At 38.1% G+C, this 144179-nt stretch overlaps 1 protein-coding gene and 2 long non-coding RNA genes across 26 annotated transcripts in view; 1 reads left to right on the top strand and 2 right to left on the bottom strand.

Moving 5' to 3' along the window:
* Positions 1-5731, bottom strand: part of LOC107311721 — a 17838-nt gene extending 12107 nt beyond the window's left edge. Inside the window, exons 1-3 of the long non-coding RNA XR_004306841.1 lie at positions 4032-5731; positions 3505-3660; positions 3097-3275 (exon numbers count right to left, since the gene is read on the bottom strand). This is a non-coding gene — a long non-coding RNA (uncharacterized LOC107311721). The remainder of the gene's footprint in view (positions 1-3096; positions 3276-3504; positions 3661-4031) is intronic.
* An 18699-nt stretch (positions 5732-24430) lies between these two features.
* LOC107311720 lies at positions 24431-31593 on the top strand. The gene is made up of 2 exons (XR_001554205.2): positions 24431-24695; positions 26695-31593. It is a non-coding gene; the product is annotated as an uncharacterized LOC107311720 (long non-coding RNA).
* Positions 31594-32802: 1209 nt separating this feature from the next.
* On the bottom strand, positions 32803-126697 carry EPB41L2 (erythrocyte membrane protein band 4.1 like 2). 24 transcript variants are annotated; one of them, XM_015858477.2, is made up of 25 exons: positions 126577-126697; positions 122186-122268; positions 96965-97040; positions 86521-86993; positions 85191-85379; positions 76074-76178; positions 70424-70466; positions 65516-65591; positions 63805-64023; positions 63311-63398; positions 62644-62796; positions 60902-60999; positions 55566-55738; positions 54978-55159; positions 50740-50802; positions 48537-48683; positions 47341-47445; positions 44681-44827; positions 43675-43728; positions 42919-43476; positions 41261-41383; positions 40663-40761; positions 39596-39676; positions 37504-37642; positions 32803-34072 (listed from the first exon to the last, which is right to left on the bottom strand). In XM_015858477.2, exons 4-24 carry the CDS (start codon positions 86977-86979, stop codon positions 37535-37537), a joined length of 3270 nt encoding a protein of 1089 aa, XP_015713963.1. In that variant the 5' UTR covers positions 86980-86993; positions 96965-97040; positions 122186-122268; positions 126577-126697; the 3' UTR covers positions 32803-34072; positions 37504-37534. The 24 variants fall into 24 exon arrangements, with proteins under 24 accessions (XP_015713963.1, XP_015713962.1, XP_015713960.1 ...); XM_015858476.2 differs by having other exon boundaries at positions 126536-126662; XM_015858474.2 differs by lacking the exon at positions 96965-97040 and having other exon boundaries at positions 126577-126696.
* Positions 126698-144179: the final 17482 nt, after the last annotated feature.

Below are 144179 nucleotides of genomic sequence, written 5' to 3'. Positions count from 1 at the left end.
GCTTAGAGGTCACAGAGATCATCTTGGAACACAGAATATATAGAGTTTACTGCAACTCAGAAACCTACTGAGCTGGCTGAAATCAAAGAAGGGATCAGTCCTCCCAGAGGCAAAGAGGTTTATGAACCTTTTCTTTCTGTTACCTCTTCCCCAGTTAAGAAGGTATTCTCTACATATAGTGTTAACAGTCATGCCTTGTTTTCTAATAGCACGTGGCTTTTTTAAGTTTGAAACCTTACTGGTCTTTTAGGGATGCTCACAGTGCAGTGCAGTTGCCATGTAGCGTGCTGGCCAACCGTTCCCAGATCTGCCCAAAACTGAACCCTTCAAGTGAACTGTGTCATTAATATTCACTGAATGCTGGCTTCACAGCATCTATGCGCTTCAGTAAAGCAGAACCTCCTGCCTCCCTGAGAGGGGGCACTTCAGAGGACAGTCCCTGGATACCTGGTAAGAATAGCAAGGACTGAAATGGGTACTCCCTTTGTGAAGACCAGGTCCACCCGTGCTCTCTGTGTCCCTGGACAGGAGCTGAAGCAATGGTGTGCCACACACACACTTGCTGCCAGCTGGCCCTGTTTTAGTGTGGGGACCATTGCATTTTTAAAGTGTACCAAAAAATAAAAAAGGGCCTTTTATCTCATAATGCCTTCAAAACTTCTCATTTCAGAATGGGCACAGTGGCATTTACTTCTGCTCCACAGTTATGGAAGTTTCACTGTTGGCTGGTTTCTTTCTTTCGTTCTTAAACTGTTACTGTAAGGACAAAGATCATGTTTGTTTTCCATAGTTTTTGTTTGTTTGTTTCGAAAGCAGAAATAAATAAATGTATGATCAAGACTCTCTCAGAAATGATAACAAAATGCATTTCAGAAAACACATTTACATTTCAAGGTGCCTCTCTACAGAGGAAAAGTTCTCCTGAGATTTCAAAACCAGAGGCCATGTGATTTTGATAATAGCAAATGACACAAGCACAAGCCATAGGTATGCTTAATATTTTCTATTTAGTTTCTGAGACAGCTTTCAAGTCTGGTTGTTCCTTTATTTTCATTCCTCAGGATAGCTTTGGGCAGTCATGAATGTAAATTGAACTCTAAATTCCAAGGAAACCAGTTGGAATTGGTAACCTATCGCAGTACTCTCACTAGATGCAAGGGTGGAGAGCAAGGAAATGTTATGTCACATATTCGGTGTTATTCCCTATATCTATTGTCTTTCGAAGATTTTTCAATATTATGTCAACCAGAAACACATCCCTAGAAAGCAATTATCTTTTAATAAGCACTGCAATATCTAAGCAATGCTCATTTTACATCTTTTTTACCCAAGCATCCAGATGCTCTTGCAAATAACAGCCCTAGAAATAATTCAATTTCAAGGGTGCCTTTTTATACTGATTGCCAGATACCACAGGGAAAACTGGATAACAAACAGGCTAAACAGCTGTGTGTATTTAATCCAAGAGCAACTTTTTTTTAGCACTGTGATTTCTGCTAATTTACTAATTTATTATAAAAGCCAGCTTAGAAGGTTGACATCTCAGTTTTGTCCGGTAGCCACAGCTTGTACTGAGATATCTTGAAAATAAGAAAGCAGCTTGAAACACAAAGCTGTACTGTGTACATCTGCTAAGATGAACAGCAGCTATAAGAGTGCTGCACTGGCCTGATGGGACAGCCCCCTCAGGCAGCTGGCTGGCAGCAGGAGCTTCTCCCCCCCTGCACTTGGCTGTGCTTGGCCCCACCTTGGAGACTGTGGCTGGACAGTGTACGTTCAAACTGTTTGTTCAGCCCTTCTTGTTGAGTCAACATACAGCTCTACAGACATAGGTCCAGTTCAGAACAGTTTTTGTAATACAAAGCTGTGGCAGTGTGCTCCCTCTGCCCCCAGCTTCCTCCTTCAGCCTGGTTGTAATTTCCAAGGCCTTGGGTACAGACAGTGATACCCCACTGACCTTGTTCAGAACTGGTAACTTCCACAATATTGTCTCAGTGCTCAAGGAACTGGCAGCAGACACTCAGTTCAACAGGTGCCAATTAAGCCTGCACTTAAATACTGTATCAGCTAATCATCTTACCCAATAAACAGTGACCAGCCAAGAGCTCTGTGCTGTATGGTAGCTGGCTGCAAGATAGGCTCTCCTCTTGAGGAAGGACATCTCTTGATGTTACACCTGCACCAAGATCCCTTACATCTTGGTGTCAGGATGCCTTGCTGATACAGATTCTTGGTTGACAAAGTTATAAGCTTTGTTAAGGTTCAGTCATAAACTGACTGTGCATGTATAACTCCTCAGACATATAAGTATTCATCAAGACTAGGAGTGAATTCAACTCCACCTACATTGCATACCTCCGTAGTTCAAGGAGTTTACAATGCAAGGGAATCCACATTGAACTGTTTGATTCAGTGGGAAGGTCTCCCAAATTATTGTGCTTATGCTGTAAATAATCAAATGACCCTTGCCATTTTAAATCTTAAACTGCTGCCTTCTTTATGACCAAGCTTTGCTAATGCATTATATTTAAGCAATATAATCCTGCTTCTCTCTTACAAGTGATGTGTATAGTATAGTTGAATCCATGCGACAAAAGCCCAGCAAGAGAGACCCCCTGTGGAAAAGCTCCCTTACAGGTATCAGTAGCATCACCCTCTGATTCAAGAACAGGTCTGGTATTGCTTTGAGACTATATTTGATCACATATTCACAGTAAACTGCCTGACTCACCTTGTCCATGTGCTAATGCTATGCTGAGAGCTTATTTAAGGTATAAGAGCAATCCCTAAAGCTTTCTAAATAGCCCTAGGCATTATAACCTGTTTGCCCAGAAGTAGGTAAAGAAAATTTGCAACCTGATCAATGCAATGAAGCAGTATTTCTATCCCTTTCATTATGTCTTATCTCCTTAATATTGATAAACCATATAAACCCCTGAAGTCACAATGCAGTACATTTCAAAGATATATTACATGCATTCTTATACATGGTGAAATTTGGCAAGTGAGCAAAGATTGTTTGGAAATGTGTACTGGGGAAAGAGCATCTTTATAAAGACAGGGCTCTACATTATTCATGAAAAAAGTTATTCTCACCAATTCAAGTATCCATTGCTATTTTTGGCACTCAATAGTGGCATCAGCACAATAAATTTCCTGTTTGCAGCTTTCAGAGCACAGTGTGAGACCCATCTCTTCCTTAAGACCGTCTCCTAATGGACTGATAAGGTCATCCAGACTGTTCTTGAGGTCTGATACTTTCTAAGCAGGATCCTCTGAAAGAGAGCAGAGTTATTACTCACATGTTACCCTCACATGCACTCTGCCAGACAGTGCCTCTGGCTCATACAGAGATTTACAGAGATGAGCCATATCATCTTCTATTGTAAATATGCCCAGATCTCCTGCCCTCATGCACAGAGCTCAACAATCTTCCATAGAGAAATGTATCTTAAAAGCTGAGAACCAAAGTGAAATGAGTGAGTAAATTAAGAGGAGTCTTACCCCACAGAAGAAAATCCGTGGAAGAGGATACTAGGGTATTTCTGGAATTTCCAGGAGTCCAGCTACCTTAGAAGCAGTGGGGGATGTAGTCATTTGTATAGCGTGGTGTCAGACATTTGTTGTCTCTATCCTATGCCAGGAAACCCAACAATCAGCCTGTGTAGGAGCAGGAAGAGCAAAATCACTGAAAAATGGGAGAGGTCAATGAATTGTCAGTTCAGAGGCAAGCAAAAGTATTGGGAACGTCCTTTCTTCAGCCATGTATTTTTCAGCAGACTAGGAACAATAAGCATCACTCTGACTCTTGTTTCATGATAGTATTTCAATGATTCTTTAAACTGGAATTGCTTTTCACATAATTATTCTGCCTTTTTGTCAGCCCACACTTCTAATACTGATTCAAATAAATAAATAAATGAATAGAAACTGGTTCAGCATTTAATGAGAAATTATTGCTGCGAGTACAAATGTAATAAAGTATTCATAGTAATAAATATAGTTTTAAAGTCTTTATTGTATAGTCTTACCAAGGCATGTGATTTCAAGGACTAACTTTCCAGATAGTTTGTCATCCACCGAATCAGAGAATGGAGGAAGGAGTTCGTCTCTTGGGTAGAGAAACTCATAGAACCAATTAGATCTCCTTTTAGGAGCAGACTATTTTCCTTTAATTGCAGACTTTTTAGTAGAGCAGATCTCTGCAGGCCCATGATTTATGTTGAGCTGATGAGCTTCAGCTCTCTGCAGTCATGAAAAAATTAAAGGGATTATTCACTGATTCAGGAAGCATCCATCTAATAGCTACTTATTAAACCAAATGAATCTCTTTTATATGACAAACTTTAGTCCTTGACCACTTAATTATGTGTGAATAACCCTGCTTACTCTTCAGGAGATGTACCAAAAGAATGAGCTATCCTACGCACAGTGGCTAACATCAGTCTGAGGCAAAGAACATTAATTAAGCACTGAGAATACTATTTCTTTCTTCACATGTAACAAATGGAAAGGTGACAGGTGAGAAAGTTACATTATTGCTAAACAGACTTGTATTTCCTTTTAAAGCTATCTATTAATAATATTTATAAAGTGTCAGTGACAACACTTTTTTTATTCATTAAACTCTACTTTTATTACAGTAATTCTTGGAGTCTCAACCACAGGGCAAGAGTATTTAACACCTTGCGAGTCTTTAACAGCTCATCCCAGAAATCTATCTATATGTGAAGTAAGGTAATTTGGAGGCAAAGAAATGAGACTTTGTCAAAGTACAGAAATGGTGAGGAAGTGTTAGAAATGCATGATGAGGACAAAGGTATGAAACTTCATCATTCAAGTCCTGATGTTAGTTACAAGGCTAATATCCAGCACTGCAATGACACAGAGAAATTGTAAGGATGAAGCAACTGTTACAGCACACATCATTCCTAGCTCTTCAAATGACTTCTGGATCAAAGTTCCTATTTTCCACTTGTATTTTCCAATGAAGAAGAAAGTCTAATTAAATCCCACCAGAACACACACTTACTCTTAAGTTGCAGTAAAGGAAGCTAGGAGGTCACAGCCAAGAATAGGGAATTAGCACACAAACTCAGAAGTGACCTGCACCATGGAGATTTTTAGCAGAACATCTATAGATTGTTCCCCATCTTCTCATAAGATCCCTGATGTTGCCCTCTGATGTTCATAAATCTGAGTTATGGACAAACACTCACAACCATTTAGAAATCAGCAATTGTTATGAAAGCATGAGGAAGTACCCAGGACAGCCCAGCAGCAGCTTTTTCCTTATCAAAGGTAAAAAATGTGATAAATATTTCATGCCATTTGATAAATAATTTCTATATTTTTTAAGAGACATACTGACCAGTATATTGCCTTAGGAAGTAATGGTAAGTTCCCTTAAATTTTCAGCCTAGTCTATAAGCATAAGGAAATGAAAGATCAATGCAAGTAGCTACAGCCAGATTCAAACTAATGTATTTGACAGAGCATATTAGATGTCAATATCCAGAAACAGTCTTGTACACAGATGCACAGAAATGAGAGGTTGTCAATACAGAAAAGAGAATCTGCTTCTGCTGAATTCATAGATTTATGATCTACTCAGAATAAATTGAATAAATTCAGATCTGGAGCTAAAGTCCAGAGAAGGTCACAAAGATGCTCAGAGTGCTGGAGCATCTGAAGACAGATATTAGGGGGAACTTTTTCACTCAGAGAGCAGTGAGGCCCTGGCATAGTCTGCCTAGAGAAGCTGTGGTGCCCCATCCTTGGAGGGACTCAAGGCCAGACTGGATGGGCGCTGGGCAGTCTGAGCTGGTGGGTGGCAGCCCTGCCCATGGCAGGGGGTTGGGATTGCTTGGGCTTTAAAGTCCCTTTCAACCCAAGCATGGGATTTACTCCAACTAAATAAATGCAGCTACTTTGGATTCCTTTGAACTTGATCAAGGGCCAAACAGCTGAAATTTTATCTGTATTGAATTTTCAGGGGAAGAGAAACTCTATTTCATTGCAGGGGATAGATAGTGGCTTCTAAATCTCACCAGCCATGAAAGTAGTATAACAAACAAATCTTTTTTGGATGGAACGTAGGGAGGAAACATAAGGAGAAAACTAACTTTAAATTACAAGCACTGAAGATTAAATTCTTAGCATGGTGCAAATAGAGGATTATTCACAGCACTAGTAAAAAAGTACTGGCAGGAGCCCTTGTGAATATAAGTTCCTAAACTTAGTTTAATAATAAAATACTCTGGAAAGCAAAGGCAACAATTTTTTTATTACTAAAAATGCCACTTGAATGCCTGTCAGTTTCCATAGTTAAACAATTGGGGTGCTTTTAAATATAACATGCGGTAGAAAAGAATAATTTTTTGACATGCTTGGGCAGAGTAGAACTATTAATAGAGTAGAAAGAATTCCTGAATGGGTACACAGTAATAGAAAACTGCCAGGAGCCTTGAAAACACATTAAAAGCCTGCTTATTTTTCCTGTAGATAAAGTCAATTTTGTTCAGAGAACAGATTGGTCTGCTCTGTCGTCTAATTTACAAGTAAATAATATTTTATACTTCTTTTTTTTTTCTTTTTTTTTCTTTTTTTTTTTTTCCCAGTTATAATGTATCTCAGTGATGGATCACACACACAGAGGTTGCTCCAAAAGTAATGCCTCCTATTTATTTCCACAGAAACTACAACAAATACAAAGAGCACAATGACACTGTTTGATAGAGCATATTCTCAGCTACAATATCTTTTTTTTTTTTTATTTTTTTATTTTATTTTTTTTCAGCACAGTCCCCACCATTAGTTAGGCATCTTTCCCAGAGATGAACCAGAGCTGCTACAACAGTGTTACTGCTAGGACAACTTACCAACGTAGTCCATCTTTCATTCGCCTGAAGAGATGGAAGTCAGGCAGCACCAAAACTGAACTATGTAGTGGGTGTGGTAGGACACTTCAGACAAGACTGGTAATGTACTCTATGGCCTTTAAACTGGTATGGGGCCCAGAATTAACATGCTGCAAGAGAAAGGTTGTTTTCTTCTCTGGCTTGACTCTGGAAGTTTAGGCCTTCAGCTTAGTCTGTCTCACAATGTAACAGTGAGTGCTCACGGTTTGTCTAGATTTCAGGAAAACCAGAAGGATCAGCCATTTTTTATCCCAAAAGATAACGCACATCATGTAACCCACAGACGGCTGAGTCTTGAACACTTTCTTTGATGTGAAATTCATGTCACTACTGCATGGATTGCTGTTTTGACTCCAGCTTGTAGTGGTGACATGATGTCTCACCAGCAATGATGCAGTCCAGGAAAATGTCACTTTCCACATCGTATTGGTTCAGTAGTTCCTGACAAAATTGCATATGGTGCTTTTTCTGTTCCTGAGTGAGAATTTGTAAGACCAACCTGGTGCAAACCTTGCTATGTTCCAGTGTTGCCACCGTCATCTCCAACTCACTGAGGCTGACATTCAACTCCATACACAGTTCCCTCATCACAATCCATTGGCTTGCATGAATGAGCTGATTGAGATACTCTTCATTTTGTGGTGTGACAGCTGTGCATGGCCATCCAGAATGTGGCTTGTCTTTCATGTTGCTGTCACCACTGCTGAAATGCACCACACACCACCTCACTGTGTTCATGTCCACTGTTTGATCTCTATAAATGTTCAGCTAGCATCAGTGAATGTCAATGAGTGCCATTTGTTTCCACATGGAAAAATTCAGTGATGCACCATTGCTTTGTACACACTTCCATGTTAGACACTATTCTGTCAGACTGCCCCTCTGCTGCCATCTGTCACACAGCAACAAAATGTAACAGAACACTGGTGGGAAGGTTCAACCTCTACTGCCATACCACCAACATCCACCTCTGACATCATAGGCTGATATCATAAAAATACAAGGCATTACTTTCAGAGCAACTCTTATACCTTCACTGTCTCTAGGCACATCCAGTATAAAATAAATCTTCCCAGAAGCCAAGCCAAATCAGACTGAACTAAGCCACGATGCTGTTAACAAAGTGCTGTGTCTCTTCCACTGCCAAGCCTGATCTCACTACTTAATAAATACTACACGATTTACTATATCTATATATCTATTACCATAAACATACATTTTTAAATGTTTTATAACACATTCACAAACAAGTACTTCAGTTGCTTTAGAGATGTGGAGACTGGAGTTCTTTGCCAGCAGTATTTTAGGCATGCAGCCCATGTAAAACTCCTTTCTATTGCTTTAGTTCTAGTACACATTGAAGTAATTGAATCTGTTTTTTTTCATCAATGCACAAGGGAGAGGAAAAAAAGGGACCAGAGTGACTTCACCAAAACCAGTCTAATCAAATCATTCTGGGATTTGCAAGTAAATTTATTTGCCTCATGTTATCTTTCATTTTCATATAGTTTGCTTCCAACTGGAATTCGAAGTAGAGAAAAATACTTTTAAAAGTTTTTGAAACACATCCATTTTGCAGGCTTAGAGGAGTCAGTGGGTTTGAGTTGGGCTGAGATAAGCACTCAGAAGAATGAATGCTTATCTGAACCAAACTTTCTGAGGTTTTTCATTTTATAAATAAGCATCTTAGATGCAATCAGAGATTTGAGAGAGCAAGGCTGGTCTTGGGACTAAGGGCTCCAGCCATTATGCTTCCAATTCTGACTCTAAGAAAGTCCGCCCAGCTGACCTTCAGCCTGTATTTTTGGCCTCCCTTCATCACTCCACCGAATGCAAAATGGAGATAGCAATACATCTTTTTCCTTCAAATACTGCCTGCTCCTAATACTGCAAGAAATTAACTGCTTTATACACAGAATTCCCTTTTTCAGTTGGACCCCAATACAATGCTATAACATTAAAAACATAATGAAAAGTTCCAGGTACTGTAAACACATTAGTTTCCTTTCTAGTTTTCTTCATTTCCCTCCCAACACTGTTTACAAAAATGCTTTTAAATAACAAACTATACTCAATAACGTCATTCAGTAGGATGTTAGAAAAATATAGCTAATTTCAATGTCTTAGTGAAAAAGTTAGTAATTTTAAGAACTGTTGTTTTGCAATCTAAAACATCTAATTTGTTGAGGGAAGAGGTAGCAGGCCATTTAATATCTTTTCAATTCACCTGATTATTTCATATACAAGTTAATATCTCGGTCAAGGGACAGCTGCAGAAAAAATTAGTATTGTCCCTAGACTGGGCTACACTTAACTGTGAAAGCACAAGATAGAGGACTGTGCTGAACATTTTTTATCTCACTGAAACATACCAAGGTTTACTGAAACTTTTGTTACAAACATTTAGGACCCCTGAAAGCTAACGCAAATTAGCTGGCAGTTTAAACTAAATGGAGCTTAACAGCAAGTTTTCACACTGCTTCTTGATTTGACTGATGTTATGATACTCATTAGGGTAGAGTCAGACACCAAGTTCTTGGCAACATTGAACAATAATGAGAGCAGCTGCTGTTCCAATATAGTTATTCAATATTTTGATGTGAGGATACAACGAAGCAAAGTCATGAATTTTCAGCTTCTAATACCTGTTTTAAACAGTATATGAATACAAGCAAATAATCTGAGACAGGATATGTCTCCATTCAAAAACAGCCTGGAAAAATAGTCACTGCAGCCCTTGAGAGAGATTTGTTTTAAAGCCAAGACTTGGAAAAAAAAGCAAAACAATTTTCCCAGATCCTGTTGCTGAATACATGCATTGCTCTGAATTCCTGTATTGACTATGGTGCTAGTGAAGTAGGTTGATACCACTGGGAGTAAAGAAAGCAAGTTGTTAGGGCTTTGTAATTTACTGCCAGTTTCTTTGTACTGCAATGGAAAGATCTGCTGATGGTTCAACTGATTAAGCACATCGCATGGGAGATGATAAAATTATCCAAGTAAAACCATGAAAAAATAATATAAATAGAGGTTTATAAAACATAAGTTTTACTCTAGTTCTCTGGTTTTTCAGACTGGAGAGCTTTAATGAGCTTCAAGACTGACCTGTTCCTTCCTGCCACGTGATGTGTAACTGGTAAATTTTATCAGGAAAAGTGCAATGAGGATTTGACCTCTCTCATTCTCAGGAGGGCCCAGAACCCTTATTGTTAGTGGACTTCCTATGTAACACCTCATTTCTTCTTTGGAAAACTAAGTCTGCAATACAGAAAACTGGTGGAATGTTCAGTTTGATTTGCAGAACAATTTAGATGTGGCCAATACTTACTTTTTCAAAAGAAATTTCTATTTGTGAATCCCTTAGGATGAGGGTGACTCTAAAATATCCTACCAGAAAATCTTGAATAGTTTATGCTTTAACAGCAAAGTGTAAACCCAACATTGTGAGCTCATCTTAGCCTTAATGGTTTCTCCAGTGACAGTAGTTTAATCCGTAAAAGGTTACTGAGACAGCTGAAGCCTGTACTTTAAGCCACGAAAACCTAACAAGGCAGCCAGGGGTGTGTGAGGGACCAAAGTGAGAAGCTTTCATCTCCATGCATCTGTTTCCATGACATCCTGTTCCTGGCTTTGATAGGCACAATCACGTCTTCTCCCATATCTTCTTTTGTCCACTCAGAATGTATCTGCAAGGAATCATTTTCTAGACTACTGTTTTTGTATCTCATCTTCCATCTACCTGCTCATTCTGCTTTTTCCTTTAGAGTCTTGTGGCAGCTACTTTTCCCATTCAAGGTATCCCATACTCAGTCTTTCCTCACTGACCCTTTTTTTCTGATCAATACCAAGATACTGACAGGCTTATAATGCCAAGCTGCATCTCAGACCCAAGATGTTCCCGGTTCACTGTTCTGTTAAGTATGAATGGTAACCCAGACTTAAGCACTTTATAAACTCCCTCAGACTGTTGACTAAGACTATTCATTCATTCACTCAGACTAGTTCTTAAAACTTTGCTTGCTGTGATAACTACCAGAAGTCATGGTTACTGTGCTAAGTCTGTTGCTAATTTTATTGACTAATGAGGTCTTTTATTTCTTTGTGTACAACTAACTGTTGGCTGCCATGTTGTATGTTTGGGTGTCAGAGACTTTTTTATTTAACTCTACTTAGAGCTTTCAGAACTTTGCCTGTATAGTCCACGATGGGCAGTAGTTTAATGCAACACAGCAAAACCTTTTCAACTAACATTGCATTCTGTATTGGTGTACAAAAGCTGCATGATCCACCTATGAAGTCTTTAAAAAGTAAAGCCAGGCTATTTTTCAGTAGTTGTTTTCTTTGCAAAACTAGAGAGCAAAACAGAAATATTCTATTTTCCACAACAGCTACTTCAAAAGAAGATGAAAATAAGAAATGAAAATGGCATCACTCCATGCCCAGAGAAGAGCCCAGTAAAGAAAATTAAACAATAAAGATCAAGTACATTATTCTACTGCTCACAATTTTACTGGTATCACAGCCATGATTCAGCTCATGACTCTCTTGCATCCATTTTTTAGTAAAAGGTAACCTTCTCTCTTCATGGAAACACATAGCTGATTTCTTTACTTACAAGGGAAAGCAAGTTTCTACTCCAAGATTTAAATATACTGAACTTTGCAAACTACACCATGTACTTCTATTATTATTATACTTTCAGGTTCCATTTTTATGCCAAGTGTATTAGGGAGAAAGCCTTCTGACTTTCTGAAGATGCATTTAAATGAATAAAGGCAGCCATGGGGGATAGCTGGAGGCCTAAAAAATAGAGCACACTCAGTGCTTTTATGAATACTTACATTTAATTAAAGAGCACCATATGCCATCAGAAGTGCTGTTGGCTGGGTAACGTCCCTTTTAGCAGATGTGATTACAGACATAGGGTAAATATTATGCAGAAAGACATAATAGTAGTATAGCCCATTGGGAAGGGAGAAATACAGGAATACAAAAGCTACTCTAAACAGCAGTGTGCTGTTTGGCAAGGTTATAGGCTTGCTCTGGAAATACCTACCTTTTAGCCTTGCATAGGAAGGTTTTTGAGCTATCCAAGCTTCACCTTTAGACTTAGCTTGAAAACATACACTGCTGTCCTCCAAAACACACAAAATGTAGGTTTTTTATTTTACCCCAGAAAGAGATCAGGCAGAACTACAATTGACATTTAGCGCAAAACAATCTGTATCAGAAACTTCCAGTCTGTTCATCCACACTTAAAGCACGCACTTTTACCCAGCTGGTTCCTGTATCCATTATCAAGGAGAAAGTCCCCGGTAGGAGCTGGCCCTGGCAATCTACACCTCAGTGGCATATAAGAAATCCATGATGCTCTCCTTCCTTCCATTCTGCCATATGGGGGATGGAGGATGGTGAGATTATTTACTGGAAAAAAAGAGGATCAGAAAACAATATCAGGAGATTGAAACAAACAAGCAAACAAACAAAAAAAGAGAGAGAGAAAGAAAATAAGGAAAAGAAGTGAAGAAGAAAACACACACTGGAAAATTATTTAAAAGCTGCCTGGGCTTTAATGTTACGTTTTGCCATACAAACTGAAGGGCAACTGCTGTTGCATGGAGGAAGAATGTGCTAATGGAAAATGGGAAAAATATGTAAAGCATTAATACCTTATTTGTTTTTATTGCTATAATTTCTGTAATATAAAAATACATATTTTCACCACATTTGTATCATTTATATAATTTAATGTTATGGACAGCATAGCTTTCTATCCACCTCAGTTACTGCAAGATAAAGTAACTGTTAACTGAATCAATATAGACTAAAACAGACAAGCCACAGGATTGGGAGACTGTCAATTGGAACTGTCAGGATGTAATATTATTTGTGAGCAATTATTCTTTTTTGCTGGCATGGAAACATGCTTTCAGCTGCTCTTGGCTTCAGTAAGAGTTCTGGCTGATTAAGGCAATAGAAAATCTTCCTTTAACAACTATGGGCTGGCTAACATCTTCAGGAAATGGCTACAGTTCAGCTAGTATATGTCTGACAAGAAAATAAGCTGAAGGAGGATGTCAAAACTACATCTGTCTGAAGATGAGGATGGATATAAGCTACTATTTTCTTATCAAGAAAGATGACGCTCCACTATCTTGACTGATGTCACCGTGCAGCTTTTAACTCTGAAAGTAGGTCCTTCCTTAACAATATTGTATTTATCAGGAACAAGCTGTGAAAAATCTTTTCATCTCTTTCTTTGAAAAGATGACTAATCTCACGTAAAGGAAGAAACTACCAATGCAGACTGTCCTGATATTAATAAGCCTTTGGTACAATTGAATACAAAATGAATTTATAAACCAGGAGTATTCCATAGTCACGGGGACAACAAACCAGCAGCAAGGTAATAGTGTCCCCTTCTGTAAGCATTTTAAAATAGGTCTAATTTTTACAAGCAAAATTTTCGTATATAATAGACTTGTAGCCAGAAAGCTTCTCAGTACACTATGAACTTTCATGAAGGTACAGCAAATTACTTCAATTAAGTCTTTTTCTTTTTTTTAGCCTGACAGTGCTAGCCTTTTTTTGTTAACCACTGACAGAACACTTGGTATTGAGGTAAATTTCCCTGAGTTGTGCTAGAATACTGACAAAATCTAAGGTGGAGTACATCTCCTGCATTATTTTTAATATTACTTCTTTTGCCTAATAGTCTTTAAACTATTTTTTCTTGCTCCTGGCAAACAGGGAACTAACTGAAGCAGCATCTCCTTCCTTGCAGTTGGCACTGGCTAACTCCTTTACACTTGGCTGTAGGTGCCGTTCTTTTGACCCTGTACCTCTGCAATTGGCACTGGCTACACTCACTCTACTGTGGAATAGAGGAGGACTATCAAAATATTTCTGAGAGATAGGACCATTTGTTAGTCAGACAATAGGACAACACTTCATTGCTTTTCCTGCTTCTCGGTAGCCAGCACTGCTGTTAACACAGTTTCTCTTAGGTGTGTCACACTGACTTCTGCTCCATCCCTCAGCTTGCCTTCCATCTTCTTTTTGTGCTTCTCTGTACTCATATAGACAGTCCCCTTTAGGTGCACCCCTGGTATCTTCTGGTCAGTATGCCCACCCACCTTTTTCTACACTGATTTGTGATGTGGGAGATTTTTCTATTCTTTAGCTGTGATGAACTGAAAAGACTCTGTCACTGCCATAACATAGAATTCTGCCTCCAAACAACTCCAGGGAAATATATCAGCTCCAGCTGTCCTGTGTGCCCTCCACCAAGGGAATCTTGGGAAATGCTCAGAAAATAAAGAACCTGTTTTCTAATTATGGATTTGTTAAAACAAGGTGAAATCTTGGTTCTATCGGTGCAAAACAAGGAACATTTAATCCCACGGTAAGTGGGAAACACTGAACTCTCCAGCACATCTGAAAGAGTGAATCCACCAGTGCTTTGAAAATCATCTGTGGACCCTTAGAGAGAAAGCCCTATTACAACTTCAAATGTTGGTATTATGACTCTCTGCCAAATGCACAAACAAGTACTACAGAAAGATGGGAGAACACAACTCTGTAATGTTGTTGATTGTAACCCATTATCTGAGTACCCCTGAGTGCAGTGTGCTTCTGAGATCTACTGATTGAAGAACAGTGCTAGATAATAAATGCTGTTGGAAGCCATTGAAAAACCAGCAGGTTGCCGTCATGCGACTAACAATAAGCAAAAACAGATAATGTTACCAAGATAAAAGCAGCAGGAATCGAAGGAACTGTGTGGAAGAGACCTGTAGAGGTGATGATTAAAGAAAATGGACCTGAAGACTTAAAAATGTGTATTTTTCACTAATTTATTGCATGCATTTCAATCTACAAAAGAAGACACATGCTGCGGCAATAATTATAGATGATTGTACATCTACAATGCCATGTTGTTTCTGTTGTTATAAACAATAAAACTGTCCATACACTCAAGACTGATAAATTATGATCTTTGGATCCACACAAGCATGCACACATGAAAAAGAAATGTCACCAGGTAGAGTAGTCTATAAAATTACAACTATTCTGATTCCACACAGGTGTATGTCCACGAGAGGCGCTGAATTTTGATATGACAGGTAAAAATTTACCTACAGGCACATACCCAGAGTAGCCAGAGTGCTGCTCTGAGTCCATACCCCTTTTGATTCATATGATGTAAAGTTTATTTCATACCACACTGTACTTGAGGCCTTAGGGTATTCAGTACATTAAAGACACCTGCAGTTCTTCCTGTCTATCCTTTCTGTTTGATCTTCCTGACATTGGTGACTTCTATTCCTCCAAAGAGTCAAAGTACTCAACACTCTTTTAAAATAAAGATCAGACATCTCTAGGAGGGAAAGCCCTGGACAGGCCACTGCAAAGAATTTAAATAGATTCCTTTTATAAGTATTTGCTGTGGAAGAAGCTGGGGAGATTTCTGTGCTGGAACTCATTAGTGGAGAATAAGGAGCAGCAGATGTCTTAAACTTTTAGTGACTGTACAAGTTACTGAACAAACCTTTAACGCATCCCCATTATTCCTTGAGAAATTCCAGGAGAAATCAAGGATGATATAGGTGAGCTATCAACAGCGGTGGGTAAGAGCCTACCTGAAATTGTTTTCATACCTCAGGTGTGAAAACCACTCTGGTTTTCAAGAAAGACGTTGGGAACTCTAGGGTAAAGTACTAGTACATCTGCACTAGGCAAACTGGTAGAAACTCAAATAAGGGAATACAACAACAGAATTACCCAATTCCTGGATAAATGCAATCTGATTTGTAACAGTCAGCATGACTCGTGCGAACAGATGTATTCTCTCATAAATCTCTGAGGTGGTTAAACAAATCATAAGGATAGTTTTTGTGGTTTCCTCCTGACCTATAAAAGTCAGTGTCTGAGCATCCATCTTGGCAAGAGTGAGAGGTCATAAGGAAAATTAAGAGGGGCCAAAATAAAAGTGGGCTGTTATGTTCTTTTATGGAAAAGGTTCGTACCAAAACCAACTGCAGTTCAACTAAAGGTTTTCACAGTAGGCTCTGAAGCCTAGACCGAATTTCTGGTCAAACCCAAAATTTGTCAGCATTTTATCGCAAACAAACACCCATATCACCATAAGGTTATTGTTTAGTCTTAAAATAACACTGAAAAATAAAAAAGAGTAAAAGAATATTTTTGAGCTTCAGATTTTACATGGTAAAAAAACAAAGCCTTCAACCTCCCCTGTTCCTCAGTCATTAAACTTTAAACCACAATTTAAAGCAAAAGAGACCTCATTTTCCCTTGCTCACATTTCAGGATAAAATATTCAATCAATGTCTTGTAGTATAAGTGCAGACTGACTGTGTAGTCTTGCCTCCATACAGACAGATACACTATCCTCCTGATCAGCTTGTAAAGGCCTATCTAAGGCCCTATATAAATACGGCCCACAGTCTGAAAAGACAGAACTGAGGTTACATATTTTCTAATCAGCAGAACCTTTTCCAAACAGACATTTGTCTGAATTATTTCCCATTATTCCTATTTTATCAGTTTACAGTGCTTTTATGCCACAGATTTTTGCACTTAAACATTCATGCTAGAGAAACAGCTGCCTATAGGGCAGTTTCCTAGCAAGGATGGATTGTATTTACCTTATAACTCTAGTGAATAAAAAATCCATTACAGAGGATTCCTCATTCAAGAAAAAATGCAGATACTGTTCTGTTAAAACATTACATAAACTTCCCCAAGGCAAAACATTCACATTAACAAGCTGAAATCATCAGCACAGGCTTAAAAACTCTTTTCCAGGTCTTACACAGTTGCTGGAAGTCTCCTGTGTAAATTAGCATTTGTTGATGCAGTGTCAGGGTTAAGCATAAGGTCTTTGGTATATGCTACATTGCCAGGAAAAACATGAAGGGCTGTTTGCTCTTCTCCCTTCTGGGGAGAGAAAAAAAAAGAAAGGATAATATCATGACAGTAGAGGGCTACAGCTCATTACTGTGTATACGTACAGCATGGAAAGTGGAACATTAAATTAATCAGCACTCACTAGGAAGGCATGACAGAGAATGATATATGCTCTCATGCCTTTTTATTTCATGTCACATTAACTGAGTAACAGATAATGGACAGAACATGTTCAACTAACCATGGCTTTCACTAACAGTAGTGGATAAGCTGAAAATTTCTCTCTCCAAGATTTTCTTCCCTTTGCAGACAGAGTGTTGGAGGAGGTATTTGCACACAGCCCTTCATGTGGTTCTCAGCACTGCTAATTTACCCACTCATATCTTCTTCACAGTGAATTATTTTCAGCAGGTTTGTACTAGGCTGTATCCCAGTAAGCTTTGGATAAATCAGAGCTCAATCCTGATTAACGCATTTTTCTGACACATGGATGCAAAGAAAAGTGAAAGCCTGCATAAAGTGTCTGCCACACTTTTAATCAGTAATTTTAGGCTACTGACAGCAGTGTCACAGACACTTCTAGTGCGGACCTGGGTATGCTGTAACTCTAGTACCTCTAGGAAAACCTGGGTTTTTTATTCCCAGTACATCAAACAGGGACCTTGAAACTGAGATACTGCAAATCCTCCTTAAAAGTCATTACAAGCAATTGAGGCATTATAGCTCATGCTTCTTCTATATCACACAAGAAGAACCGATAGCTAACACCTTGTATTTTTTAAATGTACTTTCCAGAGCCATGCCTCAAACCTAACACAGCTGCGCAGCTTTTGCCACAGAACAAAATGCAGCTTTTGCATTAGTGCCACCCAGAGGGCTGTGCCAGCTCAGGGCTGGGGTCAGCCTGCACCAGGAGAGGCACAGAATCATCTAGGAACTTCTTCTGCTACAGCAGCACAAGGCAAGCAGGGATGTTGCAAAGTAATATCAAGAAGCATTAGCTAACCAAGAAGCAATAAATAGCGTAACACATTTGAAATCAGGCAGGTTAAAAAAGATCAATTTAGTTTTTACAATCATTTTAATTTTTACAATACTTGATCACTAATATGAACTCCTTAACTTGCAGTGTCAGGATCAGGCATGAACTGGGGCACAAGATAAATGTTACACTGGCCAGTTTGTAGATGTAGATTGTGTCAGGGATGCTGCTCTGTATGTTTCCAGGTGAAAAATGACCTGTCAGCCAGCAAATGCTAGTGCATCAAACTGCGAACACTGCATGGGGAGTGGGCCATGGTTAAGGCAGAGACAGCCCTGCACTGCCACCTCACAGCTGTTCCCAGTGCAACCTTTCTCTGCCCTTCTAGGATATCAGTGTAGAGCAGACCCTTAGCACTCACTTATCTGCACTTCTATATGTTACACTGATTTCTCTGTTACTAATCGAGAAGAGCACACCAGGAGGCAGCTGTGAGCCATCTAAGTGACGAGATGGGAAAAAAATGGGTTTGTTTTTCAGTGTTTGTTTCCATTTAAATACACTTCTGTTCCAAGTCTGAGGATGAGACTATTAATGATATGGATTCTGAATATTTCCAGTTTTCTACTAGAAATGAGGTTCTGCTGAATGGAGACATGGAGTGGAACTGTGTTGTGCCACATACAAGAGGAATAACCACTGCATTGGGACTGGTAAAAAGCAGCTGATCACAGTGATGTAGTTTAACCTGGCAGCAGACCAGCACCACAGCCATTTGCTCAGCCCCTCCATACTAGTGAGATGGGGGAGAGAAATGAAAAAAAAGGTAAAACTCATTGGTTGAGATAAAAAAAACTATCTACTAAAATAGAGAAGGAAAGCACAAAAAAACAAACAACAACCCCCTCCCCCTCCCACCAACAAATAAACCAACCCACAATAGTAATGATAACTGTATGTATGTCTATATAAACATATAAAATCAGTGATGCACAATGCAATTGCTCACCTGATACCCAGCCAGTCCCTGAGCTGTGGCTGCCCCCTGCCTGGCCAACTACCCCAGTTTCATAACTTCACATGATGCCACACAGTAAGGAAAATCTCTTTGGCCAGTCTGGGTCAGCTCTCCTGGGTCTGCCCTCTCCCATCTCCTTCTGCATCCCCAGTCTCCTGACTGGCAGGGCAGTGTTAAGATCTGAAACATACTTAGCACTGTGCAGCACTGCTCGGCAGCAACTAAAACATTACTGTGTTATCAACATTCAAGGTCAGGCTGGACCAGGCTCTGTGCAACCTCATCTAGCTGCAGATGTCTCTGTTCCTTGCAAGGAATTTGGACTAGATGGCCTTTTAGCGTTCCTTTCAAATCAAAGGATTCCACAGTTCCATGATTCTCCTAAATCCAAAACACACAGCAGACACTATGAAGAAAATCAGCTCTGTCCCAGCTGACAGGACAGAGCAACTGTTCACAGGGCAGTGATCAGGATCCAGTCCTGTTAGACAGAGCTGTGGCCACTCTAGCAAGACCACACTCTCACACAAAATTAACCTACTCTCCAAAAATAAAGACATTTTTCAGCAAAAATGCTTAGTGAAAAAAGATCAAATATTTATTAATAAAAAATCTAACAGGCTAAATAATTTTGTATTTCTTTAACAGAAATACAAGCGATAGCTCTTAAAGAAATATTTACTGACTCTTTGTAGAGTCACATTTCCAGTCAAGGCCAAGTGTGACTTTGAACTACAGTCCTTGTTGGCTGAACAGGAAAGGCAGCAGGCAGAAATGCTTTACCTTCACCAAGTGGTGGGACTAACAAAGCCCAGTCCCCTCTGAATCCTTTGTCAACAGATCCATCAACAAAAACACAAACAAACAAAAGCACCCAACTAACCAACCAAAAAAACCCAACCAGGATTGCAATCAACATGCCTTGACCAAGAAGACAGAAAAGTGGCACTAACAGCTCTTGTTTCCATGGAAAAGTTGTGGTCAAGGGTCAGGATTCTTTTTTTCATTCTTTCACAGTTATCCAATAGGCAATAGAAATGTCCACTGTAGCCCATATCTTGATGGTTTTAATAACACTGGGCAGGAAGCATTACTACCCAGTAAATATTTTGATTTATAATTGGAAAGAAGGTCTTCATGCTATTACTGCTGCCAGAAGATTCTGCATGGGCAGATTCTCATTCATCTGTACAGACGATTAAGAACAAAGCAGAAATACACATAACCAGTTTTGAACAGAAACACTTCAGCAATCAAGAAACCTGGAAGGGGACTACAAGTTGGCCAAGCACATCTTTATTTCACTGATGCTAATTTTTCATAAAGTTTAATATCCAGGAGACCAGAACTCCATTCTTGCCATGCCAATATTCAAATAATCTAATCTAGTTATAAGTAGGGAAAAAAAAAAAAAAATGCAAGGCAGGGAGAATGCAAAGATTGTTCAGTAAGATAGAGAGCTGGAATATAAATAAGCTACTTGGTTTATGCATGGATTATGCAAAATAGCTATTACTTTATTAATGAGATTACAAGTTTGTTTGATAAAAGCAACCTCAGCTCCAATATACTTAGATTTCCTAAGGCTCTCGGATTAGTAACACACAACATGCTTATTAAAAACTAATCACATTTCTATATCAATAAAGCACATGAGTAATGATTTAGGTATTGCTGCAGAGATCCAAAATGTCACATCCACAGGGGATTGGCTGCACGTAGCACTCTGAGCAAGGCTGCAGCTTGGCTTTTGGCAGCACAACCACTTCACTAAGGGGAAAGGGCTTCTCAGCGGGTGCTCACCACCACCCTGTGTGATACATAGCTTGCACCAGCACCCAGAGAGAAAAGCTGATCAGAAAATGGATCCAGTTTAGAAATAACCCAGTTACTACCTTCTCTCAAAGCTCAGAAACTTGCAGCTTGCCAGATGGTTCAATAACTTGAACCAACTTAACAGGCTTTCAAACCTGAATTAGGGAGAAACATGAGGGTTGTACCTGAGCCGCTGGTCTATACTGGAAGGCTTTGTCATCATCACCATGCCCTGAGCTAACTGCCACCTCCTTTCTATGATAATTACAGATATTTATTTATTCATTTAAAATTGCCAAGTCTGTTTTGCTGTGATCTTTTCAGCGCTTTCCTTAGGAAAGAGCAATTTCAGCTCTGTCAGCTCAGCCATCATTTGACATGAGGGTTGGCCATTTGCCCTCATGGTACACAAATATTTTGGTTGGTGTCCAACACCTGTGGTAACTACTTTCTTTTCTTTACTATGGTTGAGTCTTCAAAACCTTACTCCTTTCTCCTCAGCTTCAGTGGCGTTACACTGCCTTTAGGTATGCCTTAGTACAGCTGTCTAGAAAGTTTACTTCTGGAAATGGTGATTGAATTAAAACAGTCAAGAAGAAAGTATTGATTAGCACACACATATCTCCAAAGATGAGAAGTTGAGTTTCTTTAACAAGGCAAATGTGATGTTCATTACATCTAATGTTACTTGCCAGGTTTTGGAAATAAGAGTCATTTGAACTTTGCATGAATTCATTTGTTTTCATATTTTATGTAAATAATCAAAATGATACAGATGAAATAAGACTTCTGATGGCTTTAAAATTAACGTTCCTTAAATTCCATTTCATGGAAAATTACATTTCTGTGCTGGTGCAAGTCAATAGGAAAATTACATTTTTAAAAAGGCAGAATTTCCCATGAGCCAGAAAGTGAGCCTCCAGAAATCAACCCGGCATTGCAGGGCCGGCAGCACCAGCACGGGGATGAATCAGCTGCTTCTGTCAGGCTCTTGAGAAGTAGGGGGGATATTTAGCATTGCTCAGGAACTCATCTATTTCCCAAAATGCACCCAGGCTTCACAGATCATCCAGGAAAGCATATGTCCCTGCCTAACTAACTGACTCATGCCTGGTAGATTTTCCAGCTTTCTTTTGACTGTGCTGGACAAATACACCCACATATTTGCACACAGTGGACACACAGGGCATTTACCACTCCAGCACAGGATTTGGCCAGGTGCAGGGCCCTGCAGGGTGAGGCAGTGCTGCTACTGGCAGAGGGCATGGGTGGTGTCATACAATGGAGGCTTTTAGTACACTGCCAGGGCAGAGGTAGCTGACAGCAGAGGTGCGAATTTTATTGGTGTGACTTTGCAGACATTCTGACAGACAGCTCACAATGAACTACTATGGCACGATCTGAACTGGCTAGCCCAAATGCACTTCATTTTGGGGCATAACCTGTATCTCAAAAGTCATCCAGAGTCATATTTTGGAATTGTTACTGACAGAGATCCTGTTGAAAATGAAATGCCCTCACTATAAAAATATATTTAACCTTGTTTCTACCTACATTTGTGCTCCCTCAGTACAGAAGCTTATTTCCTGTGTCAGCTGCCATTAGAAAAGTTTTACTCCTCCCATAACTGTTATGATCCAAGGTGACAGCCATCTTTTGAAAAAGAGATTGTACAAATGTGAAAGGCTGATAATTTTCCTATTCTTCCTTGGTAGAAGGTAACTAGTCAAAAGCCGTCTGCTCTGCAGTCCATCATCTGTGCAGCCTCGGAGCCCTTGGCTGTGACAAGCAAGGTAACTACGTGCTCCATCATCTCCTGTGCCTCACATTTGACAGAACTTGTATCTCAAGCACACAAAGAAAACCAATTAAATAATCCAAGTAACTACTTTGCCCTTGTATTCAGATATATAGTTTCCATTAACATCACTGTGAGCCATGCATGTGCCTCAAAGAGAAATACTCCTCTGGCTCATTCTGCAGTTCCATAGCACTTGGAATTAGGTCACAGATTTTTCTCATTCCACCATAAATTCCCACTTTCTCAGTAATTAATACCATTATTTTTTAAGAACACCGGTTAGAGAGGGCTTCTTAAAAGGATCCAGAAAAGGGTTCATAAAAATGTCGCCATTGCTTTGCAGATCATAACACCAGCATTCAGAATTGTCTAAAAAAATATCTGAATTAACTCAGTATGTACAACACGAGTTCAAGGAATTTACTGATTGCAGCTGACAGTTACGTATGCAAGGAGAGAGTTATCTGGCAACAGATGGCCCTGCAATAATATTAATATCCCCTGTGCTTTTCATCCTAAAGCACTTTATGAATGAGGTCAAATGTAGTGGGATGAGGCAGAATCAGATATAACGTTTAAAAGCTGAAGCCAAACAAATACAAGTAAAAACTAAGTCTCACTCCATTTGTTCTATTTATCAAAACAGCAGATGAATAGTATAACTGGGAATCTGTCTGAAACATGACATTCTCCATCACTTATTGCCACAAAGGGAGGATCTCATGCTAGATATGTGACAGTTCAAATAAAATAAAACCTTAAAATAAATGTTATTTGAGGTTGTTTGCCTTTTTGATACAATAGGTGAAGAATACAAAGTGAACATAGAAATACTTATTTTCCTTGAAAATGTATGATTGATTCTACTGTATTTCCCATCAACTCCAGCCTAACCACTATAAACCCCAGCCTAAATCTTATTCCCCATTACTCAGCGTCCAGAGAGATCCTATCAAAATGGTAATTTTCACTTTGAGCTCCGAGTTCCATTTTAGATTTAGTAGGTATTAAATAAATAAAATTGCTTTGCATCTCTCAAATGTACAGGAATCAACAGATTTTTCTGCCCCTGTCATAAGAACCAGCTGAGGACACAATACCATAATGCTTAACGCTACCCGATGCTTTCCTTCATTGGTCATCAGATTTGATATGCTTAAGACTGGAAGATGGGTAGACTTACCTGATGTCTGACAACCTGAAGCATGTCTCTGTAGGGTTCAAGCACACAGGCAAGTCAAACAGCAAGATACTGCACTGTTTCCAGGTGAAGTCAAGATGCCAGGTCCACAGAGCCGATGGCATTAGAAACCTGCAAGTGTAGAGAAGGGATGTATTACAGCTACTCTACTTTCTAAACCTACCAGTGCAACCTACGTAGCAGTTCTGCAACAAACTGGTGGTCGGACAGAAAAAACACACAGAACACCCCAAGCCCAGTGACTTGCTGGAATGTTTAAAAGGTTACTGAATTCTTTGGTACATTCATCCCCCCAAAACATGTATTTTTGACATCTGTAAAGAAGAATTATTCCTGAATTTCACAGTGCAGCAGCTGCACTTTGGAAAAAAATCTGCTGCTGTAATAGCCATTCTCTGAACTTCTGCCTGCCTCAGTGGTTTGAAAACTCTTTAGAGCAGTGACTGCATGTATGCCTGTGTGGTTTGACCTGTATGTGTGACAGGGTTCTCACTTTGATTGAGTAATTTAGGTCTACTGTAAAAATCAATAATATGTCTGGAAAGAAGATGCTTATTATTCAGAATGACCTGTACCATGTTAGCAGATGATAGTATATGCAGCTCAAAAGGAAGCAGCTCTACATACTGAGACAAACCCAACATATGTAAAGGTTTTGAAGCCAAGCACTATGATAAGAAGCACTTTTAAACTCCACGGCTGAGTGACTTTGCAAGTGAACTCCAGTCCTATTAGGAATCACAGGCCTATGCAAACAAACCAAAGTCCAGAAAGTGATAATGGTCTGAGCAAAGGGTAGAATGTGGACACAGAAATAAAGGAAGAAAGCAGGATAAAATAGGCTCTACACTTAGAGATCTGAAGGAACTTATTCAGTTAGGCTGCTGCAGAAGAAATGAGCATGATTTACATAATTTCAGTGTTTGCAAGGGAGCTGCCTGGATACTTTATCTTTGTCTGTATCTTCATGCCAGTGACTTTACTCCTACTGCTGCTGATTGCCTATTTCAGGATCCAGCTATCAAAAGGTGAGTCAGAATTTGGGCAGAAAGAGTGGGTAGGCAGACAAAACTTCTCATTTAACAGCTTGCTTTCAGGCTTGTACTATCAACTAAACTGAAGAGAACAGTGGTGGTAATTTTCTGAAGCTGTATGCATTTTAGGTCATTTTACAATTTGAAAAATACTGTAAGAATGTGTTTAGAATTTGGATTCAATCCTCACTTAAAGCTCCGTAGTTTTGTCTATGCCGAGGCCTTTCACAGAGTGTTCATATCAGAACTCATCCTGTTTTTCCTTCAGCCCTTTCAAAATCCTTTCCTCCAGACACTGGGCTAAGCTTGTTCCTGAAATTAGCTGCATTTTGACCTTTCCTCCTCAGAGAGTGTTGGAGGAGATAAGATTATATCCTAGATTCCCTCAGTAAACTTCACGTGTTTCTTGGTATAGCTCAATGTAAATCCCGTGTAGGATAAACATTCATGAGGCAGGTACTGTGGGTTGCAGATCCAGCAGCTCCCCATGATCTCAAATGTGGACTTGGTTAAGTCAATCCTGACAACAAGGCTCTGCAGGCAAATCAAGACCAGGCAACAGCTAGACATCAGCTGCTAGGAAACAATACTGAGATAACACTGCACTCATTTTTACATGGCATTTCTCTTGCTTTCCTATTCCAGCAGAGACTGAGAGAAATATGAAAAGGAGATGGGCTACAGATCCCATAGGCTTCGGTATTTTGCTAAGGTTCAGAAAATATTTTCATTAGATAAAACATCTGGAAAACCTCATAGACATTCCTGGTCGTGCTGTGTGATCAGTCACTGAAACAGCCTGGCCATTAGCTCTGGATCATAATTTCCTAAATTTTCTGAGAATAACAATCAAGTTTTCAAGAGAGAGATGAATGATTCGGCTGGCAAACTAATTCAACAGAGGAATATTTCTTCCTTCTCCTTTTCTTAGATAGAAGGATGAAAGATACCCCTGACTGTTCAGCGACCCAGAGAAGGAAATTCTCACAGGTTTCCTGGGTGGGATCATCAGCAGGGTGGGAAATGAATTCCTATCTGCCTAATCTGCCTTGTTCTGAAAAAGCAAGCATATAGGAGTCAAGATTTTGTTTCTATTCTGTTTGTACCACAAGCAGTATAGGGATGATCACACCAATGATAAAGGCTGTCATGACACAGTCACAGTAAAACCGAAAGCAAATATTCAGAAGACACTAACTAGTACTCTTCTTTGCACTGGGTTCAGTCCCACTATGTGCAGATTTAGGCACCACCACATAGAAAGGATATAAAAGTATTATAGAGCATCCAAAGGAGGGCAGCCAGTATTTTGAAGGGCTGAGAGGGCAAGACATGTGAGGAGCAGCTGAGGTCCCTTGGTTTGTTCAGCCAAAGGAAGAGGAGGCTGAGGCCTATAACTCCTCATGAGGGGAGCAGAGGGGCAGTACTGAATTCTGCCCTTTGGTGACAGTAAAAGGACCCAAGGGAATGGTGTGGAGTTGTGTTAGGGGAGGGTCAGGATGTTTCTAGGAACAGGTTCTTCACCAGAAGGTAGTGGGCATGGAACAGACTGCCCAGGGCAGAGAGGACAGCCCCAAGCTGCTGGAGTTCAAGCAGCATTTGTACAATAGTCTCAGACATAGGGTTTGAATCTTGAGTGGTCCCATGTTGAGCCACAAGTTAGACCGAGAGATCTCTGTATGTTCCCTCTATCTCAGGATATACTGCTTCTATGCTCTTACTGTAGTCATTGAAGGATTTAATTCTGACCAAAAGGTGGTAGAGGCAAATGAGAATTGTGTATTTCTTTCAGTGTCAACAGAGTTTATGTCAGAGATTCATTGGAAATAGGTATGGTCACTGTTTTGCATTCAGAAGTCTTAAAGAAACATGTAAGCCAATAGTAATGTGCCACTCATGCATCTTCAATCTGATAAGCTTCTACCAATAAACGCTAGCTTTTTTCCTTCTAAAAATTCATCTGAAGTATATTTTATTGTTGCTTATTTTCCAGTTGATAAGGAGCTGGCCATGCTGTATGATCCTGGAAACACCCTCCCAAATTATGATGTTGATCAGCAGAAACCGTGGAGATCTCGGAAACAAGCAAACAAATACTGAAATTAAATGACATTAAAGGGAGCCTCAAGCCTCAGGATATAAGGTTACAACCACTGCTCAGCTCTTCAGGCTTAAAAATAACCAGCTGTAGATAAATAACATAGAGGAGAACAAAATGGATAGAAGCTATTGGTATGCTGTACAAGTAAAGCAGCTGCTGCTATTCTAAAAGACCTCATAGCAGTTTTTCTCTCTCACCTGTGGCCAAGTGATCAGTACTTTCATCAGCTCATCAGACACCAGAGACCTCCTGCAATCTACTGCATCATTTTGTTTATGTGGTGCAGGATTTGGTGGGACAGAAAGCACCTTGCTCACCACTCTTTCACCAGCCTACAGAGAAGGACATTCAATATTTAACAAGCTCCTGGGAGAGCTGAGCTACATATACAATGCAAGCAGTCTTATTAAATTGAAAATGCAAAAATAGCAAGTTCATACAAAGCAATGACACCTAGAAATTAAGAAGGGTGATGGTGGGGAACCGACTTATGTTTATCAGCTTGTATACTTTGTGTAAGATCGTAGGTTTTCTAAAGTATGTAAACAAAATATGACAGTGATGGGAAACAGAAGGACACCACTGATCTCACCAAAGTTTGAAATAATGGAATGCTGCAATCAGTATTTTTCTGTTATCACTTTATTCTGAGGACAATTATTGAATAAATGAATAAATTCTTACAAAAATTAATGAAAAAAAACAAAAAATTCTCTAAGTATGGCCATGTGTGTCTCACATACTCAGAAATCTCCCTCCCCCTCCTGGGAGAATAATGCTCTAAAGGCAGTTCTTAAATCAGAAATATGCACTCTATCACCCAGTTGTTAAACAGACCTTACTTTCACAACATCAAATTGATATACTCAGGACGTTAAGGTGTGCATTCTTACTTACATCTCTGACCCAGGCTTTTACATTACCTAGCAGATATAGAGCAACACAGTCCAAAGTTGAGTATACTTTTCTTGAAACCTAGTGCATCCAAGACTATAAAGGCAGAGAGTCTCAAAAGCTGTCAGTATTGGCCTGCTCCTACCTTTAACAAACTGCTGTTAAGCACTGGCACCAAGTAGCCAAAATAACACTGCTTTCCTTGAAAGACGCATCCTGACCCCATGAAAACGGTAATGATGAAAAAAAGTGATGACGTGTTTAATGCTTCTAAACTTGAATTTATGTCATTAGATATTTAATGTTCAGTAAAGATAAATCAAGATAGTTAACACAGCGACAGTAATGTATTTATGAATACTTACGTGACACAAAGCTTGAGAGCATAAGGTGTAACACAAATATTCTTAAGAATGCCATTAACTCATAAAACTACTACTGACAGTGTAAAGAACAGTCATCTCAAAGGACCTACATTAAAAGCCTGTCTCTTGGTCACACAGATAATGACATCTTCAGCATCAGTGCTCCTGTAAGGTGAAGATGAAACAACATACCTCAGTCAGTAGAGATCCTAAAGTTAGAGGCAGGTATGCTGTCTGAGGAGAGAGATCTGAAAGTTTGATTCTAATGATTTGCTTACAAAAACAGAGAGAGTAGCAGCTTCAAGGAGGGAGGACACCTTCCAGTTTCGGGGATTAGTCCCTGCTGCACTCCTCATTCCATGTATCTCTTGGCAGGGAAAGACGGTCTATCTGGTAGAAGTGGTTCATAGGCAGTATTCAACACACAGGTCACTTCTGAGATCTCGGATTGCAAATGATGTAAGGTCAGAAACAGTCTTTGTCCCTTGCATGGATACAGAATAAGAACCATATCCTGCTTGGAGTCCTTACTCAGTGCCCCTCACCACAGGTTGCACTGAAAACACTTGATGGGAAACATTTATTTATTTTTGACAGAGAAAAATCATGCTTAGAGATTATGGATAATTGAAAATGCAAATGGTTCCACGTCTTCTGCAGTAGGATATTCATAGAGACCAGGTTCTTCCGCATTATGCATATGTCAGTCCTACCCAAAATTGTTATTTTACATTTAAAAAACGTGCTGCTGGCACAAAAGCAGTGACAAATGCCAAAAACACAGATTAAAGCAATTGTACCCTCTCCAGCGCAACTCTTTAATTTCAGATACCCATTCCCACATCACTCAAAGAATGACTTGCCTAGACGACAAATAAAGATACAGAATCAAAGTTTAGTAAGCGTTTTTACAACACAAAATTTTGTTGATTTCACAAAATGCCAGGTATAAAATATTATACAGACAGATAGATAGATAGATATCACTGCTGAAGAGTGCTTTTCTGTAAAATGGCATTAGAGCTACTGAGAAAAATATTTTAGAGATATTAAATAAGGATTATAACAGAAAACCACTAGATCCTTCACCACAACTTCTGATTAACATGTAGGAGGATCTGTCATTTGGGACTCAGTAACAAGCCATGAATGTCTCCAGGTCTTAATGTCCTTAATACCATTACTGAATCGTGTCAAGAACCACCTGCTTTCATGCTACTGGCATGGAGAACATTATGATATCTTTGTTTCTCTGAGAATTGAAAAGTATGCATTTAAGCATCACTACAGTGCAAAATCTTTAAGAAGCAAATAGCAAATGCATAGAACAAAAATCTGCTGAGGCAGATAAAAGAAATACAACAATAAGTCTTTGAAAAATGATGAAAACTGTAAGAGTATTTAGGAAAAGTACTACTTCCTAGTACAGCACTTACTCTTTTGTTATACACATCCCTAGGCAATAAACAGTAGCAGGATTCTGAGTTAGTCATTTAGTCATTCATATACACACACCTCCAAAAATATCACTGGATTTCCTTCATGCTAAACTGAATAAGCTAACGCTACAGAAGCATTAGCAATACTGCTAATACCTACATTTTACAAATATTACTAATCCAAATGTATGGTTTCCCAAGTGTAATATAAGAAAGGAAAAAAGAAAGTGGAATCAAGGAAAAATACAACAAAGCAGCCTGAAAAATCAAAACAGTTTCAAACCTGGAGCGGTGTCAGGTCCTCAGTGTGGGATACCAGCTGCTCCAGGTAGCCCATGTTCATTGCAAACGTACCTAAAATCTAAGAAGCTCTTGGTGTGTCCTGGTCAAGGGTACAGTTAATTGTCACTCTGATCTCTATTATTATATTTTATTCCATCTAGATAATTTCTTCTGTAGCTAAACTAAAAGTTGCTGCTCAGCCTAAGTTGATAAGAAGAATGTGTCAGAAAACAGAACTGTGGAGAGGATTATTCTGGAAGTGATTGAAAAACACCCAAAAGACAATGAGGTCATTAATTGCAGCCAGCATGAGTTCATAAGGGGAAAGTCCAGTTAAACTAAATCTTTTATCAAAAGGTTACCCATTTAGTCCACAAAGGGAAGCCTGGTGATGTAATCTTTTAGACTTTCAGTGAGGTTTCATTACAGTTTCTCACAGTATCCTTCTGGAGAAAATATCCAGAATACAGCTAGACAAAAACACAGTGGTGAACTCAAAGAGTTCTAGTAAATGGGATTACATCAGACTGGTAGCCTGTCACCAATGGAGTTGTCCAGGGCTCCATTTTAGTGCCAGTTCTCTTCAGCATTTTCATTAATGACTTGAATACACAACTTCAAGGCATACTTAGTAAGTTTGTGGAAAACAAATTGTACAGAGCCGCTGACTCCCTCAAGGGCAGAGAGGCTGGACAGTCAACCACATGAAGTGCAATGAGAGCAAGTGTCAGATACTGCACACGGGACACAGAAACCCTGAATGTAGGTATAGACTTGGGGGTGAGAGGCTGGAGTACAGTCCTGCAGGAGCCGATCTGGTGACTCTGGTTGACAAGAAGTTGTATTTGAAACAGCAGTGTGCACTGGCAGCCAGAGAGCCAACCATATTCTGGAGTGCATCAGGCCCAGAGCTGCCATCCTGGCAGTGGGAGGGATTATCCCACTGTGCAGTCCCACCTCAAGCCATGTGCATAGGTTTGAGTGCCACAAATAAAAAGCACATAAAAGCATTACAGAGCATTCAAAGGAGGGCAGCAAGCATGCTAAGGAGTCTGAAGGACAAAACATGAGGAGCAGTTAAGATCTCTTGGTTTCCTCAGCTCAGAGCAGAGGAGGCTGAGGAAAGACCTCATGTCAGCCTGCAGCTCCTGATGAGGGGAGTGGAGGGGCAGCACTGATCTCTGCTCTCCGTGACAGAGACTGGGCCGAGGGAACAGCATGGAGCTGTGTCAGGGGAGGGGCGGATGGGGGTTTGGGGCAGGGTCTGTACCACAGGGCGGTGGGCATGGAACAGGCTGCACAGGACAGTGGGCATGGCCTTAAGTGCCAGAGTTCAGCACTTTCAGACATAGGATCTGAAATTTGGATGGTCCTGCATGGAGCCAGGGGTTGGACTCAATGATCCCTGTGGGTCTCTTCCAGTTTGGGATATTCGATGAAACACTATTGCAACTGCTTACTGCGTTGAGCAATATCTACATATTTAAACTACCTGTTGAGAGAGTTGCTTGCTTGCCCTTTATGAAGCCTTAATCTAGCAAACAATCTGGAGTACAATTCTAACATTTATTTTTGAACCCTCATGTGATTTATTAAGTGTTCCAGTATAGAAAGCACGTGAATCACTTCTCTCTAACAGTATTTAAGTAGAATTATTTACTCAAATATCTCCTCCAGATTTTCATGAAATGGTCCTACAATTGTATGTGAAATCAGGTAGGTATTGAAAAGGCAGATTGAGAGATGTCTTGAGAACAATTTCTTCTGTTGCATTTTGAAGTTTTTGCTATGGAAATGTAAAAAACAAAAAAGTAGCAATGAAAACAAATCAGAATTGCACAGTTTTCCAGAGCATTTAAATAAATGCACACAACCAGAATATCTAAAACATCATTACTTTTACAGCTTATCACACTTGGAGCCTAAGCTTATCTGCATGACAAAGGCTGTTTAATTAGTTCATGTTTAATCAATGAAAGTGATAGCTGTGCACAAGCTATGCTGACCGGAAAACAGTATTAATTTTTCCCTAGCAAAAGGTTCTGATTGGTATCTGAAAAAATACAGCTTTTAAGGATTAAGTACAATTGCAAGTAAAAACCCACAACTATTGATCTAGAGCCTAACAAACTGTAAAGATCCAACTCAATAAGGAATTGAAAAAATGCTCTATCTTCAACTCAAAGAAGCCCTGCAACTAATATTAGGGCATCAAAAATACCTCTAAGATGGTACAGAGCTGCTGCTTATATACATTTTGTGTAAATCCACAAAGACATCCCCTTAAATGCACATATTGCCATTTTGACCTCCTCTTACCTATCCAAAACTTGCTGCTCTCTTGACAGTCTCCTTACTTATGCATAGCGTTGTTCTAGTGTTCTTAAGTTACTAGGTTAGACAAGGTTCTCTTTTTTAAAGTCAATTTGTTTTTTGAAGAAAAACATAGAACTGTTATCTGCTATATCGGAATGCAATTAAGAACACCTGTATGTACATAAAAATATCAACATCTTGGCTACTGTTATATTATATTGTCTAAATTATCCAGAGCCAAAACTAGAAGGGATTTCAGTTAATCAAGCATGCTGACAACAGATGGCAGCAATCTAAACTGAGAACAGCACCAAAAATACATTGCTCAGAAAGTGAGAAAAAAAAAAGTACTGAGAGGTTTTATGATTTGTTTTGTTACTTTAAAGTCACAGTACATCCTAACTCGATTAACTCAGTAGAACAGCTGGCAGAGTGGGGCATTTTAACTTGAGTAGTGCTGTCCAAATCTCGCTTTTAAGATTTCTTCTACAAATCACAAACTGAGATACAAATTGGAAAACACTTAAAGAAACACACTGATAGCTTAATAGAAGGCAGATAAGTGTGCTAATCTTCAATAAAGCCTGGAATCTATCTGTACTAATCCCTAATACTTCAGGTTCTTTAGTTTCTAGAATATTATTTCAAAATTGATACGCTCGTGTTAAATATTCACCAAATGCAGGCTTGAGCGCCAATAGTCATACAGAGAATAAACAACTTTATTTTATAACAGAATTACAGGAAGCAAAAATATCACTTAATACAACTTCAAGCTGCTATAAATCTAATTTGGCATTTTAACTATACACAGAGTCAAACAGCAAAACAAAGACAAAACAAAAACAACCCCAAAAACAAACAACCCCCCAAGAACTAAATAAAAATGAAATCCAAAATAATTAACAGGTTTTCTCAATGGCAGTCTCAAATGATGGTAGCCTTACTACTTTATGAATGGAATCCACCCCATACTTTTGCTGAGTGTCCTAAAAACCTGCGTTAACCATTAGACAAAGTATCTGAAACATATACCTTCTCAATAACAAATGTCAGTTCTAACATGTAGGCAGTGAGGTTTAATAGAAAGCAAGCATTCTACACGTATATTCAAATAATGGAAGTGTTGAAGTTTGGACACAGTAAGAAAAAAAGCACTAAGGTTTTAAGCTGCCTAGATCTCTTGTTGGGAGAAGGCATTTTGATATTCCTTCTCTCCCTATCTGGAATGTTGCAGACAGCAAAACGTCTACAAGAAGTTGAGTATTGGCACCAAAGTGCAAAGAGAACACAGTGCTGAGTCAAGAGATTTCTTCGTAACTCCTTCTCCTCTACAGTCTGCCACACCATTTCTGCCCCACAGAGAGGAGAATCTTAGAACAGAAAGAGTTACAGGAGATACCAGTATAAAATTTATCCAAAGAAATATATATTTTCAAATTTTAGGAAAGGTTGTATTTTTATAAAAAAAAAACCAAAAAAGTTTGTTATATGAAACCATATATTTACCTGAATAATCTGGGGAAAAAAAAAAAAAAAAATCTGAAAATTACTCCAGAAAGAGATTTCATTTGAAATATTTGGGAAAAAAACTACACCTAAAATAGTTAAGATCCCCTTTTCTGCACAATTACCACCTGCTCCAGTGAACAGTGCTTTCCAGACCCCTGCTTTTGTTCACTTTCATATTCAAGAATCAGCTTCAAAAATGCAAATATTTGTGAAAAAGAAGATCATGCCCTCTACAGTGTCATTAAAAAAAACTAAGCTGGTTAGGAAGTGGTTATAAAAAAAAAACACAAGAAAGCTTGTAAGGGATTATAGGCCAAAGATGTTAAAATTGAGTTTGGTATTGGCAACTCGTTCTTAAACTTCTGATCTTCATTGCTAGGCTTGGTACACAGTTGAGTAGTGATGACTTGGAATGATGACAGTTCTTCAAGGTTATGATCATGGCCAGCATAATTTTTGTTTCTGGAAGAAAAAGGAAGGGGAAGATTACATAAGCATGCATAGCAGATGATGGGGCATTTGCACAGCATGAGATTCAAGAAGTCATTTTTCCCATATCAGTTATTTTGGGGGAGGGTTATTTCACAAAATAAAGAGTATTGCATGAACTGAAACCTCCTTTGGCCCTAATTGGACAGCAATTCAGTTTCTATCAACGCTTTTCTTGCTTTAGTCTATTTTTCCCTCCTCAAAATTTTCATGTCCTAGTGCATAAAGAGAAATGAAGATATTTGCTCAATGAATAACCCTTAAGACTAGAACATCTTTCACTTTCATTAGAGAAATTAAGCCTAAATTAAAAAAAACAAAACAAAACACTTTAATAGTTGTTGTCAGGGCAAAGTTAAGTAAATAAATAAATAATATGGATTCATGGTGTGATTCAATTGCCTAAATACAATTGTCTAAATGTACTTCCACATCTGGCCCTCACTTGGTGAAGAAGGATGTAAGTCTTCTGACAGCCTGCACTGCAGACACATTTACGGCACTTCATGTAACTGAAGTTTTTCTGAACATTTAACTTAAAGGCTTACAAAGTTGTAAAGCAATTGGCAAACTCTAATATATTTCAACCACCACTGTACAAGGTATGTATTACTCAAACAAGTGAAGCACACCCTCAAGACACAGAAACAATTCTTTGAGTTTCTGTTCTCAATAAACTTTTACCAAGTAGTAGAATATTTGATTAAAGAACAGTGTCAAGTTTGCAGTTGGTCACTAATGCAGAAATACAGGGAAAATCTGTGCAGACTATTTCTCCCTTCCATGATTAAGTAAGTCCTTCCAAAAGAGATTCTACAGTTACTTATATTGGACAGATTTTGTTGAACACTGATTTGCAAGGCAATTTTGTGGACTGAGACAGTGTGAAACATTTGGCACATTCTACATAGATATAACAAAAGAAGCAGTCCCCACTCCCAAAATCCTTAAATTCATGCTGAATAGTAAGTATAGTATGCAGTGCAATACTATAACAACAAATCCTTAAAAATCAAAATGATTTGTTCTGCTCTCTCAGTGCATTTTTCTACCTTAGATCCTTCTATAAAATACTGAAAAAACAGTGTGTGGGTTCAGCACTGCTGTGTACCAAGGGGGTAATGAAGTTACCTAGAACACAGACATTTCCTTACTGCAAACTAACAGCTTGCAAAAATGGTGTGGATTTTTCAAATCCTTCTGGGACATGTGTAACATTTCTACAGTATTACTATCTCACAGTTAGTGCAGCTCCATGACTGTTGGGTTTTCAAAAGAAAGCTGGAGCATACACGCTCATTGTTTCTCATGTCCCTAAGCAGCAAAGCTACAAGGCAAATCCTGGTGAACGCCAAGAAAAGTTAGTGAAACAACTGCACAGCTCCTCATTTAGTGACTTGTTCCCAAGCATACCAAATATCTCAACAAAACAATATACTCCTCTCCACTATCACCCAGAAACCCCAAATCCCACAGCACAGTACTAGATTGGCAGCCTTTCAGTCCATTCCTTTCCAGTCTGAATCACCTTTATTATACATAGCAAATGAAGACAAATGTTTTGAGGAACAGCAGAGTGCATTTTTAGTTACTGACAGCTGGAGTTGTCTGAGAGCATTGCAACTTTTGAAGATATTTCTAGAAAGGTCAGAACTCTTCTATATCCACCAAAAGACAACCTTTTGTTATTTCCAGTTTTTAACAATAACAATTTTTATCAATAACAGTATTTAACAGTGTCCCAGTGATGGGACATTCACCCAGTACTTCCAAATCTGACCCATACTGCTTTCGGTTTGCAGAAGTTAAAAGCAAAACTTACTCATTCCTTTTTGAAATACACATTAACCTAACCAACACTGAAGATGTTTTAAAGAGGGCAGCTCAAACTTGCTCCATTCTCACAAAGCCTCCAGATTCTCAGAAAGCTTAAAGAAGAACCAGTCAAAATTTATGAAGTCACATTACCAAGAAAAAACAACCTGACCCTTCTCATTCAAGTGCAATCTGCAGGAGGCCAGAAAAGGCAACTGGAACCCTCTCATTCAATAGTAAAGGTCCACATGCATGAAGAGAACCTGAAGCGCTCTTCTGAAGGACACAACCACTTTATAAATTACCAAGGCAAGAATCAAAGCAACTTTAAAATACAAGACAAATTTCTTTTACTGGCTCTCCCTACATTAACAGAGTTTTCCCACATGAGAATGGCCAGCAACCGCTCTGCTCTGCTAAATATGGAGATTAACCAGTAAAAACTGAGAATTCTACTCCAAAATAAAGGATTAAAATAGCGCTGTTTACTTTTTGCTTATTTTTAAATTTCTCTCATTGTGATTTACTCCTTCCAACCTGTATCTTTTAAGTTGACGCTACAGTAAACACAACCTATCAAGTTCAGAAACACTGAAGCTTCAGTTTTCATGATACCCATTAGTGTGACAAAGCTGAAGAAACTTGAAGCAAAGCTGGTACTGAGCTTCACAGCATTTGCTTATTACCAGTGAAACAGAGGGTTTTACCCAGCTTCTCATTGTGATCTTTCCACTGAAAAAATCCAGTACAGCATTTCTTTTCATCCCCACAGCTTTGTTATTAGTGACAAAAATATTGCTTTCTTTTGCATGTATAAAATTTGAGCACTTTGGTGGCACTGTGAATTCTGCTGATTACCAAAGCAATTTTTTTGTAAGGAAAACTACCACAGTTTTGACCCTGGCCATTATGGTCTATTTGACTGTAACTGATTCTTGGAAATAGCTCAGAGTGACTGGTTGGTCCAGGCCTATTTTTCTAAAATAAATATTTTAGCATAATAAAACTTACAGAACATCCAATGAAAGTACAGTTATTGGTATATGACAGGCATTACACTTATGAGTAAAGAAAACAACCTTCTATTTATTAACTTCATTCATACTTAGATACAGTGAAAACCAGCTGTCTTAACTAAGACGTTTTAATTTATCTAAAGATATGTTGAACTGTGGGCAATTTCTCTATTGATAACTGCAGTTTTCCTACTAAATAAGCAAAATGTAAGGCAAGGGCTGCAACTGGACATTTCCATTGTAGCACAAACAGAAAAAAACCACTTAATCTTTGTGCTTTGCAGAAGCCCAAACTCCCTTTAATGTGAAAACCACATGCTGAGCAAGTACCATAGGAAATACCACGAGAGCACTATGAGAAACCTGGGAGACATTTAAAAGAAAATGTGAATTTAATATCAGATTAGGCTATAAAATAAAACTTACATTAACTGTCTTCAACTAATGCCCATTTAAATTCAGCATTTCATAATATATAGCAAATACTGTATTTTTTTTTTCCAAGTCAACTTATTAGACAATGCAGTGGAAAATACAGATAGAAACTGCAGCATAATTTTATTAAAAGTTTACCTGAAATGTTTGCTTGAGGGCATTTTAGGTTTTAGTCTTCATCTTCCTCAGCAAGTTCAGTTTCTTTATGTACCACTACTTTGGTCACTGACATGTCAGGGTGCTGTTCTTTGGCTTCTTTGATTGCCTGTGCCAGAGCCTGCCAACACATTCAAAATACATAGCTTAACAACAGAAAGAAGCATTGAAGAATGGGCCCTAAGGGACCAGGGAATAGGACCAAGGCCTTAAGGGACCTGAGAATGGGTGTGCAGCATCAGCAATTTCAGGAATAATTATTCATAAGTCTACAATTCCTAAACATGAGAAGGCTTGGGAAGAAAACAAAACCAAAGAAACAGAAAACAACTACAAAACACACTAAAATAATGGCTTCAAAAATTTAACACTGATTTCAGCAAGTAGCACATAACCATGAAGTCCTCCCTGTAATGTTTCCATCTCAATTTAGAAGACATACAGTACTTTATATAGGAAGTTCCACAACTTTTACAACAGACCAGGCAAATAAAGACAAAGTAAAGATGGCCCTATTAAGAGAACACACCTGCACCACATGCATTATTGATGTTTGCTCATGTGATAATCTTACAAATCCGTAACTGTTTGTAACTTTGTACTTTGCAGCATTCCAAATGTAACTTACGCTTTACAAACAACAACTTAAAAGAAAGGAACTGCTGAAACTTAAGAGTCACTTGATGATCAATCTTGATTAACAGTGAATAAACTTTTACCTCTTTTGGGGCCTCTAATTCTTAAATTAGAAGTGCTAGTAACACTTCTATTCTGAAGCTCAAAACTAAAATATTCTTCTCCTATCAATAATTGTTTTGGCAATGCAAGGGGCAAGAAGACAAAACAGTTTGTGCTTCTCCTATATTTACTGAGGAAATTGCAGTAGAGATTTCTTAAATTTCTGAAGAGCTGCTCACTGCTTTACATTCCAGTGATTAAATATATATAAATAATAATTTCATTTATTTTGCTCCATTAACTACTTATCTCAAAACAAAGAATGGCTTGGAAAATGGTTTTAGTAAAGGCACTGCCTAGTATACTAAAAGTATGGTGTGACCTTTTCAGATGTCACAAGAGAATTGAGCAAAGGCAGACAAGAGCAATGCCTAATGCTGAACAACCCTATCATTTAATTACAAGTTTCAAGAGGAGCTTGAACTTGTCAAGAGTCACTTTCTAGCTGCAGATCAAAATCTGAAATTAAATTCCCTGAAAGCTCTCCCTGTATTATACTAAGAAGTTAAATTAAATTCTGTTGAGCTGTGCAGCTTTCATAAAGTTAGAATTGGATTCACTACAACTTTATATATAAGGTAGTTTTTCTATCTGTATTATGCAGTGACTATTGATTGACTTTCTCATTGTAGTTTCTTAGAAAAAAAAAAAAGTGTAATAGTCTCTACAAAGAATAGATAATCACAGTTCTTTCTCAATTCTTTTAGCGTATTTCTTAAATTCAATCTTCTTAATTGGACAGATAGAATTAATTTTAACCTTTATTTCCAAGGCACCATAAAACAAAACTGCTTTGGTTCTAATAGAGATCAGAAGCACCTATATAAGATGCCTGCAGATCAATATATATATACATATATTGTACATAATTCTGAAAATAGAAGCAAAAAACTATTTTACACATTGAGGACTTTATGCCTTGATATATTTCAAAGCTTTTAGTTGAGTTCCACATTTAGATGTTGCTGACACAAAAAGTAGAGACTCCTATCAATCTAGATTAATGTATCAAAATAGATTACTTTAGTCATGCTTTTCTTTCCAAATGACAAAAGCAGCACTAAGCAAATTGGGTCTCTTTGAAAATAACCAATCCCTTTAAAAACCTACTCACATGACCTATAATGCAAAGTTACAAATGCTTTTATCTCAGTCATATTCCATTCACTTAATACCAGAGCTTAAAAAAATCAGCTGCTATCAACAATCTCAAGATCTTTTTATATCTTCACAAAGTAGTTCTCTACCTTTCTTCTATTTTGGTTTTTTTGAAACATTTTTTAGATCTCACTGAACTACTGGTAAGATACCAGCTGCTAATAGTATAGATACCCACCTCATCATGGTCAATATCTGCATCTCCAGTAATGACAATTCGTTTCTCAATTCTTGTTTCTGATACACCACCTTTAACCATCTACAGAAGGCACAAAAACCAAGGAAGTATCTTAGTGTAATTAGTCCTTACAGCCACAAGGATTTATAGAATCATAGAATCACCAAGGCTGGAAAAGACCTAAAAGATCATCCAGGCCAATCGTTCACCTATTACCAATAGCTCCCACTAAACCGCGTCCATTCCTCACATTGCTGAAGGAAATAACATCATGCTTTGTTTCTTCATTTCTCATTCTAATTTTAGCTCATACAAAAATTCTCACAAAGATAATTTTTATTTATTATGTTAAAAGTTTAAAGACAAAAGCTGGAAATACAAAATTTGTATTTTCATAAATGATGAATAAAAACAGCACTTCTGTAGTTCTATCATATTCTGGCATGAAATGGTATAGGAGACCAAAACAGATGTCATGTCCTGTTAACATTTAGTTTTCCTTTCCTTTTCAAGCATGGAATGCAGAACACATAATTCAACACCAAAATATGCCCACATAGAAGAGTAGTGGTATGATGTGTTTTCAAGTACACTGTTAACCCACCAATACAAAAGGAGGGTGAACACAGAGGCTAAGACAACATCATTTCAGCACACCCTTACAAAAGACACCATGAGCAAGGCTTCTATGGATTTGAGACAAACTGATGATGTTAACGAAGATGCAATGAGATCACACCATGTGACAAAAGAGACAAACTTAAAACTTCAGTGATGTTCACCTAACCAAACACAGAAATAAGAGTAACAGGAAATACTAAAAAATAATTCAATAATTAAATACCATGCTTTTCGCCATTCTGTTCCCAGATGTTCCTGTTCATTCATTAAGACTCTTCTGTTCAACATCTGAGTACAGAAAAACGCAACAACCCCCACATGTGCCCAGAATGAATCTAATCCACTGCAAGTCAGTTTAGCAGTTATTAAAATAAAAGAGACTTCATGTAAGACTTTTAGATTATTTTTTTTTTTTTTTAAGTTCAGAGAGAGATTATCTGTTTTACCTTTGTGATGTGTGTAGTTGTGGTAGTAGAAATTGACTCTGATGTAATTGTCTGTGCACTCAGCAGCACACCAGCACCGCTGCCAGCACTACCATCAAACTGTAAGGAGAGAAACATTTTTGCCATTTAAAAGCTTTGTTTTCAGATATTTGAATTTTTATTTTTTATTTTTAATTACTAAGCATACATTTAATCTTTAGTTCAAATTGAAAATTAAACATCAAACTTTAAATTGAAGCCATCCAAGTTTACGAAGTCTGTGCAGGCTGTTAAGGTTTATCATAGCGGAAAGTTTATGACCAAAGTTAAGTGTTTCTTTCAGAAGCAATGTTACTATTCTAACCATGTTTACAAAACTAAATGAGTTATGCATTTGCAGACAACTAAATTCTTCAATCAACAAAAATACTTTCAGAACTTTAGTAGAAATATTGTCCTATTCACACATTTCACTTCTCACAGCCAAACTACAATCTTAGTTGTCACAGAAAGTATAGTTTTTGAAAAGCATATCTTTGATTTGACTTATTTTGAGCTATAAATTACTGGAATAAAACCCAGCTTTCAAACAGTATAATAAATCACCCTACCACTGTACCTGTGGAGATTCGTATGTGATGGTTTTAGTTTCTGTTTGAACAATTGGAACTTCTTTTGTAGAGATTTCAGTTTTCTGTGTGGCATCTGAAATGGTTACCATCTCTGTTTTCACTACTGGAGGCTATGGTGCAAGAAAGAAGCAGTCAACTCAGAGGGCATAAGAAGAAAGTTTGTAAAATCGAACAACAAAGTAAAATAAATACATAAGAAGTCCAAGATTAAGATAAGCATTTGACTCTTTTTCCATTTGTAAAGCATGTAAATAAGCAAAGTGAAATGATATAATAAATGCACATACACAGCAGGAAAGTCCGATCTCCTAATAAGCCTTGCCAATATCCCACATTTCAGCCAATGGTAAATATCACAGAAGGTAACTGATAAAACCCAGTTCAAAGGTGTTTAAAATGTGTAAAGGAGCATCAGTAGGAAAAAAATCTCTGTGTAAAAGTTCCATCAAATGAGAAACCGATAGCTATCTCAGATGGATAAGCTTCACATCAGAATTAATATTGGAAAAATATCTATGTTTACTTAGTCAAATTGCAAATAACAACAAGAAATTCCAATGTAAAAGTTTAGCTTCTGAATATGCACTACTGGAACAAAAAACGACCTGGACACTTAGATTTTAAGTAAGGGAAATCCAGATGAAAAAAAGTCTTTCCCTTCCCTCAGATTCTTCCGCACACATAGAAGCCCTTCTGCCCTCTCTTCAAACAGGCTATGATTTAGGAAGCGTGTGTTGTCTGTTTCTAAAGGTCTTATAAGCTATTTTTTCAGGTCACTAGAACAACTGAGACTATGTATATAGAAGACAATGACATAAAAAGTTGTTCAAGCGTGAGTTGGGAGAAGCAACCACTAATGCAAGACAAACAAGAAAAGAAGAACACCCAACTGTTGAAAAAACCTCAGTAAAAGACCACACTCATATTACAAAGACAAGCATACTCACACTTTGTTTTTTACACTTGTTTTTTCCTCTTTTTAATGAAGGTTACCCAGTAAAGTACCCTTCAGCCTTGTCTGGTTACAATCAGGTGACTGTGACTGGAACTAACTTGCACTTCCCTAAAGAGTGTAATAGTAAAGATATGCGCATATGCTCACTGAAAGATATACTAGCTCTAGCCTGTAATTTCATAACACATCTTTAAAAAAGATGAAAAAAAAAAAAAAAGAAAAAAAAGAAAAAAAACAAGAAAAGAAGAAAATAACGGGGGGAAAAAAAGAAACTAAAATTTGGGATGGATATTTTCTAATTCCAGTTGTTAATAGGTTTCCAATTACAATTATGTGTCATGGACATGTCAAAAACAACTGACAAATAGACGAGACTTAAAACATAAGAAACACAAATAATAAATATACACTGTGTATATGCACATAAAATAAGGGGGTATAAAAAGGAGATGGCAGTCTTCGGAAGGCTTGCTTTACTGGTGACTCTCAACCAGTTGTAGCAAAAAGCCAGAAACCATAACTGAAGCAGACAGAAATTCGCTGCTCATCAGTGGTTTCCCCTTCCAAATGATCTGAATCTTGTTGGATGCTGTAACAACTGGAAGAACAGGAGAAGAAGAAAGGCAGGTACATTTTCACCCAAAGAAATCTCTCTGCTTAATCTAGTTGTCAAACTGTTCTACCATTTACCTCAGAACAACAAATTATTTGTGGTGAAACATCAATGTCAACATGAGACACATCTCCATTGAGTTTCAGCTGTTCCTCCTCCTTTTCTTCACCTAGGTCTCGCTTAATTTCCTCTGACAAATTCTTCTCCTCTGTAAGTATGGTAGTTGCGTTTTGCTGAACCAAATCTTCAGCTGCAAGTTGTATGCACTCAGCTGGTATAGTTAGCTGACTGACTTCTGGTGTGGCTTCCACATGTCGTATTTTTTCATCATGTTCTTTCCTTTTCACATCTTCCTCTTCTTCCTGTTCTTTGATGACATCCTCAGCAGCCCTGTGTTGTGGCTGGTATTCTCCCACCTCTTCATCCTCACTCTCACTACTACTGCTGCTGCTACTACTATCTGATGGCAAAGAAGAAGAGTCCTTTTTTGTCAACTGCTCCACCTCACATGTTTCCCCAGCATCAGTGGCAACTTGTATTTTCCCTTTGTTGGTTTCGTCTACGACTAGTGCTTCTTCTATCCCAACCTCTGCCTGCTTCTTCTCCTCCACTATGTCCAGAGTCTCATGTGAACTCTGCACAAAAAGACATGGATGAGGAAAAACAAAAGTAGATTATATGAATAAAATAAAGTGATGGAAACAAAATTAGCTGATGGTTGGTTCATGTCATGTAGAAGACAAAAGATGGTTGTGATGGTTAACTGAAAAGAAAGAATGAAGATGGATTGGAAGAGTTAGAGCCACATTTAACTATGGAAAAATCAGTAGAACCTTATCAGCATTGCTGACTTCCGTGCAAGGTCCTTCTGCTCTGGAAGCATGTTTCTGTGAAACAAAAAGCAATCAGAACAAAAAATCAATGCATAACCTTTCTAAACAAAACAAGATTCCTCAAGCTAGCTTTTTTTTTATAATATATTTATACATGATACAGGACAGGTACTGTGTATTCACTGTGAGACCCACTTAGAACTAAGCTCCTTTTGTTCTATTTCATTCCAGTATTTCATTCAAAAGTAGGTAAGTATTATGAACATTATTAAGCAGGACAAAGCAACTTAATTAAGAGAGACTGAAAATAAAAGTTTGAATGCACAGGTCAGTGATGCTACTGAGGCAATTATTTATCTTAATTGAATCAGGAATTAGGAATAAAACACTATGGGAAAATATATGAAGAATGCATTCTGGTATTGATTTATCACCACACAAGATAATAATAAAAAGAACAGAAAAACAACAAACTACTGTAAGATGTTATTAGTTTGTTCATTTTTGGGAGGGAGGCTGCTCATGCTTGTGTCTTGTCAAAATAGCAACAGGTGACTACCAAGATGATCCCATTAAGATTTAGTTTGAGTTGAGATTAAAGAAACTATGTTAGTATTTGTTTTGCGACAAAATGAACTGTGATAGACATAGCCCACTAAAAGCTATGTATTACATACTTTACCTAATTATTTCTGGAAAATGTTGATTTGAATTCAAGCAGCAATAACACAAAACCAACACATCATCTGTGACTTAATCCTAACATTTATGGCTGTTTACCAAGCAAAGCACCTACAGAGCACGTGCCAGCATTCCTGGCGACGCTGCAACAATAGCCCGTTAATAGTCCCGATGCCTATAAAGTACGTAAACTAAGCTCCGGCTGTGTCTCCCTCCCACCACACCAAGCAGCCAGCCGGCTCTTGCAGCACGGCACAGCGGCATCCCGCTCCCCGCCGTGTAGGCGCAGGGCAGCGGCCGCGGGCAGGGCGGGGCGGGGAAGCACCTGGGGCGGCGGGGCCGAGGCGGCGGTCTGCTCCCCCGCAGCGCCCTCTGCTGGCCCCGCGCGGGCGGCGGCGGCGAAGGGCCGGTCCGGGCCGGCGCTAAAGCGCTCTTGGCTAAATAAAATGGACGCTATCTCTTCTTCTAGGCTCTAGACGAGTTAGAGAAGGGAAAGAATTAGACGGTGACGAACAAAGCGGCAGCAGCCTACAAAGGAAAGGGTCGGCAAGAGAGAAAACACGACAAAGACAAGCGTTTGATCCGGAGCGTTCTGCACGAGCTCGGGGACACCTCGTGTGCATCAAGGTGAGAAAGAGAAGAACAAGCCAGAACATTGCCATTATCACAGTGCTCAGCAGCGATCTAATGCGCTGTGCCCACCAAGCATATAATTCGGCTCTTTACTTCACACTGTACAAATTAAAAGCATTCAATATTTCCATGCACTTCCTACCAGAATAGTTTACTTGAACTACTACTATCAGTGTCAGGATTTCTCCCTTTTGAAAGTCCATTCTGAACACTTAGTAACTTCTGTTTGGTAGCTTCAAGCACATACATTTGCTTCAAACAATACATTCCCACAAAGCTAAAAATAATTTACTCATCCAGGCTGTTTATAAAATATTTAAAATGAGTGAATCTGCATTTATTAAAGAATCTGTTTTCAAAAGCCTTTCCCACTGCATTGGTAAAACCTGCCTTATTCAAATGTATATAGAAGCATACATGGTTTAAGTTGCTTATAGCCTGATCTACTTTTGGTAGTACTATGAAGCCATATGGTAAAACAAGCTTTTAACATTCTTGTGGGTACAAGCTTCTGAAAAAGCATATAAGATCTTACATTACATTACAAGTATGAACAGCTAAAATAAAAAGCCAATAGTGTAACAGATACCTAACATGGACATAACATACACCAGGTAACAGACAGGGCAGGAGAACATGCCAGAGGAAAGCTAAAAAGCCATGCAGATAAACTGCTGTTTGGGTGGACTTACTGTGCACTAGCAATGCAGAATCTGAACACTTACACAGGTTACACCACGGTATCATGCATACAGTGCTGTACGTTTGGCATGCAGAAGAACAGAAAAGGAAAAAGAACTATGTTTTTTTCCCCTACACTAAGATTTGAATTATGTTCCAAAGGTGGCCAAGAAGATTTTAAGGAAATGCAGGTTGATTACATCTACCTTCATACGATGTTTGATAATCATCATAGCAATGTATTCCTCACCATCACTCCCTTTCTCTTATTTGCTGTATCCAATGAACACGAATCCATCAGTAGCTTGGATAAAAAGGCAAACTATGTTCACGATTTCTGGCCTTCTAATCTTTTAAAAAGAAAACTCCAATTGTGCAACTTGCTTCACAATGTAAGCCTTGCTCCCTGAGGAGGCATTTAGTACAAGAAACCAAATGTAGGAATAGAACTGGCACTATTGAACCAATTACTGTATTTACAACAATGCATTGGACTCTGAAGATGCCTAAATTTCCTGGCAAACGATCTCCAGGCACGTAGGTGCATATGCTGTTTGGAAGCCAAAGAAGGTGGGTCTGGGGTTTAAGAAAAGCCACCCACAGTAATGATTCTGGATAGCCATAATATGATGGTCATTTTTTTGCGACATATGTATCGTTGCACCATAATTTCTATTATAATTAAGTCACAGATGCTGCGCATTTGTGGGAGTACGTGGATACAAATGAGACATATCCAATGCAACATTTCTTATACACAGGAAATGCAATTATTTGGCAAAAGAAGGAAGAAAAGAAAGAATATTAGCAGCGGTATCCTTGTTAATTCTCATCTATTATTCAGCTATCCTAAAAGATAGGCAAGAAAATGTTCCTTCCAGGAATAAGACTGAGCAATGTGTACTAACAGTAGGAAGTTTAAATTTAGAGGTAACAAAGAACTTGAATTCAAACTTTTCTACTAACATCAACAAATAATTTGGGATGAAAACATGCTTTATCCCAAATCTAGTATTTATATGTTATACTTAAATAGGACTGGCAGCTTTACAATCTGTTTTCATCCCATCTCCTAGGTGGTGGAAAACAGTCCAAAAGTCATGTAAAAAAGACAACATCTCAGTTGCCACCTCCATCATCACTACTATACTGCTAGCAGTCCCACTAATTATATAGCGCTTTTCATAGGTGTTAACCAGCTTAGGAGAGAAGAAAAATTCTCCCTTTTTCTGGATTAACAAAAAAGTACTGAAACATGGAGATACTCAGAATGTGACTGCATTTTTAGCATTGTTGATTTGAGACATGGTTACATAGTAAATACAGGAAATAAAAGTTACTGTGCAAAGTGTTATGTAACTGCAAACAGCAAACAATTATTTCCACCTGGAATGGAAATATATGTTTTGCTGTTGTCCAAATCACATAAAATACAGTAATTTTCCAGTGGAAAAACATTCACTTCAAACTGGAACCACTCAATTTCATAGTTAGTGCTTAAGCAGAATGTTGCTGGCATTCATATATGATTCATATACACAGATCTTGGTTTGAAACTCAAACTTCTCTTTGCAGTAGTGGTAGCAGGGGGAAAAAAAAAGAAAAGAAGCAAGTGCCCAAGCCAGCCCACAGCAGATACAGCAAAAAGGCAGTAGATTTCAGGGCAGCCACCTTATCAGTTTCCTCTGGTTTTGTTCCAGCAATCGATGGCATTGCAGTCCACTGCTTCTCTTTCCCAGGCAGCACTTTCACTTGGAAAACGTGGTCTCCTTTTTTCTATTTAGTTTTCATTTTGTAAAACCAGTGTAAATCAACAAGCAATGAGACAGATACACACTATTCATAAACATAAAACCAAACCATCTGAAAATAACAGAACATACTAAATGAACAAAGAAATAAAAACCAGACATAAACAAACAATACTTGGAAGCTTCAATACGGAGAAGTCAACATAAAAAATGCACACAAACACATAAAAATTAAGTTATGTTTTTACATAAATGCCTATTTCAACCAAATAGATATTTATAGCTTCAGTGTGTCAGACATTTGTAAATTTGTACCATGTATCACTATGCAAAGATTCTAATGCAGTACCCAAAAATTAGAGGAGTAATTTCCCTGCACTGGGGAGTGGTAGAAATAATAGGGAAAGACAGAAGGTAAACTGATTGTTTCTGAGGACTGATTGGCTCTTCTACTCTATAAAAGAAGCAGCAATTAACTCCTCAAATTTAGGAGTTCAAAAATAGACAGAAATTTGAGCAGGCAGGTTTTCTGCCACAAACAATTAGGATGATATTTTTGGAAAATTGTTTTCCAAACTGCTGTTTTAATGTCTAGTTAAAAAGGAGGTTTAAAGAAAAAGCAGGTAAATTCATTTTATACATGTGTGGAGCCTAAGGTGAATAAATTTTAATGACCACAATAAATTTGTCCCCAAAGAGGCCAACAACATAAATTATCTGATCACGTAAGGTTCTTTGCAAACAACACAGGTCAGACAGCTGTTTCTGCATGGGCTGCCTAGGAAAAGTTAAAAGGCGCATGGAGTAAAAACCTCTATCACTGAAAAATTAACTCTGTAGATATCAAACTGAAATTTAAGCTGCTGTTAACACAGAGCAAAATATTGCCATTGCTTCTAACTTCATCTAGTGACTCTAGACCAGTTGCTGAGGAACAAAATTCCACACATTATTTAAAGCCACGTCCAATGATAAGCAGTAATAAGTTAACATATACGTAGTATAAACAAATATTACATTAGCTGGAAGAATTAACATAAAAAACAAAAGGCATTTACTACATCGTCTACAGGGTTGTATGGAAACGCATGCGGATAAGTGTCTACTGAGACATACCCCTTGTGTCTGTAGGGACAGAGGTGTGATACGCCGCTTTTCCCACTCATTGGGGCGTGGTTCAGGTGTGGATTCCATGAAATTGCGCTTGAGCTCACTAATGCTAGCCTGGTGTTTCAATAAGTCGTCCTGGGTCTTATCCAGGTCCTAGCAACCCGCAACGTAAAACAAAGTAGGACAAAACACGACAACAAAAGCAAACTTAACAGTTAAAAAAAAAAAAAGAAAAAAGAAAAGAATCAAACCAAGGAAAGTGCCTTGTGTCTGCAGAGTTGTTCTTTGGAATGCATTAAAAGTTTAAAGCCATAATGGAACTAAGTTAATTTTTTGGCGACTAATACACTACAACACTACTGCATTTTGATGCAAAGGAAAGATAATGCTGTGCACAATTATCTAATAGAGAGCCATTTTCATCCGAAAAAAGAAGCTGCTAGCCCTTTGAAACAATAATTTCTAGTCATTACTTGCTTTCATCTGAAATTGGCCAAGTATGCAAGCAACTAACACCTGCATCATTCACTTCAGAGGGCCTACTCATCGTGCCTATTGTGTAGGCTTAAATGTACTGGAAGAATCAGATGTAAGGACTTAAAGATTATTATCCGTGTTTTCCACATCTAAGAACCTGACTGCGGATGAAGCTGTCAGGTATATAAATTGATATGCACAAAACCCGTGAGGGTGTCTTGTCTAAACTGGACCTTCACAGGCAAGCATCAAAGGGGGTACCAGTGTCAATATCGAATTACATTTTATTATGGCTCACTGAGGCTCAGATACAGCAATTTGCATCGAAAAAAACCTGTGGAGTCATATAAAACACAAAACCAATACAAATCCTTACATTTCTGATGTCTTTTCACTTGTATGTTCAGCGCCAACAGTGCTGCAAATCTATTTCTTAATTCTCTGAATCTTCAGATAGACACTGAACACTAAGAACTTTTCCCCCTTTTGGTAATTCAGTAGGACCAATGCCTCACTTTTCATCTAGGACTAATAATCAGGGGGTATTAAATATGTCCTCCTTATGCATTTATTCTCAGAGAGTATTGAAACATTACACCAAGGACATTCCATTACACAAGTGAAGCTAGTGAAAATACCCATGTCATAGTTTTAAAAGCTGTCTTTGCGTGACACAAGGCATGTTTCCTAGACTTGATCACAGCAAAGTAATGCAGTGTATGCTTTCAGTGCTTTAGTAAGTTATACAAAAGCAAAGTTTAAATAGTGACCAAGAGCTGCAAAAAGCCAAAAAATATATTAGTTATGTTACCGTGATCCACATACCTCCTTATTAACAAACAAAAACAATGATTCTTAAAAAGACGGCTCTTGTGACAAAAGGAATTAATGATAGCCCCATTTGGATGAATTAAGTTAAAGACAGCAGCAGGATTTTCTGGATTTTCTCTGGTTACTGGCTTCTGTTATTAATGACCATGTTAAATGATGCTGGTTTTAACTACAGATCAATCCACGTTTACAGAACACACGGAAATCCTTACAATAAAAAGAATCTCCTTTTTAGTGGCAAATAAGAGCACTACACAATCAAATACTGTTCAAAACTCTTTGCTGTTGCTCATTTTCAATGAGCATCAACGTTTAGGGAGCAAGACTGCTTCTCTTTTTTTAGTTCCATTTAAAACAAGAAAAACCAAAATTTCATAAGCACTCAACTTTAAAAATCTGATACTTACCTACATTTCTCAAAGCTCCTAAAAAAAATCCTAACTGTCTGACCCAGAATTAGTTTTTCTATACTTACATCGCTACTTCTGCCTTAACTGCCTCCCTTAAGTCAGATTTCACATTTGAAAAAAGATGATTTTACTGGGGAAAATCAGAAACGTTACTCAACAAAGCAAATGCACACTTAAAGTAATGTATAAAAAAACCCTGTTTATGTTGATGTATCAGCCTAATGCGTTGGATATATCTAAATAGGGCTATTATTCCCACTTGCCACCTTGAAAACATCCAGCAAAAATACACTTAAATGTTCAAGCTAAGGGTTTTCTTTTCTAAAACTAATAAAAACTCAGAAACTAGAATCATAACATGCAACATTTCCAAGCTTCTTTTCCCCATGCACTTCATGCACTGTGTACATAACAGCCTGCAGGTGACCTCCCATCCCATGCAGCCTGGCAGCCCATTAGAAAAGAAAGTGTTTCTTTTATTATATACAAACCTCCAACATTAAATTGCTATGTCTGACATAAATGTTTTCCCCGTCTACTCTCAACGAATTGCTCTGTGAAATTAAGTCACACACACACAAAAAAAAAACATAATCAAAATGAACATAAAATGTATCAGGAAGTTTTTAAAACAACAAAAAAAGCAAAAAAAAAAAAGAAAAAAGACTCTTGGAAACAGACTGTCAAATACAGGAAATAAAGTGGTATGTTGAAAAGGAACTATTCAGACAAAAACCCACAGAAACTTAAGGGTGCTAACAAATCAGGCAGCTACAGCCAGATTTAACTATAAAAATAACAAACAAAACCTATGCACCTTCTTTTGTGCTTCCTCCTCTTCAGATTCCACCTATGTAAGCATATTATAAATTATCAAGAAAAGGAACCATTAACACACGCTTACAGAGTAACAGAGGCATCATCTCTTTGTAAATGCTGCAAAGCGTGCTATTATTTACAGACCTTGACTGTTTCGGCCCCAGATGTTGTTCAAATTATTAAGCGACTTTGGTCTTCCTTCACCTATATTGCTGTAGAATGGCTGAAGTAATACTTGGTATGTGGCATGAAAAATGAAAATTTCACACTATGCCCCTCTTGCTTCTCAGTGTTATCTCGGATATTAAAAAATGAATGAAAAAGATGGTATGTATAATTTCTATGATAAAAACCCTAAGCCCTGCAATGACTTGATGGGAAAATGGAATTTAATACATGACTTTGTTTGATAAAACAGTTTAGAACTCAAATTCACTTGATATTAACACTTTTTAGGTACATTTATTCTTCCTCAAACTGCACTGCACTCTGCTGGAAGTGATTTTCACATCTTAACCACAAGGATTCTGAATGGCCAAGGAAAAGGCATTCTTTAAAAAGCAAACCACCTCTCATTTCAGTCTTGTCACAGGTACAAATATGAAAAGTATTTGTATTGAAAAGTCAATGTGTGCTAACACGCACATTTGAAGAGTGGTTTAATTATTGCATGTACTGTTGCATTTTAGATTGTGTGAATGCACACCTACATTGTACATATCATGTTATTATTCATTTCTCACTTATCTATGATTCTACTGTCTGAAACTATCATGGATTGCTTTAGGTCACTGAAAAAGTGACCTACCTTTAAAGTAATGTTTTTCATTATAAAACTGTATTTGTGTGTCCTATTTGGTAAGTTTTTAATGTATACTATATCTATTGATTGAATTGGTTTAACCAAGTTTATTAAATGTAATATTGAACAGACCCCAGTTTTGATCCCATTATTTTGCTTTATATTTACTTTGAGGATAAAAATAAACCACCTTTTTCTAGTGCATGGTGTTGTTGCTCTAACATGAACAGTAAAGGCAAGGATGCATTTTGTCAACCACTCCAGATGATCAGAGCAACAAAATAATGTGAAAGAAGCTTCTGTATAGCAATTACAATAGTGCATTTCAAAGACAGTTCAGAGTTCAATTATTAAAGTCTGAAAGAACCTGAAATCTCAGCTAAGGAATGAAATCCGTCTTTGCCTTAACTACTGCTAGAGATCAATGAAACCACTTCAGAAAAAAATAATATTAGAAGCAGCTTTGAACATATTTTTGTAGAATGGAAACATCTGAAAATCTAAAATCTAACTAGCAAAAGCTAGTTTAAAGAAATCACAGTAATACTTTTTGAATTCAGTATTTAGGAATTTCACTTTTCAGATCTCCACAGAACTTCTGAGATGTGCATTGCAAAGTGAACGCACTGAGGTAACATGCATTTTAACACAAATCTGTCAGTGCAAGTAATGCAAATTGCAATAATTTTCAGGTAATAGTAATACTAGATATGTCATTTCACAGCAATTTTCAGGTTTCTGTGTTCCTAAACATTTTGAACTACAAAGCAACTCTACCTCAGTAGGGTGGAAGATCAAAAAATTATGCATGCTGCATGAATTCAGGTAAAAATCATCCAACCCCCCCCAAAAAAACCCACCACAGCTATTTACTGACTAAAGACCCCTGAATGGCAGTTTTTCACAAACAGGAAAAGTTAGAAAGATACATACACATATCTCTGCCAGTGTGTGAAACTGAGGAAGAATCTGGGAGAACTAATGTAATGGCTATGCATGGAGTCAACATTTAATCAACAGAATTACACACCTCCTCTTCCTCTGCTTTGTCATTCAGGTCATTGTCATAAGAGGCACTAAATGAAGTCGCTTTAGGCTCCAGGTAGCAGAGGGACAGAGCAAGAGGAAGGGAAAATGTGAGCGAAAGAGGAAAAGACTGGAAAGCTGACAGAAGCAGCAGAAAAATAAGGAGAAAAGAGGGGATGAAGGAAGGAGAGGTGATAGGAACATAGTGCTGAAGATCAGGCGGGAGGAAAGAGATGCAAACATCAGGAAGGCTAGGAAAACTAATATAACCATCTTCATCAAGCAGCGATCGAAAACAAAAAGAAAAGCATCTGATAAAGCTGAATGAGACACACAATTCAGTGTTTTTGTATTCATTTCTACAGATTTTTCCTTCCATGGCAGAAGGGCCTTGACTAGCTAGGGCTCTCGTAGATTCAAAGTTATTGATCAGTGGAACTATTTTATTTTCATTATGATCTGGTATTTCTCTCATAGAATTATATTCCAAGACATCTGGGATGGTAAAGACAGGCTCACAGAGAGGATCTTCCTCGGAAATATCTGAGAGCATGTCCATCTCACGGATAGGTGACAAGTTTGTGAGATGGGATGACGCAGCAAGGATGGGTAGTGATGGCGGGTGTATGTGAGTGAGCTGAAAAAATAAATTCTATGCACAGTGGAAAATGAAAGGACAACAAAATGAAAGTTTGTAGGTACAAAAAGAGGGAGGAAAAAAAGAAATTATTTGTTAGTGAAAATTTTTATTTAGGGATAGCTCTACTAATGCAATAGAAACGCCAAATGAAAATAGAAATCCCCTTGCGTTTTACAAGCAGACAGCTTGTTTACTGCTATGGATTATGAAATCGAAACCATTATGAACGTTCTGTTCTCCGGCTGCAAAGAACTTTGCACTTTTGAACTGCAATAGTCACATCAGATGGAAGCAGACAGACATTCAAAGCTTTGGCAGAAAGGTCAGGGGACAGTGCAGTACACGAAAGACAAGCTGGCACTTTGAGTCTTGGGTTTATAACCATTTCCTCTAAGACTTAAAGAGTGCTTTTGGGGGAAAAGAGAGCTGTTCACAGAGTTGGCATGTGCAACAAAACCTTACTAATCAGCTTCATGGAAAAACTTCCCAAAATACTGCTTTTTTTCTTCTCTTGATTAAAAGATTGAAAGATACTGCCACTTCAGAAGCCAGGGAGAATCATCATTTTATCAAGCCCAAAGTCAAAACATAGTAATGTAACTATTTTTCTCCCCTCAGTGAAGTTCACACATACCTCTTCCTAAGCTAATTTAAAAATCCTTTCAAGTAGTGAGCAAAGAACATCAAAAACGCAACCATTAGTATTTGTTCTGTTCCTACACTTGAATGTAGTGGGAACACATCAGCTGCACAGAGAAACTGCAGTCCAACTATCACCACTAAGATTCACATGGGGAGTAACTGGCAAAAAACTTCCAAACAAAATTACTTTTTAAGTATGAAAGTAAGTTCTGAAGAACAGCTAGAAAAATAAGTAATATCCCAGAGAGAGATAGTAATCACACAACTCCAAGGTTTTAGCCAACACCGTGGAAGGAAAATTTTATACAAAATCCTGCAAGCTCTGAATTTATTTGTGTTTTACCTATTCCCCCAGAGATGGACCAAAATACTCAAATTTCAACAGAAATCTGTACCTCGGTTCAACACAGAAGTTTTTAAATGAATAAATTATTCTACTAAATTACTGCTAAAACAACACTGTTTTTATCTATAAATATTTAAAAGCAGTTATAATACATCCAGATTTGTATAACATACTAAAATGGATATGCTAACAAATAAGTCTATGCAAACTAAGAAATTAAAACGCTATTTACACTTATAAATACTTTCTCCAGAACTGAAAATTGATTCTACACATAAGTTTGCTTTCGCTTTTGCTTATATACACTTACATTAACATAAACTACAGAAGATACTTGACAATTTTCTTTAAATATTTAATACAGTGTTCTGTATGATGCTCAGAGGCGGTGGGCTCCAAATAAGCAAACATGCACTAAGTGGACAAATAATTTAGGTGTGAAAGATATCCATACCTTTCCATCCTGAATCAACTCTAATTGTGGAGTTTTCAGTGGGCTTCCATCATCTTCTCTGCCACCTTCTTTCAATTTGGCTTGTCCAGCAGCTTCAAGGTCAAGGATTTTCTCTCCTCCAGGCTGCCCTCTTGTAGTATGGAAGTCTCTTGGCAGACTTTGATCTGAGATACTTATGAGAGCTGTTAAAGAACAAAATAATGTTGCTTAATTGGAATAAGTTAGAACATTTTGTTTTTAAGACTTCATAAAATATTTTATAGTGATATCAATAAAGAGGAACACAGGCCTGTGACTGAGTGACATCATTTTTCAGCTTTTTGCTATGTACAAAGTCTATGATTCTTATTGCTCTGATGTGAACAGGAATGTACTCTTGTCATAACTTCTGACATATCACAAAATAATTTAGGAAGAAATATCTTGAGATTAGTTAGTTGGACCACCTGTTGAGAGTCAGTCCAGGTTGCTCAGGGACTTGTCCAGTTGAATTCTGAGTATCTCCAAGGTCTCTCAATATGAACTCATATCAGGGTGACCATACGTAATATATAATCATTGTACTGAATAAATACATCAATTTCGTACCACCATCAAGGCTTCTGGAAACACGTTTGCTTGAAGAACGCTCAAAGTAAGGGGCTGGTCTGTCTATAAGGTTGCTAGCCTGTCGTGTTTGTGCTTGCGTACGTCCACTGTAGCGGAACTTGGAACCCAGGGTTAGAAATTTTGATTTTGGAGGCTGTTCTGGTGATAAAAGTCTAAAAAGTAAAAAGAAAGTCACTTAAAAACATTTCATCTACTTAATGAGGTACTTCTAACGCTACTTATTATATTGCAGCTTCAGTTCACCAGGCATGATTTGTGCAGTCCAAGAAACAATTCTATCATAAGAACTGAGAAGAACTAAAACAATACATATAATCTATTATTTGCATTTGGAGCTGAAGTGATGCTGTTAATTAACACATTTTCCACAGAACAAATAAGCATCTGGGGTCCTCATCTATTGGTGCTATCATTATTAAACGGTATTCTTTCTAGTTAGTTGAGGCCATTGTAAGTCCACATAGTACACTTCTCTAATCTTACTTATTAGAATATTGCTTATAAGGGAAACTGTATGACCCACTTCCGCTGTCTTTCCTATATTCTGAGGCATAAGGCAGCTGCTGTTCCTCAAATTTAGAGCACGGCATTTCAAAGCTGTGTAGAATGCTGTAGCAAGTGGAAAACAAATAAACAAGATCAAGATGACTGCAGAACTATCATTCAACTTTAAAAAGTTTAACAAGCTAGATTCAGATTCCATTTTAGTTACAACATGGCTTATAGATTTATATAGGATACAAGAAGAATGGGGAAAAAAAAGACCTATCATGAAAAGGATGAAAAAGATTCAGTTATGAGTAGTATCAGTGTCGGGTTCTGTGCTGGATATGCATGTTCACACTGAAGAGTTAAGAGTCAGTGCTAGAGAAAGTCCTAGTTGGCAGAACTTGCTGCAAGATATTTGATGAATGTCAAGTTCTCTAAACTCTCCCATATTTCTTCATGAAGACTTCAAGCTCTTATTCAACCTATCATAGAACAGCCTGGGTTGGAAGGGACCTTTAAGTTCATCTAGTTCCAACCCCCTGATATAGGCAGGGACACACCCACCACTAGACCAGGTTGCTCAAAGCGCCATCCAGCCTGGCCTTGAACGCTGTCCAGGTAGGGGACATCCACAATCTCTCAAGGCCACTGGTTCCAGTGTCTCACCACCCTCACAGTAAAGAACTCCTTCCTAATATCTAGCCTAAACCTTCCTTTATCCACTTTAAAGCAATTTGCTCTCATTTACCCCATTCCCTCTCTGAACATCTTTTTTCAAGCAGAACCAACAATTACTGTATCTATTGTACTTACAACGGCGCAAAGGGGCAAGTAGGACAATGGATGCTGACTCTGTTCTACACTTTTGAAGCACTTGCACAGGGAATATTTATGTAAGTGGAATCAGATCCAATATATTTAAGACAGTTTCCAATATTGGGTTATGAAAATTTAAAGTCATTTAGAAGATATTCCAACAAAACTGAATAGTTTTCAGATACTTTGCAAAATGAAAGGTGAGAGAGGAAGAAGACTTAACATTTTCAGAGTTTCATCAGAATGTTAGCCAGAAGGATCCAAGCCTGCATGCCTAAAATGTATAAACATGCACCTTACTCCTAATCCATCACAATATATTTTTAAGAAAGCAATTCTCATATTAGTCCACTCTTCTGCACTAAGGCCACATATCTGGAACTTCACTTTCATTGCTTCTATAAAAACATCTTGAAGCAGTATTTGTGACAGATTTATTTGTCCACATTATTCTCAAGAGTACATTATGCATTAAGAGGAAGCAGGCTAGAGTGTTTTTCCAAGTTCCTTTCTGTTCTGGATTTCCTCGTCTTGGCAAGCTGACAGCATTAGCTGCCAATTTTATCTTCCACCCTGCTGAGATAAACTTTTAATCTTTTTATGTGGAAAAAACAAGAGAACTAATTACTTCCTGATTAAGGACATATAAATTTATTTTTTGCATTACAAGTTTAATTACATAACATAATGAAAACTATGTTTGCACCATTTTAAAGACACACTGGGAAAACACTAAAACAATCTTTAAAACTTCAAATAAAATTTCATAAAGCAGAATTCTAAGCTCATTTTAGCTAGGATCCAGAACTGCAGACCAAACTTACCTCAAGAGATTAATGTAGGTATACAGTCTAACTATTTTTCTTAAAGCAGGCTGTTGACCTTTGAAAATGTTACTGAATAAGGCTGAGTTGACACAATCAAATCCAGTGCGCTTTATTTGTAATTTTTAACATGGTTGTCATGGTTTTGTAATTTTTCTATTGGTACTCCACATCATGACATCATGTGGAGCACAGAGAAGAAGAACTACACGTCCCAGAGGACCTCATGGTCAGAGAGGAAAATATATCACGGAAGGGATGCTCACTCTCACTGCCTGGCAGCAGGTGTGGTTATGCTCCCAAGCCGTGGTGCCTTCAGTTTTAAAGCAGGCTTCTTGGTCTTCAGAAACATCTCTCTTTTACTTGATTTATTAGCCTCAATTTCAATTAGATTGTATTATATTGTGTTACCTTGCATTCTGATATCATAGTTAGTAAAATAAGATTTCTGCCTTAGATCATTGCTGTTGCTCTGTTTGTTTCCTTGAGCCCAGCTCCCATCTCCTTACACTTTCCCCTTTTCCCTTCCCATTTTTGGGGTCAGGGGGCCCACGGGCCTACTGCCCCCATCACACACATAGACTGATCTAGATAACTCTGTGAGAATGGTTCATGATAGATATACATAAATAAACTCATATGCTAAATTAATTTCTAACATTATAAAAGAAAATAGATTTTAACGTAAATAATATTTGAGGAAAACTGAAGCACCATGAAGTTCTGTAAGGAATTTTCAATGTTATATAAGGCACACTGAGAGATCTGAAAGCTAAAAACGTACATCTAGATTTAATACAATTTACTGAGGTACACACAAGCAATATACATGCTATGAAAAAACTAGAGTGTCTTGCACTGCAGTGATTGCTTCTGTTGTTTATCTTTGGAGACAAACAGAGCTGGATTTATTTTACTGTTTTTAAATTACGATGAGAGGCTCTGAGGATTTTCAGTCTGATGACATCAGTGGAGAATATGGATTTTACAGAATGGTTGAAGTATTTGTTACATAATTCTTGCCATCATGTCATTCCTGATTAGAAAATTTCATTTCTGATTGGAATGAAGTGCAATTGATTTTATTGTGTCAGAATTTCTGCAGTAAGATGATCTAATTCAAATTAATGCTCCTGATAATTTTTCTATTTGCAAATGGTAGTATTCGGTTCCGGATTTTTTACTTCTGTTAGACCTTTTCCTTCTAGTAGGAAACACAGTTTTCTTGCCAAAGCAAAACACTACATGAAAAAAGAGTGCTTTTGTTCTTGCTATTCCAGACAAAAACTGCATGCCATTAGGGGTAACAAACAAAACAAGCCAAAGGAGACTTCAAATTTTTGAAGTAAACAATGGTGGGCTATTAATTTTAATAAACTTACCTAATGAATTCTATCAAGCATGAAAAAATAAGCATTTTGAAATAATTGATTCTAAAGTAAGGACTTCAATTGTCATTTTCAACAAATGTCACATTCAAGTACATTCTGGAATAAATGAAAATCTGAATACTTAAAACTGCCCAGTGAAACAGTTCTACTAATAAATTAGGTGTCATGTTCCTCAGGTTCTCTGTCTATCAGGTGTGTTTAGTTAATACCTAGCATGCAGTGACAGGACTGAAAGCATCTTAAAATACCCTTTCTTTTAATTAAAAAAAAAAAAAAAAAAGACAGACTACTGAAGGAGCAAGCTTACTCATGCTACAATGAGAACCTGTGATTAAAGATCCAATGCCTATTTAATGCACAAGAGATTCAACCTAATCCCATATACACAGACTGGGAGGAGCAATCCTTCACAGTAGCCCTGCAGAGAAGGATCTGGGGGTCCTGATGGATGAAAAACTGAACATCAACCAGCAGCGTACTCCTGCAGCTTGGAAAGCAAATGGTATCCTGGGCTCCACCAGAAGAAGGGTGGCCAGCAGGGACAGGGACATGATCGTCCCTCTCTACTCTGCCCTTGTGAGATCCCCTCTGGAGTACTGTGTCCAGGTATGGAGCCCTCAGTACAAGAAAGATAGAGAGCTGTTGGGAAGGGTCCAGAGAAGGGACACAAAGACGATCACGGGACTGGAGAACCTGCCCTGCAAAGACATGCTGAGGGAGCTGGGCTTGTTCAGCCTGGAGAAAAGAAGGCTGTGGGGTGACCTAATTGTAGCCTTCCAAGTACCTAAAGGGAGCCTACAAACAATAGGGGAGCCAATTCTTTACAAGGGAAGATAATGACAGGACAAGGGGAAATGGTTTTAAGTTGAAGGAGGGAAGATTTTTAGGATGGATATCAGGGGGAAGTTCTCTGCCAAGAGAGTGATGAGGTGCTGGAACAGGCTGCCAAGAGAGGCTGTGGATGCCCTGTCCCTGTATGTGTTCAAGGCCAGGTTTGATGCGGCCCTGGGCAGCCTGGTCTAGTATTAAATGTGGAGGTTGGCAGCTCTGCCTGTAGCAGAGGGGGTTAGAGCTTCACAATTGAAGTCCCTTCCAACCCAAGTCATTCTATGTTTCTACGATTCTGTGATTCTATGACTCCTGGGATGCAAGAGTAGTGGTGCTTCCTCACAGAGGTTGTACTACTACAAAATCAAATTACTTTTCAGTTGTGAAAACAGAAAGAGAAACAATGCTATTGTTAAAGTGGTCATTTATAAGTAGTCTACAGTTTCAAAGATCAATTCAGAATTTTATATTTACTAGTTACTAGGGAAAAAAAACAAACAAACAACAACCAGAAAGAAAGAGTTCATTATGTAAACAAAAAGCACTCTTTGTTGAAGTAATTCTTACTTCAAAGAATGACTGTGAACTCAGCTTACTTTATAAACAAGCAAGAATTCAGACGTAAGCATTTACACAGCTGAAGATTCTGAAAAGTGCATTTAATGAAGTTTACTGTCAAATCCTCAGAGCTTCTTTTGAATACATGCATCAGCTTTCTAAACTCTCATTCTGAAAAGTCAATCTTACAGGTAGTACAATGTATGATTACTTGTTTAGTTCCATACTGTTAGCTTGTTGGAAGTTTAAGTGACAGTTAATCATAGCTGAGACCTTTGAAAATGGTAATAACCAGTAGGATATATTTTGTCTAAGAGGTGTCAATTGATGGAGTAAGTAAGGTAAACTATTCTTTCAAATAAAGATATGAGTATAGCTGGCAAATTGGAGGAAGCAGAGAATTACTTACCTGAAGAAAGTATGGTGCTCCACACAAACCTTCCATAACCTCTTAGCGGCCCGATGGTTTGGCAGTTTGAATCCAATAGTGCTCTCAAACTGTTCTTGCTGGAAAGAATTCACAAGTAAAAAATTTCCTTAAGCTGTTTATTAATTACGAGGCCATTCACATAGATCCGTTACTGTAACAAGCAATAATTCTCCTTTCATAAGATTCCGTAAGACTTCAAAAGAAAAGAGCACAAAACACTAGAGTTCCCAATCTTTTAATATAATTATACTGGGTGGGTTTGTCACAACAGGTGATGATCGCTTTATCACTTCCTATCTGTACTAATAACTCTTCTGAAAAACCTAATAATACTTCGGTTTTTCTTGCAAATTTTCTGACAAGCTGCCCAATGTACTCTTAAACTGCAGGAAACAATTGTACTGCAGGTTGTGATGTATGCATCTGTTGGATCTAATACCAATCTGAAATCCATACTGTAGTGTCACTCTGACCGATCTGTTTCATTATATATCAGATTATAGAAAGTCTACTGCATCTGTGTTTATACATCTGTATTCCAGAACTTACAAAACTACAATGTTTGTACTGGATTGCTGACACTTAAACTTCAAACTAAATTACTTCATCTTGTGAAATGCAAGAACCATCAGTATTGTTATAGCTCCTGTCACTTCATTTAAAGTCTATTTACACTAAAATACTTCAGTGACTTCAAACTGATACCGTTTTGCACTTCAATACATCAACAGAACAGGGTCTGGAAAGTTTAGGTGAGCGCAAACACTTGACTGTTCTGAGAAATGATGAGTTGCTTTATAAAATTGCATGTGATAACAACATGGAAATTTAAAAAAAGACATCTTGAAACCAAAATTGAGACACTTAAAATATATCTTTAAAACCCGCCTCAATGTTTATAAACAGTTGATTTCATATCAGCGTAAAGTAGCAGTATTGCTTTTACGTAAGACTATGGAAAAATAGTTGGCATGCCACTGATTTTATTTTATTTTTTTACAAATTTATAATCTGCTTTAGCAAATAGTACATACCTTGCCTAAAATAATTCAGGAATAAATTTAAGCCTTTTTTTTCTATTTAGCTCTGCAATTTCACTATCATCTTTTGTCTTATTTACTCACACATTAAGAAGATAACCTAACCATTTCAGAGCAAAATTCATAAAGTTCAACTTGTTTTTACCAAGAATTTTATGTTAAAATGGATTTAAAATGTAAACCTTCTTCCTTTATCAACTTTATTTTCAGATACCATTGTAAGTTAATGAAAGTTGAATTCAGTATTTCTATGGCTCCTAACAAAAAGAGCATCCTACAGATCCTATTCAGGCCTTTGGCTACACTCATAAAGCTAGAAGCATTGACATTTAATGAACAATTATACCCAAAGAGGAAGTGAGTCTGGCTTCTCCCTTAAGGCTGGAAGTTTCTATGGACAGGAAAACGAGGGCAGAGTACTAGATTTGTTTGTAAGACTGCTGTATCTGGCAAGAAAAAAGATTTTCTTCTTGGATAACATTCATTAATGAAAAAAGCTGTTTAATATAAGCTGTAAAATTTGAAGAGAAAAATCCAATTAATTCCAATTCCAGCATAAGCCCTCTAGAGTGACTGGTAAAAACTGATGATGTTATTTTGTTGCTAGATAGAAATGTTTGGACAAAAAACAAAACAACAACAAAAAACAAAACAAAAAAAACCCCACAAGACATTACTTACTTCTGCTGGTCTGACTTTGATGTAGAAATTACTTCTCTTATAGGAAATCTTCAGAATTTTTGGCCAAGCAAAGCGGTTGATTCGGAGTCTGTCTTTGTAAATGAGCAGTCCATTAGCACATACACCCAGCATGATATCCACGCCTTCAGAATCCTATCATGTATGAGACAGTTTCATAAAAATCAGGTTAATAGTATTCCAAAAAGAATAATTATCTCTGGTATAACCTTGAAGGAAGAATTTTTTCATATCCAAACCTGAACGTGAATGAGATACTTAAGGAAGAAATGACAAAGTAAAACAATTTCAGAGGAAACACCCTCCCCTCAAGAACTTCCCCTTCCCATACTCTCTAAGACTTGCAGTATCACATAAATAATTGCATATTCTTTTTGGCTTTACTTTATAGTCCCAAGTCTCTTTGTCATTAAAACACAGACAGTTAAAATTTACTTGGACCCTCTTAATATTCTAGTGATATCTGTGCATGAAATAAAGGTAGATTTCAAATGTATTCTAACAATTTTAGAGCTGTTAGCCAAGTAATTACCATGATCAAGAGATAAAAGACATGTAATTACTGAAGTTCTGAAAAATTTTAAATGAAGTAATTTGTATATGCTACATCCTTAATATCAAGCACTGTCTTCAAACCAAACCCCAATACCTTGGCATGATGCAGATCCACTCCATACATTGAGAGCCTCTTAGCATTTTCCAGGAACTGGGAATCCGCCTGTGCTGGAGTCAGGCCCCTAAAACCATTGAACAAACTTGTGAGTTCACTGACAAAAGTACTGACAAATCAAAACTAACTGAAGAAAAACGAGATTATGAGGTATCAATAGCACACTTGCCCTAGTTTTATTTATTTTATTTTTTTATTTTATTTTTTCACTGTTTCAACGTTTTTAGGTCAACATTTCCTAACATACTAATTCACAGGCTTTGACAAAAGCATTTTTCAAAAAATATCCTTTTCTGATATCTTACTGAAGTTAAGATTTTGAAATGCTTGGAATTAAGAGCTCCAGTTAAAACAGCAAAAGACTCTCAGAGCAACAATAAACTTCAGTCTAACAGTTATGCACAAACTTTTAAGAGAAATGACACGAGCATGACAAAGCATGATTTCATTTTGTCCCAGTATATCTGATAGACCTGTGTGTTTTGTGTAGTTCAGCTACTTTCTCCTCCATTTCTTGGGTTTGATTGGGTGCAAATTGAAATTCACTAATGTAGTCACTACGGTGCTCCTCTGGGTCATGATCACCCATTTCAGCCTGCAGGGTATATGAACCCAGGAGGGCATGAGTCACAAAAGAACATGGCAGTCGACCAGAGGTGATATCCTGGCGAAGCTGTAGGCACAAGAAATATCTGCAAGACAAAGGAAAGCAGAAACAAAAAACAGACAAAGTTACCAATTTGAGTTCAGATGAGATACTGCAGAATTTCTTCAAATACACGTGATCACAAAAGCACACTTTAAAGCAAGTGAGTACATTAGCTATTTGTTACACCTTCTTTTATTTAAGTATCAATTTATTATGAGGTAATTTCTTCAATTTAAGAGTCAGCATCACTTCCACAATCTGAAAAGCAGGAAAAATTCTGATTTCCAATGTATAAATTAATGAAAAGAGGTATCTAGTAACAAAAGTAGACTTAGTAATGCTTTCATTTCACATTCTTGACTTCAGCTGCTTAAGGTTTACAAATAAAACCCACGAATTTCCTGTTAATTTCCTACTGAATATCCCTTTGGCTTAAAAATTGTAACTTTCATATACCTTATAGCATATACTTAAATAGTTATGTAAGTTCACGCTAGCTAATCAAACCATGTAGCGCACAGTAGAAATCTGTTTTAATACTGAACTCATAGCTGTCTCCCTTAAACCACATATAGATTAGAAGTTAATTTCAAGGACTGCAGATAATCTTTTACCAGATAAAACAAATTAATCAGCAGACATTGTGCCCTAGCACAGATATTAATTTTTTTTTTTCCTTTATAACGAATCCCAAATTTTAAGGAATTTAGCTTTAAGCTATCATTAAAATGCTTTTATCAATTGAATATGCAATTCAAAGGCCAACTGATTTACTGGAAAGTTCCAAAGTAAACACAGACAGTTAAACTACTAAAGGTCTTAAGCTACCTGTAGTAACGTATCAACCACAGATTTGTAAAGCTATCTTATTTTGTGCAGAAGACTGATCGGATGCAATGTATAATAATATATCTAATCACAGAAGAATTAACTAATTCCAAATTAAAAACAAATGCTTATGTTTTCCCTAACTACTGAAAAAGAACCAAACAAACGAGTAAATTGAGCAAACTCTATCCACTGGTTATGTTTGTCTTACAGTGCTGTATTTTAGGTGCCTAGAAAGCACTGAGAAGGCAGTGGATACTACGTAAGCACTAAGGATGATAATTACTTTTTATGGTTTTATTTAATGCACACATGTAAAACTAAGTTATATTGTTGAAAATGTAAACTACAACACAACTGTACCGTCATTTACTCTATAATAAAGCAGTAGCCCAAAAATAAACCACAAGTTTCCTTCAGACACACTCATTTTTATTTACCTCCACATCCTGCCTTCCTTCCAAATCATATCGCCACTTATCCGAATAATCTTTTTTTCTGAATAAACAATGGCCTCTCATTAAGAAAAACCTTATTAAGAAAACACAAAGGGACTCCTTTCTGTCAACAGTCCTAAGAGCTGTTGACATAAGAACAACTTTAACACTCGATACTAAAGTTAAACCTGCTTTGGCATCCAGAAACCAAAGAAGTCTAATTTGATCAAATAACATTTTGTTACATTTAAAATTATGAACTATGCATACCTGGTGATGTCTTCAGTCAATTGAGAAGGATCAGGAGGATAAAATTTCACATTAAAAGTGAACAGCCAAGGTAAACCTAGACACAGGAAACGATTGTTAATCTCAAATACAGATGAGGCAAGCAAAGAAAGAGCCTCACTGAAAAAAAAAAAAATATCAGGCAGTCATGTAAATGTTAGATTAATGAAAGCTTGAAGAAAATACTTGAAAGTACTTTCCCCCCTTTTTATATTACTAAGAACCACAGAATATTTTCATTATCAGTTAAACGATACAGTGAAATATTAATATGTTGAAACTTATTTTTATAAATAATGTTCTACAACAATTTATGTAAACAGCACAGATTGCTTTTAATAACTATAACAATTGAGTTTAATTTTTAATTAATATATGTCAAAATTAACACCACATTCACCTTATATACCAAAGCACACTTAAAACTAAGCTAGTATTTTGACAAAGTATTAACACTCTGCCTTTAATCATAACTCTAGTTTCAAAACAGCTTTCAAACCTTAAAAATGTGAGGCACTCAAATAATGAAAATCCATTATCAGAATGTCATGCTTTTGTAAATCCATGTGCAAGAGGAATACACTCACTGAAAAGCACTAATGACTTGACGAAATATAGAACTTTCCAAATTCAAACAAGTTTTAATCGCACAGTCATGTACACATAAAAGAAAGTACTAAAATAGAAAGCCAGAAAAAGAATTTAATAGCTTGTTTTTGCACGCTTCTTCAAAGCAGCTAAGCTTTATCGTATCTTGCCAGACATAGAGTAAAACTAGTGTAATTCGCCAAAAATGATGATGAAAGATTAAAAAAAGAATAATATAAATAAATAAAATTAACTACACTATTTGTGTCTCTCATCCCTTTTCTCCTAATACTAATATTTTTTTTTGTGAAAGATTTAAAAATAACTTGAAAAAAGAAAAAAAGCAATGATTTTATGAAGCTGATCAACCATGAATTTTGAACCATATAAATCATGCATTAAAAGATATCTATTATAACAAAAGAAATTGCCAAAATGCCATTTTCAACACAACGTTATGGATGCTGGCATTTTTTGTTTATAGTTGTTTTCCTAGACACAAAAAACTCCAGTGTTTTAAAATTTCAAAGCTGTTACATTGAAAAGGTGTTTTGTGTTAAAAATTCAGCATTTCAAACATTACTTCAGATTTTCAGATGTGAGAACTCACTGGAGCACTTCATTTTCTGCATAATTCTGTTTAACCAAGAACCTTGTATTTCAGCTGGCTGCTAACTCACCATTTCCTTTAGAGAGCTTAGCAATCTAATGTATCTTAATGTAATAATTCGTTAAGACAATGACAGCTTTGCTTACAAACTAAGAGACATCTCCTTAAGTGAGAAAGCCCAATTTGTGTGACGGACATATAACACTGAACCAGGTAAAGTAGCCCTCACTGCATCAACTACTGAAATCTAGCACAAGACAGAATTAAGACAAAAACTCTGTAAGAAAATTTCTAACTGTAAGTTGAACAAATAGAATGAAATCTGAAATAAATAATATGATGGAAGAGGACTAATCAATCCCTCAGGAATTTAGCATCATTTAATGTTAATATTAAGTGAATCAAATTGATGACAACCAGCAGCTGGGCCTAAAAAACCTACACTAACAGTAGTTAGGAACTATGATAACAGAGGCCATGGGGGAAAAGTTGCTCTTCCACGCAGGTGCCAGACAATGCTTTTCTGGAATGAAGCAAAATTTTTTGTCATGAAGAAATTTTTTCTGTCTAAGATTACAGTCAAACTACTCATGGGTTAATTCCTGCTTACCCTATACCTCCTTCTTGTCAGTACTTTTACCTTTATTTTTCAGAAAGCTCTGTAACTAGGAACCTACACATTGCAGAGGGTGAGGAGGAAGGGGAGGGTGGGAAAAAGCTTCTAAAGGCTTTCTAAGGAGCACCAATCCTTTCAGTCTACATACTACATGAAAAATTCCACATCTGCTCATGCTAATTCCCCTAACTAGATCACTGGAACAGAATGTAGTTGACTTTCTGTGAAAAAATTTCTGGACTGTTGATAACCTTATACACTATTCTGAATACTGAAAGCACACTTATCCTCAAAATATAGACTAGCAAGTAGACTACTACACACACAGCCTATATTTCTAGTTCTCAATACTGCATACTGTTTATAATCACATCACAGAGGCACACAAACATGACTGTCTTCACACAATAATGCATGCTATTAGTAACACTATGAATTGATAGCCAAGATAAAAAATAAATGGTATTGAAAATGATATTCAGCAATTTGTCTCTGACAAAACCCTGTCTTAATGTTTAATAATATAAACTAAAGAAATGACAAAGAGTCTTCTAGACAGCTCGATACCTCAAAAATGCTTCTGCAGCAACTTTGGGCACATTCTTAGAGAAAAAGAGAACATTGAGTCTGATAATGGGACTCATTTCAAAAATTCACTTGTGGATATTTGGGCCAGAGAACATGGCACCGGGTGGATTTATCATATCCCCTATCATGCACCAGCCTCTGGTAAACAGGTTGTTAAAAAACATGTTGAAAGCAATGGGTGGCAGAATATTTAAGCACTGGGAGAAGCATTTGGCAGAAGCCACCTGGCTGGTTAACACCAGGAGATCGGTCAATCGAGATGGTCCTACACGATCCAGCTCCTGTTTGTCCCTTTACTACATCCAAGAGCTGAAGTTCTCAACTCTGCAGAAGCCTGAATCCAATTCAGATGTACCACTTTTCAAGATAGCGACAGAAATGTAATGATCCCACCTGAACATAACTGGATTAACTTGAGCTTTTATCACCACAAATATATCATTGTAAGTGTTAAAAGAAAAATTATCTCCTGAAGAGTTCAGGTTGACTGAAGCCAGACAAGTTGTTTTTTTGACATCTTCATAACAGTAAGAAGACAGCTAGTAATTTGTGTAACTTAAATTTATTATAGATGAGGTTTTTTTATATGTAAGATATCTATTCCTAATTAGGACTAAATCTGAAAAGAAAAACCAACAAAACTAACAAATAACCCCTCCTTGCTTGATACCCACCTAGCTGATAAGAAAAATTTGCTTTTGCAGTACATTCAGATATCTGGAAATTCTAATACATTGATTACAAAGAATACAACAGTATGTTAACTACTTGCAAATCAGCAAAGGCAACTTTGATTGTTTACCTTATACACTATGTCTATGAACTCAGAAGTACTACAGACCAGAGAAAAAACTCCAGTTGTGATGCCTAATTCAAGAAACAGGACTTGATCTCCTGTATAAAAGCATGTCTTCATGCTGTATGAAAAATCGTATTCACTTAAAATAGTTTTGGAGTACATATTAGACAGTATTAAAAAATGTTAAGCAGTGCACCCAAAACAACTGCAGCCTATTTCTTACAGTTCTAATTTGTGACATTAGTAGGGTCTATAGAAAGCAGATGACTACTGAAGACAATAACACAAAGTATCAATGTCCTCAGTCTTAAAAAATAATTAAAAAAAAAAATTAAAGTCTAACAAAACATCCTTCAGCACACATATTTTGACAAATAATAGGTCTTTACTGAAGACCTGGCATATCTGCAGAATAAAGGTTACAATACCTATAAACTTTTCTTTTACCAAAAGAGTAATTGTAGATGGCTTGTACTTATTTTAACAGGAGTATATATAACAGAATATTAAAGTAGTTATCCAGTAAAACTTCTGTGACTTTCATTCCTTCGCTAAAAAAAAAAAACCACCACATGCCTCCCTTAACATAATAAGGGATTTCATCAATTTACAATGACTATCAAAAGGTTTAATTAACATACTGCTTTTCTTAATTAGCAGTGCTGCAACTGGATCAAACACCTCAAAAGAGATCAAAGTCATTTTCTTAAGTAACTTACATTATTGTTGAGTTGGAAGTGTAGGCACACAAGTTTTATTATTATTACCTCCTCATAAAATTAGCATTATCTCCCCGCTTAGATTTCCTGTCAGCTACTAAAAAAAAGGATTGTTTCCACTGAATAATAATAAAAAAATAAAAGGAAATCACGTTGGTCACAAATGTGTAATGCAGTGAGAAGAAATTCATTAAGTGGTTATTTTGAGACATTTAAAGTCAGGATGAGCATTTCCAGAATTTACTGTCTACTATAAAAGTTACATGGCTATTGAAATACTTGAATGAACTTTATGGAAACAGTAAAACAAATCACCCATTGCACAGGGGTTGGAACTCAGTGATCTCTAAGATCCTTCCTAACCTAAGCCATTCTTTGATTATCTGATTCTATCTTGAGTATGGGAAATAGTCTTCTCACAGGTATTCAATCAGAAACATGTAGTATAGAGAGTACACAGAAGTTCTACAATTGACAAACAAAAAAAAGCTAATGATGGACTGGTCAGCTTCGAGAAAAGAAATATGCTTTCTGTAAGATATATTGATATCTAGTTTCATATTCTTCTGTCGAGTCTTTTAAGTTAAAGAGCCCTACAGCAACAAACATGACTATTTTTGCCAGATAACATTCTCCATCTCATAACTCAAATATCAGCAGCAACATTTGAATAACGTTCACTGTTTTGAGATGCAAAAATATCAACCCATTAGTCAAATATAAAGCAGAAAAAACTGGGTCATCAGCCAGTATAATGATTAACTACTATAGCACAAGTCTCTTCCTCTCCTTGGATAAAAAGACAGAAACAGAAGCTTTAGTTTCTCTTCTAAGGCTAAATGCGTCACTATCAGTCAAATTCTTTTAATGCTCTAAGCAACTTAGGCAACATACAAACCATTGAGTTCAGGAAGAATGTTTCTGTGAGCAGAAAAATGGGGGCATAACAACCAAATACGTAACTACTTACTTCGAATTTGTCTCTTAATTTCCTTTGAAGAATCTAGCCAGTTCTGCAAAAATAAATAATAAACAATATTTAAATCATTTATCAGCAAGAAGTAATAATTTTGTATAATTTCATACAATTCAATTAAAGTTTGTATTGTTCCAACATCTGTTCTCTTTAAAATTTCCCAGAGAATCCTAAAATTGAAGTTATAATTTGGTAGCAAGTCTTCCCGCTATTGCACATAAGTGAAACTGTGTAATGCCATCCACTTCATGGTTGTCTTATTGCTTTAGACTATTTACACTAAGTGGATATTCTTACAATAGAGGTGGTTTAGCAAATTACATTTGACAAATGCAGTTTTCCCTCACTCGCATTTTATTGACATAAGCAGAATCTCAGGAAAAGTTATGTAATCCCTGCATGTCTGTACCTACACATCCATATATAGCTATTTAAGACAAGATCTTTCTCCAGATATCTAAAGATTTATTATTTCCATTATTTTTCTTAAAGAGCATACATTTTAGCTCTGGTAACAATCAAAGGTGCTCAGAAAAATGACTCAAGTTTCTGAGTTTCCCCAAAGCAAAGTTCTCTATGAACATGGACGATTTTAACACTGACAGAATGGCAATGTTAAAAATTAGAAGCCCAGCTCCATTTTAGGCAATGTACATCAAGTCAGTTGTTCATATCAACAACAAGCTGCCTTGAGAGTTGTGGAGCCCTGCTTCTCTGGAGAGCATTTACATTTCAGTAGCCCACTGCAGACAGTAGCAGCCTCAACGATCAGAGGTGGACCTCAGCACCAGCACTAACATTTCTAAACACTTCTAAATAAGAATAATTACAGGGATTTTGTTTTTGTTTGTTTTTCATTTGCATCTGTGCCCTTTGTTATGGATAAAACAAACACTATTGAAAAAAATCTACCCCGAAATAGACCCCTTAACACAGAATAGGCAGGTCTGTCTTTCAACACAAAAGACAAAGCGTATGTATACTACATTGCTCCAGTAGGCAAAAATCTATTTGTTTGTGAATGGTAAGGTTACAGATATGACAAAATAAGGAATTGTCAAAGAACAACAAAACGTTCTTTAACAGTACAAAAGTATTTTGTACAAATTCAGAAAAGCAGCATTTCCAGCTGGTGCCCACAGCATAAGAGCACAAGCTTTCTAACACTTCTGCAGACCAATTACAGTGTGAATGGAGCATTCATGAAATTTTGGGGGGTGTAATGCAATGAAATAACTAACTAAACTTGAGATCAATAAATTGAACGTTTATAAAGCCATGAAAAAAACTGTTAGTAACTTTACCTAAATAGCTTTAACATGTCTATTAAAGCTAACAAAATCAGTATGATTTGAAAAGCATGACATCTCTCCCAGCTGCACAGAACACCCATAGAGGAAAGTTAATGGGACTCCTCCTCCAATGGTACCCTGATGTTGCATTAGGGAGCAGTTCTAATTCAAAGAGTGCCTGGCATTGAGTTTCCACACCCCACAGCTGCTGTCTAGTTGAACAGCTGGCTCCTAAATGGGTGGCTGTGATGACTACACAAGAAAGAGAAAAAACACATCATTCAGTATTTAGTACTGACAGGGATGGAGGTCAGAGATCTGTGGCATTCTAATCTCAAGGGGAAATATTCATAACAGGAAAATGTATCAGAAAGAACTGGTACTGAGATGAAATAAAGACTTCAAACTCGATTTTAATGCAGAGAGTTGAAAAAGAGAAGGCTAAAACCAGTCAAAATTCCAAGTCTCCAAGCTTTCTGTGGAAGATATTGGTGAACAGAACTCATCAGTATCACCACCCCCACCTATTAAATAAATAACTACATAAAATGTTATTTTTTCTTTCTTTGAGAAGAATGAAAGGATGCCAAGATGTAAGAAAATCCTAAGATCCTTTAAAAACAAAAGTAAGAGCACCTATTTTACTGATTACATTCTGTGGGGCTGTACTATTTCAAATCTACAAGCATGAAAGAAACATCAATTGGACGGGGAAGTGGGGGAGAATGACAAATCTCTCAGCACACAACTAGGAAGTCTGACTTAAGATGCTGCAGTGGCTGCACTTCACATTGTCAGGATGCATTTATATCATAAGTAGGTCTAGAACTTGCTAAAATTTGTGATATACAAACGTGATAGCTTTAAGTCTGGTAATTGAGTGACAATAGCAGTGAAAATAAAACACCTATACAACTAAGGCACATGTTGCAGAACAGACCGTGCAACCTACAAGAGACTGTAAGTACTCAGATAAGTGCTGATTCATACCAGAGCTAGGGGTTTCAAATTCTTTTTAGGAATTCAGATTTTTCTCACTCATCTCGCAATTAGAACTTTAAGCGGCAGCAGAGACCCACATCCACACTTGTCATGCAGCAGAAAACCTAACAGGTCACTTAAGAGATACTTCAACTGCTGGGAACCTCCATTTCCTAAAGGAACTGAAACAAACCACAGTCCTAAATGAGGCAATTCAAACCAGAATCTTCACGAGCTCACATCTTGCTGAGTATCTTGCTGTAAATGTTATTTTGTATAAGAGAGTTACGACTGTAAGCAATAGCTGATGACAGCATCATCAGTTGCTTCTACTTTCTGCTTTTCTGTCAATTTGTGATCTTCAGAATTTCTCTAATAGCGTAAAGCTCAATAAAGTTTAAAGTACACATGGGTCAGAAACAAAACAAACTTGTAGAGCTTTGACACAGTCACCTGAAACATAGTGTAGTAAAAAACTTTATATTTATGTTGTTTACCAGAAAAGATTTACTTGCATCTTCCTTATGACAGTAATAATCATAGGAGGAAAACAAAAGTGGTTGCAGATGGTACTCATGTAAATAGCAAGATTAAGAAAAAGGAAAACATAAGTGAAAATTCATCATTGTTTCAAGGTCTTAAACACTAAGTGCTGTCTATCTATTAAATAGCTCCAGAAAACCACAACCAGGATCTTTTTTTTTTGGGTCTGTGAGTGGCTTTGAATCATTCTACAACCCTGTGTCTTCTTTAGCCTTTGCACATGACCAGCAATTTTCCCATCCCCACTTTTCCCCTCCACCACATCACCTTATTAAGTCATGTGCTGTACAGTAGCCAGATCTGAAAGACTGCCTCAGAATTTTAATAAGTCTCTTACTGCTATTTCTGTTTCTGCATATTGATCACAGACTGCTAACTGAGGAAAGAAGCAAAATCAGACAATCAGTTCTCTTAGATGCATCAGTAAAAACAAAACACTAATGAGGAATAAAACAGTTATCTTGCATATATATCAGTGTTTGTAAAATATATGCCAATTGCACAAGAGAAGAGCTGCTCTAATAGCTTTGGAAATCACTCTAAAATTAAAAGCTCAAAAATAATCAGCAATTGAGGAGGACTATCCCTGTTAACAAGTAAATGCTGTACATTTGAAGAATGTGTTTAAGAGCTGTTTGGATGTGGTGCTCAGATATGGGTCAGCAGAAGGTTGTTAAGAGTTAGGGAACTATATAGTTAGGCTGAGGTTGGACTTGATGATTTTTGAGGTCTTTCCCAACCTGCGTAATTCTATGATTCTATGATCCGCCATACTCTGCACTAATTCAAACTTTCCTTCTCTGTTTTTAAAAGTTGAAGGTTCTCTGTTCCATCTCTTAAGATCTACCAAAATGAGCTCTTTCCTGATATAATTCAAGGATGGGAGGTGTGCTTTTAGACATTTCCTCTCTTCCAGTGATAATGGATGATCCAGTGACACTGTATATCACTACATGTACACATTCGTGTACTACAAGAATACAGAGTAAAACAAATAAAGGGACCACAAGTCATAACAAAAAATAAATGACACTCTTGTTTTGCTCAGAGGATCAAATGGGGGTACTCTTCATTGTTACACTGACTAAACTTGTACTTCTATAAGGGGTTTAAAAATCAGGAACAAAAAAATACAATACCCAAGTGAGAATAATGATTTCCATGTATAAAATGTAACACAGAGCACCTGAGTGTTTTGTTCAGTGTTTCACAGAAAACTTCCACAGCAAGCAAGTCCAGAAAACAACTATGTTTTTGAAGTTCTCAGATTTATTCAGATCACGAAATTAGACTTCCCTTCAAACTTAAAAATTAAATTCACTAGAAATAATTAATACTCACATAAGGATACTTCCTTTCATGAAAACAGAGATTAAAGGAAATACATCTTTTCCATGTCAATTTGCAATTATCAGTCTGTTCTTCATGATGGAAAAGATGACTACAAGTATATTTTGGTTTGTGGACAGAGTAACAGCTGGTCCATCACTAACCATAAACATTCAGATGTAGGGGAAAGCTAAATTGGCTCTTAGTCATTAGTGGAACTAATGCCAAAAGCTGATCTAAGACGTTCCTCAACTCATCAATGTAAATGTGTTCACCAAAAAAGTGAAAAAAAAAGTGAAAAAATAAGTTATCAAAAGGTACTCAAGATAACTTTTTTGAACGTACTGATGCCAAAACACCCCTTCTTTTCTGAAATTAGCAACCAGAATTGATGGACTAGCTCCACTCTCATATTTTCAAGTCAATTTTTTTTTGATGCAATAATTGGGCCTTTGTGAGCTCCTATCTGGAGTACTGCATCCAGGCCTGCAGCCTCCAGCACAAGACATGGAACTGTTGGAGTGGGTCCAGAGGAAGGCCACAGAGATGCTCAGAGGCTGGGGCATCTCTCCAACAAAGAAAGGTTGAGAGAGCTGGGCTTGTTCAGCCTGGAGTGAAGGCTCCAGAGAGTTAAAGGAAGCTTATAAACAGGAGAGAGATTGAATTTTACTTGGGCAGATAGTGACAGGACAAGAGGGAATGGTTTTACATTAAAAGAGGGGAGATCTAGATAAGATACTATGAGGAAGAACTGTTACTCAGAGGATGGTGAGGCATTGGAACAGTTTCCCCAGAGAAGCTGTGGATGCCCCATCCTCGGAGGCATTCGAAGCCAGGTTGGATTGGGCCCTGGGCAGCGTGGTCCAGTGGTTGGTAACACCTGCCATTGCGGGAGGATTAGAAGTAGATAATGTTTAAAGTTTCTTCGAACTCAAGTCATTCTATCATTCTATGAAACGTAATTATAAAGTCTAACATTTTTGGACCTTGGGCCAAGATATCCTTCATATCATTTGTCAGAGCATTATTAAGCATAATTGTGAAGAGGCAGTGAAATTCTTGGAAATGTAGGCAGAAGATAAGTTTGTTTCTATTATTTTATCATCCCAAGATTTGTTTGTGTATCTGTATTTTCGTTAACAAATGAAAGTCTTCAAAAACTCTGGCAGGTTTTGTTAGGCTGTTAAGACAAAGAGCTTTCCCATCTTCACTGGTAGGGATGGCAAAACATTTTACTATAACAAAACAAAGCCCAAGAATTGTTTGTTTTCCAGGAAATTCAAATATTTACTATTTCAAAGTAATGAACAGAAACTTCGTTAAAATACACAGTATTATTTTGTACTTGACACAATTTCACACTGGACTAGAATTGTCAGTTTATAAATGGTTTCTCAAATGTTTGTAAAGGTATATATTTAATACAGTATCCCTTACTAAACTACTGCAATCACAGTAGCAATGTGGGGGGGTGGGGGGAACCTCTAATACGGGCTTACCTTCTGATCTGAGTTCTCATAAAACAACAGCCCAAAATAGTCCTTTTCCAGTAAATTGAGATGTTCACACACTTTGTCAAACAGAATTTGTCCTTTCGCTCTTTTCTGGAAAAATAAATAATAAAAAGTACTATTAATAAATGCTTGATTTTATGAACATTGATAAAAAAGGCTGAATAAGGAGATACAATCAGTCAGGACAACTTCAAATATCAGTAAAACAGGTCATATGGCTGTAAGCTTTCTTATGATAAACTCTTTACCATATTTTAAAAACTACGGATACCACTGTAAACATTCCCATTATTTTCCAACTCAATGGCAAAGTTGACTTGTAAGTACAAGGAAAACTCGGTACCATTTTTTATTTTAATTATGTCACACATTTAGTTGTTGCTAAATAGTTTTTAAGGTAGTTTTTCTTAATCTTCAGAATAAGCACGGACTTCATGCAAGCCATCTTTTTCTACATAAGTATCTTTTAAATATCAAGAACCTTTCCACTGTGTTAATTTTAGTTAATTTCTGAATTTCTAGCATTTTTATATTACATCCCAATGACTTTTCTGAATCACATAAAAACTCCCAAGAAAACGTGTAAGACTTTTAAACTGAAAAGGAGAAAATCGGATATCATGAGGAAGTTCTGAATTACAAAGGTGGTGAAGCACTAGAATATATTGCCCAGAGAAGTTGAGGATTCCAACCCTGAAGGTGTTCAAGGATAGGCTGGACAGGAATGACAGTGAAGTTGGAACTGGATTCATTAAGGTCCCTTCCAACCCAAGCCATTCTGTGGTTCTGTGAAAACCAAAACCTTTCCTCATCTTCAAGAAACAAAACAATGGAGTAGACAAAAAAAAAAAAAAGTGATCTAACCAGTAGAAACACCATACAAGAACAAGCAGAGAACAGCTAACAGAACTGTCAAATCTGAATAGAAATTTTGAGGGGCAGAAAATAAAGAGGGCTTCCTTTTATCTAACTCTCGTTACCCAAAAATAAATCCATTAAACACTCAAAAAAAAGTCTTAGAGAAGTTTATTCTCAAAAACAAACAAACCAATCTCTGGAAATAATTTAAAAAAAAATTTAAAAAAATCATTTTTATGCTAATTTCAATGTTCCAGTCTGATATTTTATAATGGTAATGAAAATATAATTTTATCATACTCATAAAATATTTGCTTTTTGCAGCTCTGAAGAATTACAGCCTAAGTAAATTGCAGTTAGTCCTGAATATTTATCTGGTATTTCCATACTAGAAAATGGGAACATAAACATGGTCACCCCGTGTCTTCCTATTGCTGGTAGTGACAGGCTCATGCCCTTTTTCTGTGCATCAGATTTTAGGGGAAAAAATTGCTGTACTGGAGATAGCAGCCAACAAGAAGCAAAACATTTTAGATCATTTGGCTTACAATACACAATCAGGGGTGGAGAAGATCAGAATTTCTTTCCACAGTTAAAATACAGCCTGTTGGTGGAACATTTGAACATGAATAGTATGCAGTTTAGCCTTTTGAACCTACATGACTGTTCAGCTATTTGTGGCATTTACCAGTGAGGCCACAACATGGCATTTTCAGAGGCCTGGCAGCTGAAAGGAATTTCTGCATTTGCTTATCCTACAGATTTCAGTAGATGCCATACACCACTACAATTCCAAAGAAACGCCATCAACTTGCCTCTGTGTAGGCCCTGCTGACACTGAAGTGATTGTATCCTGCAAACAGTGACAGAGCGCTCACAATGCTCCTCAAGTGCGCCTCTCACTGCAGCTCTATTGCGCTGCGCTAAATGTTAAGGCTGGGAGGGCAGAGAAAACGGTATGCACAGAGCAAATAGTGAAGGCATTGTTGTTTTATTCCCCAAGAATCCAAACCTCCACTTAAAGACTGCACTGTTCAGTAAGCATTACAGTCTTGAAGATCAGAAATTTCTCAAAAGATACAATTATAAAGCAAGCATAATTTGTAGCTGAAGTGTTAGAAAGCATTGGTGGAACTTAGAAGTCCAAGTCGCTTCTGAAAAAAGGGAGTTGGGAACCTTAAGGCCAGTTGGTACTTTCACAGATGTTACCCTTCAGAAATACAGGTATCTACTTCCCCAGCAGTTTCAAGTAGTCACTTTTCTCTACAGCCTCCCCTTCAGCAGAGTAACAGACAGAGAGGTGGGCTGACCCCAGCCAGCTGCCGGGTGTCCCCAGGCTGCTGTCACACTCCCCCTTCTGAGCAACACATCCTGGAAGTTTGTGCTGGTGACTGATCTCACAAGGCACATTTCTGCCTTTGATGTAGCTTCACACTTCAACATTATGTTGAATCCAGAGCAAAGTTTTCAAAACATGCAAAATTATTTCATTCTTATTTTTATTTTCCTAAATAAAAGATGTTCTTTCGTTAGGCAGACCACTTCGGTTTATTCAAATGCTAGACTACAGCAGTCAAAAAATAAAGATTCGCAAATAAATCCAATGACAATTAAATATCTATTCCGTATCGAGTTCAATCATACCTTTCTTTACTCAGGGATAAAATATTATCTTCACTGTACACTAAGGCAACACAGATTTATTTTATATAAGCAAACTAAGTAACCACAGAACCCTTATGTCAACTCCAATACATTTCAGTTGTTCATACGTGCATAAAATGCAGTCAGTGCTGGCATCCTTTAAATGCTTTTTGTTATAAATATTTAATTAGACTGCTGGCAGAATGCTGTAAACAAACAGTATGATCCTCATTTCCTTCTAACCATTAGTCATTATTCAGTTAGCGTTTCTTTTTATTTAAACTGCTATCCTGTACTAAAACCCACATTACATTTACAGAAGAAAATTGGAATAAGACTATCACAGATTCCAAAACTGTTTAAGAAATTTCCTTGTAACTAGCTAAGGTACTGTAGAAGAAAGAAAGTACAGCCTATTTTCCTCTACTTTCACTTCATCTTTAGCAAGAGGAACATGTACGTCACCCTCAGAGACTGAAAACTTGCACCTGCACTCAAAAATGTCAATTATTGGGAAAGGAGTTGGTCAAAATGAGGTAATTTGCATTACGCTAAAAAATACAGTTTCCTAGATTATGTTGCTTCCTAATCTCAAGCATTACAGCAGTCTACTCACGCAAGTTAAAATTAAACTGCCCATTACATCTCACAAACATTACACTATTAAACATGAATTGACCATGTTACGGCCATGCATACGTTTATGTCATTTCAGGGAAGTACAACAATTCTGTGAGTTCTTACAAACACTGCTAGGTATCTTTCATCGTCCTGCTTTCACAAACCTCTGTCCCAAGCCGCTATTCCTATGAGTGAACTTAACTCACTTCAAAGGAAGTAATAAAAGGTAACTGAATGTTACAAGCAGTTCACAACCTCTGAAAGTTCTTTTAAGTCATGCTCCTCCCAAACTAGTCAAGCAATTATTTCTTCATCTTCCCTGCTCTGCAGTCATTCACAGTTTTCTGTTAAGAATCTGAGGATACCTGGATATTATCTTTAAGAGCTGGGATACTTCTAAGGTTAACATAATGCGATAAGTTGCTCACATTCTCCATGTATGCACATACTGAATACACATAACTCATTTTCATTAGAGTAGTACTTCTACCTCACAATATGATACCTTCACATACTCCCTAAGTTTCCTAGAGATGAGTAGCTTTGGGTAGTTTTACTTTCAAGTCACAGGATAGAAAACTAATCTATTGTGTTAACATGGAATCCATGGGCTTAACCAATTGCATTCCTTAGACTAAAGGTTAAAGGCCTTTTTAAATAACTTTTCAATGGAGGTTAATGTTCTCATTTATTCCTAGTTCAACATACAAAAAAATAAGAACAGGTTTGGAAAGTGCCTGGTATCAAAAGTCTTTAACACTAGAGCACTAATGCTGCTTAAAGTTTTTAATTTCTCAGATCAGATAGCAGAGATACTGATGTTGAAATTCACAACAGTTTAATTTTTGCAAAAATCATAGACCACAACACACCACAGCAAGAATAACACATTAAAATGAATGGAGGAATAGATTTCATTTGGTACAAGGTTTATCTTCATTACATCAACTTTCCAGGAGGACAGTGCAGTACTGTAAGCAATGTATCTACACCTGTGTTCAGACAAGTGAACACTAGAAGTTATACTAAAGAAACAGGCATAGTTTGCATCTATGAAAGCAAAGTAATAAAGTACAAAGATAGACTAGAAAAAAAATAATGAAGGAAAGCATCACCAAAGAAGCTGAAATATCTGTTAAAGAAGTTCTTGATAAAAAGAATTATGGATACAGGTAAGGTTAAATTGGCAAGCTGATACCAGTTAGAAGATCCAGTAAGACAGAATAGGTTCTAAGGGCAAAAGAACAAAGGTGATAAATTAACTTACAAAGCAATTATCAAAAAAGAAATATCTGAGATGTACTTTATGTTAGAAACCAAACAACTTTCATGACAGGCATGCCCTGGGCAACAGGAAAGACACGTAAAAACGAGCCAAAAAAGGCAGAAGAAATAATTCTGTAGTTAAAAAAAAAAAAAGTAAAAACATGCTGATTTTCTGTAAGTGAACTTTTTTCTTTCCATAAGCAATTTCCAGTATAAGCTTGGTGCCTCAGTATGTTAAAGGTTTTTCTACATTTTCTAGCTCAAAACCTCCCAGTCAATTTCTATTCTGTGGCTCTCACCAGTAGATGACACAACATGTTCGAGATGACATGCAGAGGAATTAGCTTTCAGAAGCATTTTATCATGGAAGAAATAATTAGGATTCTGTTTACTCAGAAGTTTCTCTCAATGCATTCCATATGTCATATAAATAATCTTTTGATTCAGTTATAGACTTCAAGAGAAAAGTATCTTATGCAGAAGTTATACTAACTTAATTTTAACTAGATTTTATATCGTAATAAATCACAACTCCATTAACATCATAAAAGTTTGCATATGTACCTAATTCATTAAATGAAAACTATAATAATTCCTGTTAGAACAAAATGTAAAGATGTTTCTTCTTTACTGATTTAGCTAAGCTTATAACTGCACTGCAATTTATACTATCATTTTTTTAAATTCTGATGGTACAGATTCCATAGATTTCCTTATAAATATTTGCTCCCAACATTCAACTCATTTCTGAAGATTTCAGAAACATTTTGAGTGATGTGCTACATGACTCCGCTGTGCAGAATCTACTTCTACAACTGCCCTTTCACTTGAACATAACATGACATTAACATTTCCATACTAACACTGATAAGCATTAACATTTGCTTATTTGATAAGGACTTCAAGAGCAGCCCTATTTTGACTCTGTAAATAGAAATAAGTTTCACATTAGTATTTCATAATGTATGCATGACATGAAACTCCGAATTGATCCCTCAGACTTTCACAAATTGCTGCTCAGCTGCAAAACGAAAGAATGGAAGAGCTGGAAAGACACCACAACTTGGATACTGATGTTGCCTACTAGTTATTGTCACAGATGCAGTGGATTTTCACCTCTGTAAATAGGACATATCTTACTTTAGCTCTTGAAATTCACCCTAGTTGTGCTGGTGTGAATGACAGGTGCTTGGCAAAACAGATTTCTGTACATCATCTGCAAATAAAATAGTATTTTCTTGTTATGTTTAGTAAAACTGTGCATTAAAAGATGCTTTTGACTTCTAATAATGAAGAGTACCCAAAAGCAGTAAAATTAAACAATTTAAAAGCAAAATAAAAATTGAAAACATTAGCTGGATAAAAAAGCAGATAGTTTTTTTCTTCAGCTAAGAACCACCAAATTCCCAGAAACAGTTACCTAAGATATTATGTGCAAGCAGCTACGACTATATGTAAATAAAGTTTATGCTGCTTGTAATCAAAATTCCCATGCATAAAATAATTTATGAAGCATTTGAAGAAATAGAATTAGATGCATCAGTCTCAAGCACCCAAGAGCATTGGACACTTCAATACTGCACACAATCTTCGAAGGAAGACCTTCACAATTAGCCATTACTTACATGTTAACCTCCCACAAAGAAAGTTAACTGAGTTAACTCAGCATCATCTGGCCTAATACCTGCCCTACTACAACAAAGATTTACTCAGACTCAATGGTCAAACACATTACATTTACTTAATTTCTTCATATTTTAACTATGATAGTTTTAATTGATTAGGCTAGGTATAACCATGTGAGCTATTTACTCAATGCTGGGCACATACTGTTCACTTGCAGAGACAACAAGAGAAAAGTTCCCAGAGGTCTTCATAGAGGTATTCCGAGGTACTGTAGCAACCTACCACCAGTTAATTTCAGGTTAAGCATGCATGCACATATCTACCAACTGGCAGTGACTGATGATCTTACTAACTCCTCCAGCTGCAGATCACACAAAGGCCACTCTGTGAGCATGTGAGTAGTTATCAGCATCAGTGTAGTTACACCTGCTTCAGACTAACATCACAGTGAATGCAGACATCATTTTACATGGAAACAACTCCATTATATCTGTGAGGAAGAGTACTGATTAATTTGCATTGAATCTACATAAGAGATTAATACTGTATCTGGAGTTCCAGCTGCATGGCATGGGCCACACAGTTCACAAAATTACATGTATTTGGTGCTACTGGAAAGATGTCCATCTTCCATGCATTTGCAGGTTGATCTGATTTTCCCAAAAGAACCTGCTTTGTTTCCCAAGAACTTTAAGATGAGACTAACCAAAGCTAGTCAGATGGAGAGCAGAGATGGAGGATTGGTTCTCTTCTGCAGATTTCAAGTAGCTCTGTATATAGGAACTGAAGAAAATAGCTAGAGTCCTATTTGTCCTATTAGAAAACAGCCTTCCAAGCCTTTGCACTAAAACAACTGCTATCTTTAGGGTGATGGCATTAGCCTGAAGTAATTTGCTGATCAGATCTACTTCCCACCTTATTCCACTAGAAATTCTCAAAATAAAAGAATCTAAAACCTAAAAGATTTGTCTACATCAGTACCCTACAGCTAATGGATAGTAGGTCTCACATGTAGAAATTCATAATAGTAGCTGCCTGCTTCAAAAGTAGCAATTTCCATAAAGAAATTTGAGCATGAACTCAGCAACAAACTTCCATCCCTTCAGGCAGAAAACAAACACAAACACCCCGTGTACTGGAAGTTTAGTACTTCTGAAAGCCAGAGTGTTTTTAAAACAAACACGTTCTTTAAGCCACAACCTAAGGAAAGTAAAAGATCATGATTACTGAGAGGAATTACTTGACTAGTAAAGGAGAAACGCAAGTTACTATAAATTCTGTTGAGGAATTCCCCCTTAGAAATATCAGAAGCTCATCTATTACTCTGTTGATCATTCAATACGTTGTGCTTAAGTCACCATGAAGAAAGCAGGAGCTGAGAATAACAATTTGCTTCAGGGAAGATAAAGAGCTGCATATAGCAAAAGACCCTTAAAATTTTTGTCATTCCCTCTCTGCTCTTGCAAGTTCTATTCTTCACATACATAGGAGCTTTTTGTCTTATTAATTCTTGAATGCATGTACTTTTGCTTATAGATGATGCATATAGATCTTGAGATACAAACATGGTCACTGTTGATACTTTGATCACTAGGAGAAACAAATAACATCTGCTCAACATTAAAACAAGTTCAAAGAATTTTAAAAAACGGCATATTAAAAAAAATCAAGTATGAACATATGATAATAATCAACATGAGTATAAATGGCATCCTTTCCTTTAAGGTAAAGAGCACTGTCATGTTATCAAACAGATTCACCAAAGCACACATGTAAGCTATTTTTAACAAGTCAGATTTACAGCAAGTTATGGTAAGACAGCAATAAAACAGTGAAAACATGAAGAAAATTTGATTGGATTCTGGCATTGCTGACCAAAATGAGTACTAAGTGGAAAGAAACAAAAGAGAAAAAGTGATGGATTTGAGGCATTCTAAATATTCATAGTTTAGAATGAATGACAGTGAAACTGTATATACAGACCAAAAAGGAAATAAATCAAGCATCTGCAATCTAGTCATGCACTGCGGGGAAAAAAGCATTTTCTGAATTCATATCCTCATAGCTATCCATTTTCATGTCTATAATTATGAAGTCCATTAAACTTGAAAGTACACACTTCAAATTATCTCACTGACAGAAGATCTGGAATACAACTTTATTCTTCCTTTCATATAATTTTCTGTTTCACAATTAAACTTTGATCTAAAATATTAAAAAACTTCTGTTGGACTTAAGGTTTGGACACTATGGTCAGACAGAGAGGTCTGTCTCTGACAGAGAGATATTCAGGACGTCAAAGCTATAAAAGCCAAGAAGCTGTTTTCCAGTACGCTTACTCTTTGTCAGTGATCTTAAGTCAGATTTAACAGACAAATGTATACAATGCCTAATCCAGAGATTTATATTTGTAAACAGCCCATGCAGTTGTGAAGATTTGGTACTAGAACACTACTTTAAATAAAAAAGCACATAATTTAAATTTGTAACAGAATACTATTTTGAGGCTTTTTTCGAAAAATATACATCCAGCTGAGATTATTATTTTAATTGAAACTAATGAACTCAAGGCAATTTTACTAACACATGTGAATCCACATTGTAGAAAACCTTTATCCTTTGCAAAACACAAATACAACAGAAAACACAACTGCTCAGAGGTGATCTCTGGGCAGCTAAAACTGTTTTGTTCATTGCACTTTATCTTCTTTGCTAGTATAACACATTTTCTGCCCAGGTTGTGGATGCCCCGTCCTTGGAAGTGTTCAAGGCCAGGTTGGACAGGGCCCTGGGCAACCTGATCTAGTGAATGCGGAGGTTTAGTGACCCTGCCAGGCAGGGGGGTTGGAACTTCATGATCCTTGAGGTCAGTTCCAACCCAGGTCATTCTGTGATTTTTAAGGACAAAAACAGATATGGAGTTCAAAAAGGAACAGTTATCAGAGCCCAAATGATAGCAGTGGGAATGTAACCTTGTAATGTGCTCATTAGACACACAAAAACATACTTGCTAAACTGTGAATGAAATGAAAGCATTTTCTTTTTCTCTGTAAAGAAAGAGAGCTCCATATAAAGACAATATCTTACCTCTATATCACAGCTGTATTCTGTGCCATCTAGGAGCACCACTTTACACTGCACAGTTTTAATTTTCTTAGGAGGCTTCTGGGGAATACTTTCAGCTGTCTGTACTTCTTTTGTTTCCCTTTTTTCCTTTTCTTCTTTTTCTTCTGCAACTTTCTCTACTTCCATTTCTTTACCATCTTCTTTGGCAGGCTATATAAAATACAGTTAAACAACAATGTGATAATTCAAGCTCATAAATGAGAACATTTTTATTCTATTCATTGCTTTTAGAAGCCACTAATTCAGAAATTAAGCTTCAATAAAACGCATGCATATTTTGGAAGAGCTGTAACCTGTGAAAGTATTGAAGTCTAACACATTGGGGACCAGATACTGAAAACAAACAAAAAAAACTGTTCTTGCTGGAGTCATAGAAGGTGTCTTTTTTCCTTCTTTTTAAGCTCCATGTTAGAAAGTAACTTGTGAAACCCAGTCCCATCTTCCTCAAGCAGAGTGAGCTACAGCAAATTGCCCAGGACTGTTTCCAGGTGGGTTTTCAGTATTTTCACTGACAGGCCACCACTACAGCTAATTTGCACCTATCAACTCCTATTATTTCTCTGCATACCACAAAGAAGAGTCTTGCCCCTTCCTGTTTATTTCTTCCATTTAGATGCACTGATCCCCTCCAACTCTTCTCCTTTCCAGGATGAAATGTTCTAGCTCTTTCAGCATCTCCTCCTATGAGAGATTCACTGTGCCCATAATCACCACTGTGGCTCTACAGAATGTGAGGTTTGAGGTTTAAGAACTGATACACAACTTGTGCACATCAGGACTCAAACACTGCAGAATACAGTGCTTGCTTTCGAACTCAGTACCGGACTCCTAGAGCAAATCAATATGAGCAACAGCTACAAGTGTGGTTTAAGGTTAAGTACAACAAAAGATTGACATCTAAGGACTCTGAGATAACTACAACAGATAACAAATGGATTAAGTCACTAAGGAGCTATTTGTGCAATACAAAGACTTCAGAAGCAAATCTAGTTAAGAAGCTTCTCTTCTAATCCCTTCTCATTTCTACTGTAATAGTCAGTTTACTGTCCCTTTGGACTATTCCAAAGGATGATGTTACACTAAAGCTACAGCTAAAACAGCTTGAGTGAAATAAGTAACTGTTGTGCTGATGAACTTGCTCATATCAACCCGGTCTCAAAAAGTGACAGTAATTGCCATTTTTTCCTTATATGACACCAATAAAGTCTTACATGGTTTATATACATCATGAAGTAGTCCCCACCCCCTCAGAATTGCTCCAAAACATTCATACACACTTTTCCACACCTACCTGTGTTTCTGCACTACTAACAGAGTGTTTTTCTTCTTTGTCATCTGCTTTAGCATTATTTTTAGCCACTGTTTCTAAGCTCCTTTTTGGCTGAGCCACCCCCTCAGATGGATGGCTTTCACTTTCTTCAGCTACTTGTTCTTCCCCTGTTGCTCTTTTCTTGGCCTCATCTTTGGGCTCTGCCAAGGTATAAGATTTTTGTTTCTTAAGCCAGGGAGGAAGGAAACGAGAAATACCCTTGCTTTCAGATGTATCTTTTTCCTTCTTCTGGCTACTTGGGCTACTAGGGCTAGTTGGTGCTGGGACAGGAGAATCTTGAGTTTCTTCAGAGGATGCCTTCCTGGACTTATCATTTCCTGGAGTTTCTGAGGCTTCTTCAGGCTTGCCCTTGGCTTTGTCTGGTCCCACCTGCTCAGAATCTTTCTTTACTTCAGTCTCTGAGCCAACTTCAGTTGTCATTGTCACAGCTTACACTAAAAAATAAAAATGCAGAAATAAAAATCGCATTATGTAGCATCACTACTTTTACGGACTTATTCACAGTAATTTGTAGCAACGGTCTACAACAACTGAAATTAAAAACAAACAATACTATAATAAGATATGAAAATGATCTTTAACAGCTTTTGTTATTTCTCCAAAAAGCAGCTAAAAATCATCACTCTTGTCCTTTGCTGTATGGTACTAGATTTTGCTGCTTTGCTACTCTGAAAATGTAACATGATCATGTTTTTCCTCTAATTTATTGAGGTAAACCAACAAAAATAAGGCCCAGAAAATCTAACAAGAGAAGATCAAAATAACTGGATCCTACTAGAAATCACTGACACTGATTCACAACCATCTTCAAACTATTATTTCTAAACTAAAGTTCAGTTCATTTGTCTGAAGATTAGCAAATTAGTTACAATCATATTTATAACTTGGAAACTCTGCATTAAAATCAACTTCCATCAGCATTGGCTACTAGTGAGGAGACAACTGCAATCACAATGGAAGCCAATTAGAAACCAGTGTAGACAGTAAAGCAGACAGTACCTCCAAGCTCCTAAAGAATATTCAAAGATTCATCAGTAGTCAGAAATTAATTCTTAATTTGGACCACCCCTAATAAAAGATATAGAAGTTCATAGATGCCTGAACATACCAAAGAGAAGCCCTTTTGGCAGAAGAGATGTGCAGTGCTTAATCAAAGGAAACAAACTCGATAGTTACTGCACTAAGAAGCTTAGAAATAGGAGCTTTGAACTGACTACAGGTAGATTCATATTAAGCAAGCATCTCAAGACCAGAAGTTTAACTATATGGAAAGAGTATTTCCTTATTCATTACTTTAATAAGCTTCACCATCTAAAACAAAAATAATTACCATTAGGAAAATCAAAAGATTATGTATCTCTACTGCTACATTGGAGACTTCCAAATATAATTCAAGCATTACTATTAGTTACATAGCTATTTTCTTTACTTATTATGAAACACTCTTCATGCTATTTATAAACTCTGTTACGATAAAACATTAAGTTTAAATATTTATATATCCTATTATTTCTCAGAGGTAATGGGTATCTAAAAGGTAAATTTCCATTTGACTAGCTGTAGAGATGAAAGGATTTGCTGTTGAAGACATATTAGTATGCTAGTTCCAAAGTTGCTACAAGTCAAATTACATTTTGCTTATACCATTAGATCTTACAGAAAACTGAACTGCTGCTGTGACAGGTATTGATCTTTATTATAAGTTTGTACAACATTCATTTTCCAAATTTATTATTTTCCAAATATAAAACAAAGTAACTTCCCAGAAAGAAAAAGAAATCATAGAGTAAACCACTGTGCTTAGAAAAATCAAATAGGAGGTTTCATTGTTAGTAGACATGGTGATTATTCTTTTTCTTTGTGCATTTCTGATTAAGGAAGGTGTAATTTCTTCTAAGAAAATAGCTAAAATGTTTTTCCAAGAATTCTTAAGATCCACAACTGAAATCTAGTGCTGCAGGTCATGAAGCCTCTGATGTTACCTTGGTACAATCAAACAGGGCAAGCAACCAGTATTTGGAAACTGCTTTTACTTCATCCCCTCCCTGTTCTGACAGGGAAGAACTTGCAAAATCACACCCAGCCCTTTTTCTTAATAGCTAAGAATATAAACTCTTTTCTCCAGATACAAGAGCTCAACAGCATTTCTCTCAGAAGCATGATCTGAAAAAAACTAAAAACCATTTATTCTCAAAATCCACCCATCTGAACTTAACTGCATCTTCCCTTCCCCTCCTGCTCCCAAAGAGGCACTGTGAACTTGCATTTGCTCTCACTAAATAGCACAACTATACAAAGTACTTCTCCCCTCTCTAATCACAAGGCCGCTAATAGATACAGATTTTTCCCTAACATACCACCTTCATACCATAAGGTAACGTTATTATATACTTTATTTTGAAATGACCAATATGAATGAGCTGAGGAGTCTTGCGGCAAGAAGGGAAAGCAGAACTTTAGGCACGCAGTCAAGTGGAAAGAATACTGAGGTCTGAAGAACAAGAAAATCACAGGAGATGATGCACTTGTTGGTGATCATTGTTAGCATGGTTTAACAATCATAAAAACTAAAAGAATTCTTTGAACTCTAAAAAATTAATCAGAAACCAGAGAATACTATTTTGTTGTTTGATTCTACAATCCTTAGGGAAAGCAAAATCATCCCTAAAATTTGTTTGGCTACATTTCTAAAACTAAAACTATACTATGATTTAGCCTCGGCAATGATATCTCCTGCTGAAAACACTTAGAAACCTAAGGCAATTGAAAAAATCAACCTTTATCCTTACGATTCTACCCAAACTGCCTCTTAATTCAACATTATCAGCTTATTCTCCATGCATGAGCCAGGTGTGGAAAACCCACATTGCCAGTCTTTATACTGGTCAGCAGATGGTGCCATAATAGTTCTAAAAATCAGTAGAACAATTCACAGGTCCAACCGAAAACAGCAATAATATTCCAATTTCAAGTATGGTTTGTGAGTTGTAATAATAAAGTATATGTTTTCATATACTCTTAACATGAACTATTTTTAAGAGGTAGCATTTCAGAGATGCATACAGTAACACTACTTGGTGACGCTAAGAATTATTTACCTGTACACATGAACAGGTGGATGTTTGAGTATACACACATGGAAGGCTACGTGCACATACATATCTCCAAGGTCAGAAAAGGCATGGAAGAGCATCCTCCCAAAGGATACTAGGTCCTCAACAAACGCCAATTTCCAAAGAGCTCCAGGCATATGCATGGTGGCTATCAGTCCCAAAGTTAACAGGAGTAATACTGCAAGAATGCTTGCTGAAGTCGCTATTTAAAATAACAGGTGTTCTGTTACTCTTTAAAATCCATGTGATCACACAGCTGACTATCTGCATGCATTCAATGTTCTCATTTCAAATAAAGCACACACCTGAGTTACCAGGAAATACTTATGTTGGGATAAAAGTGTTTAAGTCAGTAGAACCAAGAGGTGAAGCACAAATTACATATATATATATATTTGTATATATATATATGTATGTATGTATATATATATATACGTATATATGTATATATGTATATATATATATATATATATATATATATATATATATATATATATATATATATATATATATATATATATATATATATAAACACACTGCAAATGTGTAACTGTTTTTCATAGAATACTCAGAACTCATCAGAAAAACTGAGAGGTCCTTACAGAAGATATTGTGAGCTTAAATGATACTTCTGAGTCTATTATTTGTGTGAGTGCTAACAGCAGTTCTGAAGACCACCAAAGAGAACCGTGAAGGATGTAGACAGTAAATGAAATGAGACAGAGAAAGCTATTTCTAGCAAAAATTGCACAGTGAGTACCTGCAGTACTGTCACAATGAAGCTATGATGCTGACAAGTTTCTGATTCAAAGCATCTCCAAAAAAGTTACTGCAATTCCTGTTGGTAAAGTCAAAATAGATTCAGCAATTATGACTATTTCTCAGGGTCTTTTCTCTATTAAAGCATTCCAAGAGACCAAGTTTATTCCCAATCACTTCGGCGCTCCCATCTTTTCATAATGAACCTATTGCAGGCCATCAGTTCATTTTTTTTTTCTGGTGACTAACTTAACTATTGCAATCCATACACAACTTAAATTGAATTATTCTTTACACCTATTAAGAGGTGCAACTTCTCAGAAAGCAAAGATCACTACAGCACAAGCAGCTTTGCTAAAGTTGGTCTATTGACACCAGGTAGCAGTCTTAAAAGTGTACAATAGAAGGTATTTAGAAAACACTGTTTCCTAAATTAAATGAAAAGCACTGCAGACTGCATCATTTGTGTCAAAAACTATATAATATGCAAAGATTATCACAACAAAAACTTTCAACGAACAAGAACATAAATACCTTTCAGGTGCTACAAGAAGACAAGTTGTGAAGGCAACACTGACAACACTTCTGGGATTAAATTTAAGCAAATAATTACCTTTCACCCACCCCAATGGAATCCATACCATGTACAGAGGCAATGAGAGTCTCTCACTACTGTATTATCTTTACAATAAGTAGTTCAATATATCAAGGCTAGAAGTTTCAAAAAGAAGTGCTGAATTTGAATTGAGAAATCTCTTTGCCAGAATGCATATGCACATACAGAATCCGCTTATCAAGCCAGCATTGTGCTGTTCCCTAGCACTGAAAAACATGCTGTAGGCTGAGGAGAATCCAGTAGTCTTTTTGAAAAGGGTTATTGAATAAGAGTGACCCCACCCAAGCCCTGACACTGCTGGAGAAGGGCATGCTCAGTGGAAAAACAGGGATTTAGTTCCAAGTCTTTTCATTCCAGCAGCCAGAAAACGTTCACAGGTCAAGTGACAGCTCTGTTTTCCAGTTATCTGTCCAACAAACTAAGAACAACAGTTTAAGAGAAATCTCTCCCTATCTCTGAAATTAATACTGTTCACTTAGAGTAATGTTTTCTCTCCACTCTCCATTCCCTTCCTTCCCTATTCCATACCACCAAATGACTTGGTTTCTGTGGGATGCATCCACTACAACACAGATTAGTTTCTAATGTGTCAGCAAGATTAAAAAGAGTTTATTTTTTATGCTTGCAACATTGATTTTTCTCTTGTTGCAAGTATTCTTTCAGGACACTTACAATAACTTCATTAATTACTGCCCAATTCAAAAAAAATATTCACTCGTTTCCCCACACTCAAGAACTCTTTTTGTCAAGCACATTGAGAAGCCTCAGTCTGATAACAACTCTGGATGCTTCAATCCCAGACACGTGTGATTATTTTGACAATTATCTATTTCCTTCTCAGTGGAAGCCACAGAGTGAATTATTCCCATTCCTCATGTTTAGGAAATGTACAATACCATATAAAAAAGGGGAAATAACCACAATACCAGTACTCAAACTCAGGAAAAAGAAATGACAAGTGACTAATTTGTGCCATTTTTGCCATCGCCAATACATGTCTTATACAGATCTTTAGCAAGATGCTTCAATAATAATCATGAATGTTCACATTGATGTTATTGAAGGAAATAAAAACAGAAAAATTGACATTTAAGTTATTTATAACTTCACATTGGTGATAGATGTAAGATTCTCCTGCTATTTTTTCTAATGTCTTTTTCTGAATCAGGATTCAAAATGAAGTACAAATGATAGCAGCACCACTTCCTACCAACACTGAAGACAGTTTCAAATACTTGGTTAATACTCAGCATCTCTGATAATTAACCAGTAATCTTAATCTGAGCTTCACAGTGAAGCAATTCTAGATTTGTGTAGATAAACTGCAGCTGGATGCTGCTGCCATTATGTGAATTAACTGCTGAAGAACCCTTAGAGATCTTGACGCAAACTGAAGATATAACAAATCAGAACTGACACCAGATATAAACAATAGTTAAAAACCATTGCTGCTACAATGAGTAAAATGCTTTTCCCAAGCCTCTCTCAGCTATCCTATAATCCTCAAATTTCACAAGCAAGCCACCTGAGATGGCATTTTTATTTTGCAGCCAATACAAACTTACTGCATCTTTCATGTGCTGCCAGAACACAAGTACTCTCCTGGAAGAGCAGAACTACTCTGCACTATATTCTTTCCCCCTGAATACTTATAACGCACACAAAGTGATATACGTAAAGCTGGACATAGCAAACCTCCTCATACATACTTACACTTACTGTAGAATATAACAAATATCTGATAGAATTGCTTTTCAAGAAAGCACACACCTACTGCTCCATTGGGAGCATAGCACTTCCAACCCCAAAGCAACAAAACATAGTAAAGAGAGAAAGATGCCTCTTAGCTGAGCAAACAACATTAGCAGCCAAAATTTCAGTCCCTTAGGCTCTTCTGAATGCTGGTATTTGATTAGCAGAGCAAAAAACATCAGCAGTTTTGTAAAAGGTTTTGTAAAAGGTTTCCACTTTTCGTGGCAGTGACTTCCCCGCTAATAGTATTTTGACCACTACAACATCTCTCGGCTACATAAACTAAACGATTCTCTAGAGGTCAGAAATAAGGCTAACAACACTAACAAAAAAAAAAATGCAAAGAAGAATTTGATCCAAATAGTGCTGTGTTTGAGCCTGTACTTCAGCACTTACTGCATTTGTTAGTCATCTAAGTGCTTTAGTCATTTTGTGCTTTCTGGAAGGACATTCCCAGCATGAAAGATTGTAATATAAAACAGATAACAGGATATGCAGGAAATCCCCAAGGGAGCAACTATTTAAACAAAGGGTTGTTTGGTTGGGTTGTTTTTTATTTTGAGAATTAGTAAAAGATAAAGAGATCTAAAAACTAATTCCTATATGTCAAGAAATGAATAGAGAGGAATATTCATGACTGTCCTGCAGATGAGGAAAAGAAAAAAGCTAGTGACTTGCAATGACATTTTCATATAAATACACATCACAGTTTTTTAATGAAAACACACAGATGCAGACTGTGTGTTGTTAACAGTGATCCTATACAGCAAGATAGCTTTGAAAGCTCAGGAACAATTGTAAGCATGCACAAACCCAAGCTGACAGTGACTTAACAGTTTCATTACAAAGTTATACAGCAAAACATTCGGGGGTACACACCAAAAGGCTGATTTAGTTGAACGAAAGTCCCAGTGTGCACAGATTTGGAGGAGTTCTCTTTCTCCTTTTGGGCTCAACAGCTCATGCACTGACAGAACGTGCTTCAAAGCTTTTTTGTTTGTTTTTCAGCTTCCAGAATGCAGCTATTCTCTCGCTAATATTAAACTTAATCTTGGATCTAAGTCCATATTTAAGCTCACAGTCACAGATCTCTCCCATTATAGAATCACAGAACAGTTTGGGTTGGAAGGGACCTTTAAGATCATCTAGTCCCAACCCCCTGCTTCAGGCAAGGATACGTCCCTCTAGACCAGGTTGCTCAAAGCCCCATCCAGCCTGGTCTTGAATACTGCCAGGGAGGGGACATCCACAAATCAGCATCCACCATCAACAGATCTAAGCTTTTAGCACTTAAAGCACATACATCCGTATCGCTGTTAAGATAGGAAATGCACACTTACAACAGATTTGACTTTTGGGAAGCAGAATGAAGGATGCATAACTGACACAATACACATCCAGCAAGAAGTCTGGATACAGAAACATAGTAGAGGAATGCTGTTATTCTCTTTTTATTATTATAAAAAAGAAATAATTGGGGAAAAAAAGTAAACGTTGAAAGAAAAAGTAAAGACAGCACTGGAGATAAAGTCAGGAGTAAAAAATGGGGTGGGAGAGGGAAAGAAAACAGGAAACAGCCGCTGAAGACAAAACAGGAAAAAAGGTCATATTTGTGTAATAGCCAAAAAACTACAGAGAGGCCAGAAAGGGGGCAGGGTGGGAAAGACACAAATCCTGATATGGGTGAGGTTACAGTGTAGAAATTACTGGACAGAACACAGCATCTTCATGTGCAGGTCCTGCAGCTTCTAGAGAACGGTCACAGTGGATACTGCAACTTCATCCTCATATAAATGCTGCCCGGTTAAAGCTTTAACATGAAGTTCATGTAAGAAAGGGCAAATGTATGAAAAACTACGAGAAGGGATGCAGCAACCTCATGATACAGCATGCATAGAACTATTTTGTTGTGTGCCTAAAATAGCATACAATCAAATGCCTATTAAAAAGCCAATACATTAATACTGGCCCCTCCATTATTCTTTTTTTCATCCTACTTCAAGACTTGTTCCAGAAGCATAAGATGTGAATAGACTGATCGCTCCCTCACACCCCAACAACACTAGTTTACAAATAGGGAATGCATGCTTTGGATTGTCTAATAGATTAAGCCAGCCACATCCAACCCACTGCCCAGTCTTGAACCCACACCCATCATTCTGCAACAACCAAACCACTGCTATGCTAGTAGCACTGTCTCCATTGAAACCAGCAGAAGTGCTAACTCCACCTCTTGTGTCTACCTCATGCACTCAGTCTAATGGAAACCAGAACATTTTACGCATTACAAGCACTTGAACCACTTGAGGAGTAAAACATGCTGATTACCAGTAATACTTCAACCTGGTTAATGCACTCTTAATAGAAAACAGAACCTAATGATGTCTTCTTAAATTGAGAAAGTGTGCTGCCAAGTTCGATGAACATCAAGGAAGTGTTTTGTAAATACAAAATAGCAGAACTGAAAGTCTGTCGTCTTATTTTTTAATTTATTTTTTTCAAGTTATAGTTCAAATGGACTATTATGAAAAACTAGTAATGTGGTAGCAAATCTGACTGCAAAAAAATTACAACCACTTATGGTGAGCTTAGTAAGCAACATATGAAAACAACAACTAAAATTAGATTTGTATTGAAGTCATAAAAATAACATTAAAGTGACTTTCTTTAGCCTTTGTCAACATATCTTCTATAGCTACTGATGGCGTCCTGGAGATTGTTGGTAAAAATGAGGTATGTATAAAATTAATAGACAATGCAATTGTCACCAGCAATTCACACTTGATGGAATATTGCTGCACTGCATATCAAGCTTTAGAACTGGATAATATTGATAAAATTCACAGCTTTGACAATTTGAATAAGTCCAAGGGACCAAGCCATCCCTGGTTGTGTTTAAGAGCTGTTTGGATGTGGTGTTCAGAGATATGATTTAGCAGAGGGTTGTTAGAGTTATGGTACTGGTTAGGCTGCGGTTGGACTTGATGATCTTCAAGGTCTTTCCCAACCTGGGTTATTCTATGATTCTATGACTGAATCACCCCCAATTCCAGGAGCTCTTTACTAAAAAAGTATGTGTGCTGATTATGTGGTTGTCATCTACTTCCCTGGAGGAAGGTGGATAAGTCAGGTTAAAAATGAAGAAGTTATTATAACTTGTAAGGTGAACTCAAGTTGCTCAGAGAATCAAAAGGAAAATTTGTCCTAAAATATGAAGATTAAAAATGAGTCACAGACTTGTATTTTTGTTAGATTTGACTGACACATGACTAGGAAGTCAGGGTGCCTAACTGTATCAGAAGAGTAGGTTGCACCCAGATAGTTTAGAAACTCATCTGAACAGTAAGAAAAATAACTGATTCAATATGCAAACTGGATTTAATTTGAATTATATTCACAAGAGAACAGCTGCTTATGAAATTATGTGAATGTTTTTATTTGCTAACTCATGGTAAAAATAAGGAAATCCACATACAGTACTTCAAAAGCTATTCAAGTAATCACAAGTACACCATAGCTAAATATTTAATAACAATCAGAGCTTTAGAAATACAGAATGCATTTGCAGAGCTAATTTTTCCAAACAGAATTACACTCTAGCCCTGTATGGGAATTTTGTTTCTGCCCCAAACCAACATGACTTATTTACTATAAGTAATTCCAGGGAGGCTGAAGCAAAGGGAATTCAGTTCTTTTTCTGTGCATCAAGACATGCATCCTTATCAGTGTTCTCAATGCATAATTGGAAGAAAATGACATAAATCCACTTAAAACAGATAATCAAATATGAGAATGGTATAAGTTGCCAAATTTCTCTGCTCTACACTCCCAAGTCTCTCATTCTGAAAAAATGAGACTAGATTATGTTCTCTATCAATATTTGAGAAACCCCTCTGAGTTCCATAACTGAAGAGACCGCAGGTATAGAATCATAGAACTACTCAGGCTGGAAAAGACCTCAATGATCATCAAGTTCAGTCGCAGCCTAACCATAGTACTCTAACTCTAACAACCCTCTGCTAAATCATATCTCTGAGTACCACATCCAAACAGCTCTTAAACACATCCAGGGACAGTAACTCAACCACCTCCCCAGGGAGACTATTCCAGTGTTTAACAACCCTTTCCGTAACAAAGGGTTACCTAACAATCAACCTAAACTTACCTTGCTGCAACTTGAGGTCAGGTAAATCCAATGTTGAAGTTCATTTTCATAGGGAATCTCCTTCAAGAATGACCCCCTGATGAACAGAGATAAAGTGGAAGGCCCAATTACCTCAAAGAACCTGCCCGACAAAAAATCCAAGGCAAGGCATATCTAGAAGAAAAATGGATTCTACACTCTGTCAGCACTGACAGTGACCTCCTTTGAACTGTTTCAGACGGGATGAACAGCATAAGTCACCAATCCATTTTGCTTAACAGGTTTGATGCAGCACACTGTACTACACAGGCTACATTAATCTTTCTGCAAACCAAAACATGCAGAGCTGCATCTGCCCCTGCCTGTCAACAAAGAACAGCCCTCATCCTCACAAAAGTCAAGGAGTACCTTTATTTGAAAAGAAACACTTCCAGTTCAAAGAATGACTTCAGAAGTTTCAAAGAAAATATACATTGTGTTATTCAACTCAGTGCTGGCTTTGTTTGCAGACCTCATGCAGAGGTGGCAGACGTATCACATTCTCTCTCTCTCAGTTTTGACCATGAGACTATCTTCAGAATTGGCTCTGACTAATCCTTAGCATATCCGTTAGAAAAAGAAAATAAACCCAGCAGGAATGAAAATCAATTATAAAGAAGAAAAAACTGTAACAGAAGAGATGCCATTTGTCTTTTCACTAATTCCTAGTATTACAAGACTGTGGAAAAAGAAAGAATACTGAAGTCACTTGGAAGCTGCAATATTTCTACATCTTAGCATTTAATCCCTTCAGGAAACTCAGCAAGACTATGAGGAATGCAAACAAACTTTAAGAAGCTGTGCTGGAGCAAGTTTTTCTTCCCCGAGTTTTGGAGCATTTTGTAGACAGCAATCCAAGAAAAGCTCTTAATGTTTAAAAATTAAGTAGATGGGGAAATAGTTAATATTTATAAGTTCAAAAGCTGCCTATAAAGCAAAGAGTGTTATTTCTTTACAAAATTACTTGTCACTTAATTTTTAGGTTGCTCTAGTGACAGAACCTCAACAAATCCAGCAGCTGATTTTAAGTTATCTCCAAATTTATTAACAACGTGATCAAGAACTTCTGTAAAGTAACTTTCCAAAGGAAAAGAAAGAGTTTGCATGCAGTTGTCATGTAAGATATCTGGAAAGCCTTTCCGAAGTATTGCACTCTAATCTTTCGAGACTAAAGGTTTGTTGGTTTCTGTTCCCCTGCCCCATAAAGGACAACCAAAACCCATAGAGGTCAATACATGGCATTGTGTGCCCCGGTGGCGCAGTGGTAGGAATGCCACTTTGCAACACCGGGGCCCGAGTGTTCAAATCCCCCTGTGGCGCAAGTGGTAGAAGGGCTGCTCTGCAGCACAGGAGGCTCGAATCCTGGGGGCTGGACCTGATGATCTCTAAGGTCCCTTCCAACCCGCACGAGACTATTACCTATGGCAAAGCAGCAAGAACTTCAAGGTTCAAGAGTTGGCAGTAATGCTCCAATCAAATGTGTACAAATGCCTGCATAGATGTGTTTTAAGGTTTCATTCCTTCTTGATGAACATCAATAGACTTCAGCAGAACACAACGTAGTATTATTTTTGGCATTCCTTTTGTGATTATCAATTATTCACACATAAGTTACTCTATACATTAATTTTGGATTAATTTCACTTAATGATGTTCCGTGATAATCTTTCATTTGATATTAGGTCACCTACTATTAAGACTGAGTTAAGTTGAAATTTGTTTTCGAAGTGTAGCATAGAACATGAGAACACTGAGGTAAAAGTTTTAGAAAGCCATGGTTTGATTGGAAACACATATAGAAATGGATTACTATACTCAAATGGCATTTTAAAAGTAACAATCCTAGCTACAAAACAAGGACAGGCTTTTTAATTTAAGAGAGACAGGTCCAGCTGCTTAACAGGCTGAGGACTGTATTCCTTTTCATGAACTGGCAATGCATGGCACTACCAGTTAACATGCTTGTATATTAACCAACAAGAGATTAAGTCAAGATGAATTAACTAGTTTTTGATAAGAGTAACAGGTCAGAAACCTAAAACTATTATGCAACAATTTTAAAATTAATCGCCTTCTCTCCACTTCTCAGCATACTCTTACAATATCAACACTGAAAATGCTGATGGTATTTTAACAAACAGTCATTTACAGTAAACAAAGCTGTAAATTCTTTTCCCTTCTTTGTCTCTAGAGCATCCATTAGACAACCCTGTTGATTCTGTCCTGCTTTGACGCTACTCTAACAGAAGGAACAGAGGCCAAAAAGCTGTATCAAAATACCTCAAGACCATCAGAACACGGTATAACTTCACTCCGCACTATAGCCTTCCTCCACTTATGTTACCTTACCTCAGGATCTTGACATACTGACTCTAATACAACTATTCATAAGAGCAGCAGACTAAAGTTCTCTACTTCAGTGCTTCATTTTTGCTGCAGGAAGTGAAAGGCCAAGCGTCACAAGTGAACTTGTGAAGTCACAATGCTGGCACACAGACAAGCTAGTACATGGGGTGCTATGCCAGACCAAATAGGCTGACTTCAAGTAGCAACCAGCAATATTGTTTTGCATACTTCCACAAGCCACATTATTTCCTTTTGTCTGAATTTAATACATAGCCATAAAACAATCATTTTAGGAGGAAGAACTCATGTCAGTCTGCATAAGATAAAGTGTGTGAAGGTAATAATACACAAGGTTTAGTAAACACATTAAGCCTGACATGTATGTAGGAACTACAAGGACAGCAGCTATAGACCTGCTAAAAAGTGAGCTGTATGTAACACAGATTCACCCTGACAGAAAATACAATGGAAAAGAGATTAACTAAAGGAAGAGTCCTTTCAATATCTGCATCATTTTCAGACAGAAATGCATTCATGCAGACATTGTTTCATTTTTCCCTCTCTCCATTTTCTTAAGTTAGAAAAGCAGACATGATATGTGAACCCATAAGAAAGATTGGAGTTTATAGATGTTCTTCTCAATAGGCATTTAAGTCACATCTATGCTGATAATGTTGCTCAAAGTATCAGACAGCTGAGATGTCTACACCCTCACTCACACGCTCAGCACTAGGAGAATACAGTGTATATATACATATTTTAACTTTGCACAGAATTCCATTTGCCGTGTACTCCTAAGTTGATGGCAAAAAGAATAAAAACCTAGGAAAGAAAAGAATTAATGGAATCTATCATGCTTCTGTTGAAGCAAAACAGACTACTACATACTGCAATACTGAATATTAAATAAACTCAAAGATACTTGTTATGTAGACTGGGCTAATCTCTGGCTATATGCATTCAGAGGATGAGGCTACACAGAAACATGGAAGCTTTGCAGAATGCCTGGTTTTATGTAGCAAGACTGGTACGCTCAGCTTCTTTGGTATTTAGTGGCACCATGAGAAATATTAATAGCAAGATGAAGTCAATCACACTCTATTGACAAAACATTCATTGTTAAAGAACAGCATAAGTTACTGGAGAAATCTTGGGCATTAAATAAAGGACTCTAATATCCTGTAAATTAAAATACAAGAAAGGAAAGGCCTCTAGAAGCCTGTTAGTTACAGTTTCTTTTCCATGAGCTGTCACAAAAATACTAGCTTTTATTTTTTTATTTTAACTTAAATACAAACACTATTTGTACAAAGAACATTTTAGAACTAAAAACAGCTCAGATTCTTACACCATTGGATGAGCCTTCCCTCCCATAAGCCCTCTGAAACTATGCAGTAACAAAGTAGAATACTAACAGTGGAAAGATGTTGTAAAAGGCTTAACTGAGAAATGATGATGCATGGATGAATGGGTATGAACTTGTATTTAACACAGTCAATCCAGAAATAGAATGTTCTCCCATATAACAAACAAATGAGATTTTGAAGCACTTTCTAAGAAGAGTATTAAGATGGAAAACTAAACCCACCTTACAGTTGTGCTTGCAAAGCTCTCGAAACAGATGATGTGTTTAAATACTTGACGACCCAGGAACCTATTTCAGTCTTAACAGCTAACAATTCAGACATCCTAACTCCCACCAAAACTGAAAGTAGCACTCTGTCAGCAGGCATTGCTGTCACTATTGCTCAACATCTCCTTTGACTCTTTTAGAATAGGAGCACAAAAACTTAATGTACTCTCTCTGCAGCTTTGAACAGACAACTTTGTAACCATTCAAAGAATGTGTTCTGCCATCTCTCATAATTTAATCACTGTCAGTCATAATAGCCTATTGTGAAAAAATAATCCACTCATTTATTTTATCATCAGTGCACTCAGGCATGGTCAATTTATGAGCAACACAGTCACATGCATCAGCCACGAGAGATCCATTACAGAGCTGCTGGAAAGTTTGCTTCACAAGCACGTTGCTTTTTTCCCCAGTCATCCACAGGCAGAGTCTACAAGTCTCAGTCTTTCATGCTGTTCTCAAAGAACAAAAAAAAGGGAAGCCATTAAACCATAGTCCTACTGTTTATTTCAACATACACTTAGCCAGTAGGCTTATTAACTTATAATTTCACAGAATTGCAGGGGTTGGAAGGGACCTCTAGAGATCATCGAGTCCACCCCCCCTGCCAAAGCAGGCTCCCTACACCACGTCACACAGGTAGGTGTCCAGGTGGGTCTTGAATATCTCCAGAGAAGGAGACTCCACCACCTCCCTGGGCAGCCTGTTCCAGTGAATTTAATGTTAAAACTTGAATTACAATAACAGTAACAATGTCCTTCAGGTCAGGTGGTCATGGAAGAAAATTACATCTTGTTATCACACCTGTAGCTCACAGGATGCAGGACAACTAATACAAGCAGCTCAGCTGCTAATGCTAAAAGACCAGAAGTCATTGGAAGTGTAGGAGCTGTTGGGAGATATAGAGGCTACAGTAAAACCTGGAAGTTGTAAGGCTATGTATCTGTCAGGAACTGCGAAACATCCAGCCAGATCAATAGAATCACGTGTTTCACAAGCCCTACCTACACAATCAGGTTAGTGAAAGCATGCAAGTAACATCAGTAGAAGCCATGAGATAGATAGCACTAAAAGACTGAGACTCTGCTAACCAAGAAATCTTTATGTATGATCAGTGACCAAAAGACTGAAGATTTCCATATCATCTATATACATGAGAGCAACATCCACACACATCTTCTAAAATATATAAGAGGGCTTGCACACGTGCATTATCTCTCATCCACCCAATGGCTTCACAGGAAATAGCCTTCTACTTGAGACTTCAAACAAAATCCTGTCTACTATAGCAAATATTAAAGAGGAAATCATTCCAACCATAATAAATCCTATGTTTGTAGTAATTTTTATCCAACAATTGTTGAAACTCCATTACTGTATGTGAAATATTTCTCTTCAGTAAATCATGTACACCTGCCTCTTTTAGTGCCACATACATAACACCCATGCAGTACCCCACTCCTTACAGTTCCACTGTCCATTCCATTTTTAAAAAGAGATTTTTCCCTACAATTTATCCCATGAAAACAGCAATGCAGTTCTCACAATGAGCAGGGATCATAGAAATACCTGATGTGGCCAGAAAAATATTTCCACAACAAATCAGAAGTTTTTTGTTTACAGCAACACAGTATGAATATGAGCTAGAGTACAATTAATCTTCCATAAGGAGGCATAATCACTTAAAACGATCTTAATACATTAATAATACAAATTAATAGACTCAACATACCGGGTAGCTGCTTAGGTAATTTTCATCTTTGTCATGGTTTAATAATTTTGTAATTTTTGCTATCAGTATTCCACATCATAACATCATATTAAGCATGAATAATTTTACTGAATCTGCAACTTACAGAAGAAGACTACATCTCCCAGGGAACAACACGATAGGTCACGGGACCTGGACTCTATATTAACTCTGTCGCAGAACAGACTGACGTCTTTCGAGTTCTGGCGTTCAGGGGAGTGTGTGGGAGCCTTCAGCCGTTCGCCTAGATTTACAGTAGGCCTCTCGGTTACGGGACTCATTCTCTTTCCTATTTTGCTTGATTCGTTAGCTCAATTTTCAATTATACTGTATTATATTGTGTTATCCTGTACTTCGATATAGTACTTAGTAAATAAGTGTGCCTCCTTAGATCGTTGCCGCTGTTTTCTTTTCCTAATTAATTTTTTTCCTTTTCGGCCTAGGGCCCCTCCGGGGCCTACGGCCCCCTGTCACGGACGCAGGTGGATTTTTAGTTCAAACCGTGACAATCTTGAAGAATGTTTGTGGCTATTAAGAAAAAAACTAAATTGCTATTAACATATAAACTTGCATTGTGTAAGTAGTTAAATGACTTTCAGAAGAAATCCAGTGTACCAGAGAGAATCATAGAATCACCAAGGTTGGAAAAGACCTAAAAGATCATCCAGTCCAACCATTCACCTATTACTAATAGCTCCCCAGATACCTAACAATGTATAAGAACCGCAGCATCACATTTATTCCTGCATTTAAAGATTTTTACTTTATCCTCTAGAAGTGTTTGATACCATGAAATAACCTCTTTCAATTAACTGAAAGTAATATACTTTGAGTTATTTGTAAGTGAAAAAGGCTAATGCAAAAAGAAAACACGGCTACAAATACTATTCAGCCTTCAGGTTTCGATGCAGTAACAACTATCTGAAGTTGTTTTAATTCAAGCCAATGCTTTTCACAGGGAAGTTTTTCAGGCTCCAAGTGTTACTGTTATTTTTTTTTTTCTTTTTAACTAAGTCAATGAGAAGTAATTTCTCAATCAGCATTTCATTTTAAAGTCTGACCAGAACTCAAAAGACTGCAAACAAAAGCTGGAGCTTACTATCCAATTAGGTCAGCCACACTAGCGCCCCAAAAAGCAAACAGTAGCAAACTGTCGTGGCTAGAGCCTCTAATTCAGAAGCACACATTCGGGACTAATGCATTTAAAGTGCAATTCTGCCACTTTCTAGACTAATAGGTTTGAATTCTGAAGAAAACAAAAGAATGCGAGAAAGAAAGGCAAACAAAAGCAAGCAGCAAGTACCAACAAAATTAAGCTATCAGGTTTCCCTTCTAAAACAGAAAAATGAAAACCTTCATTTTGCACCACTGCTACTTCTCTGATCTAGTGGGATTTTTGTGTCAGAACGGAACACTAACAGCCAGATTCTGTACATCATTAATACTCCTTATTCATATATCAACTATACGGAGGTACAAAACAGGAGTTTAAGTCTCGGAATTAAATCTTAAACTTACACAAACATTTAAAAAGTAATAGCAAAATTTGTTAAGAGTTTGTGCTAGTTCATGTATTTATTTGATTTGTGAAGTATGTGTTGAATGAGGTCTTTTCAAAATAGCATATTTTCTTCACACTTGATTTACTGGTTTGGCTAGTTCATCTGATTTCAACAGCAAGCTACAACACTTTCATAGGTCAAACAACACATTTCTCACATTACCTTAGCTTTAAGTTTTGTACATGTTACTGAAACATCAAATCTTTTCAATATTCTTTCTACCTTTTCTCCCATTTCTAGCATCCTTGTTTCCTATTAATTCTTGGTGCATAAAGAAAAACAAGGCTATCAGAAGAGATGCATGATATTACTGTAAATACATTTTCCTGAAGCAAGTCACAAAGAAACTTAAATATAGCTGATATGTAGCTTTTTAAGATTTGTCTATTCTGTTAGACACCAGTCACATGACTAAGACTATTAAGCACCCAACCCATGTGCTGGCTTAGGGACAGAGCAGCGCACAAAGGGACAGAGGGAGGACAGAATCTGAGGACTCAACAGGACCGATAAGATGCAACTTTTTCCAGTCCAATCTGTTTTCACCACAGCACAGCAACAGCACAAGCTCTCACCTCCATCCTTCATCCCACAGTTGAGGAGTCCCAGTGACTTTCCCAGACTCACTGCACAGTGACCCTCATCCTACTGCCTTCAAACAGTGTTCCTGGTTCCTCTCTGCTCCAGCTTCCAGCCTACCATAGAAGTCCACCCATTTTCAGCCAGGAGAAAATGAACAGGTGATGATACTGCAGGAACCAAGATTTTCTAGCTTGCCTCCACCTCTCTATACAGATTTATTGCAAAGATATGTTACTACCTTACTCTCTGCTACCACCATAAAAGCAAGTACAAGATAGGGCAAGACAGACAGGCAGAATGGGCTACAAGTGTCAGTCTCAGCACTCTGAGCCGTTAAAGCTGGCAAGGCACAGAATCTCTACCTCAAGAAACTCTTCCTTCCATTCCAGGCCGCAGCTTAACTGACCTTACCAGCCCTCCAACCTACAAATCAACTCCTGTACAAAGGACACTTAAGAAAAGCACATAACAAAGGTAACCTTGGTTCCTTTCTTTATTTGAAAGCCATGACTTTGTCTGCAGTATTAATGTAAGACATTAAAAAAAAAAGCAGCTGCCTGGCAAATTTTTGTATAATCACTTCTACCAGCTTTCACTAGAGGGTTGAACTTTTATTTTCCACACAGGAAAGAAGATGAAAGATATAAATAAATCAATATAAAACTACTTCTGAAACAAAACAAGTTTGTTTCCAGTTACAGCTAAATTCAGGAGGTTCCAGTAAGATAATTCAGAGAAGTGCCTCAGGAAGCATTTCTGTTTGGCTTGGAATTACTATACAAGCCTGCACTTTACATTCTTCATCCCTTTACAGCTGTCTATATACAACTGCACTTCAGTTGACTGAACAGCTGCCATCAGCTACTTGCATTCTACAGACACTTAGGCTATAAATATATATATATATGGCATTTTATTAAATCTGCACGTATGACATCTTCAATAGCACTTGGTATCTGCAATACCTGCAAGTTGCCAGCACTTCTCAGCCAAAGTCCCATTCTTAAGTGTTCTCCACAATCTGACAGTCATTACTAGCTTCACAATTTACACAAAGCCTCAACTTCATCCAAACAGAGTTTAAAGCAACTAACCTGCAGATGATCAAAAGGAAGATAGAAAAAATAAACTCTCCCCATTAACATTCACTGCATTTACAAGTACTAGTTTCTCCCAGCCAAAGACTCAACAAAAGGTTTGTAAGAACTGTCTTAACAGAAGCCTGTTGTAGAAGTGCTACCCTTTGTACTCCCATGAACTCCTGACTAACAAGAAATAAAAAGAAAAGCTTTCAAAGTGTGCAGCAGATCGGCTCCCAACAGAACTGGCAGTTTCTTTAGACTGTCAGCTGTGTTTCTTCAGGTAAATAACAGATAAATTAAGTATGTTGGACTAAAGCACCTTCCTCTTTCCTTCAAAGGAAAAATAAGAATATCCTGTTTACAGCTATGGTCAGCAATCCCATCACAAAACCCAGCGGCTGACATGTAGTATTGCTCTTCTTGGTCTGAGCTGCCACTCTGGAAAGTGGTTTTTTGTAGCCAGCAAAACCATCATACAAATGAAAACAAAGGGAAATCCAGATCTGCAAGTCAAACAGAACTTCATAATATTTTGTCATTACTTCAATAAGGAGTGCAACAAGAAGGAGCACTCTCATCTATGAGCTCCATACTTAGCATTTCAACAACCTTCCTGTTCAATGTTGTTGCAGATTAAGTTCTCTATTGCCTTTATAGCAATAAATACATCCCTCTCCTGTTAATTAACATCAATTTAAAAGAATTAACTATATTACTACTTGCTTTAAGCCATATCATAGTGCTGTACTTTTTTGTCCCAATCAACTGTGGCTACAACATGCTGTTATATACTGAGTTCGCAGGAGTAAGACTCAGATTCTTTAATTCAATAGACAGATACAGGTAACAACATCAAGCTTTATAAATTTCTTGACTTCCAGCACAGAGGAAGTCTAGACTGATGAATATGTTCAGGAAGCAGCACAGACAGCAGAGATGTTAAGTTAGTTTTCAGACTTCACACTAGATGAAAAGAAGCATCTTTTTATCTTTAATGACTAAGCAGTATTCAAAACACTGACTTATAGGATATGAAACACTTTGCATATGATAGATGTAATCAAGTCTACAGAATACTATGCAGTTATTTCAGCAGTCCTGCTGGCAGCTCTTCAGTGCTCTCTCTGAAGAAAAACAAACACATTATTCTATTAATCCAATTCCTTTGAAGGATGGCAAGTAGCTCCTATAGGCACAGTAATCAGTTTTTCCCTCTTTGCAGCTGCAGCTTTCCTCATTGCAAACTTGAAAGGCTACATTTTACATCAAATTGCAGACTAACATGATAAAATTGAGCTAAGAGCACCCACAATTTGCTACTGTCAGACACTTCACAACCAACTATGAAAATAGGGGAATATAATTTCATATTAGCCACGTATTATAAAAAGAATGTCAGTAGACAAGTTTCCTTTTCATTTCAAGATATGAATCTATCCTAAACATATTTCCAGTATTTGAGGAATACAACCAGCTTTAAAAAAATTCAGCCTTAAACACAAACACACCACAATTTAATGAAGAAGAGAGAGTATATTTAACTTCTACAGTCAAATAAGTGTTCCTTACACATTTGCCTCCAGTATTCCTAAAGGATTAACTTTATATTAGAGCTGCAATTGAATTTTATAATGCATTTAAAGAAAAGTAATGCTTAAAAATCAAAGTTGGAAAGATGCGTGCAGTTCCATGACCTGGTACTCTTCAGCCCACTGAAGGATAATAAAATGCATCTGAGTTTTTAGAACATTCTGTTTACAGAGAGAACAGTTCTGTACATTGAATATTCTTCAAAAACCTCAGAACTGTATTCTAATCAACTAATTTAAGAAACAAGATCACTTTAATGCAGTCTGAATATTTTATGCAACCTTAGAAATCTGAATACAGTGGTTTACACAAAATAACCTGTCTTTGTAACTATGATCCAGCCTCCTAAAGCCTTCAACATAAATTCACAATTTGGAGTTTTTAGAAACTGCTCAACAGGTACTAAGCTCTCCTGAAAACATTCCTAAAAATCAGAGGATAGTGGACATCCAGTCCTTCCCCTCTGAATCTTTCCCATACAGTTCTATCAGCAATTTCTCCTCGCTGGCACAGGTTGCCCAGAGAAGCTGTGGATGCCCCATCACAGAATTGTAGGGGTTTGAAGGGACCTCTAGAGATCACCGAGTCCAACCCCCCTGCCAAAGCAGGCTCCCTACACCACATCACACAGGTAGGAGTCCAGGCGGGTCTTGAATATCCCCAGAGAAGGAGACTCCACCACCTCCCTGGGGGTGTTTAAGGCCAGGCTGGAAGAGGGTTTGGGCAGCCTGATCCGGTAGGTGGCAACCCTGCCCACAGCAGGGTGTTGGAACTGGGTGAGCATTAAAGCCTCTCCCAACCCAAGCCATTCTATAATTCTATTATTCTTTTCTTCAAACTTCAGAAGCTTTGTTTTCTTTAAAGTATCCAATCTTCTTTAATAGCACATTCATCACTATCATATAAAGTCAAAACAGAAAACATTTCTATACTTAAGTGCATCTGCATCTCTGTTCTTGTCAAGTGTTATTTTAAATGAGTTATAAATATGCATCTGATCACTGAGAACTGGAGTTCGTGGCATGATGTTCAGCCCCATAGAAGTTTCAGGCATATGACTAGTATTTTTGTGAAAAGAATAAGGATAAATTTTGCATTTGATAAGCAAGAAAAGACTGCAGACATTTCTGAAATGCTTGTGTGGGCAATGTCATTTGTACTTCTGGAGGCTGGTGCACTCAAACAATGGTTTAAAGAGTATCTTTCAGATACAATTTGATTGCAGATGACTGGCTCCATTGCAACTGACTTGGAACATGCTCAAATTTAGGTAAATATTCACAGGATATTCAACTAGGATGCAGAGAGGTTCATTATCACTATCATCATCTTCACTCCTCTAGCTGTTCCTTACCCTCTCTCTGTCTCTCTTCCAGTGCACTAAAAACAGAAAAAGAACCAAGGAAACCAAGTAGTATCCAACCCCACAGAACCTTCTCCCTGGTTGCAGGGAGGCACTGGGATTTATAAACCAAACTGCCTGGGACACAGGCTGCAGCTAGTGTTGCCTGCAATGTTGGCAAGCAGTTAAAGTTACAGAGCGAGAAGTATGTGCCAAAATATGTACTCCTGCTTGCCAAACATATAATCTCAATGCATACTTCCTGATAGGAAACCGATTTAATAAATATGGGACAGTTTCCTCTTCCCTTCACTTAGAAACCATCTTCTTTCCCACACAATTAAAGCCAAAGAAGAAACAGCACCACTTCCACAACAACAAGAAGCCCAGTTTTCTGCACAGAACACTCAGTTTCATTTGATCAGTCATATTCCATATTTTCTTACCAATTCAGATGACCACCACCAGGCCTCGGCTCCTAAGGAGTCTCTGCCACTGTTCCTGAAACACTCCCAAACATCTGACAGCTAAGTTGATGTGAACCAGCTATTGCCTGGTTCACTCTGCTTTGTGATTTTAGCAGGCCCTCTCTTCATCAAGGAAAGAAATACCTGTGAAGGACTGAATTTTGTACTGAGTAACAGCACGCACTTGGTTTACTATAAAATCCCTGGTAAGAGAATGTTTAACTAAATAACTGGATACATGCAGAACAGTGATTTTCTTCTAATGCTTGAAAAGATAAAGATACTAAAGTAGAACATGTGGCTCTAGGAACCAAACAGCATGCAGCATTATAACATAGTCTGGAGGCACTTACTTTGCTTCATTACTATGCCATGGCAGTGTTCTAATACAATATCTAATGTCTTATGAGCAACACTCACATTCTAGAAAAACTACATCTGGACTTTAAAAAACAAACACTTAAGGAAATCCTAAAGGTAAGTAATGATAAATTCAGAAATCTTACTGAAGAACAACTATGAAAGGGGTATTAATAGCAATGTTAAAACACGGACTTGAAATCTTTCTCAAAATAATTAACTGACTTCTACAAAAGAAAAACAACTGACATCTAGTTCTAACAGAACATCTGTCCACAACAGACACAGCTTAATCTTACTAAGAAACATGCACAGCTTATGTCTTACTAAGGCAATAATCATGGCTGCATTTTCCCTATCTTGCAACATCCTCTTACTGTTAACACCTTCTCCTCTGAGGGAGAAAAAGGAGGAAATAAGACTACTTAGTCATGACAAGCTGTCACAGATTTCAGTTGCCAAATAAGATACATTCTGCTGAGTAAACTTAGAAGCTTGCAGAAGTCAACGATGCATGAAGTTTGCATGGCAGCAATATTTACCTGACAGCAAAATGAGATCCACAGTACTCAGCTTTGCTAAAAGCATAACCATTCTTGGAGGAAGGAAAAGCAGGAACGTGGATAAATGATTTCACTGAAGGGAAAAAGTGGTAAAGTAATTCAGAAACCTCAGCTGAAACTGGAAAAATTAACATCTCCAAGTCTATGACTGCTATAAGTTTAACAACAATGCTCCCAAGCAGGGTTTAAACTCCACCTGACATCTGCACAAGACGGTATCTGTACAAATAACAATCAAAGTAAAACAGAAGAAATAGCTTCTACAGCAAAAGACAAGCAAAGTTGTGTAAGTTCTTATTTTTAACCGCTGATTCACAAGTCCTGAGCCAGGTAAAGTTCATACACACATACACACAAAAGCAGCCCCCCATTTTCTGCACTGGCTCTCTTTTGACTAATCTCGCCCTACCCTATTACTACCACCTGCAATATCTTATACAAAACCTACAAGCTGGACTTTAGAACCAAATACAAACTCTATGCTCTTATAAGGAGTGCCAAGGTAATCATTGGCAAAATGTACACAAACCATACATGGCAGAGCATTAAACCAGAATAGGAGAGGGTCCTACAATCTTAACAGACACCTCTGGATTCTCTGTACTATTATTATTCTCTTGCCATTATTTTCTGGCATCATGTCTACGAACACATAACTTGCAGGTCCATTCAGCTTATTATTCTTCGTACAGAAGATGTAGACCAACTGGAGCAAGCCCAGCAAAGATAAGATGCCTGAAGCATCTGACATCAAGAAAGGCTGAAAAAGCTGGAATTGTTTATCATGGGGATGATAAGGCTCAGTGCAGAGAATCTTCTTATAATGTATTAATATTTGACATGGCTAGTAGAGAAAACAGAGCCAGGATCTGCAGAGTGATACCTAGTGAACAAAATTGAAATAAGACAATGTGTATTCGCCTCCACCCCCAAATTTTACAGTCATCATGGACTAAGAACAGGATGCCAAGAAAAGTTGTGCAGCCTTTTTCCTCGGAAATGTTCAAATCTGAGCGGACAAGTGTCTGTGACCCCACTTTGAACAGGAAGGAAGGTTGGACAGAACAGTCTCCAGAGGTCTCTTCCAACTCGAATGATTCCATAATTCCTGGCACAAATCAAAAAATGACTAATCTGGTTCTCTAAGGAAAGCAAGAAAAGAATATGTAAAGTTAATAATGAATGCTTTTATGTTCTCCTAGGACAAATGCCAAATCCACCACAAAAAATAAAGTTAGAATCCATACCCCAAAACAGCTAATAACCTAAGCAAACTGAAACCGTGATGCCCCAACCATCATTGGATTCTGCTTTTATCAATCATGAAGTTTATTTGAAAAGTGTTGAAGTCTACAGAAAAAAAAACCTAACTACATAAGTCAGTTTCAGCTGATATTAGAGAGATAGGATCTCTAGATCCAGTTTATTCAGCTTGAATGGCTCATGAGTTTTGCCTTCCGGCTCTCCTGCTCATCCCACTGTTACACTCAACATACAAAGTACTTTGTGCACAAACGTAATTTTGTACATTTAACTCGATCTTTCTAACTCAAATATGCAAACAAGGGATCATGAGAACTAGAATGGAAGGCTGTAAAGCCCCGATTGCTGCAAGTGTTGAACTGATAACACCAAAAGGTATAAAAAAATTACACTCTGAGATGCTAGTTTGATAATTCTGGTTAGACATTTGTGATGTTTTTGCAAATGAACGAACTGAATTAGTTCACACTGATTATCTGAGTACCTCAGCTGTTGCAGATGAGGCAACTTCAGATGGTCACTCTGGTATTCTGGCAGCAATTCCTCAGACTACAAATAACCCATGGCATAATTCCTACCCTACCCAACACAAGGGCTAGAAAATTGCAGTTCATTTTATTGGACATGGTGTCACACTAGACCAGAAGTAACCACTGTGTATGAGAACAATGAAGTGTCATTCTGAATCAAAAGGTGACCTTTACTCACAGCTGGGCAGCCCATCAACTTCCAATTTGAGCAAAGACAGGCAGTTTAAAAACCTGCAACAATAATTCAGGCATAGGTGCGTGTTCACATATAGACAGTGTGAACACCTCAGTCCTGCCCAGGGACTACTATAGCAATTTCTAGATATTTTTATCTTGAACATACAATGTTCAATAAGCCATGTTGGAGGTTCCTACTATAAATCACTTCAGAGAAGTTCATTTGAAGCCTGTGTAGGTCTTTAGTTGCTTAATTCAATTCTTGCCTCAGAACAAAAGAGCTGTGAACAAAATTCTCTTGACTTTCTACAAGGAAGAGAGAAAAAGTAAAGAGTCTTTAGCATCCTATTACAAGAACTCAGCAGATCTGATTTAGGACACTCATAACGGCATCACAACCTTTTCTGAAAGGTCAGAAGATGCCTCATATTTAATGACACAGTACTCTTATAATGCTTACATAAGCTACAGGGAAGAAAAAAAAAGAAAATAGTCATAACACCATATGTCACAGTGTTACACATATCAAAAATCTTTTAATGCATCAGTTTCTGCATTTATGTAGAATAAAAAATAAATCATAGTTTTCACAAGAAGAAATCCCTCCATAGAAAGCTACTGTCTACCTGCCCATCAACTGCTGTATTTTGACAGTCTCCCACATGAAATGCAGGTAGAGACATTAACAAGTCACTAAACCATTCTGATGAGAAAACTTCCTTAAACTGAGAAGTCAAACAGTATAAAGGTACAATAAGAATGATTAGTTCTGCTTGTTAATAATCCTGTTTTTCCTTATATGTAGTTAGCTCCAAAAATAATGTATCTTATTTCTACAGAAGCTACAACAGAAATAGCACAGTAACTATTTGATAGAGAAACTTCTCAGCTTCTCAGCTATAAAACACTAGTTTTCAATGTAGTCACCACCATCGTTGGGGTACAGATTGGTGCTCGGCTGAACATGAGCTGACAGTGTGCCCAGGTGGCCAAGAAGGCCAACGGCATCCTGGCTTGCATCAAAAACAGTGTTACTAGCAGGAACAGGGAGGTAATTGTCCCCCTGTACTCGGCATTGGTGCAGCCGCACCTCGAGTACTGTGTTCAGTTTTGAGCCCCTCACTGCAAGAAAGACATTGCGGCCCTGGAACGTGTTCAGAGGAGGGCTACGAAGCTGGTGAGGGGTCTGGAGCACAGGCCTTATGAGGAGAGGCTGAGGGAGCTGGGATTGTTCAGCCTGGAGAAGAGGAGGCTCAGGGGAGACCTTATTGCTCTCTATAACTTCCTGAAGGGAGGCTGTAGTGAGCTGAGGGTTGGCCTCTTCTCTCGTGTAATTGGTGATAGAACTAGAGGGAATGGTTTTAAGCTGCGCCAGGGCAGATTCAGGCTGGACATTAGGAAGTATTACTTTTTGGAAAGAGTAGTCGGGCATTGGAATGCACTGCCCAGGGAGGTGGTGGAGTCACTGACCATGGGAGTGTTCAAGAAACGTTTGGATGTTGTGTTGAGGAATATGATTTAGCCGGGAATTATTGGTAATGGTTGGACTAGATGATCTTCTAGGTCTTTTCCAACCTTGATAATTCTGTGATTAATTACACACTTTCACCAGCAATGGAAAAGAGCCTGCATGCTGTGCTTGTAAAAATCTGTACCAGCAAAGGTGGCCCAGAGTCTCTACTGTTGAAATCACCATCTAGCACCACAGCATGCTCACACACTCTTTAGTTTCCATCAATGTACAGCAAGCATCAATGAATGTCAATGTGTGCCATTTCTTCCACATGGAGGGATTCAATGACACACCTTTGTTTCATATCTGATACTATTTTGTCACACTGCCCCTCTGCTGCCATCTGTCACACAGCAACATGTACCCGTGAGAAGGTTCAACCTCTACCACCATACCACCAACAGCCACCTTTTGAAACAGCTCTTGTGCCTTCTCTAAATCAATAGCAAGAGAGAGCAAAGATGCTTCCTAACTGATCTAGAAGCACTTATTCAGGAGATGCAAGTGACCAGAGAGAAGAGGGCAGTCAAATGGAAAGCTAGCAGAAGTCTATGCTATCACTTTCCTCTTTGCAGCAGCAAGCTACATAGACAGATTTTGAGGATCAAAGCAGAAAGATCAGACTTGCACACAAATACTTGCAATTGCATTTAGAAAAATCATATTAAATCAACAAAGCATACAACTGATTCAAACAAGTAACTACAACCCAAACAGTAGATCAAACTAGAGAACCAAATATAGAACATATGCCCTCTTGGTTGAAAAGCACTGAGTTGCTGAGAAACCTCTTACAGAACATTTTAGCCCTTTGCAGAATTGCCAGCCCTTCAGGGTATCAGCATCAAAAAGAACTTTGTCATGTGAACAATTGCTTACTCTTGAGAAGTAAGTGTAGCCTATAGCAGTGCTTTCCAAGCAAGGAGACAGAGGTCAGTAAATTGCAAGGAGAACATGCCTCAAAAGATAGCAAGCCAACTTACTTTCTTCTACTAAGGCTAAAGGAACAACTGTTTCCAAAACAGAAGGCTGGAAGTATTGGACTAGAGCACATTTATCTTCACTTGATGTTGCAAGAGAAGAATCTTAATTGTCATCTTGTTGATGCAAGGCCTACTTTAGATTATCTCATTTGCAGCAATATCATGTTGCCTATTTCGTAGCAAAAGAATTCAGTCTGGCTGCTACACTTTCAGTCCTAAAAGTGATCACCTTCAGGTAAAGCAACAAGCTGCTTTTCATTCATGAGCAGTGTAGCATTTGAAAATCCCACCTGTGGATCATGTAACATATTACAGCTCACAGCAGTGGCATAAAAGTTACACAACTTTGAATTGTAAAACCATAACTCAACTCATTACAAGTGTTTCCTCTAGCTACAATCAGAAGAGAAAAAGTTGTCTTGAGTCCCAGTTGCTTTGGACTTTGCAAACAACAGTAACGTTTACTTCAGAGTTAACACAAGGGATGACAAAAAAAATCAATAGAAAGATTAGAGAACAAAGGAAAACACAGTGGGAAGAAGAGGGTTATGAAAGGCCTGGAGCTGAAAAGATGAAGGGGAGAGAAAATACAGAGCATCACACCTTTGGAGGATAAACTGAAATGAAAGGGCAGGAAAAGAATTTCAACTCAAAACAACACACCTAACTGCTACAAATGAAAGGCCAGCTTCAGTTACTTAAAGACCACCTACATAACCTCCATAATACACTGCAGATATTCAGCCTTCTAATTTTAAGGCCTTAATTCTTATTTTCAAGGACACCCGATAGCAAGACCACAGTACTTGAACTATCCGTGGACGCTCATATCACTACTTGGAAGCTAAAATTCTGTATTGATATAAAAATTACAACTTAGTTAGCACGCAAATTTGCTGTTTCAGTGTTTTCATATGCAAGACAGAATGATTAAAACTACAGAAGAGACAACTCTATAAATTAAGCTCATCACATCAGACTTAAGGAGCAATGAATTCTAGCCAGAAGAATTTCAAGCAACTCCAAGTCCGCTCATTTCTACAGGATGCTACTTCCCTCTGTGCCAACATCATTCATTCATCATTTCAGACCAATAGCACACAGCAAAAACATGCTTAAAGAAAACTGTCTGCAATTTTATTTTATGCTACCGAGAAGTAGAAATAATCAAAGCTTTATGCCTTAAAAAATAAATAAATAAATGGCAAAACGAGGTTGGTGGCCTTACAAAAAATAGACGACGTACTACTCAAACAACAGCAACCAAACAGCTAGAAAAATGACACACATAGAATTTCCATTACAGCAGCATCTTGCTGTTTTAATAAGAATATGAAGTACTCATGAAGCTTTGTTTGGACAGGCAAAGTTATTTCATGGTTCTGTTTCTCCTACATTTTAGAAAGAAAAAAACAGCAAAACACAAAGTGCAAAAGCAGCTTCCAGTTTTGTAGAAAAAATCAAGTACACATTGTTCTGCTGTGCGGCAAACTTCAAAACACCATGACACCGAGAAACCTCAATAAGAGAATTTCCACACAATTCTTCAAGTACTAGTTATGATGTTCTACTATCAGAGAACAACTTTTAACTGAACACATCCAGGAAAAAAACCTCAAAACAAAATCAAATGCAAGAAATCAGGCATTCTTGCATCTGTGCAACAAAATATGATAACTTTAAGGGTAATATCACAAAACACCCTTGCAATGCACAAAGCCTTCCTCCTCAAATCAGGATGAGCTACTTTCAAGAATTCACAGTACCATCTGACAGCAGGCCAAAGCACTCACCACACAGTGCTGTCTCACTCTCTAGCACTAGTTTCTGATAATTAAAACAAAGTACTTCCCCTGTTATAAAAGTTGAAGTAGCATAAATCCTAACACTCAGGCAACTTGAGCCCAGCTCTAACTTCTATCAGCTATCAAAATATTGTTCCTACAACCCCCAAAGCACAGTCCAATATTGAAAGAATATGGTCAGAACAGGGAACTGACCTCCAATATGAATATGCAAAGTGTTTTAAAAAATAAATACACATACAGCTTCCTATGTCTTCTAAAATAAGTTTTTAAATCAACACCAGCTTCACATTAAACAAGATACCTCTAAATTCTTAAATATATACATTGCCATCTCTTCCAATGGTGACCCACGAAACATGCAAATGAAAAATTTATAGTACCTCAATCAGAATTTTACTTAAGTTCCTGCTCACTCCAAACTCCAGGTAATTCATCCACCCTGTCTTGATGACATTTACATTCCACTACAGTAGTTCCCAAATCACCAGCTTCTCAAAACCCCAAACCCAGTTATTTCTCTCCAAGTTTCAAAAAGCAAATTAAGAACAGCACCTGCCAGAAACCATCAGCCAAGAACAGCTCTTGTCCTCACTTCACTGTAGCTCTAAATGAAACTAAGTGGTTTCATTTTGTGTTTGATTTGTTTTAAGCAAAAGATTGTACTAGATGAGATCTCAGAATGCAAACATTAAGTTTAAGTGAGTTGCAATCAGAATTACAGAGCCTTTTTTACCAAGACACATCTACAGACACACTGACAGAGCTATCTGAAACTTCAATCAAGAAAAAAAAAAAAAGTCAAAATCAGCCAGAGGAAAGAAGCACTCTTCCAGAAATGCCCATGCTTTTACCTTCTTGACATAACCAAAGGTCAGAATATACCCATTTTTAGCATCTTGCACAGAAAAATTAACTGCTTATATACAATGATCCTTCTGGCCAGCATCCTCTACTGCTGTTAATGCTGGGAGCTGTACAAATAAAATCCCACTTAGAATTTGAAAACTAACACTGACAGGAAAGTCTCTTTAAGATAAGTACATAAATGGAGTCATCAACTGCTTAACAGGAAAGTCAAAAACCTGGCTCCTCTTTTAAAAGCAGTCAAGCAAGAACATCCTTGTGAGCTTTTCAACAGAAAGGACCCATGCATTTTCCTTTGCAAGCAAAGTTCATTCTGAAGTAAAAGAAAGGAGATTGATTTCAATGTCAATAACTTAGTATCATAACATATTCGTTTCATTTAAAAGTACACCTTTGCTAGGCAAATTAATCTTCTCACTCCTTCAACAGTTTAGATAGACACTGGTATTTCAAGTGAGATAATTAGGGCTCAGTGACTAAGTACTTCACCAAACATCACCTACTTCCACCTGGTCGGATTCCTAATTTTTGACACCCCACAAGGTAGGTCCTGCCATTTAGTTAAGATATGCTGTAAACAGCACCAACAGACAGTGAATTCTACAGTAAACCAGCTATCTTCATAGCAGGCATTGCTCAATAATGGAAAGAAACCCTAAAAACTAGAGAAAACAGAACAAAAGGTATGAAAGATGCAAAGAAGCCAACTTAAAAGTAACAAAAAGCAGCTCTGCTGCAACACATCAGGCACGTTTTGTTTTTCACATAGCCTTTAAAAAAAGATATTCCATTCACTAGCAATAAGTGAAAACACTTTTCATTCTTAACACAATATTCAAAGTTCCACAATGCCTCAAGAGCCAAATCATTCAAGACTTCCACAAGTCAGCACCACAAGATATACTTCAGGTAATATATGATTATTTTCCACAAGAGCTTCATTAGGCATTGTACGATACAAGCAGCAGAAAGTCATGATACACACAGAGACCATAACTAAAGCAGCCTCTGGCATCACTCTTGGTATATAAGCTCTTCCTTTAAAAAGACTTGTCTGATTTTAACACTTGGCCTCTAGCTGAGACTGAACGTTTCTCTCAGAATTACTGAGCTTCCAGTGGTCAAAGTATGAAAGTAAGATGTACAGTTACACATCTCTTAGTTAACTTGCTAAAACAAGCACAGATGTGTGGTGCTAAACAAGTTTCTGGCCTTAGCCCAGTCAGGTCTTACCATTCAAGAAGATGCAGTCCCCAGTTACCTGTTACATGTCATTTCTTAAAACTTGGTATTCAGTCCATCACATTGATGCTCTCTCCAATAGAAAACATTGTAGTCTACTACACTATTTCTTAGATTTCATTTTCTATTTGTATTACAATTTCAAGAATAAATACCTCTGGTACTATATAAGCCCTTCTACAGAGCAACAGGGAATGCACCTTTTTTCCTCAAGTGTGATCTCATGATCTCATCCTCAACACAACAATGAAGTACTTCCAAATTCCCTTCTGTAGTGTCATTTCTGCCACAGTACAAGAACAAAATGCTGGTAATAATGTAATTCCTCCCCCCCCCCCCCCCCCACACACACACACACTTTCCCTGGAGTATTCAGTCTACATTGCTACATTGCAGCTCATTATTCTGCAGTTATTCCACGAAACTTAACATCTTTCTTTCTGGAATGACACTACACTAAACTCCACCGTGACCAAAAAAAAAGGCCTATTTTAGCATGACTAGGTATTTCACCTTTTCTACAGACTGAAATCATGAAACACAGATTGAGTATGAATCTCAAATGTGTGTTTTCCTCTTCGCATTGAAAACATGCCAATGCTTGGCAACATTTGGAAAAGAGTTACAATCTTGTAGTATACTGTGCAAACAGCACACTTGGGTGCAGAAGAGAGGTTGTGGGAAGGATAGGAGAAAAAGATCGATCTGTCAGTGCACAGCACTTAACCACCTCCACAAATGATAACTGCGTTCTATAAAACACATCCTCCAACACACAGAAGAAAGTACTCTCTGAAAGCAAGTCTTAAACATCCAACAGCTTAACTTAGTTACCATGACAGAATTAGATGTCCACAAAGGGTTTAATATTAAAATCACTTGCAACATGTCTTTTTTTTTTTCTCCTTTAGAAAAGGAGTTGATGAAATAGTATTGATTTGTAGGAGCCTCAGGCTTGACCCAAGCAGCTGCCTTGGACCATTATGTAGCTAGCCTCTTGTCAAAGACTGCTGCAATACAGCAGCACTGACTATAAAGGGGACAAAGCCGCCTTAAGACCAAACAATAACTTAACCATAAAGTTTGTGTTAAAACATTCTTTGTGGCTCCAGCCCTGCTCCCCCTCCAGACATGGGATCTGCTTCAGAATCATGGTCCAATAACAAAGCATCCTACCAGGAAAAGGACCCAAAACATCATACAGAAGAAGCACCCAATCCTCTAAGAGAGGATCAATGATACACAGTCTTAATATCTTGCTATTTTAAACTGAAAGACAACGGAACAGCAGCACTTAATATCATAAGTAAAGCTGCAAAAAAAAGTAAAGCAGAGGATAGAAGGGAAAAAATAAAATTTTTCAAAGGAAACAAATCACAGAATGACCCGGGTTGGAAGGGACCTCAAGGATCATGTAGTTCCAACCCCCCTGCCTGGCAGGGCCACCAAACATACACCTTTACTAGATCAGGTTGCCCAGGGCCCCGTCCAACCTGGTCTTGAACACCTCCAAGGACGGGGCATCCACAACCTCCCTGGGCAGCCTGTTCCAGGGCCTAACCACTCTCCTAGTGAAGAACTTCCCCCTAACATCCAACCTAAATCTTCCCTCTTTCAACTTAAAACCATTTCCCCGTGTCCTGCTATTGTCAGCCCTTTCAAAGAGTTTACTCCCCTCCTGGGTAAATGGCTAATTTCCAAGTAGTGTTGAAAAAGTAGAAAACACAGTACTTGAAAATAGAACACAAAATTTCAGAGCCTAAAACTGAAATTTAATTCTGAAACGAGTTTGCTGTGGTTTTTCTTTTCGTATTTGCAAGATAAACTCCAGATAGTCTAAAACATTTTAATAGTGAATGCTTGCACTTGTGAATACCTGAAAGCAGAAAGCTTTTGAATAAGTGTAAAACAAGTGCTTATTTTTATCATCAGATTTCAATGTTTTTTTAGTTTTCAGAAGTGGGATATGTACTGAGTCAAGAATCAGTGTAAAGGTTGCAGAAGCTTGCAAGAATATCTATTTTAAGTCCCATATAAAGGATAACAGAGCGTTTCAAATTGGAAAGAGCTGTTGTAGCTTTCCATTGCGGTAAGAGATCACATCATACATTTTAAATATGCACTGAGGAATGTTATTAAGAATACAAAAACTATGTTTTTAAAATGTTGTAGTCAAATTCTTATCCAGCCCACTAAAAAGAACACCACACTTATGCTCTGTACTTCTCAAGCCACAGCAATGGCATGCTATAATTTCCAGTAAAGTCTGGTGTTACATTTAGCTGTACAACACTACTAATTACAGGGTAATTGCAACAATAAATATTTGGTTACACTCTGCTTTGTTATCAGCGCAAGCAATTTAGCTGAAATTGATCACTCAGAATCCAAACTTCTCTTTTAAAGTCTATTTTTATTTTCTGGTCACTAAAAAGCTTTTCCTATAGAACATTTCTCTTGAAATAGTGCTTTGCAAACAGAAAACCACACAGACAATGTCAGAAGCAAAAGGGAAGATTCAGATCTAGAGCAGCAAGGCAATTCATAGCCCCTTTTCAACTGTCCTCAGTTAACCCTATTTTACTACTCAACGCCAAAGTCTAACAATGACCTTACAGAGCACACAGGCTGTGCCACTCAATAACAATTAGGTAAATTAAAATCAAGATATATCACACCATTCTTCAGAAAAAAATAATCCTAGGAAGAAATAAAACGCAGAAGAATGGGCAACATTGTAGCTATTATAGCAAGTAAAAAACAGCCCCACAGACACTGACAAAAGTCTCCAGTTTTACTAAAATCCTCCTGCAATGCTCCTTCACAAGGCCTGAAGAACCAAGCTACTGTTAATGACCAGCAGTATCTTATCTCCATTAAAAAGAAAACTAACACATCAAATAATAAATAAATAAATCTACCTGTTTCTGAGAATATTCAGAGACAGCCAGTCACTATTTATACAAGAGGCCAACTTCATCAGTCAGGTCTTCATAGCATCTCATATACTTGAGTCCAGCCACCATCTGTTATGCCTCCCCCAAAGAAAGCTGTGATGTGCAGAGCAGACACCTCAGCTTCTTGGACAACCTCAGAGCTCCCCTACAATCAAGTGATCTACTCTGATAAGAAAAAGATCCAGACCCGGCATTGCTCCAAAACTAGGAAAAATCTACATATTATGTTCTATTGATACCACTTTATCCTTTATTTATCCTATAAATCTTTACAACATACTCAAACACAAGGAAAACATTAATATGGAAATCAGTCATTAGTAAAATTACTTTCACACAGCAGTTCATACCATAAACACTCTAATTAAGAAATCAATATTTGCTAGAAGAAAAAAATACTCACTGTATCATTCATATGCCGCTTCTTGTGAAATATTACAGAATTGCCACATTCAACAGTTTAAGTTTTTACACGTTAAAAGCAAACATGTTTATTAGACATTCAAACAACCCACAGATATGTTTCAATATGTTTCAGCTGGATAATTTTCTGGCAATAAAAACAACAACAACAGCAGCCACAAGTTACCTTTAACGCCACTGAAAGCCTTGAAGACTTGCAGAACGCAATCCAACCACGACAACTGGATAACAGCCCGATGTCTTCTTGATCTGTAACAAAACATGGAATTAGATTTCTAGTCAAAGTACACCAATCATCTCCCCACCAACCAACAGATTTGGAAAACCAGGAGTGTGAACTTATTTTATAAAACACATTCCTCATTTAAGCACTTCAGCACCCTGCAAATACTGAGGAGGTGACAGCCACAAATTAACTTGCAGTTTCATTTTTAAAATCTCTTGAGGAGAAAATAAGGAGTTAAACTGCCATGCATCAATAGTTATTAAGTCAGAAAGAGAGTTCTCTTAACCTCTCACAATGCACAGAATCACAGAATTACCCGGGTTGGAAGGGACTTCAAGGATCATGTAGTTCCAAGCCCCCTGCCTGGCAGGGCCACCAAACATACACATTTACTAGATCAGGTTGCCCAGGGCCCCGTCCAACCTGGTCTTGAACACCTCCAAGGACGGGGCATCCACAACCTCGCTGGGCAGCCTGTTCCAGTACCTAACCACTCTCCTAGTGAAGAACTTCCCCCTAACATCCAACCTAAATCTTCCCTCTTTTAACTTAAAACCATTTCCCCGTGTCCTGCTATTATCAGCCCTTTTGAAGAGTTTACTCCCCTCCTGGGTATAGGTTCCCTTCAGGTATTGAAAGGTTGCAATGAGGTCACCCCGCAACCTTCTCTTCTCCAGGCTGAACAAACCCAACTCCCTCAGCCTGTCCTCATAGGGGAGGTGCTCCAGCCCCCTGATCATTTTCATGTCCCTCCTCTGGACCCTTTCCAAAATCTCTATGCCTTTCTTGTACTGAGGGCTCCACACCTGGACACAGTACTCCAGATGGGGCCTCACAAGAGCCGAGTAGAGAGGGACACTCACCTCCCTATAAATGCAGCTGGATTACTTGTACAATCCAGGCCATAACACTCTCACACACTCCCACAGCCCCCTTTCCTGCTTCCATGCCTTTCCTTACATCTAGTGTACAAAGAGTGACTTTCCTGCATTGCTTTTCCTGGGTTTATTCTGCCTCTTATAAGGAAGAAAGCCCACCTTTCCCTCTTCATCTCCTGCCAAAAATGTAAGAACAGCTCCAGAATGAAATAACCGTTTTAATTAGCACATCTTCTTCTAGAAAGCACTTTATTTCATTTTAAAAATATCTAAAAACAGCACAAATACTATATAATACAATCTCTGATAACATCACTTTTATCCTACTGAAATCTACAAGTGATAAACTAAGATAAGCCAAACTAAGTGCTAATCCTGCCTTCTTTCAATCATTAGGGTAATACTTCGTACTACAGCTGCAAAGTAGAAGCTGTTTAGACTTTCCTTTTAGCCAGTGAACCATTTCACTGCCACACTACCCAAGCTCACCCATGTTACAGATGTATCGCCTATCCCTGATGACAGTGACAGGGCCCAAAGGAATGGTGTGCAGTTGTGCTGGGTGTTTCAGGCTGGGTGTCAGGAAATGGTCCTTCACCAGAGAGCAGCAGGCATGGAACAGGCTTCCCATGGCAGTGGGCATGGCTCCAGGTGCCATATTTAATGGAGTATTTGGGCATGACTCTCAGATACACTATTTGATTATTGGGTGATACCATGTGCAGCTCAGAGTTAGACTCGATGATTCCCGTGAGTCTCTTCCAGCTTGGGATAGTCTGCTTTTCTATGACCTATCATCCTTTTATTTTGCTTCTTCCCCTTTTTATAGGGGAATGGATTGACACATTTCCTAGTTCTTCACATTATTTCCAGTTACATGCAAAAATGATATTTGAAGAGTAATATCTCACTGACAAAAGTAGAATTAAAAAAAAATGGAACCCTGTAAGAACCAAATACAGAATAGAAAGATATGATCTTGTTACTTTTTATATGCTGCTTATAAATCTAGTTTGATATTTTTTGAATAGGAACTTACAGATAACTTATGGCTAAGTGGTTGTTAATTACAACCCTCAATACCTCCCTTAAGTGTCTTAAAACATGCCCAGAACACACTCCTATGGTCCATGTTCCTCATCCTTAAATATATGACTAAGGAAGGGGCCACATGAAAAATGCACATTTTTGTCTATGTCCATACCCATTAAGTAGGTCAAACCATACTGAATTTAGTAATCAATACAGTTATTCTTTGGTTTACACCACCAAATGAGAGTGGTTTAAGCCTGCAGTATTGCCACTGAGATCCCCAGGAAGACACCAACAGGTCAGGTTGGTTTCAGAGAGCGACCATTATTTGCTCCTACCACTAAAGCCATAACAAGAAGCGATAACAAAAATGCTATTTCTTATCACAGAATCACAGAATCACACTCCTAGTAAAGAACACTCCTAGTAAAAAACTAACCACTCTCCTAGTAAAGAACTTTCCCCTAACATCCAACTTAAATCTTCCCTCTTTTAACTTAAAACCATTTCCCTGTGTCCTGCTATTATCAGCCCTTTGGAAGAGTTTACTCCCCTCCTGGGAGTAAGTTCCCTTCAGGTACTGAAAGGCTGCTTTCTTATGGATTAATTGCAATTACTGAGGACTTACAGAGGTGGAACAAGAAGTGTATTTCTGAACAAATGGAACTTAAGTCTACTCCATGCAGCCCTAGCTGTTATGTTTTGTGATTTCAAAGTATACACATGGGATATGTGCTTCTACAAGTCCCATCTAGACCATTATAAATTGCATTATTACAGTGCAAAATCCTCCGCCATGGGTACAAGCTGGCAGTACAATCTCTGAGATCCACAGCCTCTGAAAACCAGGAAGGAAAGGCCTATTCTAAGCTCAAAGGGAACTCAACTCAGCAGAAAGCTGTAATTCATGCAAGAGAGCAGCTCAGCTTCTCACCATAGAGAAAACAGCACAGTAAGCAGAACTGGAAATGTTGGAAGGAGGAGAGCAGCAGCTGAAGCAGAACACTTCAGCTGAATAGCCTTTCATCAGGGTCATTCCCATGTAACATGGGATGGCACAAAGCAGGGTCTACCCAGCAACAGGTTGGCTCTGGAGTTTAAGGACAGAGTTCATTCCCTGCATGAAACTTTAAAACTTCATGCTGAAGGATGCAGCTGTACTTTTTGAATATTCCCCGTTACAGCAATACTTCATTTCAAAGTCTCCAGGTCTGGAAATATACAAGCCTATGAGAATTTCCTGAAGGTTGTTGTGTATCGCTAAGGGCATATAGCATTACTAACGCACTGGTAGCACACAGGCTAGCAGACAAGAAAATGAGGCAGTAAAGCTGAGCAAAGTACTACATGTCATTGAAGGAGCTACAAACTATATGTTTTTAATTAAGAGCAGGTATTGGGCAGCTTTACAAGAAGCAAAGCCATCTTAAGAGATCTGTTTACTAGCCTTTCCCATTACCAAAGCCCTTCAACATTGGTTTGCCCACTGGCTGGCTATTGCTTCTTCCCAACCAGCAGCTTTATTTCAGAAGCTGTTTCTGGAAATCATAATCATTAAGATGACAAAATCTCAAACCACCTCCTTTTTCAGACCTCCTTTACGCTTCAGCAGTCACTTACAGAATAGCCGCTCCTAAGCCCGTTCTAGCCACACACACTGACCCCTTCATTTCCACACCTGATGCCCACACAACGTGCAGATCTCACTGCATGGAAGCGCAGCTAATGGAGACGAGGACACATCTGAGGATGACACCAGATCCCGTTCCCCGCCTCGCAGCCAGCCCCAGCCTCAATCCCACCGACAGCGGTGGGACGGGCTCCCAGGACGCCAGGCTCAGCCAGGGCCCGGCAGCGCGGCCGGAGACAGCGGCGGCGCCGCGAGGGAGATTCGAAACGGAGCGCCGAGCGGCTGCCGCGCGCGGCTCAACCTCCGAACGAGCGTTAACAGACTCCGAGCGGCCGCCAGAGGGACCGGGGGGGCTCGGGGAGCCCCGGGCCGCAGCCGCCGCGCCGGACACGCTTCCTCGGAGCCGCTGCCGCCCCCTGCCGTCCCCTGGCGGGCCCCGCTCTGACAGCCCCCGACCTCCCGCCTCCCAGCCGCCGCCCGGGGCCAGGAGAGAAGCGAGAGGAAGCGAGGCAGCGCTGCTCCCGAGGCGAGCGGCCGGCCCGGCTCGGCCCCACCCGCGGCCTCCGCGTCCCGCGGCGGGAGAAGCGGGAGAGAACGCCGGTGGCTCCGGGGCTCAGCGGCCCCCGGCCGCCTCCGCAGCCCGCACACGGCGCCACGACCGCTCCGTGCCCCCCGACCCCTTCCATTCCCCCCGGTTCCGCCGCTCAGCGCCGGCCGAAGCCGCGGACCCAGCGCAGCCCCCGCCGGTACCTGCCGGCCAAACGGCCGCCGCTCACCCGCCGCTCACGTACCGAATCCAAGTTCCCAACCGCAGCCGTCAGCGCAGCCCGGGAGAAACCCCCGCCGGCCCCGCCCCGCGGCCAATCCGCGCCACGCCCGGCCCCGCGCCACGCCTGCTGCCAGCACTCCGCCTCGCCCCCACGATGAGCCCTGCCCCTCTCCCCTTATCTCTCCACCATTGGCTGAGCCGCCCGTCAATCCTCAGAACGGCTCCGCTACAGCCTCTCCTCAGAGTTGGGTGCTCGGTGTTCCTTACCCGGCTTGGTCCGATCAGTAGTTGCTTCATTACCTGTATCAAACTCTTCGATCCAGCTTTCTCCCAGCGTAGGAAAGATGAGTTAAGCTTTGGGCAGAGAGGTAATGCTCTGGCCTTCACTTGATGCGTGTGTGTACAAGAAAGAAGGACAAAGCTGGGAGAAACATTGCTGTAACAGGTGTCTAAGATCTGTCTCATTAAATAGACCTTTCCTAACTTTGATCTTTTTTATTTTGCTTCTTAAGAAAATTATTTACACCACACAGTCAGACTGAATTTGCAAAGCCCAGAACACAGTAACTGTTGCCTGTACAACTTCATCAGTGTTAAGAAATATCACAAAATCACAGAATCATTACGGTTCGAAAAGACCTCTAAGAACAGCTAGTCCAACTATCTGCCCATCACCACCATGCCCAGTAACTCACATCACATCCACACATATCTTGAATGCTCCACCGCCTCCCTGTGCAGCTGGTTCCAATGCCACGCTTTACTTCAGAGATGAATTTATTCCTAATACCCAACCCAAACTTCCCCTGGTGCAATTTAAGGCCATTGCCACTCATCCTATTATAACCTAAAGTTAATCAAAGACTTCCCACCTCACCTCAATAAGCGCACAGAATAGATTTGCTGGCTTGCGGCAGAACCGTGTAGTAAAGTAAGCAATTTTCTAGGTAACCTCTGTGTAATGATAGAGAAAACTGGAATGTGATGAAAAAAAGGGAAAGAGAAGTATTATGACTAAAGCTCTGAGTGTTCTTTAGAGAATTCTAGAATAAATTCCTTAGATCTCTATAGCTTCTTTATCAAAAGTTTCTGTGTAGTTACTGTGTAGTGCTATGTGCCATCATTTCAGTCACGTTTTATGAGGAGGTGGATGGATGTCTTCACAATGACAGTTTTAGCATGCCAGGTTCTCATTTAGAACAGCTTACTACTGGAAATGAAGTCAACATGCGATGTACCATAAATATTTCCATATTCATACTCTAAGTATTTCATAATATTTAAGGTGGAGGAATCAAGGCCTGCTTGATGCTTCAGAAATAAAAGCTACTGCTATTAAGGGAAATTAATGTAAACACTGAAGAGCAACAGGCAACTCGCAGTGACCAGAGAGCAAGTAGAATTTGATATCTGTGCTTAATTCAGCATTTTTCATTCCACACACAGTGAAGAAGGTTAGGGACCAATAATTAAGGAGTGAGTTATAATGCATGTGCACAAGCAGTTTTAATTCTGGCATTTACTCGGGATATTACTTGATGTTGTAATCTTCGTGTTTCATTATAGCATAGAATTTAAATTAATCTAATTAAAGATTTTTCAGTATCACTCCATATTCAAAAATAGAATTTAAAAAGAAAAAAACCTGTGACTCTCTTAAAGAGGGGATGGATTACCGCTTTTCTTATTCAAGAGCATCAGTCACTGTGGTTCTTTCTTTGATATAGCAGATGTTACAGTTATCACAGCACAACCTGGGTTAGGATTGTATTTCTAGACAGTTTTTGTATGCAGAACAATCTCCGAAGCTGAATTTATAATATACTTTGACTTATTCCTCAGGAGCTTCAACTTATCTGAACATGAAGGAAAGTAAGGTTCAGTAAGGTTCCCAGTGCTGCTAAACCCAATGGAAATGCCTGTAGTGAAGTTTCCATAGATTAGAATATTCAGGAAAATTGTAACACTGGCTTAAACTGCGATGTTGCTTTTCTTTAAAACACATAGAAAAAAACAGAAATGATTTGATGTTGAAAGAAAGAAAGGAGCAAAGATAAATATATTACCTTTGTTGTATGGAAGGATTTCTCCATCTTAAAGGTTTTGAAGAAGAAACAAATGAAAATTATTCCAAGTAATGGATGAAGAAAGTGAACACAATAGCAGTAAAACCTCATAATTTGTTCCTAGTTCAATAATGTAAATACTGTTAATTTGTAGTTGCTTTAACCTTAATTATTAAGCACCATCATTGTGGATTTTATTGTGTAAAATCCTGAGTGCTTTAATAAAACTGGTCCTGAAACAGCATCTCTCTCCTTCTTCCACAAAGCATTCTCATAGGTGGGAATCCTAGGAGGGAATTAGCATTTGCTCTCTGGTAGGAAAATGTATCTCTCCTTTTTTGTTCACAGACATGCCAGAGTCTGCTGGCGCATCCACTTTCATGTCTGCTGGTGTTCAGCAGGGCTTCAAGGAAAAGTGGATGAGAACATCTTCCATAATTATTAGAGGATATGCTACTGTATAGAAAAAGCACTCTAGGAAAGGAGGCTCATTGTACTTGAAACCTTTCTGTGATAAACCTTTGTTACCAACCCTCTCCATGGGGTTATACTAAATGATTTCCAGAGGTACCTTCCAACCCCTCAGATTCAATGACTCTGTGATTCTGTAAAAGTCTTTTCTCTCTATTGGCATGAGTTTTCATATGCACAGCAGCATAACTTGCAGTCAGTGCCTCAGGTTTACACAATCTACACACATACTCAAAGTGATGGGAAAGGTATCTGAGCATCACAGGAAAGGATGTTGCTATTGATTACTGATGACTAAATGTCATTCCCAAATGTGTGATTCTGCTTTGCCTTTCTGGCAGTAGAACAGCGCCAGATTCCTTCCTGCCTTGCATTTTGACACATCAGATACAGCCCCAAACAAGAGACAGATTGTATTGCTGTGGTTTGAAGGCGTGACTTTTCGTATTGCCCAGCTGTGGTGCTGACAGGAGGGACAAATGCAACAATCCCACTCTTGACAGTTATTACATGATGATTATAAGCTGATAAAATTAATTGTGGGGTTGTTAAATTATTAAGATTCCAATCTTGCAGACACTACTGCTGCCCTCTTTGCTGTGAGTGCACCTTTTGAATTGCTAAGATTCTTTTGGGTTACCGCTACCCTCCCTTGAGGATGGACCTCAAGTTAGTACAAGTCACCTCTGTCAAAGGAGATGTTGACTGGCAGATAAAACCATTAAAGAAAAGAAGCTTGCTTTTATCTCTGGACCAAAAGACACGCTATAATGTCATCTGCGTTTCTTACAGCAACAGAAGTTGTGGAGCTATGAGGGTTACATGCAAAAAAGAAAACAAACCAAACCCAAAATAACAGAAAAATTCAGAAGATGGGCACTATGCATTGTAGGGCAAACATAATTCATTTAATTCCTTTACTCAGCTGTTGTTCATGGTCAAAATCAGCTCCACTACATGAATTCCACTGATCACAAAAAGCGAGTAGTACAAAGTGACTGCTGATGTGAAAAGCCTGTGTTCTCTTGATGTTGCTGCTTGGCATTGCTACAGACAGGGCAGTGAAGCGGATAACACATATTGACATGGGTAAGTGGCAAGTGTTGCCGAAGACCTAGATTTTGTTTGTAGAGCAAACATCCACAACACACACAAAGACCCAACCTGGCAGACCAACCAGGCCTCAAAGCCAGTTATGAAAAATGAAATGTAGTTGGAACATTGTTATGTGGCAATGAAGGACAGGATGGAAGCCATTAATAAGGAAAATAATTTACTTCTTTTACAGCTCAGTGTTCACTGGAGACTCCAGAAAAGAAATATATTGAGAAAGCAATGGATCTGTCTGTTCTAACTCTGTAACAGCATCATTGTTGCACATCTGGTGTTTCTAAAGCTGATAATTCTGAATTCAAATACAATCTCTGCTGACTCTCTTCTTTTTCTGATTGTACCTAATTTAATTAAGTACTTACAAAAACTTCTGGACTCTGGTTAGACAGAGCTTCTCCTCAGCACATCAAAAATGGTGATAGATACGTTTGGCACATACACACTAGCTGCAACTTTTAGGCGTAAAGCCATAAGGTGAAAGACATTTGGCATTAAAGAAAGACCACCTTAGAAGGAAGGCAGAACAACTGGCTCAGTCCTAGACTGGAAAAAAGAGTACTGGAGGAGAATGCTGTCTGCTTGCAACATCCATGTCAGATTAGATGAAATGGATGCATATTCATCAATAAAACAACTTGCAGAGGTACATCCTACAGCTATCTCATTAAGATAATAGAAGGAATTAGCCTCTCTTTGTGTAGAGATTTGCATAGTCGCTATTGTCTCATCAGGAGATCTCTGTGTGCCTGTTTGGACTCTGATCTCCACTCCTGCTTTAGGAGTAGTTACTATAAAAAGCCAGCAGAGCACACTGATATCTGCTCCTCCTGAGGGTAAAGATTTTCTTGTTTTGACTTCTACCTTGCAATTTCAGAGTGAGCAGACGGGGTTGTGTGAAAGAGCTTCCACATGGCTGACAAAATTACGGATAATTTTCACAACTGTAAGAAAATTTTGTGCAGCTGATAAACAGAACCCTGGAAAAATTGTACTCTGGAAGGGATGTTTTTTATTTATATTGGAGCCCCATGAGAGCTATGCCATATAGTTCAGTTCCTACTCCAATGGTAAAATGGATATTTATCTTACCAGCTCTGTCATACCTATTTCTAGAATCACCCAGCTAAACCGTGAAGCAACCAATCTTAACTTTCAACTAGGTTGGAAGAAACGGAGCCTGGCTATTACTCATACAAATCATCTAACAACTCACAGGAACTGTTCCCCCAAGAGTCTTTAAGGACAATCTTGAGCTCAGTACCTTATATTAGGAAGGCAAATCACCATGAAAGCATTCGAAAGAAGGTATTGCAGTGTGACATCACAGCGTGAGAGAAGGGTGCGCTGGTTAATTAGATGAGTTACATGTTAACCCCGCAACTCTTCATGGGAGTTTTGGCCTCATTAATCCAACAGCGAAACAAATTAAACTATGTACCACAACCTGCCTGGACGCCTACCTGTGCGACCTGGTGTAGGGAACCTGCTTTGGCAGGGGGGTTGGACTCAATGATCTCTGGAAGTCCCTTCCAACCCCTACGATTCTGTGATTCTGTGATTTGTACATGAAGAAAGTCAAATTCCTGACTACCATTTCATTTGTGGAGCAAGTGGGGACAACCACAGAACTGCTCCAATGGAAAAGTAACTTTAAGAAAATATTGAGTCATTTCGAACTGCTCCAGCTGTGGTTCTGGCCTTTACTTGATGTGAGAGAACACATACACAAGGCAGCTAAAATACTTATTTCTGTCCCATTTCAATCGCTTAAACAATATTCCTGACTTTTCCTGGCTGCTCCTCAAAATATGTGGAATCAAGAAGACAGCCTTATGCATCCTATCAATTATCTACTGCAGGTCACAAAACTGTCTGCACATTCCATCTCAGAGACTGCTATGCTGGGAAACACAATGAAGCTGTGTTTCTGTGAGTCCGCTTCACATGACCATAAAATAATGCTTCTCCAATAGTTCAAGCTTCACTGCTATGAAGACCCAGATACTTCCAGAAGTATCTTTTTCTCATATCACTACTGGCGTGGAAGCACATTTCCTTGCACTGTAACCCTCATGACGTGACAGCATTCCTACATTTGTCTTTCACAGTGCAAAGAAAACCTAATCAGTAGGGAATGCATTTGTAGCAGATGAAGAAGAAAGTAGTGTTCAGGTTGCTGTTAGCACATAAAAATAATTTCAGGTTTCCCAATTAGCCAGGTTTTGTTGTTTTTATTTTCTTAAAACTAAGGCACTGAAAGCACAGCACATTATGTGCATTTTGCGACACTTCACCACAACCAAGACGTATATTTTTTTCTTCCAAGTTACTGCCTTTTTCTCAGTGAAGTCCTGGTGTCCCTCCCATAGTTTACCCACATATTTTTGTACGATTATGTGTGTTTTTGTAAGCACACACTTCCAGCATCTCTGAACTTGCTTCCCAGGATATGACCCAGCGTTAAGGCTGAACTAATCAAGTGATTTAACACACACACGGGTTCAGGTAGGGTGTGACCAGAGGAGGGAACGCAGCCCACCCAAGTCAGCCTGTGAGTGCCAAGTTAAGTAATTTTACTAGCAGGCTTTTTCCCTTTAACCACCCCCCAACAAAACATACAATCCAAAGGTGAAGAGTTCAATTATGAAACAAACAGGACTCCTTGAAAAATACGCAGCTGGCTGTAGCCAAAGACAGACCATGATGTCATTGGGTGGGAACTTCCCCTCACTGTACGCAAGCAGCATGGGAGGGATGCAATGTTAGATGCGAATAAATCTCAGGGACAGTTTGAATATATTTTAGTTGGTACAACTTGTTTGCAACATCAGTGACTTTCTGTTTCATATCTCCAGCTCTCGTTCATCTGCCATTAACTGGGACCCGCAATTTTTTTCCATTCCTAGCCATCCATTGTACTCTTACACACAGACTAAAAGCTAATCTGATTTGCAAAGCTGTCAATCACAGCATCGATTAGGTAGTAAATAATGGTGCTAATGTAATAATGAAATGGCAAGCGGCTTTTGCAATCTTTTCTTTGAATAGCTTGTAGGGTCCCATCTATATTACAGCCACATCTGACTTGGGCAACCTGGTTGTTGACAAGTTACCTTATAACTGGGTTTTCACATTTGTATTGATTGGCCCAGGGCTGCTGAGACCTCACAGACTTTTAGGTACATAGTTCACATCTTGTTGGTTTGCAGAGCTAGAAGCTGGGTTTGCCCACAAGAGAGTCAGTAGTTAGCCCTGGATACCACTATAGGAAATTCCCTGAGAAAAACCCACGTATGCTGTTGTCAGCAAAGTTGTCAGAATAAAAACAACACACACAAAAGAAAAAATGTAACTTACACAAATGTTTGCAATTCTTGCTATTCCGCATATGACTCTACTGGTCATAAGAGAAACAAAGGCCAATTCTCTACCACATCGCTGAAAAACAACCTGTATTCTCAGCCATGGGGCCTGAATTTTGTTCTGTCTGTTTTAAGATCAAAATATGGCCCAGGAGGATGAGTCAGCTCTTACCTGTGATAACTCAGATCAAAAGAAATTGAACAGGATGTTGCTATATGTTTCTAACTAGTATGTAGGTGTTTACCTGTATCATGAATCTTTCATACAGTCTTTTCTCATAGAGAGATAAGTTTTGATTATTAGAAGTTTTATACTGATCCATGCTGAGTAATGTTAGCATGTATGTCTGAGACAGATCCAGTTATATCATCCAACTCTTTCACATTTTGTTCTTCCTAGGAAGAATGGCATTCCATTCTTAGACAGTACTATTTACAATTATAAATGATTTATTTCTTTTTAAATCAAGGGGGAGAAATGGATAACAAAGAGTTTTGCAATTGGCATTGATTTTCAAAGAAACCTTTTATCAGTATTGAAGTAGCATGATCACAAAGGTCAATATACTCAAAATGCACAGACTCATTGTCTGAACCTACAGAGCACAGTAAGGGTGGTGAGGCACTGGAACAGGTTGCCCAGAGATGTGTTGGATGCCCCATCCCTGGAGACACTCAATATCAGGATGATGAGGCTCTGAGTTGCCTGACTGAGCTGTAGGTGTCCTTGTTCATTGCAGGGGGTTGGACTAGGTGGCCTTTAATGGTCTTTTCCCATTGAAACAATTTTATGATTCTATGATTCTAAAAACTGATGTGCCTACTTTGATCATTAGTGGGAGACATGGTGACCCTGTATGCAGCTTCAGATGCTCCTGGCAGGGATTCTCCCTGCTGAGAAGGGAGCCGGTGAGCCCACAGTGAGGTACAGCATTACATCAAGGGATTCTCCTTGGATGCCCTCCTGGTCCCTAATCCACAAAATCAACTAATCTGCGCTGGAGCCACCCTGCATTATTGTGGATTAGTGGAGTTCTGCTATATCATATAGAATATCTGTGCATTGTTTGCAGAGCCTATGGAATATTAAGCATTACAGACCATAACCTCGTGTGCTGTCAACTTTCTCTAGTACAGGTATAAAAAATACATGTGTGAAAATAGGTATCTACTGCTTCACAATAGAGTGTTACACAGCATACTGCATGCATACCTTTTTGCCAACGTTTTTCACAAGCTTGCAAAAGGAAGACCCACTGTCGCTTGGCATATTCATCTGTGGTTTTGCATGCTGGCAGCCTCTCACAAATTGAATGGGAGGTGCTCAGGGATTCACCTGGTGTCCCATTTACCCTTTTCTAGTTCCTTGGAAGCAGTTGAGCAAGGTGAGTCATTCTGTTTTCTTTTCACTTAAACGAGACCAGAAAGTCTCTGTTCTACATGAGACTTGGCAGCTTTTGCCTTATCTCCTCAGGCTTCAGTCATCCTGGTTTTATAGGGTCTACGAATGGTCTTGTGTCAGGTATGACTGTTAACAGGTGGCCCTGACTAATCCTGACTGGATGACAGGGTCCCACAGGATGGGACAGTACCTGTGCCATGGAAAATGGGTAACTAAACTGTTAACAGCTTGTGGGGACACATGCAAATTGTTCTCTGTATGTTGTGAACGCTTGTTTTACAAATGTTCCTAAGTTCTCCTCCTTTGAAAGGAGAAAATAGTATGGCGGAGGTTGCTGGGGGAGAACACATCCATCTGCTCTTCTGGGGCCCAACCAGGGCAACCATCCCTATAAAAGACTGTTCCCATTACAACTCACTCAGGATCACCTACCCCATCTGAAGCTTTCGCCATTTGGAGGCATTGTACTTGTTGAAGCATTTTTGCCATTGACTTGGAACAGTCTCAGAGAGGCTTCTGTGACTTGCAACTCTAAATACACAGCCTGTTGAATTTTGTACTGGTGTTTCTGAGTAAATACCCACACAAATGGAACTGTAAATCAGCTGCGTGTATGACTATGGAATACTCTAAGAAGTCATAGACTACTTCAGAGGCATAGCAGGAACTCTTCACACAACACACACAGAATCTCTTATGATGCGAGCAGACTATGTATCTTTGACATGTTAGCTCAATAATCCAAACTTCCCTCAGGCAAGTTGCCTGTGAGTCCAAACAGCACACATCTGTTCTTTTCCACAGCTTGTTTACATGTCCTTCTTTCTCATGTGTCTGTGCCATTGTTATTCTTAAGAAAAGACGGTTTTTATATTTCTAATGCATAACTCACAAATGGACGCTGCAGCAGTAGTACGTGCTGGGAGCTGTTATTTTACAATTTATGAGCCAGTGTTTATTTTTCAACATCCCAGTGTATGTTAGGAATAACTCTGTGAAGTCATTCAAGGTTAAAATCAAGCCTTCTGGCTGCAGCTGACTGGGCAGCAGCATGAAATACCGCATTGCATGGTAATGTAACTAATGAATCTACAATGATATGTGCTATGATGCAGCGCGAATGATTTAGGATAGGAGAAAAAATTTACTCAAGTTAGCAGTTTAACAGCGGCATCCAAAAGATTAACTTGTTTTTTACTGCGCGTACTAAGAGGAATAATACATATGGAATTAAATAGATACATTCTTATTTTGCAAATAGTGATTATATCCACAGTTTTCTATTCTCAAATGTTTAGACAGTCAGATTTCCAAAAGTTGGTTCAGCAATACTGAAAAAAATAACCCTGAATTGGTAAGACCTGTGAAGGCTCCCATCTTTGCCATATTAGTATAATGCTGTGCAAATACCAGGACTATGAAGATGCTCACTTTCCCCTAAGGTTCAAGTAAAACATTGCTACTGTTTGAAAATCGATGGTAGAGCACTCCAGTTCTAAGAAAGGGATCACAGACCTTCCGGCTTCACGTGACTGCGTGTTTTGTCTTTACTATTTGAAGTGTTCTACAATTAATAAGCCAGAAAAGCTGAAGTGGATTGTTTGTTCCTCTACTGAAATGACAATCGGTGCTATCAAAACAAAGCGCTCCCCATAGCACTTGTTTACATGATTTGTCTGCTTGCTTATCGTAGTTGAGTGCTGCCTCGGTCTCTTTTTCCAGATACTCAACTGACAGCTTGGAGCACACTGTGGCTTCTCATAAAAGCCTGATCAAAGTAAAAACCACAGAGAAACATTCTTTTTTTTTTTTCCTACTACTTTTAATGTAGAAATTACAGGAATAAAGCTTTTGAAATAAAATTATGAAAGTCCATGGTGTAAGGAATGGGCACATTTGACATTTTGTTTCAAGAAATGCATCCAGTTGTTTAGCAGTGCATTGTTCAGAGAGGAAACCATGTGCTTTCAAGGTAGAAAAAACCTTCCCCAAAACATGCCTGTATATGGATATTGATATAGGAAAGAAATTTCTGTTGCTTCATCTGTTGGATGATCTTGGGCTCCTTTTCTCTTTGCAGAGTAACTCAGCTGTGCATATCTCCTTCCTTTTTGTGACAGTTATAGAGAAGCAAAGATCTTTATTTAGGTTTCTATATATATATAGAAAAAAAACTATATACTATAAAACTAAAAACTATATACTATACTATATATACTATTGCATAAGCCTATGTTGATCTCCGATAATTGTAAAAGGAATTATTTCCTCTGGACAAAACCTTCTGTTCATTAGCACTGAATGGTATTTATCAGCCCTCTTCCTGTTTAGATCATTTGTTCAGTGTTTATATGTTTTAAAGCACTCGGTTGGTTGGAATAGTACCTGCCGCTTCCCATCAAAAGAGTGATGGCAGTAGCTGTGGGTCTAAATCTCAAAGCACCACTCTGTGGACTTCCTAAGTGATTAGTACAGCGTATTATCGCTCTCCGCCATCTGGCTATCTAATATGGAAACGATATTAAAGGAATCAGAAGACTTACAGATGCTACAGCACTTCGGGCATAAAGTGCTCCACAGCAAAAAGGCAGTTAAAACAAGAGATACTCTTAAACATAAAATACTTATTTCTATTTTCACAGAAACTGCACGACTGCCCTCCTTCAGCTTAATTACTTCCAAGTATATAACAGCCATACATACACAAACCAAGATAATACAGCTTAGCAGATAGACGCGGGAAGCATGTTTAACATGCTGGGAGTGAAATCTGTTTAAATTAAGAGTCTTGCTCTGTTTTTGATGCCACTACAACTAGTTGATGTGTTGGGTGGATTTTGAGGCTTTAATTCATCTGTGCTTTAAAGGTTTTGAAGTTAAATGCTTTGGATAAAGCTATATTATAGAATGGCAACAAATTTCTACGTTAAAGCCTCGCAATCCAAAACATAAAAAACTCTTGTCATTCAGTGTACTGTATATCTTTGTGTATAAAAATATCCCTTTATAAGGAAGAACAAAAGATACGCTTCTCCACTCCAGGAACATTGCATGGAATAAAGAGCCTCTGAAAACCTCCGAAGCACAGAATGCAAGCTTGTGCTGCCAGACAAAAGTGAAAGCCTATCCTGTTTTCTCTCTCCCTGATGTAGTTGCTGTGTCAGATGAGGGCATCAGGGCAGATTCAAAAGTCAGAATGAAAACGAGCCAGCGCAGAGAGAGGATGAAGAGTGGAGAATTCAGCCCTAAGAACACCTAGGTTTTCCTTTTGCAAGCTTGGCTTTAGGCTTTCGAATTCCTTTGTTTTGCAGATCTGCAAATAAAGGAGGTAATTAAAATTAAGCTATCATGTTCCATCCATTCATAGGTGTTGTGCTCCGGGGTACTGGGAGCCTGATATCCGCTGAAGGGGGAAGCAAAAAAAAAGGGGGGGGGGAGTTCTTTTCTCCTGTTTCCTTCCTATTTAGGAAGTTATTTCTCAGTTTCTTTTTCAATTGCTTTATTTTGACCTCATAATGAAAACCAAATAGATCCTTGGCATTGCCGGAGAATTCTGAGCTAGCGAGCTCTCAGCTGTATGTCAGAAAAGCTTGGTAGCTGCTGATGGGCAAACAACGAACACTTTGCTGAGCAGCACAAGCAATAGAGCCAGGTCCAATAAAGACCTGTGTCTTTTGTTTCCTAAAGCCGCTCGCTTCCCTGCTGCGGCGATCTCGGGTCCCCTCTGGGAGGGGGCACAGGCTGTGGCTGACAGGGGAAGGGAGGCAGATGACTTCTGCCCACCTACCCCCGTGCTGGAAAATCGTTCCCCTTTTTCCTTCAGCCAACTGCTGGGGTTTGTTGTTGTTGTTTGGTTGGGTTTTTTTGTTGCTGTTGTTGATTTTGTTTTTGTTTTTGCAAAGCTTGTAAGACGTTAATTGTCTTTAAGATCACTATCCTCTTGCACATATGGCTGAAATTGGTCACTGGCAAAAGCTAAAGGGCAACGGCTGGCAGCTCAGTGACAGAAGCCTCAGGAAACTGGGCAAACAAACCCCTTCCAATGTGTTTTTATATCTTATATTCTTAGCATTTTTGACCTCAGAACATCCACAATTCTCTGACATTGCCCAGAATAGACAAGGAGTGTAATAAATGAAAAGCACCATCTAACAAGCACCATCACCTTACCCAAAATGTCCACCTCTCTTCCTTCTCCATATACCATGAGAAGAATGCAGCATTTTTTTCCCATTGTGTACAATTGACACTACAGGTGAAGGCATGTGGATCCGTGCTGCCTGTGGGCAGCAAAGACAGCTCCAATCAAGATAATTTATCTGCTCCCTCTGTTCAACATGCCTGCTCCTGATCTGATCAGCTCCACCCTGCGTTTTGCATCTGCATCGGTTGTGTCAACAGAGGTGTCTGCAGAACCTGGTGCCGGGTGGCTTGCTGAAATTACCACAACTGGAAAAAAAATAAAATTAAAAAATAAAATAAAATCCTTTAATGCCTTGTTAACCCAAATTATTCCAGTGTTCTCCTGCTCATCTCTTCAGTGGATCGGGGACAAATGTGCACAGCTGCAGTGAGGAAAGGAGGGGTAGGAGATCAGCCTTAAACTGGGTCTGCCACCAGAAGACAAGAAATTCTGAGATACCCTTGAAATGTGAAATTCTGTCCTGGCTGACGATACTAGAAAGTTTGTCTTGTACTGCCAGACAGATAGAATTTCATCTTGTGCAGCCACAGGGCAAGGGCAGGAATCCAGACCCTACCGACATCAGGAGTGAAATATCCAATGAATTCAACATCTTGGCACTGATTAAACTCCAAAATCTGTGTTTCTGTTTGTGCTCGAGGAGCAGCAAAACCTGTGAAACTTTATCCAATACCTCCCCTGCCACCACAAATTCCAATCATAACTAAGCAAGAAGGCTCATTAAAAGACAAAAGATACAAACTTAATATTGCCCCAGACTAAATTGTCCCGATCTTGTAGAAAATGGGTAAGGATACACATGACTTTTAATTTTACTGTGCCTACACTCACACTCATAGTTAACACAACTATTTTATGTGAGAATTTAAATTTTCATTGTAAGATTTTCTTTTTAAACCATTGTTAATGAATGGAGGTTGTGATTTGCTTCATGAAATTTTAATATTATCAATGCAGACAGGTAGGAAAACTAGAATTCCATATAGTTTGGCAATGTTAAAAATATAATTTTCAGATATGTGAGAAAATAAAGGAGGTGCCGGCAACATACACAGAGAGAGAAGGATAATTGTCAGCCTCAGCTCTCAGTGTCCAGCCAGTTCCCACTGACCTTGTGTGTGCCAGTTCATAATGTACAGGACCTGTTCATCATGTCCTTATTCTGACAAAAATTCCTCTTTCCTGGGAAAGTACACCAAGAGCAATCAGTTGCCAAGAAAACTCAGTAACAATGTAAATGCAATGAAATATAAAAGCCGGCATAATACACCTTTTGATGAGGAAAGATACGTTTTGTCATTACATCTTCTGATTTACAACCAGACGTGAAGACAAGAAACTATAATAAGCTGTGTTAAATGCATTTGTGCTGAACATTTATTTATCGCTGGACACATATAGAATATGGCTGAAAGCAGGAACACAGCAGCATCAGTGTTTCCTGTTTTTTTCTGATCCTAAGGGGAACAGCATTTTTGGTATTCCAAAGGCTGCCATCTCCACTCACTGTGCTGGTGTAGCCTCAGAGGAACACTTAAGCAAGAAGCAGGGCTGTTTTGCTACCAATTTCCAGCAAGAAGAGAATCACACAAAAATATTTGTGCCCAGCAGAATCACTGTCAGCGTACACCCCTTTGATCTTCAAAGAACTGATTAAGTATTCCAGTGTCCTCACGGTACTGGGAATGTACACACTTACTTTCTTTCCTCTCCCTATTTTCTCTTAATGGTAGCAAACAGAAAAAACATTGCGTTCAAAAAAAGCAAACTCAAAGAAAATAAAGATATTATCTACATAACACTTTCCGGTGTATATATATATCATATTATACACGTATTTTATATAGCTTTTCATCCTGGGCTTCCACCAACGTCACTGTCATCCCATGCGTTGCCTTGTGTAATTAAACGCTATAATTCTTAACAGCACAAAACGCAATGAATCACTCAGAAATCAATATTAGCAAATATAATGGAGAAAAGCAAATTTCTCGGGTAATAATGTTTTAAAGGACTCAGAAATGAGCTTTTATTTTAGAAAGATGTGCATTTTGTGAGAAAGGATTTACCCAGATTCTTGCAGATTCTTTGTGAAGTGACGCACCAATAACTGATAATCAGATCTTAAAATGAATTTTTACACAGCGATATCATCTTTTTTTTTGTCAGGTCTTGAACAGATGGTAACTATCACATGAGCAGCTTCTCATCCAGCTCTTTCATTGCACAGAGTTTGGGAGTTCTCATTTTATATATAAAGCAAACAAAGTCCATCTGAGATACATTGGGATAGATACAGGCGAGCTGTAAGACAAGCGCTAAACAGCTTAGAAGATTGTCTTAGTATTACTAGCTCAGCAGTTGTAAGGATTATTGTTGTTGTTGTTTGGGATTTTTTATTTTTTTTTTCTGTCCGGTGACATCAATAGCAAATAACAGTTTAAAGGAGAACAGCAAAGTAGTTCCACTGTTTCTGGCAGCAAAGTCTGTCAGTATGTAAGAGGGAACATAGAAAAAACATGGATGGATTATGTGTCTGCGCTCTGCTGTGTAGTGATGTGCGCAGATGTTAGAGCTGCTTCTGAATGAGTTAACGTGGCATGGGAAGCAGAACAAAATCATTAGTGCAGCACTCTCTGTACCCAGCTAGGAAGCACCACACGTTCATCCACATGTACAGATGCAATAACCCAGCTGTGCAACTTCCAGTACCCAATGTCAGTTGTTAAGATCTAGGCTGTATTTCTCATGAGCGTTACTCATGAAGAACAGGCGTTACTAGAAACTCCTATCCAGAAATTAAGTTCTAACCCTTTCAGAAAAAAGAAATCAACCTTCTCACTATTAAATAAAAGATAATTAATGTATAAAACATCAGAGGTGAAAATCACAACACCCAAGTCTCATTTGTTAAAATTCAGATGAGTGAGCTGTGGACATACCTGAAGAGACAGATGTCATTATTGACATGGAAATTCTAAAAGAAATACCTTTCTGAAGACTTCTTAGATGTCTACACAGGGGAATTAAATTGCATCTGACATGGCAACAAATATTTTGTTCCACTATTGACACATAAGTTGAAGATATGCATGAGAATTTTAAACAGTAAGTATCGTCGTGTACAATGACAAGACTCTATCTTAGGCAAAATGTTAATTTCTGCATAACACATCCTACAACACAGACTGACATAAAAGCTTTGAGACAAACATACCGCCTGTTTGTTAGGAACTAACTGACAGGCAGGAAACTGTGGCCCCTGGTGACTGAGAAAAAATAAGAGTATAAAGAAGGTGGAAGAACTAACTCTTTAATGCTGTTGCACGTGGGCTGAAAGCCAGACATCAACATGCAGATGTCAAAGTCAGGCTGAGACCTTAATTTGGTCCTTTGTTTCCTTCCTTAGAAAGAAACACACGTGAAGGAACAAAAGACTGGGGAGTGACTTCAGTACAAACTTCTGCTTTAGATGACAGGAGGCAAGGGTGAAGGGTAGACAGAAAGGTACAGATGAGTAAGATAAATCCCCCAATGGTAATGCTGAAAAAAGAGGGGAATTGTGAGTGAATGTAATTGTGAAAAACAGGAGAGACAAGAGGGTCTTTGGTGGGAGAAGTCTGGCCGCATGATTTGAAAGGAGTCAGCAAACCACTGAGGATTCAGATGGTGAGTGTAAACAGCGTGTTAGCTGAGACCAGAGCTGCATGTGTAAAACACATCTAGGAAGGCAAATACGCATCGACTTATTATCAAAGGGACTAAGAACCCTGAGGCAGATGGTTCTCACAGGAAGTCAGTAGGCTGTATCTACTTGCTCTCTCTTGCTCTGAAAACTCCCAATTTATCCTTCTAATGACATAGATATGACAAGTCAACTGTCATTAGTGGTAATTCCCATGAGTCTCTGGAGTCTTCCAAATGCAGCACATAATTGGTAACACATGCTCTATATCCACATATAGATTTCAGCAATGCGTAACTCAACTTTTCCTTTGTCAGTTCTGCTTGCCTTTTTCCCTCCATGTTCTTCTATTGCTCCTGCTCTTCTTCACATGAAGGAATGGATCCTGGCTGTATTATGCCTCTACAGAAAACAAGATTTCTTCCACTGAATGACCCTCAAGTGAGGGATCCCATCGTTGCCTTCCAAAATGCCCCAAAACTATGATGTGAACATTTCCTAGGTAAGACTTTACTCATTTTGCAAAACTCCATGCAGCTGACCCATCTCAGCTAGCCACACTGTGAGGAATATTGTACACTCTTCCTAATACTGTAGGCACTGTTTGTACCAGTTCAGGATGGGACAGTTCATTTTTTTCAGAGTAGCTCATATGGTGCTATGTATTGGATTTGTGATGAAAAACCGTGTTGATAACACACCTATGTTTCATTTGTTGATAACACAGAGAGTCTTTGCTGCTTCCTACTGCTCTGCCAGTGACAAAGCTCAGAACACACACAAGCTGGAAAAGGGACACAGCAAGAACCAAAGGGACATTCCCTCCAGTGTCATGTGCTACATAGGAAAAGCTGGGGGAAAGGAAGATGGGGGTGGGGAGGGGACTTTCAGAATGATGCTGTCTTCCAAGTAACTGCTAGGTCTGATGGGTCCTGCTTTCTTTGGAGTGGCTGAGCACCTACCTGCTTATAGGGAGTAAAGAATGAATTCCTTACCTTTGTTTGTGTGCACAGCTTGCTTTACCTGGTAAACTGTCCTCATCTCAGCCTATGGGTTTTCTCACTTTTACCCTTCTGGTACTCTCTTCCATCCCACATTGGGAGAATGAGTGCATGGCTGTGTGGTGCTGAGCTGCCAGGTGGGGTTAAGCCATAGCACTGTCGCACCAGGACACAACAGAAAGACAACTTCTTGCTCCATAGTGTTGTCCATTTGCTATTTAAACTTTTCATATTATTTGCAACATTGATGCTTACCTGTTTTGCTCACAATGATGATAAAAGCTTTCAGGAATCAGCAGAAATCAGAGAGAGAGCATCCAT

This window comes from Coturnix japonica, chromosome 3 (genome assembly GCF_001577835.2).
Source record: "Coturnix japonica isolate 7356 chromosome 3, Coturnix japonica 2.1, whole genome shotgun sequence".
NCBI classification, from domain to species: Eukaryota; Metazoa; Chordata; class Aves; order Galliformes; family Phasianidae; genus Coturnix; species Coturnix japonica.
This window is presented reverse-complemented; position numbering and strand designations above follow the sequence as displayed.

Bases quoted from the DNA above. Each gene is read 5' to 3' on its own strand.
- EPB41L2 (XM_015858477.2), bottom strand. From the start codon at position 86,979: ATGACAACTGAAGTTGGCTCAGAGACTGAAGTAAAGAAAGATTCTGAG. The intron at 64,024-65,515 runs GTATGCATAGTT...TTTGTCTTGCAG, and splicing joins TTGACTGAAGACATCACCAG to ATATTTCTTGTGCCTACAGC. The intron at 37,643-39,595 runs GTGGGTATCTAT...ATGTGTTGGCAG, and splicing joins CAGATATTGACCATGATGAG to GCTCTGGCACAGGCAATCAA.